The sequence below is a fragment of the Poecilia mexicana genome, unplaced genomic scaffold (genome assembly GCF_051168715.1).
Source record: "Poecilia mexicana isolate PSO_F unplaced genomic scaffold, ASM5116871v1 scaffold_7, whole genome shotgun sequence".
Classification (NCBI taxonomy): Eukaryota; Metazoa; Chordata; class Actinopteri; order Cyprinodontiformes; family Poeciliidae; genus Poecilia; species Poecilia mexicana.
The window spans coordinates 22983775-23127953 of record NW_028263376.1 but is presented as its reverse complement, the minus strand read 5'-3'; the positions used below and the strand labels follow the sequence as shown (position 1 = coordinate 23127953).

General features: G+C 38.7%; 3 protein-coding genes across 3 annotated transcripts; 1 reads left to right on the top strand and 2 right to left on the bottom strand.

Moving 5' to 3' along the window:
- Nucleotides 1-2840: 2840 nt before the first annotated feature.
- On the bottom strand, nucleotides 2841-19001 carry LOC106908804 (dystroglycan 1-like). Its single transcript, XM_014975025.2, has 3 exons — nucleotides 18635-19001; nucleotides 9602-10165; nucleotides 2841-6737 (listed from the first exon to the last, which is right to left on the bottom strand). Exons 2-3 carry the CDS (start codon nucleotides 10019-10021, stop codon nucleotides 4434-4436), a joined length of 2724 nt encoding a protein of 907 aa, XP_014830511.1. The 5' UTR covers nucleotides 10022-10165; nucleotides 18635-19001; the 3' UTR covers nucleotides 2841-4433.
- A 28996-nt stretch (nucleotides 19002-47997) lies between these two features.
- LOC106911748 (poly(rC)-binding protein 4-like) lies at nucleotides 47998-94872 on the top strand. Its single transcript, XM_088007285.1, has 14 exons — nucleotides 47998-48336; nucleotides 66107-66296; nucleotides 66445-66468; nucleotides 68745-68777; nucleotides 70266-70382; nucleotides 74557-74688; nucleotides 75838-75966; nucleotides 77346-77420; nucleotides 84035-84106; nucleotides 87525-87566; nucleotides 88362-88437; nucleotides 88898-88947; nucleotides 93006-93175; nucleotides 93927-94872. The coding sequence occupies exons 2-14, from the start codon at nucleotides 66189-66191 to the stop codon at nucleotides 94270-94272; spliced, it is 1374 nt and encodes a 457-aa protein (XP_087863411.1). The 5' UTR covers nucleotides 47998-48336; nucleotides 66107-66188; the 3' UTR covers nucleotides 94273-94872.
- Nucleotides 94873-97383: 2511 nt separating this feature from the next.
- On the bottom strand, nucleotides 97384-143599 carry LOC106908648 (dedicator of cytokinesis protein 3-like; the record flags this gene model as incomplete). Its single annotated transcript, XM_088007530.1, has 52 exons — nucleotides 97384-100143; nucleotides 100737-100819; nucleotides 101005-101127; nucleotides 101224-101314; nucleotides 101442-101557; nucleotides 102149-102230; nucleotides 102366-102501; nucleotides 103097-103239; nucleotides 104032-104148; nucleotides 104243-104326; nucleotides 104433-104612; nucleotides 104696-104782; nucleotides 106332-106498; nucleotides 106716-106857; nucleotides 107852-107956; nucleotides 108223-108309; nucleotides 109953-110101; nucleotides 113485-113578; nucleotides 113674-113734; nucleotides 113808-113903; nucleotides 113997-114023; nucleotides 114130-114215; nucleotides 114319-114467; nucleotides 115157-115215; nucleotides 115340-115440; nucleotides 115569-115644; nucleotides 115821-115915; nucleotides 116058-116156; nucleotides 116273-116419; nucleotides 117175-117302; nucleotides 117421-117613; nucleotides 118918-119088; nucleotides 119516-119597; nucleotides 119716-119816; nucleotides 119919-120002; nucleotides 121056-121153; nucleotides 121236-121407; nucleotides 122580-122686; nucleotides 122797-122959; nucleotides 123058-123182; nucleotides 125104-125229; nucleotides 126209-126297; nucleotides 127299-127446; nucleotides 127533-127593; nucleotides 128228-128309; nucleotides 128489-128643; nucleotides 130507-130548; nucleotides 131823-131907; nucleotides 132724-132872; nucleotides 135189-135285; nucleotides 143062-143107; nucleotides 143482-143599. Coding segments are annotated over 52 exons (6219 nt in total), but the record flags the coding sequence as incomplete, so codon positions are not given.
- Between the last annotated feature and the right edge of the window lie 580 nt (nucleotides 143600-144179).

The following is a 144179-nucleotide window of genomic DNA, read 5'->3' as shown; positions in this document are numbered from 1 at the left end:
CAGCACACACAGCTGCTGTTTATCATAATGTGTTGTCTTTCCTCCGCAGAGCTGCTGTCAAGCTGAACAGCAACATAAGCAGGCATAACTCTTCCAGTAAATGGAAGCGTATTTGTTTTTTCTCAATATTTCTTCCTACGACATCCTATAGAGACTGTGGCAGTGCTGAACAAACACACCTGATATCATCTTATGTGGGTGTTAATAATTTCACATATGTGTCTGCCATATCTCAAGACTTCTGGAAATAAGGCTTTTTAAGCCAATGATGAGAGCTGCCTGCAAGATGCCCATCAGCAAAAGTACAGGATATTTCTCTTGGAATAGTATGAATTTGCTTTACAACACGTTCAGTGAGACTTGTGAAACATCTGAAACTAGGGGTGAAATGTCACAACAGTAGCTTGTCTGTTCATTAGCAAAACATGCTGGATCTAATTACCCTGTCAGTGGGCGACTGACTCCTGTAAACCAATCAGCCGCCCACTGTTGGATGGTTGTTGGCCAGCGGATAGATGATTATTGCCTTCACTTTGCAATATCATCCACCTTCTAGTTATCAATTATGTGCTGTAACGACCAACAGCAAGGAAATAAGAGAAGGCCAGCCAGCATTATTGCAGCTCTAACAGGGAGCATGAATGTAGGTTTTGAGATATATTTAGAAAAAACCCACAGGTGTGTTTCTGTGGTTGGATGTATAAAGTGCTGTTATACTACAGAGACAATATGAAAAGGAAAAAAAAAAGAAGAAAAGAGAAAATCAGAAGGGGAAATTCTCTTTTTTTTTCTTTTTCCGTTATAATATCCTCATTCATTGTTCTTAGGTCCCATGTGTTGCCATTAAGTTTCCGATTTTCTCCCAGTCTCAGATGCTTCCACCGCTCTCATTTTGTTTCTGTGTTTGTCCATGATTAATGTTAGGTGTTTTCTGGGCTCCAAGCACACAGTCCAGCACAATGAAATACATTTTTACAACTTTAAATATGAAGTTTTTCAAATCTTCATTATCACAATATCGACAACACAAACAACTCCCTGGCTCTCGGTAGTTGGCAATTTTGAAATTCAATTCAATTAATGGAATTATGAAAATGAAATTAATTCCAAAACACAAGGATGTACAGTGGTGTGAAAAAGTATTTGCCCACTTACAAATTTGTGCAGTTTTCAAAAAATAATTATGGAAAAAAAAATATTCAAACCATATGAGGAAAAATAAATTGCCTCATTGTTCAAAATTGATTTTACTTTTTACATACCTTTTTTTTTCAGAAAGACAAGTTAATTTTTATAATCCATTGCCTGATCTATACAATAAAAAAAAGACAAAAACAAACAAAAAACAACATAAAATCTGACAATATGGCATAGGTTAGAAGATGTTAAAAAGAAACGTACAATGTTTTGATCTAAAGAAATTCAACAAGACACGAAAAGGCCATTCTTTGTAACAAAACCTTTTCTAAGCCATTGGGGCTCCAGCAAAGCCCAGTAATTGCCCTTATTCACAAAGGATAAACCATGGGAAAGTGGTGACCTTTTCAAGGAGTCGCTGGCCTACCTAAATTAATCCTAGATCGCATTGACAATTCAGCCACGTGGTCCCGAAAGATCCAGGTCAAGATGTTTGCATTTTTCAGCTTTATGCACCGATGCATTTTGTTAGTATACAAGTTTTATGTCAAGTACTTTGAATCTCAGTTATTACTGCGTGCTACATTAACAAGAATATGCCTTTGGTATTGAGATTACTCCAGAGAGCCGGGAAGAGAGAGCCAAAGAGAGAAACATGGCCCAGTAAGGAATGCTGTAAAGAGAAGCTGCCTGTTGTGGATTTTATCACCACAATGAGAGCAGGCAGCACTAAAATTTCAGCCATATCAAACATCGCCAACCTTTAAAGCTCAATGTAGCAGGAATGTATTGAAATACTACAAGCATGTTCTAGTACATTTTGCCTACTAGCAAACAAATACCTTCCGAAAGTTAAATAAAATGTTTGTTTTTTTCCCAATACAGATTGAATATTGTCCAGCACACAGACACCCTACAAATGCAAGGTAAGCCACAAAAGCTCACAAATGGAATGCTCTGTGGAAGAATGAAATGTGCTAACACAGAGAACTGAGAAAATCTGAGACTTTAGAGGATTATAAAGCAAAACCCATTCAGGAGTTTAAGAAGAGGTTGACGAGGCCTGGACTGTGGATGGAGTTAGAGATTAAAGAGCTAGCACAAAAGACACATCTATGAGACTTGTCTTGTGAAAAGCTACTTGTTAACCAAAGATAACGACAGAAGTATCTTACCTGGGCTGAGGAGAAAAGGCATTAGGTTCAGTCGTTCAAAGTCCTCTTGTCAGAACATATTTTTTGGAAATCAAGGTTTCCGATCTGGGAGGCAGAGCGTAGGTGGACAGAATGCAAGTTTTAAGGACCAGGAAAACACTTCTTCAGTCCACCAGAAAATTTGAAGATAGCCTTTAGTTTTCCTCTGTTTTTAGGCTTTATGAGGATATTTTTAATTTTCCAACAGGACATAGGATTTCCCCACTCAACAAAAAGCACAAATACCTGATCTAATGATATGCTTCAATGCAGAGCTCTGGATGTTGGATTTACATTAGAAGTAAAATATAATCAAAATGAACAGGAATAAATACTTGAATTAAGTGGGGATTGAATATTACTTTTAAATTATTCAAATAAGTTTAACATTCTATTGTACTGAACGGTAGGTGTATTTGATTAGATATTTGACAGACCTCAACAATAAAACAAATAAAATGTTTCCACTTCATACAAGTTTCTTAAATAAAAGGAGACCATACAACATAGGAGGTTTTACAAATAGTATTACATTTTATTAATATATTTTCATAAAACAAGTTTAAGACTGTATCAAAAACTCAGTAAAAACATTAGATTTTTTTTAACCATTGTTCTAATGGTGATATGAACTGTACATAATTCACATATTGTTGTGGTTCCTTTGTTCCCCATCACATTGAGATAATGCTTTATTTTTATTTTTGTTTTAATGTGATGGGCACGTAAACAATCTTTTCTACCCTCACAAACTATAAAGTTATATATATATTTTTTTAAATGACTGTGATCATAAATCTAGACATACAATTAAAAAATAAAAATTTCCCACTCGGGAGGAGTGGGGGGTGGGTGGGCGGCGGCCCGCCAGTTCCCAACCAGGTTTACTGATAAAACATCAACATTATGGAGTCGTTTTATTTCACAGGCACACAAATATGTACATCCTCTTCTACCCCATGCCTCACCTGAACTGACAACAGGCACCGCACTAGTAGTGCAAACCCTTGTGTCAGAGCAGTGGTATTACAGTACTCTACACCCACCCGCCCCTCACAGATTTAAAAAACAAAAAACAAACAAAAAAAAAACGGAATAAAAGACAATGGATCCACCTTATTGACATATATTCTGCCTGCTGTGAATCACAGCATTCCACAGGCCCCTTTGTTATTGTTGTAGCAACTCCATGAGAATTGCACTGTGTCCACAGACATCACCTTGGCAACAGCAAGCCCAGTTATCTCACAGGCAGCTGTAGTGGCACACATTAAAGAGAGGAAAAATAAATCATGTTTAAGCTACATCTACAACAGGCATGATTACAGTTGCGTCCTTTGTGGTCAAGTACCAGAGGAACCTCAGTCATATGGCAAGTTCAAGGATCTAAAATTCATGTACCTTCTTATCAGTCAAACACTCAACCATTTCAATTATGCTAAAGACACATAGTGCAAGGTTTAACAAGAATTTGCATAAGTGCAAGTACTGCATGTTATTATCCAGAGGGAGCTAAGTAAAAGAACGGGGAAGATCAATATCTAATAAACAAATCAATTTATGTGTGAATAAAATGCATCATGCGTTCAATTTGCCATTTTGCTTTTCATCCCCTCAAGAAATAACAAGTGCAAAATCTTACTAAACCTAGCTGAAGGGCAGATAAGAATGATTTAGAACTCAAAGATTAAAATCGGGAGGGAGAGCCTCGAGTCTGCTGTCATGGTGACATCGCCACAAAAGGCCCAAAAGACCTCAGTCTTTCCTGCTGCTTTATTATTTTCTATACAATAGAAATAGAAGATCATTGAAGATAAAACTGGCTCTTCTTGGCAAAAAACAGACAAAAAAAATAAGATGCAAGAAGTCAAAAGCAGATCTGAATTACAGGAAGGAAAAAGAAATACAAACTGTCCTCTATCCGTTTGTCCAGGGACAGTAGCAGAATGTTTTATTCATGATGGTCAGATATATGCCGTTGCTTGCTCTTCTATAAAGTCAAAGCCAGTTCATTGAACACAAGTAAATGTACTCCTGTTGTAGTTTCTGAGAAGCATCCCTAAATCGGACCAGCTTTTCAAACTAAAAGCTCAGATGTGTGCGTTAGGGAGGTACGTAGGGAGGTGGTGACCTGTAGGATGTCATATTCTTGGGGCGTGAGCCTTTTCCCTCAATCGGAACGGTGAAAGGGGGTGGGGGCTGATAAGGTGGAGCATTGGGATCGTCATCCTGGTAGGCTGAATACTCCTCCAGCAGATCCTGGTTGAGCAGGGTACTGTGGGGGCCGGCCATGTTGGGGTACTCAGGAGGAGGAAGAGGCGGTTTTTCCTCCTGCAGGATTAGAGGAATGCTGGAGGATGGTGGAGACTTGGAATCGTCCAGTTCATCAGCAAATATTATGGGAACACCCTTCTTTATGAAGGTGGCCTGTTCTTCTATTGTCATTTTTCCTTTGCGCTTCTTGCGGTAGCAGACCATTGCAATGATCCCAGCTATAAGCAACAAGGCTGCCACCACAACAGCAGGGATCACTGTGTGGAGGTAAACATCATCACTACTTCTTTGACTTGTTCCAGGAGACGGTGTGGCTGTAGGAAGGGCAGGTATTGGCACTTCTCCTGGTGGAATGAATGTGTAGCTCTGACATTTGTTGGTACCACGGACTGAGATGTTTATGGGTTTAAATTCAGGCTCCATGGCCTTGATGAAGGCTGGCGAAGGTGTTCCTTGGGAATCTGAGATTCTTTTGGTGAGAGTAGTTATCTGTTCTTTTGGACAAAAATTCTGCTGAATACTATTGTTGGTCCATTCAACCACAATGGATCCTTTAGTGATGCTCCTGAGGGTCACTGTGCTGGTATTTCGGTCCCCCAGGGCATAGGCCAGTTTTTTAGTCAAAAGAATCTTATTGTGAACATTTTCACTTAAAGTTTTGGGGTCACCGTGAAAACGAGCAGCAAACACCACTGACGGTTTGTCATTGCTAGTCCAGCGGTTGACTTGGACCTCAAACGCATCCACGATGCTCTTCCCACCCTTATCGGTGGCCAGCATGAAGTATTCATGATTCCCTTCATGTTCCTCGTCAGGAAGGCCGTACAAAAGCTGGATGCTGCTGTTGAACTGGATCCATGAGGTTTCACTCACGGCTTCTTTTGGGGTCTTCTTCAGAGTCAAACGCAACTTGTCAGTGGTACCATCTTCTCTGTCATAAAACGCATCTGAAGCAATTTTGACCTCAAAGTACGTGCCAACCCATGCTTTAACTTGATCAATCGGGTTGCGGATTTCTGGGTTTTGATTCAAGTCTGTGGTCAGAGAAAGAGTAGTTGTACGTATGGTTGTTTTAGGAGTGGTGGACTTTGGTTCACGGGGAGCAGGGGTGGACATTTTGGGTTTCTTGGGCTTCTTTGAAGGTTTTGGTTTTTTGCCGGCACCTGGTGGCGTTGGCGAAGCAGTGGGCCCTAAAATTGTTGGTCGAGTCATGGTAGGCATGATTGGAATGGTACTCGTAGTTCCCAACACTCTGGTAGGTTGAGGAGGTCCAAAGACAGGTGTATGAGCTATTTGATCTTTGACCCTCAATGTGGGCTTCACCGGTAAAGGTAAAGGGCCTCGGACAGGAGGAGTAGAGTTGTCTGTTGCTGGGGCAATAGCGGGTGAAGTTGGGGTAGGAACAACACGAGAAAGAGGCTCTTGGTTAACAGTGGGGGGAAGTAGGGATGGCACTGGAGTAGGAGTGTTGTACAACTGACGCCTGATGCGTTTCACTACATGGGGTTTTTTGTTGACAATATGCCAGCCAACCACTGGGTAACCCAACCTGGCTGACATCGTCCCATCTTTTGCCGAGGACTGCACACTGCTGATGTCAGGAATGCTGGGCTGATCAAGCGCACATCCAACTTTCCATGACAGCAGGGCTCCATTCTCCACAACTTTCTTTGCATTTCCTGGTCCAGCCATGAAAGCAGACATGTCAAATAAGCGATTGTTTACAACAGGCACCACTCTCATGTGCTCCAGAGGCACATGAGAGAATTTCCTCATAAGTCCTAATAAGCTGACCCTCTGTTCAGCAACCATCTTTGTCAAATCAGCATCCAAGATGACAGTAAGGACCGTGACAGGCTCCTCTGAGCCACAGGTGAAAGGCTGCAGGCCACTGATATCGGACTGCAGAGTGAGCAGAGCCGGCTCAGTGTCAGCCCGTTCTTCTGGGTACACTTCAACTGTGAAGACTGTACTGGGATACACTTGGCTACTTGTCCCTTCAGTTATCTGCTCCCCTGACACCAAGATATGATATACACCTTTATCTTGCTCCAGAGCCAATCCTCTTAGAGTGCATCTCTCTTTGTCCCAGTACAGCCAGGAGGGTAAGGTCTCTCTTCCCATCTCAGTGAGCTTAGAGAAAAGAGAAAAACTATTAGCATTTTGTACAGCATGAGCAAATCTGATATAAGCTAGGTCTGAAATATAAAAGTCTCTAGTAACCGTCACCTCACATTTAATAACAGTAACAGTTTCAGTTTTATACAAAAAAAAAGTACCCCTCGTACTGCAAATGCATCATTTATATTATTTTTAGGAAGACTTTACCTGTCTTAGATGTGTTAACACAGGTACATATGTACTTTCCTTAAAATCTTCACAGAGGTTTTGTTCAATAATCCACGATGGGTGTCACATTTTAAGAATTTAGAGAAGTCTTATATTGGGGATGGTCAAAGAGAAAGTCTGAGCAAAATCGAATTATTTTTGAAAGTGAGGCATAAAACTTCCTGACTGACAACACTTTAACTTCACATGCAACATCTCAAGACAGATAGGATCTCATCCAGCAGGTATAAAATGTGCTTTACTAGTTTTTTTGTTGCAAGTACAGCATTTGAAAAAAAAATTGCAGAGGATGGGAATATATTATCAGGTTTTGTTTGTGTCATGTGGCTCATCATTAGTTCACTTTGGTTTAGTTATCACTTTACTGTCTTTTGTTCATTCGTCTAGCAAATGCTATGGGAGAGGTTACTGAAACTATGTTTAACCAGGGCCATGGTTATCAATTTATATTTTTTTTTTTTACTCTTTTTGGCTGCAACAATCATCAACCACCATTTGCTTACACACTTTGAGTGTTAGTATGCAGAGTGTTTTATGGAAGATATGTGGGACTTCTGATGTTTGTACCCAAAACTACACCAGTTTTCTGAATCGATGTTTATTCATTGTTATACGGAGGGAAAAGAAAATGCAAGCAGAAAATAATCACAGCTAACATAAATACAGGCTTGAAAACATCTGTCCATGTGCAAACTAATATGTTGCACATTTATTATCTAGGCTTATATCCATATTGCTTTTCAACACCGTGAAACCACTACCACATGGCAAAACCCCTCCAAAAACGCATACACTAATGTCAACTTAACAATTGACATCATCTGTCTATAGTGGCTCAGAAGGACTTTTATGTTAATAATATGTTAGAGTGCATCTTTATTTATCAGTAGATGTTCAAAATGAACATCTGTTTATACCAATGTAATACCAATGTAAGAATATTTCTTCTTACAAAAAAGAAAACAAAAAAACAATTACCAGTTCAATCTCTAAACAAAAAACAGAACAAATGTTTTAATAACTGAGATTAATGGTTTCATATGAAATGTACGGAATAAATTATCATAAATTAACCATTTAATTCCGTCTGCCGTTTCATGCCAATGATGGGGAACTCTGATAAACCACACTGAATTAAAATGAATGTAAAATTGAAATATGTAGGGCAAAAGGAACCCCATCATCTGCCACAATCGCACTCCTTTCATTCCTTTCAGTTGATCAAATCTTGCCAAAGATGAACAGGAAGCAGAGTGAGCTCCTATTCATAATAACTGTGTGAGTCATCACTCATCATTTTGAGTTATTACGCTGTGACAGGATATCATTCTGTATCACCACTCAGGCCAATAATAATCTCATGTCACTCATAAGTCTGACTGGAACAAATTGCAATAGAGTCTGCCTCAATGAGCAGTGATACAGTGATCAAAAATGATGGGATAAATGCTATATAGAGCATTAAATGTTTTTTATAATGACAGAAAACTCTAGGCAATATGACAACTATAAGACACAGGAGATAGAAGAGTGCAAGGAAACATTATTTTTGACAAGCACGCATTTCCAAAGACACATTTTATTACTTCCTTGAGCTATAATTCAATTGAACCATCAGTTCAGCCTTCTGTAAAGTTTTATAACTGTTTTATTTCCACCCAAGAATTTAAAAACTATTTTAGCTACATCTAAACTCATATCTTTAGGGATTCAGTTGCATCTTAAATTTAAATACATACACAGATTAATCACAAACAGTGCTACATTTCACATGAAGTTTTGGTAATTTTGATCATTTTGGCTTAGAGGTATTGAAAACCCAGAATTCAGTTTCACAGAAAGCCCTAATATGACCAAAAAAGTAATTGCTTGCCCATATAGTAATGCGTGTTGCCCATATAAAGGTCAACACTATCATGTAAACAACAGTTACACACAGGAGGTGTGGAAGCTAAGTCACTAAGGCCACAGCTAGAGATGATGGCTACTTATTGTGTTGCGTTTAGGCAACTTAATGGAGATTTGAGTGAATGGAAAATCTGCACAAACAGGGATACCTGCAGTCTTGAGAGGTAAAGAAAATGTTAGTAAGTAGCTAGGGCACAAATGTGGCAGCAACCAGTACTTTAAGAGAAACAACACATGCGCCAGAAAGGTTGCATTCCTTGATTAAGCCACTCCAGATCCAGAAACAAAGTTTCAGAATCTGGAGGAAGAATGCAGAAGCACTAAAATCTAAGTGACTTCAGGCTCAGTGAAAATTCTCAGTCAGTAATGATTCGTAGAATTGTGTTATTTGTCAGAGCATGTGATGCTTTCCGCTTCCTAGCCGGCTAAGACTTCTGTTTTTTATTGGTTTAATGTTTTTAAGGTTTGGATTTTCATTACCTGTAAGCTTTAATCTTCAAAAGAATAAATATAATAAATTCAGTCAAATGTTTTTAATTGAATGTCACCCTTTTTCATAATTTTCAAATTTATTGAGCTACTCCTGAATAACAGTTCTTGAAGATGACTTAAAAACAAAGATGCCCACTGCTGTATTAAGTCACGTGATAATTTGTTAACATGTTAGGACATCTTGACTGAACGCTAGAATTTTTTTGAGATCATGGGTTTTAGAGACGCCAAGATTTAGCTTTACGTACCTGGACGTTGCAGCATGCATGGTCGGGTCCAGGAGGAACCTTCAATTGGAACACCTGGCCTACGATTGCTGAGGAATCCGGGATGTTTGTGTGGACTCCATTCCCCACAGAAGACTCTGGTACAGTTGTAGGGGGGCCTTCACCAACTGAGGTTGCTGCAGCCTGGAGCTCAGACATCACAGAGGACTGCATAGAGGCCTCTAGTTCCACAGATATCATGTCCACCAGTGTTTCTTGCTGATCTGGCATGGCACCATGGGCCAGAGTAGCCAGAAGCCATATTACAACAGGGAGAGTCCTGCATGAAGGAAACCTACTCCTCCCCGCATACCTGCAGCTCATGTCTCTAAGTATATAGTGCATATCAAGAGGCCTTTGGGCTGCACAGCAGATGTCAGTGAACAACCGAGAAGGCCACATGCACTGAAGTCTCTTCAATGATATGCTTATGGGTCAGAATCTCTAGTGATTGGCTATGCTCACAAATGCTGCAGTTTCTCTTCCCTGTCCTCTGTGACCCATGAAGATATCTTTGACAGCCTGTCAGACGTCCATGTCAGCCCGCTGCAAGAGATACACACAGAAAAACGGAAGAGTAAACATAAGGACGAAGCTGCATAGGCATATAAAGCCACCAGTGCCAAAACGCACGAGATTCATTGCTTACATGGCAATCTCTTTATTTAAAATGGCAACATTAAGACTGAATCACATGATGATACACCAGGACATGATGCAATGTCATGCTCTCCTTTTTCACGGCCTGACACAGTATCAGCATCTACAATTTTGTGACAATTATGTGTTTTTGTCAAGGAGAGTGTTGGTTCAAGGAAATTACAAACAAAACCTTCTTTGAGAAAATGTACTTTGTTTCAAACAGCTAGAGACAACAGTTATTAAACAAATATATTTTTCAGGGAAAGCTATTCACAACTGTTTCAGATTTCACATTTTACCAAAAGTCTGGCAGTAATGACCTTAGACGATAAGTGTTTTTGTTCCAGCATAAAGCACTGTATTGTTGCATTGATTAAAGCTGAGAACAAGAATCTAGGTCAAAGGATTATTTTTTGCAAACGCACCCCAATAACACCTCAGAGGAATTATTTGGAGCAAATGTAAATTAAATTTTATAGAAATGGTATAACTTGCCATCTATTCACTAAAACAAAAACAATGGGTCAGAACCCTTTGAGTCCATTAGCTGAGAAGTGCACCACGTCTGAGATTTTTTTTCTTCTTTCATTTCAGTGTCACTGTCTCTCAAGCCCTCCCCCCATCATTTCTTCAACACAGTCCAAAAGAGAAAACGATATTCATTTTACTGAAAAGATTTTGCAACAGTGCAGAACATGTAGGCTGAGAAAACGATGCATGAATCACGCAGTTATTTGTGCTCTAAATGTAAAACAGAAGAATATTAAAACAGAACATTAAAACAGGCCATGCGTATAAACTGCCTTTAATTCAGACCAAATTATTTGAGTCAGGTGAGGTAAACTACAGACACCTGTAAAAGTTGGACGATCAAGGCCCTGCTGTGTTCCACACACACAGAGAGATGGTCATTTAAAATTAATAAGATACTACAAACAGCGTATATTGTAATTACCGTCTGTGATTCAGCTGGTCAAAGCCTTACAAGCAGAAATCAGAACATCCATATTTGTAGTCATTTGTAAACCAGACATTTCAGCCTGTAACCGCCATAAAATACATAAATATTTTAACTATATTTATTTATCTAACAGAGTGATATGATTCATCTTTCTACATCACAATGGTTCTGAAAATCATCTTTAGAGCCCCACCTGCCCCACTTGGTGTCTCATGACCCCTACTTTGGAAACCACTGTTAGACCACTTATATATTTTACAACTTTATTTTGTAGTTCTTGTTACAGCAATTACTCTTAGCTGCAGTCAAGGTTTTTTTTTTTTTCCTTCCTACCCTCTCCCCCCACTCAGTTAAAGTTTTAATTAGGCAAACCTCAGGCCTGGAATTAAAGTCTTGCTGCTCTGACCTTGCCAGCTTTAATCCTGTAGCACTCAAATGGGCAGAGGAGGGTCAGCCATTTGCCTAGAATCACAATGTCTGCCTTGGCACAACGGTGTGACATCAAGTGATGCAATTAATGTCTTTGCCTGCTCTAAAATCCATTAAAGTACAAACCAAACTTTAGGCAAATTTGTGAATATAAAAAAAATAAAAAAAATCAGCTGATCCTCATGAAAATTCAGTGCAACTTTGATCTTCATTCAGTTTTTGACTCCTGGGTTTTGCACTGATTGTTTAAAAGAAGCCAAAACAAAACTCTCTCAGGTAGGTCAATAAGTTAAACCACAAAAATAAAGCATTACATAAAATTTGGTTTTAAAAAACATTTGTTTGTACATTAAAACCACAAAAGACATGCACATTTGTAAACTATTATAGTCTAAAATTACCTTAAATTAAAAAAAAAAAAAACTGGGAACAGAAAAAATATACCTCCAAATAAAAAAGGAAATAAATCCAATAAGATAGCAAAATCCAGATCGATTTCACTGTTTTACTTACCTTTTTGTAATTTTATTATGCATGTTTCCAAAACATAATTATCCCTCCATTATTCTCAACCCTAACTACTATTAACACTTTAATAGTTATTCCAACTCTCGACAGTCAACATCTCTGGCTGTTAATAGAAAACTTTATCAAGTAAGCAATGCTATGAAGTCCGAGCAATACATAAACCTAGCAGCTCATCAAAGTCCATCTAACACAGATGTACGAACTTTCCATAAACGGAAGGCATACCAAAAAACAAAACAATTCAGAGGAAGCCATTTTCTGCCATTTGCCATCTATTCACGAAAACAAAAAGAACAATGAGTCACAACTCTTCCAGCCCATTAACCAAGCTGAGACATGCACCTCATCTGAATTACCCCCCCGCCCCCCTTTCATCTCAGACAGTTCATCGTCTCTCACCTCCTCTACTTCCCCAGCATTTCAACTCAGTCCAAAAAAGAAAACAGTATTGACTTTATTGAAAGATTGTGAAAGAAATTTAAGTGACTGATTCTTTAACAGCGCAGCACATTTAGGTTGGGGACAAAAAAAAAAAAAAAACGACCGTTATATGATGCATGAATAATGCAGTCGTTTGTGGTCTAAATGTAAAACAAGTATTAACTCGAAAATGGGCCGGGTGCCTAAGCTACCTTTAACACAGAGAAAACACAACACATGACCTCAGGTTGTTGCCACACATGTCGAGGAAGGAAGTGGAGGGGAAAATACATCTGAGCATTGAACTGTACTCATTTTAACATGAATCTAAGCAGTATTTAACAAAACCAAAAAACAAACAAAATAAATATATATATATATATAAAGGTTAGGACTGGAGGTGTTTATGAGGATTAATTTAAAGCTGAAAACAGTTACTGGGTTTATAGGTGAGGTTGCAAATTAGTGTTGATTCTGACTGCCACTGTTTGGTATTAAACAATGTTACCTCTAAACCCTCAGTCTCATTTGACATTCAGCTTGATCTACTCAGACTACCTTAACACTCAAGAGTTCTTGGGAAAGTTGAATCTGTTCACTGACGCCACATTAAATTAAGTTTCCAAAAACAGCAAAGCATCTGAGTGAAACCATGTCATTACATGAGCTTAGTGAATAGTGAAAAACATATCACTTTATAAATGTTTCATATCAGTCAATGTTGATAACTATTGATTAGTTTTTTTGTTTGTTTTAAATATCTGAAAACCTGCCATACTGTTGCTGCTGTTATTTTTTTTATTTTTAAGCAGTTTTGAGGCATGGTGTCAAAACATGAAACTGCTCCTGTACAAGTTACTCAACTGGGTGTTGCTAGGTAACCAAAGAGTGAGTGAGTTAGTTGATGCCACCAACCTAGTTTGAGTAGCTAAAGTTTATTTATTGCAGCAATTTCATCTTATGATAAAAATGGATTATTGTGATAAAATTACATTTCTGATTCCATCCAGCTGTTTCCTTAAAGAGTAGTGGAAGAATGTAATCATTACACATTGGCTAGTTTTCCAGTATTGGGTAAGAACATGTAACTTTCTCTTTACCAGAGAAAAAGCTACAGGCTATCTGGCGTTTTTCACAGCTGTCTGGAGTAGAAAGTGGCCCCATCCCCACCTGTTGCTGTTCACTGCCAGTCAGCCGGCTGAAGAAAGACCCAAAAGGTTTTTTCTCACTTAAACGAAAGACAAATTATTCTATTTGGACATATTTCCAGTCCAGGAAACACAAGATAGTCATTATTTAGAAGTAGAGGAGTCAATATCAATTATTTAAAAAAAAAAACAGTATTATAATAAACATGACTTAAATTCCAATAGTCAATATATTATTTCATTAGCAAAATTGTTTTTCACCATAAAAAAAACATGTTTACATTCTTGTTTTAAATTTTTGTGATAATATTGCGATACTGTAAAATAGCATTTTTTTTTTCTTTTGAACACATGGTTGTCAAACAGTGAGATTCTCATGGCAGCCATGCCTAGTAAACAATTATACAAACATTTGTGCCTCAGGTTAAATGACTACAAGTACAAACCACCACAGTGAGGAAATGGCTTCATGCAAGTCTTTACAATACTTTTAGTAAATTACTCATTTAATGAGATTTCTACTCTACAAGCAACAAGTTTGTCGAGTCTATGCTAAGGCACAACACTGGTTGTTAATTTTAGAACAGTGTTATCTCCAATTCGTGTTTTTTTTTTAATTTTTTTATGTTAAGCCTTTATACTGTATGTTTGGTAAACTGTGCAAAGATATATACTTTAGTGTGGGTGATTTGCACCCAGAGGCCTTTACTACTGGGGGCACAAAAGCGTTTTACAACCATCCATGCACTTTGTGGTTCAACAGTAGTTAAAACTCGAAAACCATCAAAAATAATTAGGCCTCCGATGCACAGTGGCACTCAGGGCCAATTGAATTGACGTAGCACATGCAGCAGCCTCTAGATAGAGCATGAGCTGAATAACAAACATATCCACGAGACAAGGTTGCTTTGCAGTTGGATGTTTCCCTTGTGTTGCCCTCTACTCTGTTCAACAAAGTAATGAAATATGTGGGGAGAAAACGGAACAACAAAAAAGAAAAAAAAATGTCTTTGCCGACTGAAAACAGAACTTGGCATGGCGATTCCAGAGCAACTCCCTTTACACCGACTACAGTACACTTATAAATCTCAGTGCTGTACGTCAACAAATGCTGTTGGATATTTACAGGAGTTCAGACACCACTCTAAATCCATTATCAGAAAGTTCGCCATTACTGTAGGGCACCATATGTTTAGTGGAGTTTGCTGCATCTTCTCTGACATGCACAAATTATAATCTTTTTCATGTTACAAGCCACAAATGTTTAACCAAAACAGTAACTAACCATATATTTATGCCAGTAAGCAAAAATGAATTTAAAGACAACCCAACAGCCCATCTAGACTAAAAGCCTAAGGACCCTGGGGGCTTCTTTACCTAAATGCCTGGTATAAATGCCCAAAATTTTTTTTATTTATTAGTGAACTCAGCATTTAAGAAATGGCAAAAAGTAATGCCAATATAAATAAGTAACAAATGTACAAAGTTGGCATACCTATTACCTAGTACACAGGATTTAAAAAAATATATATTTGAAACAGCTAAAATATGCTATTATACACTAAATGGGATGTCAAAATCTCCAGTTGTGTCGAGTTTAAAGTTAAATGCTGCCTTTCTCCTTCCCCACAAATCACTGCCCGCTGCAGATTGCTGAATTAAGAAATGTTACTCCACTTTTCTCCTCCAGTATTTTCAAATGTGGAAACATTTTTTAATTCTGACAATACCCAAAAAAAAAAAAAAAAAAAAAAAACAATAGTCAAAGTGTGGGCATTAATAAGATCTTTAAAGATGATGCAGGTTTTCTATTTGGTAAGCAGCATGCAATTGTTTATTCTGAATTTTTGCCAGTAGACAAGCAAACTAATTAAAAAACCAATCATAAACTGAATTGCTATAAAGGCAATAACCAATAAGTTCCGGAGGGGCAAACACAATTGTTGCTTTTGTGTTTTGTTTGGTGGGGTATATCTGAGACAATGTAGTCAGCTCTATACCAACATACATTTGATCGATTGGATTGACTACAATCGCCCTGGAGACCCACATGATGTGCATAAGAGCGGCAAAGCTCACATCACTGCAATGAAGTGAAAAAAGGGTGATGTTGATTCTAATCAATATAATTAATTACAATATTCAGCAATTATATTGCAGTTACACATTTTCCTGGTATTGTGCAGGTGTAGTAAATTTAGTGAATGACACTTTAGAACCACGGTTACATCTCATATTGACCTTTATTAGTACACGGGATTGATAATGGGTGCAATCCTGTCAGCTACACTGCAGATGCCATTTGTACATCAATCACTTGACAGGTGATTTCATCACTGGCTCAGCAATACCCCCTACAAAAAAAGCAGATTCAACTTGGTATTGTGGGTTTCGGTTTCACAGTCATATATTCTACAACATAACATTTTGGCTGATATTAAAAAAGGGACAGCTACAAGTAAATTTGTCAAGATAATAAAATTTGACAAACTTGACGCTAAGAAAAACACTCTTTGGATACACAGCAATAGCTTTTTGAAGGCACAGTTTTGTTTTCTAGTAAAGAGGGAGAGAAACATTTGAAATAGAACAAGTAAGCATTTAACTTCTTTAATTAGATTAAAACCAAAAAGTAGGGGACAATTTAGTTCTTGATTAGAAGTGCCACTTCCCAGCCTGGTAAAACAATAGATCACACTACAAGTTTTAATATCCTAGTAAGAATGTAACTGGTTAACTTACACAATTATTGCCTTTTATTATAACTGTAAAACACAGCTCTGTTACATGTGGATGTATTCAGCAACAACCCTATGCTGTTTTGATGTTGCTGGCAATTTTGCATAATAGTATTTCCTTTAATGATCAACGGCGGGTGCCTACCTTTTCCTGCTTTGTCAGATTCAGTCTGGCTCCACCATAACCTGCATAACCGTTTGTCTCATTGGCCTCCATTGCTTTTGTAACTAAGGAGGAGTGAATGGGTTTGCACTGGTTCATTTCGTTGCTTCACTTTTTAGTAGCCAACAACTGATGAACATTTTCCTGCGTTGATTTGTAACGCGACACAACAGAGCCCTGTATGGTGCACATCTTCCCATCTGGGAAGCGCATCTTGACAGGAAAGTTTTTTTGGACAAAACAGAGTCACCGTGTCCTTCTCGCTGATATTCTAGCAGATAACAGATAGCATTATCTATCTGTTGCAGATGCTGGAGCTTTTAGATGCTGTCAAACATTGGCAATGTGCAACTAGCAGTTCAGCATTAGAATCTCAAAGGGAAAGACTTCAAAAAGTTTTGCGGGTTTTTTTGCCCCCTCTCAATTTACACGTCATGCTAGCAGAGTTTAAGACTTTCTGCAGCAGCTCATTGTTTTGGTCAGGTGAGAAAGGTTGCTGGAAGAAGTGCTACAATTTAGGCAAATGTGAATGGGTGAGTTTATATCAATTTTGACATTTGAAATCTTTGAATAGGTAATTTTACTAATGTAGATCATCTTAAAAACATAGTTTGACAACCCTAGTTACAAGTAGTCAAATTAAGACTTTTACTAAACACTGTAAAAGGCATCAAAGATCCTTTGAACACCCATTCAAAAGTAGCTAGTCAACTTAATCAGTAACCTACACACTAGATTTAGGGATAATCCACAACTTCTTTTAACAACTGTTTTAACAAAAAAGCCCCTTTCAAAAATGTTGCTACTGATAAATGACAAAAAGCAGCACTAAAGAAGAACAAAGCGACCTCAAAGAGTCCCCAAACCACATGCAAAACTCTCAATTTACTCAACAAGAATATGTACATTAACGGAGATAATTACATAAAGACTCTAGATAATGTACAAAAAGTTACAGCAAAAACCATTAGAAGATTTACACATAACTGGCTGATTCAAACTGTCTCAGCAAGAACAGATGTTACATTAGATTTCTTGCGTGTCTTACAGGGACTGAGTGGGAGGCCTTTTTATAAGTCTGTGTGGCCGCTGGCTCATAATCCTTTCGTGTCAATTATAAATCCAACTAATCAATCCTTCCAACATCAGCAGCGACTCTGTTCCTGCGATTAGAGGGTGGAGGAAAAAAAATCTCGTTTAGAAGGCATGCGAAAAGGCAAACACTGTGACTATTAACATGATTAAGTGTTGCAGAATAGCAGTTTTGTGTTGCAATGCAAACTGCAGGTAATGTGATAAAGCTAGCGGTAGCTCAGTAACTAGGCATTAGCTCCTGGGCCCCGCTTCAAGTGGACTCGGTGGAGGAGGCCTTTGGAAATCGCAACGCCGCCTACGACGTTCAACCTTGATAAATCATTCCTCAGTATATACCAGGGAAACTCTCGATAAGTCGGGCCAACTTCTCTGTAAAACTGCTGAAAGATGTAAATTGGCTAATTTAGTAAGCGGCTAGATGAGTTATCCCACGTCCTTCCGTCTGAGGCGCAGAGATGCACCTGTTTTATTCTAGGCGGAAACGAGCAGCGACTTGCTGCTGGGGCATTCGCCTCAGAAACACAAAGCTGTGTCAAAAACACCGCAGCTCCCTTTATCCAGGTCAGGCTGCATTGCTGAATCAGGTTTTAACAAAAGCTTCACTGAAAGCAGCAACCTGAACAAGGCAGAGTTATTGTGAGTCAGCTCACTTTCAAACACCAAAGTGGGATAAGGAGCGGACTGGGCAGAGATTTAACTACCGAGGGGGGCTAACTAACAGGCTAACGCAAACATAATATATCCATCACAAACGCAGTCTTTTGCACGTCCTGTCAGCGACCTGGAGTCCCCGCTAATCCTGCACACGAGTCCGGTGTGCACACAGAAGGAAGACGAAATCCTATTCAAAAGTAAAACACAAGAGCAACAGAGTCCATATTTCAAACTGACCTTGTTAGCGAGCTAACGTTAGCTAACTCGCGGCGTAATGTCTCCTCTTCTACCCGGAGAGAGCCGCGAAGTCTTCGCAAATGCCATTAACTACGGGCTGTTCCCCTCAGCGACGCAGGCAGCTATCATTAAGCTCGTAGAGAAACCAGTTCAGGGAGAGAAATACGTCCATCTGGTTAGATTAAGCCTACAGATATTTTTTTTTATCTGTATATAGTGGTGGTGACGGTAGATTCCCCTCCCTCCGCCACCGCCGCCGCGCTCCTTCTCTCTGTTCGCTTCACACAGGTCTACAGGTTGAGGCCAGTCCTGTTAGCAGCCTGACTCCGCCTTCTTTTTATCCGAACAGAAGCAGGTGAAAACATCACAACTGGAAGCACTCACCTCGTAATTATACTGTACTATGCTTAATTATGGTGCTAGAGCGTCATTGTGTATGTGTGTGTGTGTGTGTTTTTTTTTTTTTTTATATTTCCACCTTGAGTGACCTAAAAACCTAATCCAAGTATGCTCCTTTGTCTGCAGATCCAGAGCTCCTCCCAGGAAACCTTGACAAATCCAGGCAGGTAAACTATAGAAAGAATGTGTACGGGCATGCAGTCTATTTGCATGTGTATGTAAGAATGTGTAGTTGCAACCCTTTCCCTCCTCCTTCATACTTGCTGCATATTTATATTCAAAACAGTCAGAGCCAGCCCAAGATTTTATGGGACCCGTGAAAGAATTTGATTTTGTGGCTCACTTAGATTAACTTCTTGTCAACCAGCTTCTAGAGCCAAACCAATCCTGCTTATTTCATTTCATTATTTCATTGTTTTGTACATGTTCTTACCACTGTTTGTTTTACAGATTGCAACCAAGATGCACCAAGATATTGGAGATCTTCTGTAACCCTGCTGAGTGTCATCTCTTCTCCCATCACCTGTTGGGGTAGCAGCATCAGAACCAAGCCTAAAAACACGCAACAACCTGATTAAGAAGGATAATTTTCTTCTGGGGACTACTGTGGAACCTCTGAAGATCATGGTGCGAGTAGAATTTTATACAAAATCAAGAAAATTATGAACATCCCTCACCTTCCTCTTCATGAAACTGTTACAGAAAAACAGAATCAGTCAGAGGACTCTTCAAATTTGTTGTATTACAGGCCGCTACTTGAGAACTTCCTGCCCACAGCCATCAACATCTACAATAACTCTTTAATTAAATGAGTTACAACAACATTTCATTTCCCTTTGGCATCAATCAAATATTTTTGAATTGAACTGAATTTGAATATTTTACCCAAGGGTACGCTGACTTGTGACAGGAAGAAGCTGGAATCAAACATTCTGATTGCAAAATTCTACCACTGAGCCACAGTTTATTACTTTAGTGTATTGTTAACCCAGGCAATTGCATCAAGTTAATGACTTGCGGCCTCCTGGATGAGCATGTGGCAAAAGAGGACAGTTGATTGTGATGAATCATTAACTTTGCAGCGACCCCTCTCATGCTTAGCCTGCATATAGAGAGACAGCAAAAAGGAAAACCGTCCTTTAACAGGAAGAAACCTCCAGCAGAATCTGAGTATCCATCTGTCATGACTGGGTGTTTGAGTAGACAAAGCATAAAGATATACATAAAAAAGAAACACAGAAGCACTGATCCATGAGTACATTCAATATTAAAGAAAGAGTAAACAGTTAATGGTTGTTGTGGGTGAGCTCTGCAACTGCTCTCTGGCTTCAATCACATGAATGCTGCCTAAAATGGACACTTTATTTTGTATTTTTTCAAAGTTTAAATAATTTCAGATGATAACAGAAAGTAAACATACCAGTACCATACTGCTTATTTTCTAGTTTTAGATGATTTGCCTAATGATATGTCAACCAAATAATTAAATTGCTATTATTTTAAAAAGCCTTTGTGTATTGCTTTATTTATTTTTATTTTTTTCAAATCGACCAAACAAAAATCCAAAACACAATACCTAATTAGACTGATGTTTTCTTTGGGAAATCAGAAATGATATCATAAGTTGAGGGTTTAACTATAATGTTTCATTTGAAAACATTAGAATAATGGTGAACATGTTTTTGTTTTGAAAAATGACATTTTCTGTTCCTGTTTTAACAAAATGGAAAAACGGTGTTGTCTATAGTGAATAATTGTGAAAATGTTTTGTTTTGGTAAAACAGGAACTGAAAATCTACCCTGTAAGTCACTATTCTGTTTTGAGATGATCAAAATCAGAAACTGCAGACCTCAGACAGTATCGGCAAAAAAAAAAGAGCCAATTGATGCATTTCAACTTTTGGTTTTTTAAAGGTCTTATGAATACAGATTATTTTTTTTCGGGAGGCTGAAACTAGTTAGTAGTTGCTCTATCTACCATTGTAGAACTACATAAATCTTAAAATATGTAATGATTAGTCTGAACGTTTTGAAAGATTTAAAGATTGAAGTTAATGTCAGTATGCTCCATTTTATTGCTCACATTTTGTGCAAACTATGGTTTTAAAATAATTGTTCCTTTGAAGTCCATTTGAAATGAGGTCCTGTGGTCTGTCTTTTTCTGAGTCAACTTTAAATTTGCCTATTTTGATAAAATAGGCAATTTCACTAAAAGCCTATTCTACCAATAGACTAACTGACTGGCAGTTTTTCACTGTGTAAAGCTATACAAATAGATTGAAAGTTATTCTTTAATTCTCCAGGTTTCTTTGAAAACTATTGACAGCAGGTTTTCCTACAATGTTTTTTATGATTATTATTTAAAAATATATTCCTAGTAACAAATAAAAATGCCAAAGTTGCACTTTGGTTACTGTAGCATATGCTCTTATTAGTCTTGAGGACACCCAAGGGTATTTATTAATTCCTGGTTGTTCTTTTTACCATCTCCATGTGAGTTATTAGTCACAAGTTCCTGAGTTCTTGTTTGAACAGGCTGCTTGTTAACAAAGGCCAAGAATCTTTTCTCAGAGCAGCTTTGGGTCACTCATGGTCTAAAGGTTACATGTGCTCAGGGATGGGTCCTGATAAGATCAACAATATTTCTTTACTTACCATTTTTGTATTTTTACATTACAAAAATCCTTATTACCATTAGAACCATTGCTGGTTTCTGAATTATGAATTTAAAGCAAATATTCAGGTGATTTTCTCCTCACTGGAATTACAAAAGATTTCCTTCAGATTAATTACCTTCCCTGTGACCACTCTCAGCATTTCCTCTACATTTCCAGAACAGATGCAAACAGAAGGTGGCATTTTGTGGATCCACTATGAACAACTGGTTACATTTGACTGCAGTGTTATGGTTTTAAATAGGGCATGAGCTCTACTGGGAAATTTACTTGAAAGACGAAGAGAAAGTTTAAGAGGAACATCTCTCAGACTGACAGCCAGTGACAGGCAGCGAGTGTTAAAGCAACAGCGCGGGGCTGAGTATAAATCTCATAAAAATGCAACAATCACAGATGTCGTTATACTGACAAATAAAAATGCTTAATAAAAGACTGCAAATGGGCATTCTTCTCATCGTGTTTGCCAGCAAATGATATCTGATTTTGTGTTTTACAACACTGCAAATTTTTGTGTGAAATATGTGTTGCCATTTACATCATCATGCATAAATATCAACAAAGGAATTTGAAATTATGTTGCAGCAAAAAAAAAAAAAAATGGCTCAAGGTTCAGAACAGCCAAGTAAAGGGCTTCCATATTTTAATACCACTCTTGGCAGTCCTGAGTGGGATTTTAAAACAGAGATATAGGGCCTGTCTGTAATAGTTCACAGGGCTGTCAATCACTAAATCCTTCTGACTCTTTGTTCACTACTCCAGGGCAAAAGTGTGGAAAAAAAAGAGCAAGAATGTCACATCTGCATGTAAAACAGATCAGATGGAAACTATCTAAACAAGTGTTTTGCCTAAATGAACGTCAATAGCAATTTCCTCTAAATTAGGTTTTGACTTTTTTTTTATTCATCGCGGAAATGATCGTACAAATTAAAAACTTCTCTCTTGTTTTGTTTGCTTGATTGTATCTAACTCAGATGAATAAGTCGTCTGCACAAACATGTTATGAAGACTATCTGTGTTTGCTGTGCTATCATCCTGTTGTTTGCATTGAAGGCAGATGAAGGAATTTCATTACACATGCATCACTCAAGTCTCATTTTGCCAAAACACACAATAGAGCTTGGAGGTTTACTAGACCATGATAGCCCCACTGCATAGGGGCTTTCATGTGATTGCACATATCAGTCTGACTCTTGATGTGAGAGAGCCCAGGAAAAGAGAGAGGATTAGGAATCAGCTGACTCCTCACATTTTCTTCCAAGTGACTTATTGGGAGGGTTATTTTGAGCTGTTTGCTGAACTGCACAGGGAGTTGCAATGAGTAGTGAAACCCTTCACATATCTTTTTTTTTTGTCCCAAACAAATTTTGTCAGTGGTAATTTGTGTAGGTGGTTCTCAAGTTAGAAATTTTTGCAAAGTCTGAATCACGATTGGTGTCCCCTATCTTGATCTGAGTCATTAAAGAGTGGGAATTTGCTCACGCCAAGCCCCAACCTGCAGTCTCTTGCATATGTTTTTTTTTTGTTTGTTTTTTAATACAGTTTTTCTTCAACCAGACTTTCTGCAGATCACCCAGAATATGCAGCTTTAGCATATAATTATTTAGGTTAAGGAAGCTGGTGTAACATTGTGGTCCTTAAAAACAGCTTTGGAGCAGGTAACATCACACAGACTGACAAATAGCTACAGCAGCCAATACAGTCTCTCCATACTGGCTGACACCATTTGTTACCACAGTAAATTGTGGGAAAAAAAAACTGTTTTTTGAGAAAAAACTATTTGTTGGATAAGTAAATACATACATTTGCTGCAAAAGAAGAAAAAAAAACATGGCCACACAAGTCCCTTGTTGTCTCACTCACTGGTACAGCTGAAAAATCCTACATGGTATAGCAATAATAGAGATTAGGCGTTTAATCCAGAATTTCCAACTGTTAAAAATAAACTTAATCAGAACTCTGATATAATACTTTGGGCCATATCACCACTTATCTTGTAATTTCTAGGGGTTTTCTAATCAGATCAAATTTCAGATACTTTAATGAATGCTTTAGGACAATATTGATCACAAATGTATTCAAATGAGTGCTATTGCGTATCATAGCATTATCAGTAACATTATACAAAATTCTGTTCAGGATAAAACAGCTGCACAAATATAAATGTTTTAACCCTTGTCTGTGCGAGGACTGAGGCAAACGTGGGAGGACTGTGGCAAATGATACAAGTTTTATGTGTGTGGGGTCGGTTGGACCCCATTTGTAAACACAAGGCTTAAAAGAGATATGACATCATAAAAGATGCACAATGCTGATAAGAAATTGGCCTTTTGTCTATAAGAAGCTTTAATTGGAATGTGATGGGTGCTCTCTCTGCACCACTGTAAATTCGATATTAGAACTGGAGGAAGAATAATTTTCTTTCTTTACATCTATGTGCCTTTTTAAATTGAGTTCCCACCACTTAGCACAAATACCTAAAAATAATCACTGTCCTTGCCGAATCATTGCATTAAAATGGGTTATTAGTAAGTCAGTGGTCTGTAAACATGTTTTAATGTAAAACAAGAAACTGTTTTATTTTAACAAATAGTTTGTTTTGTTCAAAAGCACATTGGGACTTGTAGTTTCAACTTGTCATATTTGCACTTATCTCAGTGCTAATTAATCCCATCGCTTTCGTGCTGAGGCAAGTTAGCTGATAATGTACAATTTTCACTGCATAATTAATCCACCTGAGGAGACCTCGAAGGCAATTACAAGGCATTGGACAGTTCTCTGCATACAAGCCGTGAAAGAACAGGCTACTTCATAAGAGCCTGTACACACAGCTGTTAAAGAGACTGCATGCTCCTCGGAAGTCTGACAAAAAGTCCCTAATGATCATTGTGAGTGAGGTAATAGTTTTGTTATCGGCGACAAACGGGGCTAATTTGGCTCTGAAACACATCAGAGGGACATTAGCAAATACCGAAGTCATCAAATGAAGTGGCCACAAAATGACCCCCATAAAAAGCTGAAGTCAAGTCAGAACTCAACAACTGAATAGGTCCTCAATGGGCTTTAAGTGAGTACTGCAACTTTAGCATTTACCCAAAGTGACCTAAATGCAATCCAGCATTGCTTTAACAAGATTCCTATACAGTCCAATTAACAGTGAGAACATTACAGGCACATTGAGTAGATTATAATTATAATGGCAAACACCCACAAAGTCTCAATTTCTTATTTACCTGTAATTAAATAGTCAAAGAGCTATTAGATACAACAAGTTCCCTTATTTAAGCATTTATTCTAGCCCTGCTAGTAACTAATTGAGAGATTATGAGCTGTCAATATCTTATCTGCAGGATACAAGTCTTCCCACATCTTTATCTTAATGAAACTAAAATTAGCTATCCAGAAGAAGCAGATAAACAACTCCATTCTGAAGCATCCTGAGATGGTAAATGCACAGTCCAAAAACAAACATGTTATGCTATTAGGTTTCTCTAAATTGCTGTTAGGAGGGAGTGTGTGTGTGTGTGTTCATGGACTTTTGGCTATGTGTTAACCTGTGTTGGACTGGTGACCTCTTCATAGTGTGTTCCATCCATGACTGCTACAGTTGGGCACTAGCTCCGTGGCTCTCCAGGAATAGGTAGGGATAAACAGCAAGTGGATGGCTTAGCACAAATAAATACAAAAACGTGTGATATGATGTGTTAGAGTACAATGAAACTATGTCTAAGTGAAAAAACTGTCTGATGAGATATAGTTTATGGCATCTGATATGTGGTTTTAGAAGGGAATGACACTGTTAAATACTGCAGACTAATATTACTGCAACTAACCATTGACTTCCATGTCAACTACCATCCAATGCAAGTATTTTAGAGCAGAAAAGGTATAAAGTAGGGTTCCCATCAATCACTATGACATTTCTGAGGCTTAAGATGTGTCTTGGCCCCACTTAATGTAGCTCTTGATGGTAGAGCAAATTTCTCTTTCATCTAAGTGAAGACACTAAGAGAGCTATCTGCAGGTCAGATATTGACAAGTCATAACCTTTGAAAAGAGGCCCACTTCAAAAAGTCTAAGCTGTACATTTACGGGAAAGACAGATGAGTTGACCTCAAGATAGAGAGTTTGAGTTAAATGGTAATGCTGTGCTTTGTGCTGTTGCCTTCAACCACCTGATGCTTAGTCTTTATTAGATGGTTTCTGAAAGGGTATTGCACATTTTCTTTCTGCTTCTGTTTTCAAAATACTGCGATCAAATGAAGATTTTCACAGATTTTCAAAATGCTTGAGTGCTTTCGACAGAAACAGCTTGGTGTGCTATTGGTTACCAACAGCATTTGGTATGCTGGCTTTATTCAGATAGCTACTGTCATTATTTTCAATTAAACCATGCATAATTAAAAACTACATGTTTGTTTTTATTCTCCAAAAAACAGCATGTCAAACATTTCTTGTCAGAAGGCACCGGATGGCAACTGAGCAGGGAAGACTGATGATTTTTTCTTCCTCACCACATGATGTTCTTCCTTATTACGAGTAAATGGCATGAGTAGCACTCTACCTCCAGCACATGCCACCCAGGAAGGTTTCTTCAGAGTGGTGTAGTCAAGTCTTCCCAAACAAGCTTGTAGGGTTAGACATCTATTACTTTATAGCTTAAATATAACAAGTGAACTAACAAGCAACTTCCTTGAAACCCTCACAATAAAAATTATAACCATATATACGTGATTTCAAGTAACATGCTTTATAACGTAATTTAAGATAATAACTTATCTTTTATTGAAGAGGACAATCTGAATTGTGAATGCCTAATATGTTTAGGTTGTAGGAGGTAGGATGAAGCTGTCAGATTTCATACCTCTGTTCATTGTCATGAATAAAAGCAAACCTTAAATGCTAGGTACATTATGAATAATACTCAGCAAACAGAAATCAGGCCAACTGTTATTTTAATGTTACCCTATTATAAATATTTGAAAATATTGGATTTTTTTTAAAATTATTAATGGCGGTAGTAATAGTCTTAATATTGTTATTATTGTTAATGTAATTTTTAATTAGTCATTTATTATCCAGAAAATACCATCAAGATATTAGATAATTGTTCTCAAGCAAAAGTTCAACTTGAAAACAGCTATAATATCAAAACACATCGTGAGCATGTCTAATCAATATTGACCTGTGTAAAATTTGTAAAATAAAACAACAGCAGAGATTATCACTTGCTGTGCAGTCTTGGTCGATAAGTTTAAAGTGTGACAGCATATTTCACATATTTTGCTCAACCCATTTCACTGAAACCCTGATCATACGTCTAACTGAGATATATTTTCAGACAGAAACTACGATACTAAAGAACTCAACAGCATTTGGAGTGTAGGGATTTCATCTATCTAGAACTTAAAACATGTATTATTTCATGGAGCATTCGTTTACATGGGGTTCTTGTTTATATTTTGGGGAGAAATAAACCACTCCGAATGTGACAGGCCACCCCCAATGTATACTGACTCCATGTCCTCTCCAGTTACTTCTGTGGTCTGGATAATGATCAACCCCTTGCTTTTCCTGTCCTCTGCAGGGTAAGAGATTTATTAACCAGCAAGAACGTGTAAGGCTTCAGGAATGTGCTCCAGTTTTATCCATTGGACCTGACGGTGACTGGCACTCATGCCTAACATGGCAGGCAGCTCTGTCTCAGTAAGTCCACACGAGCTGCCAAGTATGCAGTAGAGCTCTCCTCCCTTGCATGCATCTCAGACCCTGGGCTTAGGGAGGATGGAAGTGGGGGAAAAAAGTAAGGATTTGGGTCCCAGGTGTGCACTTAATACTACCAATCAACTCCGGCGCTGGGTGTAACAGACAACACACCAGATCAAATCATGAGTCAGACTGGGTGGGGGCATTTCAACCTGCCTTATTGGCTCCTAGTCGCATAGAAACAGCTCAGACTGAGATGGCATGAGTCAAAGGCTGTAGGAAACAAAGCCTCAAATCCAGCCAAGTGATATGTGGGTGAGAATAAATCTTATATAAACTCTGGAGCATTGCTTTTAATCCCAAGTTTTCGTCATGCTGGTGTCCAAAAAAGTTGCTGATACCTTTAAGGAATTCTGTACTTTTTTCTTTTAGAAGGAAAGAACCAAGCAGTCTTTGCGGAAAACTCATAATAAAACTAATGTCAGTCAGCTTTGACTTTTTTCTACAGTATGAAATGTTAAAAACTAAGATTACCTCATGAAGTCAAAACTTCGGGTGTTTGACAGACTTTACAACTTCTAAGAGTTTTTTTTGTTTACTTTCTGCTCTCGGTTTATGAATTTTCACCCACTCCTTCTTACAGATCGTTTCAACAAATATTTTCAGGCTGTCTTGGAGGCAGTGCATGTTTGATCTGCCCACAGATTTTTCTGTGATGATCAAGTCAGCTAGCTGCGTGTCTCTTTCTAGATGCATTTCCTTGACTGACTGAATGGAATTTGTAATAACAATTTGATTTCTTTTTTCAAATAAAGTGCCTTCTTTCTCTTCAAGGAATATTCCAGGAGTGCATGGGAGCAACACTCACTTAAAGGCATGGCTAATTCTTAAACAAGACCCAACTGATGTTTTTCCTCGTCGTTTTTCCAATCTTGATGAATGTGGATCAAGGTCTTAACTTCAACTATACTTTGCCAAGAAGATTTCTTTCCAAAATGTGATACTGGACAATTTTTAAGCTGATAACAATACAGAAAAGCTAATGTTCAGTTCTAAAGGACAATGTGGGAGTGTGATTTGTTATCAGCCTTTCTTTATATCGGAACACTTCTCTATATTGGACCATCAGATCCAGAGTTTTCTTCTAATCTAGAGTTAGCTCTCCTCAAGTGACAGGTCCCATGTATGAAATACATGTATTCAAAACAAATGGAGTATTATATATTGAAATAGAAAAAAGAAACTCTGAACTGAAAGTGTAAAGAAATGTGGTGCGATCATCAAAAGGAACAAAAAAAGAGGAAGATGACAAAAATGATGGAACTTCTCCATCCACTTACCATGTCTTTATTTATTGATAGTACAGACAGCATCATTCTGCAGGGTCCCTCTTTTATGTCTTTGTTTATAATCAAGATTTTCTCCAACGTTGACATGTTTGTTATCTTCTTCTTCACTCAGAAGCTGACGGAGTACTGCCGTAGAGTGGCCAAATTACCTCACTACGATGCCAGCTTAATAAACACGTTGAAAGAGGGAGGATAGTGATCCATGACAGCTTTAAAAGCAAGTGGGTCATATTTATAGACATAAAGGGAGCATAAGTAATACAAACAACTCTGAACCTCAAGAACCTGTTAACTCTGCCTGTAATTTGCATAAATGAGAAAAAAAAGATATGAGTGAACTTTCCAAGAAACACGCAGAAAATACATAACTTAGATATGAACAACTGCATCAGTGCAATGAGGTGTTATCTGAAGAGCAGTTCTTGCAGAATTAGAAGCACATGCAAACTCAGGTTTGACAACATTTATCAACAAAACATATATTTGTGAACATGACTGACTTTTGCTTAGAGTGCTACGAAGAGTAAAGACCCAGACAATTCAATTAGCGCCTGAAGTCTTTTTGACCTTTCTTTTGTATTTGAGTGTGATTTGTTCAAGAGAAGAAAATCTTGTCTGATAATATTGAGTAATTAATGTATTTTCTGACAAACATAAAGTAACTAATAAAATATGTAGTGATGTGACAACATGAAGGTGTAAATTGTTTTGCACTTTAATAGCAAGATGGAGTCCACATTAAGAAAAGAAAATGTATTAATTCTTTCAAATCATATCTGTGCTTTCAAAAATTAAATGACATGATTCGTTACCAGTTTCTGATCTCAACCTTGTGGACAGAATTGAATGAAATAAATACTTGTTTTGTTTGGAATAAGGGATGAGACAACAACACTGCAGAAAAGTATACAAAGAATGTTCTGATTATTTCACATGCGGAAAAATACCGGAGTAATTTGTAAAAATATAATAGTAAAAGAACTGTATTTTTCGTCATGCAGATAATACTTGTATCTTCTATTTAATTCAGCATTTGTTTTAAACTCACTTGAGGAAATTAATGAAACAAAAGTGTCTAACCTACTAGAAAACATGCAGTGCCTTACAAAATAACAACTTAAAGTTTGCTGTTGTGCCCATACACTTTTCATAATTAGATGAACAGAGTCCTTTAAAATGTTCACATCTTGGAATATTGATTTATGAGCTTTAAACTTCCTCTTAACTTTATCACTAACCTGTTGCTGACCTGCTTGCTGTGGCTCTTGGTCTGTTTGTGGAGCTGCTTTTCATTAATATTTTCTAACAAATGTCTGATTCATTAGAGAAGAGCTTCATTTATACAGAGATTCAATTACACACGTGGATTGTGTTAAAAGATTCTTTTAGTTCACTTGGGATTTCAGAGTACAATTAGTTCAAGACCAATCAATTCCACATTTATTTATTAATTGCAAAAAAACATCTAAAAATTCATTTATTCTTTTCTTTACCTTCACAAGTTGGCTTTAGTTTGTGTTACTCTATCACATGAAATCCCAATAAGGTTTCTGGTGGGAAAGCAATCAAAGGTTACAAAAACATTCTGGGGGTATGGATACTTTGGCAAGAAACTTTATGTTCTGGTACATTTTGTGAGAGAAACATGAAGATAAGTCATCTTTTAGGACTACCTGATAGCAGACTGCATACAGACGCTCTCTTCTCTGCCGTTGGCTGGACTCTCCAGGCTGGAACAACCAGGCCTCATTTTGGTTAGGTTGCCCCTTTTTTATTCAAATTAAACCAACCTAGGGCTTCCTGTTTACTGAGAATCTGTCACTTCACATATTTCCCTGGTAAGTAATGCTGTTCCAGGAGAGGGGAGGCTTTCTTTAAACCACTTGTAATTGTGTTTGTTTTTCATTTAAATTGCTCTGCCTGTTGATCTCCTCTCCAACAGGCAGAGGAGATCAAGCTTTTACCAGATTTCACAGAAATATACGAAATATGAATTATTGGATTGCAGCTACTGTCCTCACTTAGTATTGACTGGCGTGAAAAGAGTTTTGCAGCTACCGATCATTTGCATAAATGTACAATGGAAAAGATGGGCAAGCCCGAAAAAAATCCCCCACTTAAGTAGTACTTTATAAGAATAAACATAGCACATTCTTTGTGTCTTTACCTTTGTGTTTTTTTATGTTCAAGTGACAGTGACATTTGAAAAAGGCTTGCTTTTTTTTTGTCTTCTTGTTGCATTACTTAACACTGTGATTTCAGAACAATATGTAATTTACACAAAGATGGCTATAATTTTGTATCTGTGACAAGAAACAGCTTGAAAGTTGGGGGGGGGGTAATACCTGCAGTGTGGAAGCAGGAGGGATGGCAGCATCTGAAGCTGCCTATTATGTGTCTCCACATATCCACCCACTGCCTGGTCCAAGGCTGTCTGTGCTGCCTAGCTGTTGCGAAGGGACTATCTGTGATACAGCAGAGCTCTCAGTGCACAGAGCACGCTGCTGATGCCAGGGGCCTGCTATCCAAATCTGTCGGCACAGTCTCATTTAACAGATAAGAGGCTAATCTACTGGGTGGGCAGTGGATAGAGGAACACAAAGCCCCTCTTGTTGCTTGCTTACCATTCTCCACATTCTTGGAATGTGTATAGACATGTGCAGACAAAACAAAACCTTTCTGTAGAATCTATTGGTTTATCCCCTGGAGGCTCAGAGATGCTCTTTATACATTAGACACCCCGATATGTTTGATTAGGCTGGATGGATTGCTTTTACTTATTTGAACGTCATTTACAGCTGTTTGTATGTGCTCTATTTTTATATATATGTTGTCCTGGTGGTAGGGTTAAATTTAATGTTATGTAGTTATATGTATAGGTTTCTGAACTTATTGGAAATCAGTATGTGTAATAGATCATGCTCTAGTTACTAAGCAGCTGCTGTTCTTACACGCCGTCCTCTTTGGATAGTCCTCACAAGAACAGAGCGTGATATTCTTCATCCTTTCGTTCAGAATACACTTTTTTTTTTAAATACTTGTATTTATTTATTTTAGGATATTGTGACACTTCTGGCCTGTTTTAAGGAATAAGACAGGAAAATATAGGGTTGAGGTTTGCAGCAAAGTCCAAAGGTTTGGATTCAAACTCTGAGTGAAAGCAGGGATGAACTTGCCAGTACTACTACAGTTACCTGAAAGTGTAAAATGAGAAGCATAACCCACAGCTAAACCTTTCAAGTCCAAACAGCACAAAATAACTACTGTTCTTGTTGATTCCCAGCATGGGGAGCATGCAGATGACTGAGTATCTTAATCGTGAACGGAATGAAAACAGGCAAAAAGCTTGTGAAACACTGCAGCTCTTCTAAATTGTTGTGTTTCTTTGCTTATTGCACATAGTATAACTCAAATCTTTGATATGATGTGTTTCTCACAGCATGTCACTCGTATTACCTCTTGCCTGGGTTAGAGAAAAGTGCTTTTGGCTCTCTCTAAATTACACATAAACTACAGGGTGGTTGTTTTATGGGATCTTGTGTTATTTGAGCCAGCAAACAAAAATAATTACACTACCTTGCGAAAGGTGTTCCCACCCCTTGATCTTCTGCACATTTTCTCAAGCTGCAACCACAAAATTGTGGGCATTTCATTTGGATCTTATGTGATAGACCAACACAAAGTGGTGTTTAGTGGAAAAAGCATATAAGAAGTGCACACATCATTAACCCCAAATGAATACTTTGTAGACAATTTATTTTGTTCAGCAAAGGAAAAGGTCAGGGAAGTCTTTTTGCCTCTCCTGAATTTTGCGGGGAATTCTGTCTCTACCAGATTCACAAAACTAGACTGAAATTCACTGACGTTTTGGCATTTTGCTAATGGTTCCTCAATTATTGTCCAGTATTTAGCTCCATCTCCAACCTGACCAACTTCCCTGCTGCAGTGGAAGAAACGCAGCATGATGGCTCCCCCACTATGTTTTCCGCCACTCAGACCATTTTGCATGGTGAACAAACAGTTTGGTCACATTGAGCCACATGTTTGCTATGGCTGTAGATATGATATCTCATTGCCTTTATTTGGTACAGTTTTCTTTTTAAAGAAAAGAAGTAATCCTTAGTACAAGAGAAAACATGTGTATATGCATAACCAAGAACAAAAATAATTAGCTTACCACTTATTCCTTTTCTGTTTGAAAAGGAAAAGAAAGAAGTAAACACTTATGGTGGTTGTGTGTTGCAGATTTTCTGCCCAGGTCATGCTTAGAAATGAGATGATCTTTTACCAGATTAAATGAATGAAATAAAATGTAAAAACGACACCCTATCTCATTTTAATGTAACATTTAAAATGACTCAGTGATTATCAGAAATTTGCAATTAAAAACATGTTGTGGTATTCATACGCCTGCTCCATTTACCCTACCCTAAAGGACCAACAAATAAATGATATTACATAAAAACAAAATGATTACAAACTGACTCTCACAAAAGGACAAGAAAATTTACTGACTCCTGATAATAATAATGACAATTGTAAGTAACAACCGGACGTACTCTTTGCCAATCTACACCATATACTACACTTAACTACATAACTTATACAACAAGCAAATAAACTTGGAAAAACAAATGATGATAATAATGATAGTAAAATAGCAATCATTATTATACTAATGACGGGCCGTTCCATTGTTATGTTGATATAAAATCTTTTCACGAACTTTATTTCAATAATGGCTTTCTTCTTGGCCACTCGTGTTCATAGAAAGCAGAGTTAAGCCAAGTTCCATGATTAATGCTTTTCTTGTCCAGCCTTCTGGTTCAGTGGGATCTTATTTACTCACCAATGTACTCTACTTTAACATAAACTCCTGATAAAATACACCAAAATATTTCTGCTTGTTAAATGTCAAAGAGAGAAAAGGTTCAAGTAGTATGACTTTTATGGGGCACTTTGCATGCTTTTTTTTTTTTTTACATACTTCCTGTAATAAGTATGTGAGAGAAATGTCTTGGCTTCAAAAGTTGAATTTCACCATAGCTGGTGTTGCCACATTGTCATGGCTTTGTGTCTCATTACCTTTGTCTTCACCTTCTTGTAATTTCTAGATCAAAAGCTGTTTGAAGAAAGCATTTCATATGTGACACATGAGACAGTGCAGATAGCTTTCTCTGTGAAGTTGCTGTCTGGAGGCTTGATGGCATTGAAAGTTGTATTAAAGGAATATTTCTCTATTTTTTGCCTACTTCTGGTAAAAGTGCAAGACTCACCAAGTAACTCGGTATCCTGATAAAAATAAAAATAAGGAATGCTGGAATTCTTTACATGTTCTGCTTCTTTTGCACCCTTGAAATTTTCTTTACCTCTCCTTGAAATAAAAGCCAGAACCTCCCACATACTTATCAGATAAAGTTCCTGCCTACAGGCGGTTTCCAACCACAACACAGAAAACTGTGCTGCCATAATGTTGCCTGCATTGCACATTTGTGCACCTGCGGATGACACATTATCTTGTGGACTGGTTGAGACATAGCCTGGAGAGACATTTCCTCTCACATCTGCCATGATGTCATCTTCAATTTTTTTTTTTTTTTTTTTTTTTTTTTTTTAGTTTCTTTGCAGACACCAAATTAAGGGAGCATGTGACCCTAGGCTTTGGCTCTCTGTCTCCGAGATTAAAATGGAGATAATTACCTGCACAAAATGCCCCTTTTTAAAAATGGTTTCATTGAAATTGGAACATGGTTTTAGAGAAAGCTTAATTTCTTTCACAGCAGGAGAACACTTTAATTTATAGGGAGATGTGATTCAATAAAACTAAGTAGGAATATGTCACAAATCACGAAAATGGGACTTTTAACGTCTTTTGAGTTTGTATAAAAGATATTTAAGAAATAGATTGTATTATGTTATACCGAACATACATTTACCTTGACATACATTATGCATTTTTTATTATAATGTATTATTTATTACTTTGACTTGACAAGTCACATCTTTCCGGTTGTCGTTTGCCTTATATTTAAAGTAAATAACAGGGCTGCAGAGGCAGCAAACACATCTGTAGGCTGCCTTTGAGCATCCATGCACTAACAGACTTACTTCAAGGACACACACATGGTGAGCTGAGTAGAGATCCATAATTCACTCTCAATCCCACATTTATTTCTGCAAATTCTGAGATGTGACTTGTGACCTAGTTGTCGCCGTATTAAGAACTGCATAATGCAGCTTTAAAATCAGATTATGGAAGGACTGAAGGAAATCAACTTGTCATGTTTGAATCATTTATTTATTTATTTATTTATTTATTTATTTATTTATTTATTTATTTATTTATTTATTTTTATTTATTTTTTTTATGTTCATGAACAAGTACTGTCATATTCTTTAACTGCTCGTGGAGACAAGTGGCTTTGGAGAAACATAAAAAGCATGTATGTTATATCAGTACAAAATACAAGGAATATGATTACGTTTGCATCAGAAGATGGGTAAAACCGTATCTGGCTTCCAAAATAATGCTAACAAGTAGGATTTAAACCCACAATGATTATTTAGCTGCACTGTTTTCATCTCATCTGTAACAGCTGCTTTTCATGCTCTGGGATACGTATTTGCTTAAGTGGTGAGAGTCAAAATTCCTCTGTCTCGGCCATCTCCAGAAGGAAATAGCTTTGTCATTTTCTCATAAATGTTCTCTCCTGGCACTGCAGCAACTCATTCACCTTTTTTGTAAGCTAAAATAATTTTCCAACAACTAAACCAGTGGTTCTCAACGCTTTTTATGAAAAAGGACCACTTAAATGCCACCTTTTTCACTACACATCCATCCTGACAGACATTTTAAAATCATGTCATGACCTTATGCCACTAAATTAATTTCAATCATTCCCGCCTGCATGTTTGTCTAAATTGCTCTTTGGCTCTGCCATTCTAGTATGAATATCTATCTTTGATCTAAAATACCATGTAATGGTCTGTTGTATTTTTCCAAAGAGGTGAAACTTCCAAGATCCATTTGGAAGAATTAATCAAAAGTTTCTTTGAAACAGGAAAGTCGGTTTCTCCCTCTACCCTCACTTCAAAATCTTACATAGGGGCTGCAAATACAAAACTCCGGGTCCTGCCCTCATTTACCCCAATGTTTTCAAAACAACCCAAATAGTAGCACTTGTTCCTTGGCTCAATGTTATCCACTTCAGTTTGTACAAAAATAAACGCCACTGCACTTCTCTTCAGGGGAGTTTCCGATCAATACCATGATGATGTTAGTGCTTAACAGCTCTACATACATCGCAACTGGTTTATTGATAACTTTATGAATAACTCATGCTAAAATTTAGTACCACTAACAGGCAGATCAAGTAATGACAGCAGCTTTATGCACCACAATTTGACAACCATGGAAATAATGATCTTGAATTTTTCTCAGATATGGGAGCAGCACATTTAGCTCTCTGAGGTTCGTTACTACTTAGACTTTAATTCAATCTAAATATCGAAGGTTGTAACCACCACAGCATGAGAAAATTATTTCACAAGCAAGATATTAAACATTCAAGGCTGGATACTCTGATTTTTTTATTATTATTTTTTATTATTTCTGTTTGGAGCATTGAGGTATATAATGAGCTGGAGATACTCTAAAATGTAGTTGCGTTGACATATTTTATGCACAGACAGACCTTATGACCTTATGCAGACAGATGGGAATATATGAATGTCATACTGTTTGTATTAGGGATTTATTAGTATTATATATCCAACAACATTGATCATTTTGACTGCATTTTTCTAGTCATTCTAACCACATAGAATTCTTTACACTAGAGTCAGATTTTCCCAATAGCTTTCACAAATTCAGACATATTCACACACACATTTTTCATATTCATAGAAAATAGATAGAAACATGGAAACACATATCACCATGTCGTCTGTGACTTTTCTTTCCATATTTTTTTTTTATTTCTGTTCAGGGAGTGCTCAACAAAGCAATCACTTGCAGATCAAGAAAGACTAAATCTCCCATTAGTATTCACCCCCTCCATCTGTTCTGTCCATTGCCGGCGTTGACTGCATTGTCTGAATCAGTGCACTCACTTCAAAGTAAAGCCATGAATCTTCAAAGGAATCCAGTGTGGAAATGTGCTTTCTAAAATACATTTATGCATCGGAATGCAAATCACTGACACAGTTGTAAACACGTTCAGATGCTATAGTATAGAGAATGTATACACAGGTGTGTAAGTCTGGTTCATTCTTAATAGTCTGTAGAAGTTATTATTTACTGGAGATGGGAGCACCTGTAGCTTTGGCGCTCTCTTCATGTAAATTATAAAGGAATTTACTTTTTACTTATGTGCTAGAAATCTCTTTGATGTTTCTTAAACAAAAATAAAGGAGGGGGAAAAAAATCAAAACATCACTCCACGACTGAAAGAGAATCAAAGATGATTTCGGCTTTCATGAAGATCAAGCTGCCGCAGAGGGCACTTTAATGAAAGTTGAACCTACTCTGAGCCTCCGGCTAAAGCAGGAGTTCAGCCCTTCTTCGCATGTGTCTCCCCCCAGATGACACAAAGACTGAAGAATGCTGAGAAGATCAGTGTGGGGATGGTTCAGACGTGTTTTTTTTTTTTCCCCCGGAGGAGAGGAAAGCAGAAGGAAGATGCTCCACAGCTGTGGGGATCATACTTGCTGTCGTGGTGCCATCTCTCGTTGTTTCACTCTTGCTTACTACCAGGAGCATTTGTTCAGCCTGAATGCTCCCAGACAAGCAGGAATGATGTGCATTGTGCAAGTGGGTTCCTACATACTACGGCTGATTACAGCGCACGCGGGGCTTTTGTGAATTTTGATTACCATCTAATTTTCAGCTCTACTTGATTATAGAAATTATGATGTAACAAAGAAAACACACGTGAGCCTTTCAGAGTTAACAATACTAATTAGAAACCATCCAAACTAAGGCACATATTCACAGTGTGTTGGGATAAATCTCTAAAAATAAATCCAAATAATACAATTAAACCAACATTTTTTTTTCTCTCTCCCCACCCACTGTGCAGGCTGGCAGAAATGCACCTACACACACAGAGGGAGGCCTTTTGATGACTTTCTGGGCTGCTGACTGTGTTTATGTTGCTGCATTGTTTGTGACACTTGTTTTAAAGCAATCTGAGTCCCTTCACCCAGGTGATGGAGGTGTCATATGCTAAAATGGGTCTTAGTATATCACATTGACTGATACCTAGTAGCTGGTCCGACCCACGCAGACAGTTTTCGCTCTCTCTCTCTCTCTCTCTCTCTCCCTCTCTCAGCCTGAAGGATTTCAATCACACAGCACCTCCTACTGTTCAAGGAACAAGCACCTCGTGTAACAGATTGACCTGAGCAGAGTCCAGGTGAAGCTTTAATAGGTCTTGGTGTCGATAAAATTATATTTCTGTCAAATCTTTCTAGCCTTTCTTTGAGAGACATGAAGAGTTTTCCTGCTTAACTCCTTTGGGGGAGATTTGTAGTTTATATATGTGCATAGTAATATATATTACAAAATAGATGCCTTTAATGTCAATGTGAGGATTAGTTTAGACAAAAATAATGGCCAAAGATGATATTTTACATAAAATGATTGACTGCATGGATAATAATGTGGATATTTACTCCCTTACAGTGACTGACATTATACAAGAGAGGTCCAGCCAAATGGTGCTGGTAGAATGAAGATCCTTTGCATACAGCGAATGTGTATCAAGTGATTTTATTAAAAAGACACGTGTGTGTGGAAGGTTCAATCACTGGTCAAACAGTATTCCCATTACAGCATGAAGACAAAAAAAAAAATAATAACACTCCAAGCAAAGTAGAGAAAAGATGACTGAAAAGAACAAGTCAGGTGATAGATACAAATGAGAAAGGCACAGCTGAAGAAAACTCACATCGAGGTTCAACGAGAGTTTGCCTAAATGAATCTGGGAAACGCTATGTTCAAGTAGAAGAAAGTTCTTGCATCTGATGTGGCAGGCCCTGGAGAACTTGGAAAGGTTGGTTTATTTTCAAATTTTGTTGATCACATCAAAACTAATTGATTTATAAAAAGCTAAAACAATCAAGGGGGTGAATACTTTTTATAGATACCATAAAACACAACCAAAAAAGTGGTGGTTGTGTCAGGTTTTTGGCATCTTATTTTTTTTTTTCTTTTTCTCTTTTTTCCTCTGTTTTTTTTATTATTATTTTTCAGTTGAATTCTAAATGGTGTATATCACATTAAAGGTGGAACATGTTCTGAAAGCATTAATTCTGCTCTAACATCACAAAAACAAAGCATAAACAAACTGTAAATAGGTGCCAGTATAGGTGCTATACTGTAATATACAGTTCAGTAATCCGATGACCTTTTGGTAAACCGCTTCTGCAAAATCTGCTGGTCCTGCACTTAACACAGCAACATCTACTCTCAGCGGCCAGCAGGGGGGAAAAAATCCATAGTTCAAGTGTTGGGGGTCATTAATGAGATTTCTAGCTCGACACATGCGGTATTTAGGTCCAATGTCCTGAACAGAGGGACATCTGACTTCTCATCACTTTTCAGCAAGAAAAATTACAGCCTCCCCCCCAAAAAAAAGAATCTGGTCAAAAAGTTCTCTATGGTACTTCTGTATAATATATTGAGGATTTGCAGGATAAGGTTGACCTCCCTCATGCTGGTCAGGGAGTGTAGACGCCAGTGTTGTAGTACTCGAGAACGGTCTTGGTCTCGATACCGGTCTCGAGACCATTTATTGATGGTCTCGGTCTTGTCTCGGACTCGACCGCATTTGGTCTCGGTCTTGTCTCGGTCTCGGACGCTGAGGACTCGGCATTTTATTTCAAGACCAGTCGAGACCGCAACTGTTAAAATACCACTAAACATACAGCACACTATCTAGTTTATTTGTTAACATCTTTGTTTTCAGTGGATTCAAAACACACCGATTAAAATCCAAGCAATAAAGTGACTTGCCAAATGCGTGTTTCTGTTTCTCTCCCCTCCCCCTCCCCACCTTTCACTCGCACGCGGCGCTCTGAGACAGGCGCAGTGGTTTCCTCTCAGCGGCATAAGATGTTTAATCATCAGTAATATAATAGCGCTGCATAAATAATAAGAAATCCGATGGCCACAGCTAACTCAACATCGCTTCGCTTTCACAGACGGTGGGGACAACGTCTTACTTTTTTTGTCACTTAGAAAAGTAGCTCAAAGAAGGTAAGCTCCGTTAACGTGATGTTAGCAAAGCTAGCTGTACAGAGACACATAAGCATTGTGATGAAAAAAGTTGTCACTCACTGCGCTGAATTATTGTGCGGAGATGTTGACTGACTTGTCGCATATATGGGACAACACTGTGTCCAAAAGTCTGCAATATAGTGATGTGACATTCAGGAACAGTACGATTCATCTGCTCATCTCTTTACTTATTAGATAGGACTGGAGTGTCACTGAGAGTCGTTCTATGGACTCTTTGCACCTCAGCTTCCACGTTTGGGGAAAAGCGGCTCGATTGTTTCCGATCTATTGAAAATGGCCTTTTACAATAGGTGCTTTCAGGGCTTGGCCAAGGTTTGAACATCGATCCGAAGCCCCAACAAGTCAGCTGGAGAAAGATTTTAAGATGTATGCCTCGTTATACATTTAGTGATACGAAGGTGAGTTTTACTTAAACTTTGTGGCTAACATTAACCTTAGCTTATGCTAGTAGGCAATATTGTCAGACATTGTTCTTGTAAAAATGTGCTATTTAAGTGTCTAAACATTCTAACAGACAATGTTTTTACCTAATTTTCAAGTATACTGTGTGTTTATTGTCGTTAGTGTCAGAGACTAACGGGGTTCGGTTATGGTTCAGGCTTTTTACTTCCGAAGCACGACGAAGCACAACAAGCCTCATAGCTTAACAGTAGCGCAGCTCTGGTGTCAGAGATCTGGTTGAGCTGTTCAGGTTCAAAGTTGCTGCTTTTAGAAAAATATGACCGTGTTGCTTCATGTCTCCGTGTTATTTCGTTTTATTACCTTTGCATGTTTCTTGTGAAGAGCTCAGGACGGTGTTTACAGCAGTGTGTTCAGGCGGATCAGTTGCTCGGCTGTATGGCTCTGGTCTGCTCTCTCGTTCCCATATACTCGCTTTTTCAGGCTAAATACAGAAGTGACTCCATGGAAATAACTCAGGGAGGCTCCTTTATTTACCATCCGTATCCCTGGTATTTTTAGGCTGATCCGGAGTGAAGTGAAGGCTGCAAACTTTGTGTTGTGCAGCGTTACCTTTAACTGGTAGTGACAAATATGTACAAGCCACCATCTTCTTAATTCAGGATCGCTTGGAAATTAATGAAAACTTAAAAGCTCATTATATTAGGAAGACAACAACGTTCATAGTATTGCGTTTTTTGCATCTGAAATACGACTTAGTCTTTTCTACCAGTCATGGTAACTCAAAGCGGAAACAAGTGAGCCGCATTAGCTCCTGGAGATGTAACGTCAACGCCGTAGGTGCAAAGAGCCCATTAGATTACCATACGCTGTCAGAATAGCATACATGCAGTGAGTACCATGCCTGCACATTAAGAAGTCCGACAGTCAGAGGAGTTGTCAGCTCACCATACACAACAAGTTATGATGAAAATAAGTCATTAAATTGTTTTCCATGATAACTATATAGATATACATGCATTGTTTTTTCAAATTGTATTTAAAGCAGGGTCTGGCTGCAGCTGCAGTCAGCTACAACACACGCCCGTGTAAAACTCATTAACCTACTTAACCGCTAAGTCAAGATGCCATACAACTGTTAATAAAGTGTATAATGATCTACGTCATGATTCTATGTTGCTAATTAAATCAAATTATATAGTAAAGACGTGTCTGATAGATATAGCCGTGAGTTTGTGCTAAGCATATGACGATCTGACAGCATATGCTGACCTGACAGAACACTCTTCTTTGTTATTGTAATCCCCTGCGTACACTGCAGCAGCTATCATTATTTTATTTAATTATGTACATTGATATTTTTTAATTAACAAATAAATAAAACAAGAACGAAAGAGCACACAGAGCATGCACATTGCTCTTTGATTGTTTTTGGTCAAAGTGGCAGCTGTAATGGTAGTCTGCAATGGTGTCAGACTATCTGGCTTCATGTAGTGGGAGAGAGGGTGAGAACAGTCACGGTGAGCGTCTTGTCATTGGTTACTTCTTGCTTGTTGCTCCTTGGTCAGTGTTCATAGTTGAGCGTTATTTACCGTCAGGGCATTGCCTCAATTGCTATGTTTAATGGTGCAGACAGTGGTGGTTTCTGACATGAGCAACATGGACAAACACCCAGGGCGTTATCTTTTTAAGGATGGCACGAGACCACCGCGGATTGTAGCACAGAGATGGAAGCAAAATTAATATTGATTAATTTTATTAAGTATTTAATATCTAGGTGTTTTTATGTGAATATGGATCTTTCAGATCAATTTGATAAGTAATTTTGATCATATTTTATATTTTATTGTGTCATGTAGCACAGGCCACTGGTCTTGGTCTTGACTCAGTCTCGACTTCCCTCGGTCTTGGTCTTGACTTGGTCTCGGACCCTAAAAGTCTTGGTCTTGTCTCGGTCTCGATACACTCTGGTCTTGGTCTTGTCTTGGTCTCGGGTTAGGTGGTCTTGAACACAACACTGAGTAGACGCTATGCTTCCCTCTTGATTAGTGACATGGTCTTCCATCCAGCTTCTTCACTTCCTGTTGTTGTCCCCAGTGAACTCCACCGCCACTGCTCTGTTGTCAGCAAACATCTAATCTGACCAGTGGCAACCAATAGGATACAGCCTTTTAATCAGGGTAAAGAGCCAGAAGCTCAAAACAAAACCCTGGTAATGTCATTGCAAGGGTGATATCACTGGAGACACTCTGTCTACACTCTCGACAGGATGAGGGGAGCCCATCCTGTAGAGAGGAATAAATAAAAGGAATAAATTATACGGATAGGCTGCTGATCAACTAAAGCTGATCTTTCAGTGAGGAGATCTAACAGTGAGTTACACAACGAGGTGCAAATGTGGAATGACGGGACCCGTAGATTCCCAAGGTACATGTGAATTTAAATGATGCGCTCTTTCTATTTATCGTGTGAAAACACTGTGGCGTCCTTCTGTAAGTAAGTAATTTACCTTACTGTAAAAATTTCATGCGCCGTCTGGTTTGGTTCATCCTCAAACTGCTGTTTTCAAAGCGGACTAAACTGTCTGGACGTCTCACAGGCAAAGAGTTTGTCCCAGAAGGTAGAGAGCATGAAGCTGAAGAAATCCATTCTCTTCAGGTGGCTTGTTTACAGCTAAAGGCAAAAAAAAATAAAATAAATAAAATAAAAAATGGAGAAATATCACATTCATGCAGAGTTGGAGTTTCTGTTGTCCTTGGTGTAGTGCCCTACTTGCTTTTTCTCCAGACGAGTATTTTTTTTAAATATATTTTTAGTCTAGATTTATGTAAAATGAACATATTATGAAATATCTACAGATATTTTGAAATCTTAACAGAACTTCAGTAGCAATAGTCTGAGATGTCTTAAATGACTTGGACTGGTATTAAGAGTAAAGATTATTGATTGTAAATCCCCAGAATCAATATATGTATATCTACATACATGCATCTGTTTTCCTCTATTTTATTCATAAATCTATCATTAATGTTTTTTTTTATTTATTTATTTATTAAAATTATAAATAATATCTAAACTGAGAATGTGCACTTTATAACATTCATTTCACTTTTAGCTACATTTCTTTACAATTTCTGTGGCTAAAAGAGAGTTAAAGTAGATAAAACTTTCCAGCTAAAGTGAGATAGAAGTGTTTTTCGTTTTAAAATGAACACATTTGAAGTCAGAGAAATAGTCTTGTCAGCGCTCGGCAGGTGGGTGTCTGAGTCTGTCTTGTGGGAAAGTTTGAATCCTTTGGTGCTGCAGATGGTGAGCAGCAGAGAGCTGACTAGCACACACAAGGAACAAAAACATAATTTTGACAAAAAAAAAAGAAAAGGAAGAGCCAGTGAAAGACGTGTTTGATGAAGGAGACAGAAACGGAGATTAGGATTCATCACAAGGGCTGGGCATATTGATCTAAATATTGATATTATTGACTCCAAGGTGAGCATTAGTATCAAATGCTTTTATTTGCAGTTTCTCTTTTATGCTCAGCAAATTGCCCAGATTTTAGAGTTTACGCCAACACGTATGCCGGAATTAAAAAGACAAATATCAAGAGCTTATATTTTCAGTTTGTAATGTTTGCATTCAAGACGTCTGATTTCGTTCAAATACAATCTGTTTAATTCCCCCTTAAGCGAAGCTTCGCTCCAACACTGTCTGTGTAAACACCCCACCTCTCTCTGCTTTCACAGTGTAATCTGTGATCGGAGTTGCAATTTTTTTGTTTAAATTAATATTTTCTCCTCAAGCAGCTGAAAAAAATCTTACTGAAATGAAACAATGTACACTTATGTAAAAATATATACCTCAGGTCTGAAATATTTTTATGGCTGTGTATTATTATGCTTTTCTGTTAACTACTGAAGGGAAAAGAGCATTTCTATTCAGACTACAGTCATCCTGATAAATGACTGTGTGGTAGAAATTAAATTGTTTTAACTATCTGCTACATTGTGTTGTATTGTAGCCGGTTAGTAAAACAAAACACTTATTTGCTTAAAATTGTTGTCCTGCATTTTGTCATAATCATAATCAACTGACTGAAGTTAAAAGTGAAAAGCAAATTATTAAATGATTGGTTGGGGGTTGTGCTCTCCAGCCCTCTTTATCAGCTCGCTCAGCTTTTTTTAACTTATAAGAGCCGGGGGTCTAAAAAGAGCAAGGAGATAAGAAGGGCTGGCTCTGCTCTGGGGACTGCTCTGGAGCCTCTAGAGATGATTGTGCAACAAAAAAAATAAATAAATAATAAAAAAATGATGCCTCATAAAATGAAGAACATAATGAAGAACCCTAAAAAAAATCCTCTCCAAGGAACTGAAATACAACAATAGAACATCCTGAGTCTTGAAACTAAATAAGTATGAAAAGAACAGATCCACACAATCTGGGTCCCTTCGAATTAAATCTCCACCTTTGATTTTTCTGTGCTAATTAGTGCACAGAAAAATGCACTGATTAGTGAATTTCTCTGCACTAATCAGTGAATACGTGCCCACATGAATATGTGGGCACATATTCATGTGGGCACCACATTAAAAACTAACTAGTGCTCCCTTGACCATTAACATCTTGTTACATATTATGGTGCCCACTGCTGATCATTACGGAGTGATGGTTTGGTTTTCTCTTACTTTAATACAATTTGACGATTGTTGCTTAAAATAATATTTAAAGGTTTTTGTTTATTTTCCTGGTTAAATTAAGTAATAACCAGTACCACATGCTTGTTTTTCCTTTGATCCTAATACAAATCTAAGGAGTGAGGCATCAGTAAATATGGTAAAACTGAAAGGTAACGTTCCTGTGCAACAATTTTTACAATATTTGAAATTCTACCCTTTACAGCTAATCGAGCCTTGCATTTTCAATCTTACACACGTGACCTATGAGTATGTCAACATCTGAGCTTATTTATGTTGTTGATGATAATAATACATTTTATTGATAATGCCCTTTAAATATCAAATTGAAATCTCAAAGTGCAGATTCACACTGTGCTGACGGGCAAAGCTAGTAGGCTGCAGCTGACAGAAACCATGCTGTGGCCCTTCTGACCACAATCAGCAGGCAAGATGGGTGAAGTGTCTTGGCCAAGGACAGAAACGATGAGGGCAGGCAGACGGGGGAATCGAACCAGCGACACAAGAGATGCTTATAGTCTTAAACTTTGAATATAAGATTTTTCATGCACGAATTCTAATGAAAACTGTCTTTTACCTGGAGTTGCACAGATTGTGTTTGTCTTGTTTCTTGATGTGCAGTTGTTGTACAGCATTGCAAAAAAAAAAAAATAAAGAAAAGAAAAAAAAAAAGTTTAATACCTTATGTGTCACCTGCAACTGTAGGCCTGCGTTTTAATAAAAATATGTCCTTGTTTGTCTGGTCTGTCTCTGCCACTGTGTCCTCTCACCTGCGTTGATCCGTCTCACTGCAGCAATATCTGCAGCTCTCTCATCTCAGTAAGTGACTGAAAACCAGCAGCTCTTTTGTGCTTTTGGGAAATAAGCACTTAATAACTTTAACCAAGTGTGTGATTTTTTTTTTCCTGCAGTCACTTCAGCAATCAAGTCTTTACTGCTGTGCCTCAGTCTTTCAAATCAAAATTAAATGTCACCATCAAATGCACAAACGATACACACTGCAATAACTTACAGAGGTGACATTTTAAAACAGGAATTTATTAAGATCTCTAACAATATGAGGAGAAAACTAAACTTTGTGTCGCCCCCCCCACTTTTCATTCCTTTGTGTAAATGAGAGGCACCTGGGATCATTTGTGAAATCAATGGCAGTGTGAAGCTCCCATTACACAGATGGCTCCTTCTTCACATGAGAGCAGTGGGAGCTGTCAAGAAGTCTAGCTCAGTCTTTAAATTATTGATTCACTTTGTTGGGAGAGAACTTCTGTTAGAGAGATTCATATGCGGAGTAATTGTTGTGAGGAGTTAAAATTGTGTTTTTCCACTCTAAACTGAAAAAAAAATGTTTAAAAGTAATTTGCTAAGCAAATGCAGCAAGGTTATGGTTATGGAGTTAGTTTACAGACTCACCTAGAATTCCTTGGAGATATTTCTCTGAAAAATGTAAGGGGAAGATGCTGCTGTTTTGAGTTTGATAATGTGTGTGTATAAAAAGGGACGGTATAAAAAGCTACCCTTTTTTTCATCTATACTTTCTGTTCTTTGTCAGTGACAAGGATTCAAATATTGTTTAGTCTGCCTTATTTTGTTTTTGTTTTGTTTTGTTAGTATTCTGTGCTTTTGATTGTGAATGGAAAGGTTCAACATTACAAAAATAAATACTATTAAAAAAATCCCTGTAGGAGAGTTTCTGTTGCAAACAAAGCTATTCACCTGTTTTTGCTGCTGTGGTTTAATTGTTGTTGAAGAACGTTGACTTGACACTTGTCCAGCTACCATTGACTCCAACTACAATGTGGGTGAGCTTCTAAAGATCATTGCTAAAAAGCCATCTGTTTTCAGTGCTGCATGAAGCAGAGATAGAGAGATGAGTGGAAGGGAAAAGTGTGGTAGAAAAAAAAATGCGGAAGCAACAGCATAATGCACAACCTTGGGAAGTTTGTGAAGAAACACCTATCCAAGGGTTAGTGGGAGATTCACAAGATGTGAACTCCAGCTGGACTAAAAGCCGAAAAAGTCATAAAACTAACACAATCCTGACCTTAGATCTGTCCTGAAGTGGAGACAATGTCAGAAGTCTGTCTCAGTGTTTTAACCTTTCTTGGGCGATGAAAGTAATGCATTTCAGTTTGACTGTGTTTTTTATTATTATTATTATTTTAGAGCACTTCATCCTTCCATTTGCTGACAAATTTTACAAAGATGCAGATTTCATTTTCCAGTACAACACTTACATCAGTGCCAGTATTAATGGAATTTGCTTCCTCTCCTCACCTAAACCCTATAGAAAATATATGGAAGGGGAAGATAAGAGACACCGGATCCAGCAATTTTGACTCGCCGAAGGATGATGTTAAAGCAACCTTGGCTAAAGACCATACATTTAAACGTAACGCATCGCAGTGTTAGCAGTACACAGACCGCTACACTAGATGGCGCCAAGTGAAAGAAAGCTACTGATCTGACGCATCTAAAACTTCAAAAGCTGCCGAGAGGACCTTGTTTTGCATATTTGTACTTTTAAGCCTGTATTCCGCTGCAGTTTGTAGCTAATTGTTGTGAGATTTACACTTAAAGTCTAATTTGTATAATAAAAAATATAAAAGGGGAGAAAGAAGCAAAACTGGACGGTGAACAAAAGCTCTAAGCACTGCAACTTTCCTGAATCGAATATACGCTAATGCAGGCGTACTGCTGATAAACTTCAACACATTGATGCTGAACGTGGGGAGCTGCGCTGCGACGCACAGTAGAAGTGCGCAGCACTCCCAGATCGTGGTCCTGCGGGGATAGAAGGGATCACACACCCCACCAACTCACCGGCAGAGGCGGGGATTTAAACAGAGCATAGCACAGAAAGCAGCCGAGTCCAGAGATTTTTTATTTTTCTTCCCAAGATTGTTGGTGTTAGTTGGAGAAAGCGCATATTTGTGCATGTGTGCGCGTGTTTGTGTGTGCGCGTGCGTGCGTGTAAGAGAAAGAGCGTGTGCTTGTGTCTGTGTGTGCGTGTGATTCCCCTCCTCAGCGCACAGGCGCCCTGCACTCCAGTCTGCTGACACGCCGAGAGGACAGTCCGCTCTGCACCTTCGAGTCACCGGACTATATGTGGATACAAAGACCGATAAACGCAGATCCAGGGGAATAGTTCAGTGAGAACAGCAGCCCGAGACCTCTTTCATGAAAACGGGTAAGAGGACGCTTTGGTGTCTAATTTACAACTGAGGTCGCGGTTGTGAAAAGTGCAATGTTAGGTCTGATCTCCTGTTATTTCTTGCAATATATCTTTTTAAACGATAAGAGGGGAACTTGTGTTAATTTAAACTCCTGAAATTGATCAGATATTTCTATCCATCCACTAAATGATCTGTCATATTTCGACGCACTGATCTGAGTAGTAGCCTGTGTAATAAAGCTGCTGTGTGCTTATTTGAATTATTGAAGCCATAATCTCCATAAACTGCCTGTGCTGGTAAATTCAGCACATGGCAGAAAGTCTCCAAATGAGGAGACAACTGGTCTGTTGTGTGTGTGTGTGTGTGTGTGTGTGTGCGTGTGTGTGTGTGTGTGTGTGTGTGTGTGTGTGAGAGAGAGAGAGAGAGAGAGAGAGAGAGAGAGAGAGAGAGAGAGAGTTTGTGTGTGTTGACGGTTTTATGGTAATAAAAGCGGACCCTGCTGAAGAAGAGGCCAGCCCTGACCACAAAGACTGTTCTCAACAAGTACAGTACAGTGGGCGCCTGCTTGGTGCTGAGGCAGCGAGTGTGTGTGACAGCACCATTATTCACCAAGATGCCTAATTGCACCATGCCGCACTGGATAGATGCACTGTCTTCATGATGAGACGAGAATTCAAGCAGAAACGAAGTGCTGATGGCATTTGGCTGGACACCTGCTCTTCACTTTTATTATTATCAGACTGGAAAAAAAAAAAAATCTGTCGCTGCATTGAGTTTCAGAGGCTCTGAAACACACAGCATTTGTTTCTTTGTCACAATACAGAATGATTATATTTTCTTCCAGTTCCGTCTATAGCAAACTGGTAGAGTTATTTTACCTAATTAAATTTAAAATATTCTACAACAATGATCAAATTACAATACAAATTTCTGAAAAGACTTTCAAAAGCTCTGATTTAGTTCTCCTAACAAGTAAAAAGAAAACATTTAGTGTACAATATCACTAAATATTTATTTTTTTTCTAAAATATGGCTTCAAATGAAACCACACCTGTTCTCGATTTAATCCTATACAATCGATCAATATGTATTTTTTAATATTTTGACTAGAGGCATTTTCACACTGAGTGTAATATAGCTTACAGTTAAACAGGATTTTGCCACTGTTACAAAGCAAAAGCACAGCAGATAGATATATCTAGGAAGGACAAAATGTACTATTTCCAGGCAGCAGCCAATTTCTTAATACATTTCCAATGATGTGTTTGCTAGTTCTTTTTAGCAAGTGTGTATTTTATTCAGACTAGTAAATAAAATAATATACTGCTCACCTTAAATGTAAAAACAGCTGATTAAAACCCTGGCTGAGTTGTTGTTGGTAAGGTATTTGTCTAACCCGAAAGGCACAAATGTGAAACCATCACATAAGTTCTGGGAGTTGGATGAAATATGTAACATGGTCTTTTTTTTTACTAAAAAAAAAAAAGAGAAACTGAGATAACTCATTTTAGATTTGTCCTCATGAGCACCGAAGAGAAATCAATACAGAACAAGATTTTATTCTGTGGTTGTGTGCGGTTAAAAGGGCGTCTGCTGGAGTGCAAACACAATACTTAGCCTATTCCTGGAAACTGAATAGAACAAACAATTTAGCTGATGTGTGGCAGAACTGTATTTTAGAGGAACTCCAGGGGGTGCAATGTCAGACCATCACATATTGCTGCCTCTCTGTCCAGATTCAATTCCTTAATGCACTCTGAGAGGTTGAGATCTAATAAGAAGTGGAAGAACATCTTCAATAATGAAAGCCCACCTGCAACTGTGGTGCAGAGAGAGGCTGGGGGCTGAGAGGCTTCATAAATAACAGAGGCCAGATCCTGACATGTGCTGCTCCAGCATCTGGGAACTGCCAATAATCCTTCTCATCTACTAAGCTGCTGTTCTGGCCGACTGAAAGGAGACGAGGGAGCGGGGAAGTGAAGGAGAGGGTGAGGGTCGTTTTAGTTTGAAGTCATCAAGTAAATGTAACCACGTGCAGAATGTTTTACTCGATTCTGCCGAGAGAAATAAAAATTATAGCTATGTATCCAGGATAATTTAGACAAATCACCAACATATTTCTGGAATTGTGTCATTCTACTGTATAAAATTGGTCACAATTACATCTTGCTGTGTAATGGAGCTGTACCTTTTATGAGGCAAATTATGATAATCATTTAAACCCAGACGTGAAATTCTACATTGCTGTCAAAGGAGTGTTGTTGTGATACAAATTAATTTACGCTTCAGGATTTCAACAAAATCCCTCCATAGGCATTAACCTGCATTCAAACAATTATCCCGAGCTCGTTGCACTCTAATAACTACGGACTCTTGATGCTCAAATAAGCCTTCTGTACCATTGGCGGTACTGTTTCAATGTGAATACTTGTTGATTGGTAGCTGTAGCTTGAATACCGATAAACAACAGGAGATTCTTTCTTCGGGGGCACAATGTGACTCTCGTCTGAACACAGTCAGGGCTTTAGGCGGTCCCAGCCATGAAAAGATAGCTCTGTGTTGAGCTCTACGGATTGACCGCGCAGGCCGCGTGACCCATGCTGTTGTGTCTTTCAAAGAGTCTCATGAGCGTGATTTATTTAGTTCAGAAGTCATCCCCTTAGAGCTGGCTTCATTCTGTCCATTTTGTACCGAGCAGAGCCAGCCAAAGTCATAATCAAACAATGGCCTGTTTCTGGCTGTGAAGTCGGCAGGAGGCCCCCTGCAGTGCTTACTCCTCACAACTCAACAACTTAGTTATATTCATGACTGATGAGCTTACTTTAAATTTTAAATCAAAAGATTATAAATGGAAAATGTGGAATTTATTTTTTTAAATTTTGAATTTGAATTTTTGAACAAATGTATATGTCATAATCAATAGAGAGTGGCATGATCTGTCTCAGTTCTGTTGATGGTACTGACCGTCGAGGCCGATTCCACCGTTGTTCCAGACAGTGTGGTCTTATGAAACAGGACATCATATTTTGAGCAATTTAACTCTGAAAGTTTTGTCTGTCAGCAGCAGCAAAACTGCTGCGCACCTAAACAAAATGAATATAGCAATCCTATAAACTGTATATAAAATGCTTTGGATGCATTGGTAGAGGAATTTCTTTTACCACAAAACTCTGGAACTCTACAGAACAGCAACAACTTCCTGACTCTATTTACTATGAAACATATCATTTGGAAATATTGGCAATCTGTTTTAAGACTGTTACAGAATGTGGATATTTGTAGATAACCCAGAAGTTATATACCGAGGCTGCTTTTACAGTTAGCAATGTTAATGCTAATTTTAATAAAATGTGACCATCATATGGTCGTTGTTTTTTAATTAAAATAGGAAATGTCTTTTTTATTGTGATGTTTAAACGTACATCTCTCCATATCTCATGAGCATATATACAGTTATGGTTTTACTATTCATGGCAGAAAGGCTTGTTAAGGACTTTAATGTTTAATGTTTAAGTTTTTTTGAACCATTTTGCCAATATTTACACAGCATTAAAGGGAAAAGCTGGAATAAAAGCATTCCTCCAGTTTGTACTTTTGCTTTTCACTTTTGCCATATTGCCATCTGATTTTATTTATTTGTTTTACTGCATATTTAAGAATCAAATAATTTACTGTAAATTTAATTTCAGTGCTCTATTGGTTCCCTTGTCAGCTAAATATTAGCCAAATTAATGAGGAAGTAGGTCAAGCCATCAGTTTCAATTTCAAGCATCTGGCACACGGAGGTGAGTTAATCGTACATTAAGCAGTTGCATAGGATTTGTAGCAGGGGAAAGCAAGAGTACTACACATGGTGTGTGGAAGCTGCAGTGGTGAAGTGTTGTTCAAAAACATCCACTGGTTTTAAGTGTGGATCAATTTTTTATATACTGTAGTGACATGACTGTATTAAACCATAAATGTAGAAGTGTTAAATGGTAAACATGCAAACATTTAGGGTGAGAAAACTTTTAAAGAGGAATTAATGATGCTATTTTAGTTGGTTGGGAGTAGTATTAAGTGGTAGTGGTGAGCCCAATTTAAATTCTCTTTTGGGCCTCTTATAATCTTCGGCTGACTCTCGCACAGATAATCAGTTAGGAAATAGCGATATGTATATGCTAAGTACAGCTCTCTAAAATAAGTCTTGTACATCAAGCAAGAAAGCTAAAAGACTGCCTTCGCGACAGTAATCCGCTTTGCTCCGCAGTACGCTAAATGGAGGTTTTTCTTTTCAGCTGGCCATCTGCATCTCTCTGTATGCGCGTGCGTGCGTGTGTGTCTGTGTGTGTGTTTTCTGTTGCGACTAAGAGGGAAAGAAGCTTTTTATCCCCCTTCAGCTGGCAAGGCTATGAAATATTTAACAGGGACGGCACTATTTTTGGGTTTGTGCTCAGTTTGTTTTGAAGCTTATGTAATATGTAGTTTTAGCTCAACGTGCATGGCAATGTTTTATCACAAGTTCCACGCCATTGGTTCAGCCAACTTGCGAGTGTAAAAATGCTTGAAATTGTACTATTTCAAGCCAAATAAAACACAAAGAGTTGGAATTGGAGGGAAGAAAATGAGTCCCACCACCAACTGTTCACTGACAAATTGAATTGCCGTGTTTGATACAGTATCTTATGTGTCAAGGAAGCAGAGCCAGACCAGATCGTCTCCAGTTCCTTGTTTCTGAAAGATATTGATCAGCTCATCTCTGCTCCCTCCAAATGTCTCTGTCCCTCCTTTTTTGCCTCTCTGTTTGCCTCCCCTTTTGCTTCCCTCCATCTCTTCTGCTCTCCTCTCTCCTCCTGAGGTGTCAGATTCTCTGACTCATGCCCTGGTGTGGAGGATGGGAGGAAAGCAGGATGAAAGAGGAGAAAGAAAAGTCATTTTGCAGATATAGGGAGTGACCTTCATCCAATAAGAGGGATGGGATAAAAGCTAGAGTTAATACCCTGCCATGGAGAATTCTCCGCAGTACGAGAAAGGGGGAAAAAAACCATTGAGAATGATATATGAAGCCAATAGAGGCTCTTTGATAATAGGAGGGATGCTTTTGTGAAGCAAAGCAAGCGATCAGAAAAATTCCAGAGGTTTACGTGGAAGCGCAAACACTCACGAGAAGCTAGGGAAACACCTTACTCAAAATCTTTCAAGGGTTTTTAAAACGGCCTCTGCTTTTAGACAAATTGGTAATTCAGACCAATCTGACAACTGTTGTATAGGCTTGAGCCACAGTCCTCCTACACTAAAACTAAAGCCATCTGTAATTCAGGCTCAGACACTGTCACTGTGTGTCTGGAACCAGCAGCCGCTTGGGAGATAACAATTGACAACTCGGAACCGGAGCTCTGCAAGGTTCATTATCCACGTGTTTCGGTAGTTGCCACTCTGCTGGCTGTAAGAAGAAGGAGAAATAAACGTTTTGTTTATTTAATCGGAAGATGCCATCTTCTGTAAAAACAACGTCATGACTCAATGCTCTGTAATAGGTATGTGCTTAAAGTAACCTTGAGTTAGAGTTGATGTCTTTTGAAGAATTGACATTAATAATAGAGTGAGAAAGTGGCTTAGCTTCTCATCAGATATGGCCAGAGAAGCTTGCTTTTGCCGACAAACCCTTTGACATGAGCACAAGTTAATTTTCATTTATTCCTTTTAATTCAATACATAAAATAGCTACAATAAGCTGCAGTAGGTAAAATTTATAAAAATATATAAGTATATGACAGTGCTAAGGTCCTCCTCCTGTTTCTGATTGGTTGTTTCTGATCTGGAGTGGTGCATTTCAGGATATCCGTCTCATACTATATGTTCATAATATGTTAAGTTCCGCAACTTAAGATACAGTGCATGATATCAGTTTTCCTTTTCCTGTTTAACATCAGCTGGAATTATCAAAATGATTTTTGGTTTTGAATATACAGTGATGCAGTTGGTACTGTTGCCTTGCAGCAGGATCAAGGTTTGAATATTAGTCAAGAGTCTTTCAACATGGAGTTTGCATGTTCTGCCTCTGTGTGCAATGACTTTCTCTGGGTACTCCGGCTTCCTCCTACAGTACACTGGACCCTTGGCAAACCTGCAGTCTTTGGATTGCTGGAGACAGATTGTTTTCACTTTAAATTCAAAAGTTTTCTAAAATGTAATAGTGCTTTTTAAACCTTATTGCTTGGGTCAAACATTTTTTGGCGTTCCTGCTTAAGTTTCTCATAATAGTTGCAGGAATTTCCTGCTGACAGAACGGGTGTAACCGAATGTAGAGCTTGCTCTCTCAAATCTTTTCAGCCCTGTCTATGGTGAGGAAAGTCAGAGCTTTGTAATGCCATGATGTCACAAAAATAAGCTGCATGTGTGAGGAGTTGCCTTAAAAATTAACCTGTCAGAAGCTTGCAAAGTTATGACATTATCATCTGGGCTTCCTGAAATTACTTTAAAAAGCAATGAAAAAGTCAACTCCAGAAACTCTCTCTGTCATCTTTTCTGGTATTTAGTGGATAGAAAAACAATCTGATGATTAAACCTGAGTTAAAACAAAGAACTGTGTCAGATTTACATCCAGACAGTAAAAAATTGTTTTTTTATACAACGTGTGTAAGTATCTGTATTTATCGCCTCTGTATTTACAAGCTAACTGCTTCAAGTCACTGTTTTCACAGTAAACCCTCGTCCTGAGCAACATGAATTCAAAAAACATTGAAATAAAATAATTTCACACAAAAGGCAATTAGTCATAAAGTCAAGACTCTGAGCTGTAATTTAGTGAATTTCACATCTATTTGCGAAAATATGAATTGAAGATCTGGAGTTGCAGCTTTGAGCGATTTAAATACATGTCAACATTGAATCAAAGAAAATATATCTTATTTTGCCTTACCAGGAGGTTGTGCAGGCACCAACTTTATGAAATTTGGAGAAACCTCATCAAACAATGGGTTTTCTCATTTGTGATGTTTCACCAGGCCTTTGCTGCAGCTGTTTTCAGTTGTTTGTGGATCTTTGCATCTTTAGTCCTCCCTTCAGAGTAGAACACTTTACTCTGATTGTGTTCAGTTCAAGTGACTCAAGGATTCAGCCCGCTTAGAATAATCCACTTCTGCACCTTTAGGACACACTGGGTTGCTGTGACAGCTTTTAATTTTGTACATCTGTTCTGTGAAGCGCCACCCAATCAGCTTCACAGCATATGGCTGAATGTGAGCTGACAGGTTTCCACCAGCTGCTCCTGTTTTTTGTCATTTAATCAATAAACAACAGTGACCATGGATCTCTGGCAGCTCCGCATGCTCAGGCCATTGTGCTCTGCTACAGGTTTTACAAGTGACGTAATATGTTTCTCCTGCATTTAAATCACCTTTGGCTATTTCTTGTGAATTTACAGCCACAACTTGATAGCTTGAGCAATAATTAGAGATGGGACATTCAGGTGTTCCCTTGCCAATACCCATTTCTGAATCTGATTTTTGACCAAATCTAATTTAGTTATTCCTAAGGAGGAATAAATGTGCTGCTGACATTTTGCCGTAGGTAGTGTTTCATCCAACATGAAAATACGTAATTGCAAACTAAACTCAAAAAAGCAAAGGACATGCAACGATGAAAGTTGTTAGTTTTAATTTATTTAGTAAACAGCAAAAGCAAATCGAGTTGAGAAAAGAGAGAAGACCAAAATCTCATACAAAAAAATAAAAAAAGGTAACACTTTATTTGAAGGGGGGTGAATAAGACTGACATAACACTGTCATAAACATGACATAACACCTGTCATGAACATCACTAAGTCTTCATGAATATTTATGACTGTTGTCATAAAGCGTCATTTGGTAAATAATGACACTTTTAATACAAAGTTGACATTATTCAAAATTGTCTTCGTTATGACAACTTGTCATTTACCAAGAAATCATGATCTAACATAAATTTGTCATAATAGTAGTCATAATGATTTAATTTTTACACTAGCAAAAGATTTAACAAAACAATGATTAATATTTCCACTCCCTGAAATAAAGCAAAACAAGTAGGACAAGCAATAGATTTCATTAAGCTTTATTACACTGTCACATGATTTAATAACAGCCTCATTATCAAATTTTTTTTTACATCAACTAAAGTGGAACACATAGCAGCAGTTATGAATATGTCATTAAGAGTTATTACAGTGTCATTAATATTATCTCTTACCTCCAGTAAAGTGAAACAAGTAGCAACAGTTATGAAGATGTCATTAAGTATCATTACAGTGTCAAATGCAATGCTAACAGAGTAATTGATATTAAGTCTTACCTCAAGTGACGTGAAACACACTGGAGAACTTATAACTTATAACTACCATCATAGCTGTACATTGGAATAAAACAAAAGATAACTTGTTCTAAGATAACAGAGGGTTTAACGTCTGATCAGTATATTGTTACTCTGAAATACTGATTGAAGGGTTAAAACAGGCTTAAATAATGTTTCAAATGCTAAGTTCATAAGTGCTTTGTAGACATCTTGCTGTAAAACTTTAGGATCGATTAAATTAAGAAAATTAAGACTAAACAACATGGCAGAGCTTTATAATATTACTACATAAAGCTAATTTTTAAAGTTTAATCGGTAATACTTTTATAACAAATTTATGTCATATCATGATGCCTTGGTTAATGACAAGTTGTCATAACAAAGACAATTTTGTCTAGATTAATGTCAAGTTGTCATAACAAAGGCATTTTGAATAATGTCAACTTTGTATTAAAAGTGTCATAATTTACCAAATGACACTTTATGACAACAGTCATAAATATTTATGAAGACTTATTGATGTTCATGACAGGTGTCATGTTTATGACAGTGTCATGTCAGTCTTATTCACCCCCCTTCAAATAAAGTGTTACCGAAATTTTTTTTAAAATATTTTCAAATAAAGCACGTACAAAATCCAACATTAAACATTGTGAAAATAGATATTATTTTTGTAGCTAATTATCATCTAAAGTGTCTAAGATACCAGTTTAATATTCACTGGGTCCCTAGTCACAATCTAAAAAGCCACTTTTAGGTAGGTGACAAATGCCTATATAGCGTCCACTTGCACTGACAGTTGGGTTTCAAGTGTTGTTTTATATCATTGTTCAAATCAGATCTTCTCAACATTTAACTCTAAATCTAAAAGGCAGGCCACTCTTAGTCTCTTTCAAAAATATAGGACCAATTTCAACAAACCTAAAATCCTTCAAAGATAATTTAGTGTAGCAGATGAGGGTTAAAATAGGAAACACTTTTTGGGTTTCTGCCTCTTTAATGAAAGGACATAAATAGATAAAGGTGCCTCCCTGGCACAGTTGGCTTTAATGATGCCAACTGTGCAAGATACCAGGTATCTTGCAACCTTTTCTGCAAGATACCTGGTAATTGTAGGAAAATGTGACGGTATCTTCATTAGACCTAAAGCTGGATTTGGTTTCCTTATTAGTCATTTCACAAGAAAAATATTTTTTTTTTCTGTAAAAAAAATAAAATAAAATAAATCTGCCAGCCAGTCAGAATAACAATTAGTTGACCTGTATTTTGGGTTATATTGTAATGTATTTTTTTTCCCCAAAGATATTTTAGTCCGCTTTAAAGCCTCACATCTAATGGATTCAAAATCTGACTGCCGAAGGTTAGTCACTAGCTTCCTCCCACATTTAGACACCATGGCTGTGGCAAACACAACTGTTGGGCCCCCTCCCTGCCGGGCAGCTCCAAGAGCAGCGGGCTCAGGGGGTCTGATAGCCTTCTCCCGGGCCCCCGCGGTTGACAGGCGACTTGCACTGCAGGCTGACACGGCTACGCTTTAACAACAGATGAAGCCGGGGGCAGATAGGAGCACATGGGCCCTTCTGTACCAAGGCCTGACCCGTCTCATTATATGTGACAGAGCTGAGACAGACATGCCGAGAGATGAAACAGTGCTCTTTAATTTCAAGCCTCTCCTGTTTCACAGCTAAAACATTCGTGTCAGTGCAGAGACTGAGCAACTGAAGCTGCTTTGTTGTAACCTCTCTATGATCAATTTGAGTGCTTGTAAATTATAAAGACATGATATTTGACACATGATAGATACGTGCATTCTAACGTTTACGTCGAAAAGCAGATGAAATATAAATTTTGTTTGTGTGCGTGTCGGGGCTTTTCTGTGTAAGTCCTTGGTTTCTGTTTAACAGTTTTTTGAAAGGCTTTGCAACTCTATTGAAAATCTGTTCTGAAGTGATTTAGCTTCATTTTCTTCAAGCAGACATTTCCGCGAAGATGATTTTTGGTGCAGCTTCAAATAGCACAGTCTGTGAAGCTCATGGAAATTTTATGAACAGCTCTTTTCAGTATCTGCCCATCCTTTGCCTTTTTTGTTGTTTGTTCTTAGTTTGTATCATACAAAGCCGTTTACATTGCCCTGTTGCTTAAATGTGTTGTACAAATATATTTGCTTTGGTTTGTCTTACAAAAGTATTCTTCTCCCTTGGACCTTTTCACATTTTGTCACTTTACAACCACAAGCTTAAAGTCTTTTGTTTGGGCGTTAATGTGATAGACAAACTCAAAGAAGCACGTGATTGTGTAGTGAAAGAAATAGATGTTTCAGTTCTTTTATAAATAAATTTCTGAAAAATGTGGCATATGCATTCAGCCCCCCTGAGTCAATGACTGATATAACATCCCCTTTATAACATACCCCAAAAGAATCACAGTTGTAAATCTTTTGGGGTAGGTCTCTACCAGCTTCCCACAGCAAGACTGAAAGATTTGCTCATTCTTTGCCAAATTTAGGCTAATTCAGATTGTATGGACAGCATATTTGACCGGCACATTTTCATTTCAACCAGGAATTCAAAATTGGATCTATGTCTGAACTTTGACTGGACCATTCTAACACATGATTATGCTTCAATCTAAACCATCCAGTTGGTGCTGTGTTTTTAGAGACTTCGTCCTGGTTTAAGGGGAGCCACTAACCGAGCTTTATGCAGCCTGTGGCTTGTTTTTCTGAAAGAAAAGTTTAAGTTTGTTTTTTTTTTTTTTGTTTGTTTTTTTCCATTTTCTCTATTACAGGCTACACTATGTGTTGGTCTATCACACAAAATTCCAAGAAAATACATTGTGATTTGTGGTTGAAAAAAAAAAAGTGAAATTTTTTGTAAATTGTATTATACTGTTACTGTGATGCCACATGCAGTCATTCTCCAGCAGTGTTTGCCCTCACTGTGTGGTCAGGTTACAAATTATGTTTATATACATAGTTCCAATTTTAGGACCTTTTGTATGGATGTGTGTGTAATCCCTAAGCATCTCATTTAAATTTAGAGGAGACTAGCAAAGAGCTGGTTGAAGAGCATCCTGGAGGCCTGCTTATGCCTCGCGTCCTGTTTTTCATCATCATCATCTTCTGAGGACATCTGTCATTGTGCCAGTGCATGTGCTCGAGCTTTTGCTGTTGCTCGAATTGGTTCACGACAGATTGATGCGCTGAGTCGTCCTGAGGAACTTCTCAGCAGATCAAAGCATGTTTGCGCTTGTGTCTCGGCTTCGCGTTTTCTCCGTACATGCGTGTGCTGTAAAACTGGCTGGCTCCTTTCATCCCAGCAGCTGTGCGTGAGGTGGTGGTGCTGGGAATATTGCGGTATGCATGGGTGTGTACAGAGCGGTGTGACGTGTGTGTGTGTGTGTCTGAATGGTTGTGGTGTCTTGCCCTTGCTGTGCGTGTGTACACACATCAACACTCTTTCACCTACTGCTCCTTGCGTGTCCAAGAGGCCGCCTCGTCCTCTCAGCCTTTGTCTGTCCACTGCGCAGGTTCTCTGCCCCTCCATGCAGACAGCAGAGCTTGTTTCTGTCATTTGCCAGGGTACACAAGGCCTGGCCTCATTCCTCCTTCGTGTCCTAATCCAGCCTGTACCCGTCTGTTTACCGGTTCTTTGTGGGACGCGGTTGCCTCAGAACAGGTGTCCGAATCTCCACACGTCAGTTGCTCAGATCCTTTTAATCTCAGCAGTCTCTCTGGAATGAAAGATACTGAAAACATGTCAAGAAAATAGTGTTGTTGGTTGTCAAGGGATGTACGCTGGCTGCTTTTATCCATCACAACTTTGATGTAAGTCAGATACAAAAACACTGCATTGGTTTCTGACTCTCATTTACTAGCAAGGTCATCATATTAGATTGGATATTATGTTGAATGTTTGCATTTGGATTACTTATTAAAATTTCAGACCATTTCTCAGAAAAAAGTCCATCACATAAAGTGTTTGCTGAATTTAATAAGTGTTAAAGATTTTTTTATTTCAAAGTAATTTTAAAATAAAAAGGTTTTTTTCAGATTTAACATTCTTGTTTTGTTTTTTGTATATATATATATATATATATTTTTTTTTTGTATATATATATATATATATATATATATATATACATATATATATATATATATATATATATATATGTGTGTGTGTGTGTGTGTGTGTGTGCGTGTGTGTGTGTGTGTGTGTGTGTGTGTGTGTGTGTGCCTTTGGATATTTTCTCCAAACTGAAAAAAAAAATCTTGGCAGGTGCTCCTGATTCTCCAGATAATTGGCTATTTGCATAAGAACTATTTTACTCATCATCATCAAAACAACAAAACATTTCTAGTTCTGGTATTTGTGGTACAATTATAAAATTTTTAAGATCTGACCTCTTTAACCAATCTTTTTATTCCAGAGTTTAATTACCAGAGCTGTTACTGATAGTTAAATTTGCTAAACTAATCAAAAATGACTCAAACAAAAATTTGTACACCAGCAGTATAACAACACCAACAACAAAAATCTGCAAAACGTATTTGTGTGGCTTTAAATTGATTATTCAGACCCTGATTATGCCAAACCTTAAATGTCTCTTTCAGTGAAGACTGACTATAATAATCTGTGTTCAAATCTAAACATATAATACTGAAAGGAAGTTTTTGGTCTTAATATGTTTAAAGTCTGAGTTTCTGTTAGTTCTATCTGTTATTAGAAATAGTCCTAGAAAGACCTGTGACTTGACCACACATGGATTTCACAACAGTTTTCAAATGCACTCAGCTTAATTTTTGAAAACATGCTCTGCTGTCTGGTGGGAATTAAATGAAAGTGTTTTGCCACAATGAGCTTTGTTAGATTTGAAAGAAAATGGGGGAAGCTTGCAAGCCTAGAAACGCCATCCTAACTGGAAGGGACCGTCTTCCCGAATGTTTTGCAGCAGGAGGGACTCAAAGAATAGATGGTATCATGAAAGATCAACATCATGTGGAAATACTGAAACAACATCTCAAAATATCAACCAGGAGACTAAAGCTTGGGTAAAAATATAATTTTCAAATAGATAATGACCCCTAAGCATATAGCCAAATTAGTTACAAATTGATTTAAAACCATAAATTCAATATTTTGGAGTGGCCCTGATGGCTGAAAACCTACAAACCTGACTCAGTTACACCGTCAGAAGAAATGAGTCAAAATGAACGCAGAATTAATGAGATTCTTAGAAAGAATGCCTAAAATGTTTGAGCCATCATAGAAATTTTTCTAAACACTAAGAACTTTAAGTTGAACTTGTAAATTTAGAGAAAGTTAAACATTTCTCAAGCACTATATTTGTCTTTATACTGGCATTAAGCAAACAAAATAATTGTGGTGATATCCTAATTGACCTGGAAAAAAATAAAAGAAAAAATGGGTTTTTGTGTATTGTATGTAAAAACCTGGTTGGAGTTGCATATTTCAGTTAAGCTAAAGTTGATAAGTTCTTAATTAAAGGCCAAACCTAAGTTCGCTTTAAAACACCAATGGTCCTTTCTGCTCTCTGGTCTTCGGGAAGGCTTCCAGAGATAAGAGCTGTTCTAGGAAAATGATTTTTATAAGTCAATAAAAACACCCTAAAATAAAGTCTAACTTAATATATTTGCTGTTTAGCTCTTAATTTTTAACCAACCAAATCACATTACTTCCACTGCAGTAGCAGTCACAGTTGCTACTGGAAGCAGCTGGAAGCAACACTATCTTCTTATTTCATCACTTCCTCGGAGTTCATCCGTTTTAGCCGCCAAGCTGAGTCCTGCTTGGTTTCCTCATATGTCCTGCATTTAACATAACGGTCATCTAACCTTCACCGTTGTAGCACTGTGTCGCTTTGCTGTTGTGTTGATAGATAATTCGGTAGCAATTCTGAGTGTAACTTACTTAGTCAGCAATACAATGAATAATTTTCTCCTTTGGACATTTGTTTGTGTGTGTTTTGTGTGTGTCATCACAGTCATGCTTAATTTGGAGTGCAGCAGATATGACTACAAATGGTGACTCACAACTGGAGCTCACATGTAATGCGTTCAGTCAGTCAGAGCAACAAAAGGGTTCTAAAGTCTGTGAATAAGGAGCAGGATGAGCTCTCTGCCTTTCTTCCCCGGGTCTGTCTGCATTTTGGCAGCCTGTGCCAAGGTCTGCACTTTGCTAATTTTCTGTTCTGAGTTACCAGGTCTAATTTAGAACAGAGGGCCTCTCTGTTCATCGCGGAACGCTGCTGCTTGGGATTCTGGAAATGAGGAGTTCAGAGGCTCACCGCCCTCACAGAGACACAAAGCACATGCCTTGTTATCAACCCACGGAGATGCACATAATGATCCCTCCAACCATTAACTCCTAATACAATAAAGTGCTAACATTTTAGCCATGCCTTTCCATGCCTAATGGAATTGAGTTAGCCCACAGGCTGCTCAAATGTGCTCTGCGATAACACGTGTTCAGGAGGCATTGAGCCCTGATTGCTTGGACATACATTAGTAGCTAAGAGCAAGAAGAAGAAGAAAAGAAAAAACGCTTATCTTGAGTCAAACAGTTGGATTTTGTTGGATATTTATGGGAAGGTGAAAGAAGATGAGTCTCAAAGTGATATTTGAGTAAGACAGTCTAATAGGCAGGCCTTTCATAAAGCAGAGCTGGGTCTATTCGCTGGAATCCACCCTGGCAAGGCGACACCACAGATATGTGCTTTAGAGCCGCATTGTGACGGCCTGGCATGTCGCTTTGTTTCACGACCATGGCGGGAATATAAAACTCACAGGAAGTGTCAGGCTTGGTGACGTCTTAAGAAAGATGCTTGCACATAAACTAAATAAATCAGTTACATAGTGGTGGCCTTGCTGCACTAAGTGAAAACAATAAACCTGCCCACGCACAGGTCTCTGGGGGAACTGAATCTCATATCTAAAATAACAGCTATTTATTAAATGTGATGTTTTCACATAGCTCAGTAGATGGCTTGGAGCTTCATAAAAAATAAAAAATAAAAATAAAAAGACTCACATTCATCAGGCAGCAGGACTGCAGCAGTAGGCTGGAATACAGTTCAACTGTAGGCTGGTTGGAATGCATTTGGCAGACAAACAAGCAACTCAGTGATTATGAGAGAAAACAATTATTTGTGGTTCATATGATCCATGTTAATGAAGGATTCCACTGTTGGCTGTGGACTCATTTTATCTAATTATGAGAAACTGATTTGTATTAGTCTGTTGTTCAATTAGTCAATCAAATACGTAGAAATTGTTTTCATCATGACAGAGACGTAGCTTTGAACAGACGCTGGGCTTTGTAATGGTCCATGGAAAGTTTTCAAGGCTCCAACTTGAAACAGGCGTTGCGACGATGCATCCAGCTCATAAAATTATACACAATAACCAACTGAGGGAAACACTTGTTGTTTTCACAAATACAGATACCGTGCCAGGTTATCTTGTCGCAAAAGACATTCTTGTGTTTTCAGGCATAAATACAGGCTTCATAAATCTCAAACAAGGATCTTGTATACTCAATAAATCTATTTATTTAATAAATATGTTTAATTCTGAGGTTTGGGTGCAGCTTTGTTGTTATGATGTTGCTGAGCCTGATGTGTCCTTTAGAAATCAAGTGAACATATAGTAAACATTGTATATTGTCACTGTGTTATAATGTGAGAGTATGCATTAAAGGTAGTTCTGTTTTGCTGTGTTTTACTCATTTTATTTGCTTATATCTTTAATTCAACTCAAATAATTTTAAATCTGCTAGAAAATCAATAGAAACTGAATTTGTGTGAACATTTTTGCAAGTAAGGAGTACTGTCAAGGTGACGAAAGATAGTAGGCGTTAAACGTCTTAGTAAGTTAAAACAGTTTTATTTTTTTCTTTCATATCCTGCAATATGGTTGAGTCAACAGTGAAAACCACAGCAGTGGTTTTAAACTAATAAACTGAAAGATTTAAACACATTTTTGTTTGTTTGTTTTTCAATAACAACCTGTTGTTGTTCTTGTTCATTTTGGGCTATGGGTTTCCACGAAGTTACTGGGGCCCAATCAAGTCTCATCTGGGTTCAACAGAGCGGTTATTTAAAACTCAAACTGCATTTTGAGATATAGATATGGGTTACATAAAGTCAACAATAAGTCTGAGAATATAGCTAAATGCAGGTTCTGCTTACTGTTCTATTTCCATGTTCCCACTGGCAAACATAAATCAGTGAGAACACGAACTAATTATACACATCACGCTGAAAGTGTGAGCAGCCAGGTGACTCCCACATTAATCTCCACACCGAGTGGCACATGGCTGACACGCACAGAGCTCCTGCCGCTGGAATCAGTGCAGATGCTTCTCGTTTACCGCCTGATTATAATTTCTGTATCTTTGTTTCGTTTTGATCTAGGTCGCTTAGATGGGGCAGATAAAACCCGACTTTTGACTGAAGCTCTAAACACGTGCACTTTTATCACCTCCGTCACAATTCAAAATCAGTTAGATTAACCTCGAAGGAATCTGATCCACGCATGTGAAGAAGAAAATAATATGTTGCTACTCTGTTGACAAAAAAATAGCAATGCTCACTGTGGGAGAAACATGTCGCAGAGATGCGGATAACTCAGTTGTTCCTGGTTATACTCAGACTGTTTGGATGCCCAAACAGGAACACTGCTGACTCTGCTGGTGCCTCTGGTCAATAGCACACAGAGTACTGTTCATTATGACTTTGCTATGAATATCTCCATTAATATTAAATCAACTTCAGCTAATGAAGAAGTCCTGCACATGAAACTGCAGCATGCAGCCTCAGAGCCTTTTGATTCTATAAATGTACTAGAATTTATCTTCGATTTGATGCAGGGAGGAGCAGCACAAGCATCCATTTTCCAAAAACAACAATGCAGCCAGTAGAGTTAATGAGGCCATATAATGTTCAATAAATGATGAACATGAACCATATTAAATCTAGACAGCAAACCTCCACATTTTAATACATCTTTGCATTAAATATATTGTTACGTATTGTATTTTTGTTCTTATTTGTTAATTGCCAGTTATAACAAGCATAGCATATTAAAATATGCTAGATTAGACATTACAATTGCCATTGTGACTTTAAAAACATTTTAAATAAGAAAATAAACTTGACTACATGCAACCAAGAGCACCTTCCCTCTTTGTTTCCAAGTGTGCCTTTGAAAAGATAGTTTCAGAAGCCTGGAGAATCATGGCTCCCCCCCCCCAAACTGAATAAATACACTTGAATGAAAGGTGGGGTTATTTTTAATAGATAGATAGATGCACATGCTTGTCTTCGATGCCAATAAGTGAGGAGGCTGTTGAATGTTTCTGAGTCCTTGAAAAGCAACAACTGCAATAAAAAGCTCCCGTGCGCATAGATGAAAACTGGGAACGTCATCATTTCAACTTTCATTTTCTCTCTTAGATCAGAACTGAAAGACATCGGCGAGCCAGAGAACGAGTCGTGGCCTTCGCTCGCCCACGTGACCAGCGAATGAGCCTTGTTCATGCGTCTCCCTGCGTGCCACTCCCACATCGTCATGAACTGTGAGCAGGACTTCGGAGACGGGGGCTTGGGAGTGACCCTCACACTACGACTGCTCATGCACGGAAAGGTTGGTTATGAATAATTGTATGCCGAAGGCCGCTTTGCAAACACAAGATTTGCGACAGCTTCATAAATAATAAATTTGTCTCCCAATGTTGGGTTATGTTTTTGCTTCTTTTATGGCTTTAACTATTTTTTTCCTTCTCTGTGTACAGGAAGTAGGCAGCATCATAGGAAAGGTGAGGATTTTTCAATTACTTCTATTTGAACATGATCAGAGCTATAATCACTCTGACAGGGTTAATACTGTTTTTAAAGTGTATTTTTTTCCTGATGTATGGTCTCATGTACAAGAGAGGTTGGAAAAAAGAAGGTAGAAAACAAGAATGCAAGAAAGGAAGAAAGGAGGACCTTGTGGAGAAAAGGGGGGATATAAGGAAAGAAGGGAGGTAGGAAACAATGAGGGAAGAGATGAAAAACAAAAGGGAGGAAGAAAAGAGATGGATTGAAAACATGGGAGGGACAGAAGATGAACACAAGGAAGACAAGGTAAGATAGAAAAAAAAATAACCAAAAAAAGAAGAAATAGACAAGGAAGAAAAGATGACACATGGGAGGGATGACACAAAGACTTTAAAAACAACTATAAAACTAAGTTAAAATTTATGTATAGCAATACATTTATTTGCTTGTTCTGTCATTTTTTTTCACATATGAAAAATAGTGAAATCAAATTGCATACATTTCCAGCCTAAATAGGAACTCTGCATGTCAACTGAAGTGTTTGTGTAACATTTCACTGCATCCTGATTCTGTTTTTATTTTCAAAAGTATACCAATACCCTCTAACGAACAGCTCTCACTCTGAATATCGCCATCCGAAATATAATTGCCTCCATCCAAGCCTCTCTCTAGACCTCCTCACCAGCCCCCTTCCTCCCATAAAGCACCACAGTAATCCATCAAACAAAACCATTAGTCCATTGACTGCAAGCCTCTTGTTGAAATCGAGCTCCAAAGGCGTATTAGCGTTGGCCCCATGTGAGCACTTTTAGCGTCTGCCACGAAAGGTGTGTCGGTGGTGGGTTGCTTCCTCTGCTCCCCCCTGAGTTTGAGCCTTAAAAGACATCAGTGGGAGGAAGAAGAAGAAGAAGAAAAAAAAGTGAACGCAGTTGATTGGAAAGAAAGATGTCACAATGGATGCGAAGTGCATGGCAGGAAACAATAAGTCGGAGGGAAAACAAAGGATGAAAACAGAGAGGAGGAGATATGAAGAAAGACAGAGATGAGTCTGGTCTGCAAAGTGCAGCTTGTCAGAGAGAAGCACTTGATGTGGAGCAGCTGAACTGATAGAGTACGTCTCCGCCCTTCCCATCTCTGGGGCGAACATCACGTCTCTTCCCCATGTTACAGGCTACCAACAAATACACTGTAAATGTTAGATTTTGTTTTCCAGGAACACAAAAAGTGACAGGTTTGTTGAGCTGTGAGTCGATGCCTCTGTTGATATTTTTGAAAGGTATCAGATTGAAGATAAGGGCGAGAATAGTTTGGACGGACATTAGCAGAAAAAAAAAAAAGTAAGATGGAGTAGAAGAAGCATTCAAAGAGCCTGCAGAGGTCGTGACACAAATCTGTCACATGCTGTTTTCCCTCGCAGGTGCTCACACAGTGGCAGTTTTTAAGCCAGATGTGGATTAAAGTTTATATACGTACGTGTCTTATGGAAAACAGAAAAGAGCATTGCACAACTGTTAACCTACCAAAACATGAAACAGAAAAAGTTGTGGAAGGAAAGCATTACTCAGACAAGCAGCCAAGAGGTTAACTTTGAGATTCACAGCTCAGAGTCTGTTAACCCGATGAACACTGGTAATGCATTTCATTAATAGGACATTTATGGAATACTGGCAAGAAAAAGGCTGATTTGTTGTCATATTCTGCATTTTACAGAAGTTCATTTTATGGCCAAATTTGGAAAGAGATGGTCTGGTCATATCAGATCAAAATGTAACATTTTCCCTTACATGTCAAACAGTATATCATCCTGAACAAATCTTAATTTTCACATCTCATTTCACTCTAATTAAGTATTTTGGCAAAATTTTACATAACTTAATGTCTTGTAATCAAGGAATGTCTGTTTGTGTCATTTTACAACTTAAAACAAAAAATAAATAAATTAGATACACCTAGCAAAATACGTACCTGTAATGGAATGGAGTTAGGTATACCCTAAATATCTGTCACATAAAATCCCAGTAAAATACATTCAAGTTTGTGGTTAAAACAAAATGTGAAAAAGTTCCAGAGGATCGAGTTACTTTTACAAAGCAGTGTATTTCTGATAATGTTTTTATGCAGAGGGCATCTCTAGGATGCGCTGCAGAATGACTTTTTCTTTCTTCTGAATGTAAGGGTTTAGAGCTTGAGGTTTACTAAGGGGTTGAATATGCTGCTATGTTGACGCTGAATCATGTTCATCTTTGTTTAAAGCTGCCCTTGTCTTTTTCAGAAAGGAGAGACCGTGAAGCGAATACGAGAAGAGGTAAACTATCCATGACTTTAGACCTAAGTGGCATTTTTTTTTTTTTTTTATCATTTGTGCTCTGACTAATGAAGACACATTTTCTCTTTCGCTTTTAGTCACATTTTCACAATTTCTGTTACACTTAGCGAGCTGAAAAGCATTCCTAACAAATACATTGCTTGAAATTCCTTTTGGGTAATGAAAACACGTTTTCAATCTAAACCTTTTCTCTCCGCTCTCCCAAAGCGAAGCTCAACAAATCCCTTTCGTCTTTCCCTTTCCCAATTAAAGCAGCTTCCCTTTTTCTCTCCACTTGTCCCCCGATTTCCCTCTTTATGAATCTCAAGAGTGCAGCCAAACTAATGCCGCTTGGTTAGCTCTCAGTATTAAAAAGTAATTAGACTGACACTCGTGGCGGCATATTTGATTCCTTCACTACTGAAAAGGTTTAATGCTGTGCTTTATGAGGCAGAAGGATAAACAGAGGAACAGTGAGGCCATTGGACAATGCAGCTGTGCAGAGCTGCAGGATGAAGTAGTCAGCCATGGTAGCCTTCCAGCCGTCCACTCAGGCAGTGTTGACCTTTGTTGCTTCAGTTTCTCTGAGAGCGTCTTCCTCTAAACCCTGTCTTGAAACTTTGAATGACCTTAAAGGCAAAATAAAAAAAAAATAAAAAAAAAAATAAAACTTTCGAAAACCCAGATAAAAATGTCCCAGGAGTCATAATTAAAGGAGATCAGAGTTGCATTTAGTAAAATATCTTATCCACTTTCATCCTTTATCTACGTTTGAAAAGCTGTTCAAGCCTGGACTCTACCACAAAGAAATAACAGCTTAATTCAACTTTTCATGAATCTTCATGATGGATGAAAAAAATCTTTAAAGTCTAAATTAGGGTTAATAAGCTGTTGTCAATCTTAAGTAGTCATTGGAGTACAATCTGGACAGGCTGGCAGTCTATCACAAGGCAATGCAGAGGCACACAGGACAAGCAGACAGGCACATAAAACTCACCTCTGAGGGGAATTTAGAGAGACCAATTTACCTAACATGCACATTTTTGGACTGTGGGATGAAGCTTGTGTATCTGTACCTAATTTAGAAACATCAAACAACCTCAAAAAACCTTTTTTTTTTCATTAAAATAATACTTATTTAAAAAAAAAAAACTAAACCAGAAAGAGGTGAAATGGATTATTTTGTATGACTAAAAGTTACCTTACTCGCTCTAATTTCACAGAACTGTACAGAAGCTTACTCTATGAAAATCTGAATTATTATCCAAAATATTATTACGACGTCATTGCATCAGATTCTAAGACGTAAGACAAAGATCAAATCCATCTTCTGGCTGCAGCGTATTATTTTAACCTCTATCATGAAATCAGCAGTCTTACTCTCAGCAAGAAAGAAAAAGTAAAGATGTCTCCTTGTTTCTTTCTTTCTCAGTTGTTTTACAGATAATGTTTGAAATGTTGAAATGCTGTCTGCTGACTGCTCCACAGAGCTGCGCGCGTGTCAACATCTCAGAGGGTTCCTGTCCGGAGAGGATCATCACCATCACCGGCTCCACGGAGAGCGTTTTCAGAGCTTTCACCATGATCACGTACAAACTGGAGGAGGTCGGTGTGACACACTCAACATCTCAACAGTTTACTGCTAATTTGCGAGAGATGAAAACAGCAGATCAATCATAATTTCAACCTTCTGAGGGGGTTTGATGAAACAAATTGAGATAAGAGCAGAAAACACTAGTAGTGAGATATTAGGATGTGGCCATAGTCATAATGGAGTCATAAATAAAGCTTCCGTTTGAAGTCTGGATAAAGTGCAAAAACACATTTCACCAGATGATAACAAGATATCAGCTCATGAGCTTCACCTCACGTTCTTCCCTAAATGTGTTCTTAAAGCTAATGATCACAGTCCAGTGTAAAACATTAAAAGACAAAAAGTACTATTTCAATATTTCAAAGCATTTAATGTGCTTGCAGGTGAGATTGTTTTGAAAACTGTGCAGATGTTACTTTGTAGCATAAAATCTATATAAAACACATTAAAGTTTGTGATCATCGTATGACAAAATGTAGAAAAATGTTACAAATTTCATGTATGGCTGACAGATAACTTTTGACGACCAAACACATTAAGGTGAAACATGTTGGGTTCAGCCTAAAAAAATAGTAACTGCAACTAATGTATACCTGCTGATGCGAGGTGATTGTACATGTCTGATCTAGGCTTCTCAATCCGTAACGTCCCCTGGTGACTGTCTAGCACAACGTTAATTAATTTAGTGGAAATTCCTCTCAGCTAAGGCCCCACAGCAACGTCTGACAAGAAAACAGATGCTCAGGCCAACACCCCCCAGTAAAAATACACACTGCAGGAGCACAGTGCAGTTTTCATTAAAGATCTTTCACATTCACCTCGTTTCATCCCTGAAACTCCTGAGTTTCCATGGCAATGCGCTGGCCTACCCACTGTGTGCGGTTTCCACCGTATAGTCGGGTTATTGAATGTCTGACACCTTTAATTAAAAACAAAGGGAATAATCAGATTGTTTTTGAACAGATTAGACGTTTTTTCTGTCTCTATCACAGCAGTGCAAGTTAATTTACTTCTTAGTTTGCTGTTGATTAACAATGTTTCAGTCATATTTTTGCAAATGCAAACACTCAATGACCAGAATCAACATGTCCCAGGTCAGGAATACAACAGTCTTTAGTGTAACTTCGCTCCAAAAGCTAAATATTGCAGAACTAAACAAATTTACACAACAATGTCAACATTTGCACAAAATGAAAGAACCCCAATTAGCCTCTTTAGACAGTTTATTAGCAAAAACAGAAGTTGATTTGTTAATTACACTTTAAGGAATGCATGTGAGGAGACCAGCTTTACATTAAAAGTGCCTGTGAGAACTGCTGTCTTTGCTTTAAGAGCCTTGTTCCAACATCACATTGAGAAAGTATAGGAATGCTCGAGAATATTTAGATGTGGTGATTATATTTAGATCAAATCAAGAAAAGGGTGCCCAGAATCTGCGTGTTCCTCTTCTAATGAGACGAGACGTCAAGAGAGCCCGATCCGCCTCACTAAATATGGCCATGAAGCACGGAGACACAAAAGGCTCATCAAAATATCCCTTTAAACTTAAAGTTCACAGTTATTTGAATTATTGTGTGATTTATTTCATGAGTAAAATTGCCCACGGATGCACATCCATAAGCTCATGTTCCCCTCATGAGTTAAACTGGTTTTAGCAGCAAAACTGGCACTAATACCAACCACTGATGAGAAGAAATCCATTTTTGCTGGGATTTTGAAGGTGAGGTGGTACATTTACATGTCAAATGTTGAAAGGGGGAAAATTATTCATTTAATTAAATATTTAACTCAAATGGCAAACAGCATAACTAATGAATTTTAAATTGCAAATGCAACAAAATCATATCTGCATTAACATTCTTCCAATTCTGTACATTTAAATATTAACTTTGGATGGCCATTTCATCAGATAACCTTTAACATGTTAACAGCTTCCTGTCAGCAAAAAAGAAGCGATTCACATTTTGTGTCGAGAGCCAGGTTATAGATGTAGTTGAACTGTTCACACTGTGCAGCTGCAAATAGCGGGACATTTTAAGCTTTATAGCATTCCTTTTTTACCACAGCAATGCATTTTAAAATATAAATCAAGACAACTAATAAATATGCTCCTATTTGTTTCATGAAGAAAAATATAAAGCGATGTTTACAACAACCACTCCCTTTAATATGTTAGAAAGAGAGCAATGCAAAAATAACAATTAATTGTGAAATGGGACAAATAAAGGTCATAGTGCATTTGGATTCAGTTCCCTTTACAATGATGCCCCCAGAAAAGTAAATGAAGTCATTTTGTCAGTACATAAGAGGTTTGTTAACGAAAAAAACAAAAAATAAAACAGCATCGTGAAGACCAAGGTTAGACATGGGTAACGCTTAAAACAGAGTTGGGTGATAAAACAATCTCCCCATGTTGAAACATCTCACAGAAAACTGTTATCTGAAAATAGAAAGAAAGGCAAGAAAGGTACCTCAACTACCAAGACCCAGACCAAAACAAGCCAAGAGGACCATGATTACTCTGCAGAAGCGGCAGAAATTCCCAGCTCAGTCAGGCAGACATGTAATCTGGTCTTTATAGAAAAGTGAGAAGAAAAAAAGCCAGTGTTGATAGAAAGTCTCTTTCTCAACATAAAAACACCTAAATGTCAGAAGTTAATGATATATCAAACTTAAATAATGAAAACTAAAGGTGTTATTATCTGTTATAGTGGCCCTGTATGTACTTTGTACTGGTTCGATACCTAAATATCTAAAAATGTAGTTTCAGGCTGCATTTTTAACTTTAGTACAAAAATGACAAAGACCGTTATTTTAAGATAAAGTGATGATATTCAGTATCACTCTCAACTCTACCAAGACCCATGAGTGCATTTGCAAGACACTACAAATATTAATATTTTCATTTGCTGTATGAAAACATGAAATAATGCAGAATTTGTTGCTCGCTGAAATAACCTTTGGCTCAACTCTGGATTTTTAGAGCCCTATATGTGGTTCATCTTTTGCCATGCTGCATCACCATGGCAACTTGCACAGGTTGTGTTTCTAGCATGAAGGTGGAACACAAATAAAAGCACCGCCTTCCAGCAAATCAATACTGCTGGAAAATAAGAGGTAAAAAATAAATCTGTGCTTGATAAGAGACTCATTTCTGTCTACCTGAATTAAACAGTAAGGAATTTTGAGAGGTTTTTTTTTTTTTTTTTTTTTACGAATACAATATTCACATCAACTAGCTGAAAGCTACAGATCAAAAACTCCCAGACTTTACAGTTTTATATCCTGTTTGTCATTTAATAATAGACGGTCGACAGGTGTATCTTCTCCATTTCTACTCCAAATCTTAACAAGGTATTTGGCCCAGATACTTTTTTTTTTTTTTTTTTTATCAAGCAATGAAAATTATAAATTTTTGATAAAGAGATTTGTTAAATTTTTACTGTGAGTTGCATGTAATTGCAGCATTCAGGTCCTCTAGCAGTTGGTCCAGATGACTGAAAGCAGGAGGATAACTGCTGGTTCTAAAGAATTGCTGTCAGCTCACCAATTGAGCCTATCGATCAATAGGATTTAGAGTTGCCGGTCGGTAGTTCGCAGTCTGCTTTTTCAGCCTTTAAAATAACCTATTAGCCGTCAGCCTGTCTCAGCACGATAAACAGGTGAATAATAATGGAAACAACAAATGATTTCGAACCCTTTGTTTCAATTAGATTTTTAACTAAGCCTCAGTACTAAGAAAATCGAAGTAGCAGTATGTACACATCACATGATTTGAAACATACCATAAAATGCATATAAAACAGTGTATATAAAACAGTATATCTTTTTTAAATTCAGCTCTTTCAAACTGATCCTCCTGGATTCAGTCTCAGGCTGCAGAAGTGAGCAGCACATTTTCCCCACAATCTTCCATGTGGTTACTGCTTTCTCTGTTGCATAGATTCCTGCGGTTTTATTAAACGTTTGAAATGTCATTAAAGACAACAGACAGGGGTGAAGAAGAGATTCCTTCCCAGCCTCCTGGGAATTTCGCCTGTACCTGACAATTTATGATTCTTCAACCAGCATGGATACAACAGACTTTAGCTATAGTTTGAGGGTTGCAGCAGGAAATATATTCCTCTCACTTCTTGTTTTCTGCATTCAAATAATTATTTCACCCTGTTTCCTCTCCCCCCATAGGACCTGAATGCACTGGTGGCCAATGGCACCATAAGCTCCAAGCCACCAGTCACTCTTCGGTTGGTCATCCCTGCCAGCCAGTGTGGCTCACTCATTGGGAAGGGAGGCGCAAAGATAAAGGAGATCAGAGAGGTGAGAAATGAATCCATTTCAGAAAATATGTGAAATATAAAAAGAGCAAATCTGCTTCTGGAAATGAGAGATGAAGGGTGTAGCTGGAGGTGAGCGACCTTCCTTTTCATTTCATAGTTTCCTGGCTAACGTCCTTCAAGCATAAGAGTCCCATGCAAATGAAGAAGTAAGCTATTAAAAAAAAGTCCAGCTATTACCCAGGTTGCCATAAAAAATAATGAAAAGCAAACAAATGAATGAATGAATGCGGTTACAGGGGTGTATTATGGCAGTTTTTGCCCTGTTGTCTGAGAGTTATCTACCCCAGACCACTGAGGTTCTTCCCCAACTCCAAACCCCTGATTAGGTTGGATGGTCTATAAATCAACGTCCTGTCCTCATTTATAAAGCTAAATTTGGTTTTATCTCTTTGCATTTGCAAACTTAAATTCTACAAGTACAACAACTTTGAGCCATTGTGTCAAAGGCTAAAAGAATCCAAGTATTCTGCCACTTACTAGTGGAAATAACTCTAAAATCATTTACATTTAAAGATACTCACACATGCATATATTAATGTTTTATTGATTAATTAATTAGTGTTGTATATGTCATTGGACCCATTTTTTAGCTCTGATTGCATTTGCATTTTTAGACAATGCACATAACATAAAATATTTATGCCCGAGTTGTATTTACAAATAGAATAAAATAAAAACATAGCGTTTTATAAAACAGAAACCTGTCAGAAAAACACATAAAAGATAATGAGGTTGCACCTTTAATGTGTCTGTATTTGTATTTTCTTTTTAAACATACATGTTTTTTTTTGTTTTTTTAGTGAATAAGTTTTGTACTACTGCAAATGGGTTTGTTTTTTTTTAGCAAAGTGTTTAGCTTTTAAATGTTGCTTTAAATTTTTTTTTGTATAAATGAGAATTCTTGGAAAATAGAAAGACCATTCACTAAATGCCAAAAAAAAAATAAAAATAAACAAAGAAAATAAAAACTGTTTATTAACAACCTTTGCGGTTGGTCTCCTTCCAGGTAGGTTAAGAAACGTATTGTTATCGAATCCGGTCGAAGCAAAGTGAAGCGTCACGGCAGCGTGATCATGAATGGCCTTATCTCCTCAAACAAATTGATCTTTGTATCCTGTAACATTTACAGAGCACAGGAGCTCAGATACAGGTGGCAGGGGATTTGCTGCCCAACTCTACTGAGCGAGGGGTTACGATATCTGGGAATCAGGACTCGGTAATCCAGTGTGTCAAGCTCATCTGCACAGTAATCCTGGAGGTAGGAGGCACACGGTTCCTCTCTTTGCTGACATTTGTGAAAGCCTTCCTGCTGCAGCAGCGGGAAGGTAACGACTGCTGTTGACGTGCAGGTTAGAGTTTCACCCCACAGCTTCTGGCTCCACTGCTGCAGTAGTTCACATATTTCTCGTTGGTTGCATGACCTCTTTGTTATGCAATATTCCTATGAGTGCGTTGCATTGAAGCTAGCGCAGCCACACTGAGAGTCATTGTGTAGAGGGGGGGTCACGCAGTTATCAAAGAGCAAGCTTCTTTAATGTTAGGACTTGTACTGAAAACAGGACATTACATGAAGTGGGGAGGTCTGACTCTGAGGTCAAAGCTCTGTCTCCTAAAAGACAGAAGTTTGCTCACAGAAAATAAAGTGGCCAGCAGCACATTCTGTACACTTTTATAGACAAAATCTCTCTTGAGAAATCTGACAGGGCAGAAAAAGAGAGAAAAAAAAACAACAACCCCGAGCCCGGTTTTCTCAATGTGTGTTAATGGAAGTGCACAAGCGGCTTTTTGTTTTAGCGCTGCAGCTGGACCTGGCTGACTAATTGCTAGTTTGAACCAGTTTTCTTCAAAGGCTTGCAACTTTCATTAGGATTCTGTTCCAGCGGCATCTTGCTTTTGGCTCTCAAGATTTAAATTATGCAAAGTTATACAAAGATTTTATGACTGTTCTACATTTTCAACTCAAAGGCGCATCATCAACACTGCAGAGGCCTTATGAGATGTAGACTATCATGTACGCTTTGTAATCGCCTTCTCTTTTCAGCGTTTGAATAATTTTATCTTGAAATAACTCTGTGTCAGTGGAGGTGTAATCCAAGCCCGTCCACAACCTCGGTGTGTGTCACATAATAAAACACAACTATTATCAACATGTAACATTTATTTTTGTAGCTTATGGCAAATTTATTTTTTTGCTGATTTAATTCAAAAAGTGAAACTCAGACAAAGATTCAAGTTGGCAAGTCCTGTTGGAAAATGAAATCAAGACGGAAGCAAGAGGAGCTCAAAAACAAATTACATTTTGAGGTCTCAATTGCTGTAAGCCATAATTATGAACTTTCTGAATCGAGTTAATGAAGGAAATACATTTATCTAAATTATATAATTGGAGATGTATTTGTACATAGTCAATGTAAAACAGAAAAAAAAGAATAAAAACAAATATGACAAAGACAGATGCTGAAAACATTGCTAATATTTTAAGTATCGTCTTTATTTTATTCTTTTAGAATTATTATTTTAGTTCTAAAATAATAATTTTATCAATCACTGATTTAATGAGATTCATGTTTAGAGTATAACTTTATGTTCCCTTTGATAAAGGTTTTAGCCTCTGATTATTTGTTTTTTTCTCCTCAGTCTCCACCTAAAGGTGCCACCATCCCCTACCGACCGAGTCCCTCGCCAGCTGCTCTGCTTATTGCAGGGAACCAGGTAAGAAACTTAATTAAAATGATTTTAGGATGGCTTCAGACTGTAGTTTTACAAAAAAAAAAAAGTGTGAGCCGAAAAATTCCTGAATAGAGGAAATGATGCAGAAAGAAATATTATCAGTAAAATAAATTTGACATGATTACTTCTGTTGGGTTTTATTTTAAGAGGTTACGAGTCATAGCTAAAATAAATTATAAGGAGACTTGTTTCTTCTTATAAGGTTAATTAAATTAACATATCTTAACTTAATTAAAATATGTTGACTTTCTTGTTATGAAAATATTTCACCAAAATGAAAAAATGTCCTCATCATGACAAAGGGAACTAGAAGATTACCGGTAAGTTATTAGTTGACTTTTCAAGTTGTCCACCAACACACCAACAAATGTCTCCAAATAAAAAAAAAAAAAAAAAGAAAGAAAACTACAGAGGACAGGAAACTAAAATAACTGCCACCATAAATCAGTTTAAGTGTTTTCATCTATGAGGCATAAGTCATTTCTATTTTAAGTTCCATTTGCAATTATGTATACTATGCTCTTAAGGAAAAAAGAAAGAGAAACAAACAAAGGAAAGAAAAAAGAAAGCTCAACAACTTATCCCTGTTATTTTTATACTTTAAAAAGTGATTGCATCTTTTTGTCTTTCTTTGGATTTGTTTATTGTTTAGCAAATTATCTGCTTATTACTGTGGAAATCCAGGACAACTACTTGGAAATAAAAATATGTGTTTCAACATTATTTTTCTTATTTAATTATATCAGAAAAAATATATAAATACAATAAGTCTCATGGTGGATTATTGTGATGTTGTGATTGTTGTAGCAGTAAAACAGAGCAGAATGACAAATGGTTAGAGGAGGGCCAATGATATTAATGAAGCAGAATAGTAATTTTATACTGTTTTTGGATAGATAGCAGAGGTGGGACCAAGTCACTGTGTTGCAAGTCTCAAGTCTTTGTCCTCAACTCCAAGTCAAGTCACAAGTCAAGTCAGGCAAAATTCAAGTCAAGCCTCAAGTCGTCAGCTTGGAATTTCTTTTCGAGTTGTTTTTTTTTTTTTTACATTTTTAAACAACGCTCCAATGCTAAATGACTTAAGAAGAAAGGAGATCAGGCTTTTTCTGTAGCTGCTCCTTTTCTATGGAACAATTTACCTTTCTACATTAGATCTGCCCACTGCTTGGATCATTTTAAATCGCTTTTAAAAACTCATTTTTATTCATTGGCATTTAATTGAAGTAGTGCTTGATACCCTGTTCTTTTTTAGCAATTGATGTTATTGTTGTTTTTGTAAAGCACTTTGGTGCAGGTTTTTACATCTGTTTTTAGAGTGCTATATAAATAAACTTGACTTGATTGCTGTCAGAGGAGGGGGGGGGGGGGTAAAACTACCGTAAGAACCGTGGGAGGAGGAGGGGGTATTTATGGAAAAATACTAATACAGGAGCAGGATGGGTAGTTTCCCTTATGAATCCACCATCCATCATGTGATGGAACTGGACCCAGTTCATCATTATGATGGGACAGAGACACACTCTCTTCCCTGAGTTCAGGTACAGAACCTGCTTTCTGATCCGGACCCCGCTCACTATCCACCGGCTCCCTGAGCTAACCGGATTTATACAGCATGATTAAACATAGCATGCAGAGAAGCGGTATCACCAACGTAACCCAGAGTTGCTAACACGACGTTAGCTAGCCAGTTGTCTCATAGTAAAAGAAAAGTACCGCTTACCTCTTTGTGCAACTTCAAATGCCGAACAGTTGGAAGTTGTATCTCCACATGAGATCCTGGTCTTGCAGGTTTTGCAAGACCAGGAGACCAACTAGTGCACTTGGAGAACATGCAAACCCCATGAAGACAGAAGAACCCAGGCAACTATTTTATTTAAAAAAAAAATGTTTTAATCATATCTAAGGAGAATTTGGATACCAATTAACTAAACAGTCGTGAGTTGAGACTGTGGCAGGAAGCCGGAGTGCCCGGAGAGAAACCTGCAAACAGGAAACCTGTCAAATCTTTTTAACTTTAAGAGAGGGGAGAAGACATGGGGCAAAGGTCAACGAGTCATCTTTTTGGACTCTGGGAGGAAGCTGGAGAACCAGGAGAGAACCAACTAATGCACTTGGAGAACATGCAAACCCCATGAAGACAGAAGAACCCAGGCAACCATTTTATTTAAAAAAATGTTTTAATCATATCTAAGGAGAATTTGGATACCAATTAACTAAACAGTCGTGAGTTGAGACTGTGGCAGGAAGCCGGAGTGCCCGGAGAGAAACCTGCAAACAGGAGACCTGTCAAATCTTTTTAACTTTTCATCCCATGAATTTAAGTAAGCTAATAAGTTGGCCTGAATCCCCGCAGGTTCAGGACAGTAAAGAAGTTCTTCTCAACGTCTTTAAGTCGGGACGTACTTAAACATGTTCTCAACAAATTTTAAACTGAAATTGTATAATGGGGTATTTATGTCCATATCATGAGTCTCCCAACCTGATTACATTTTACCTGAGTTATCTCTGTTCCAAATTATTGTACTCGTCCCTGGAAGAGTAAAACTCAAAAGACACAGTGACCTTACCACACAGAGAAGTTCTGGTCGAATCAACGACTCCAGTTTCCTCTGGGAGATCTTCCCCGTCCGGGGATACCTCAAAGTCACTGGTTATAGTGCCCTTCACATGAGTATTCTCTATCGAACCCAGCGAGTGAATCGATGAAGCCAAATATCTCGCTGTCAGTTCAGCGAATGTTTTGGCTGCGAGGTCAGCCACAGATAAATCTTCCCCAGCCGGGGTAGATTCTTCTGCGACTGTACTCCTGCTCTCAAGATCCATCGACTTTGAGCAAGCGTCCCCAGCCGGGTCAGCTTGCTCCAGGACAGTGCTGTCGTCCTCAGCGCTGTCTTGTGAGGTCTTAGTCAGGTCTGAAGCTGCTGGTTGTTCGGAACAAACCTCCCCAGCCGGGTCAGTTTGTTCCTGGCTACCAGTTGGTAGACCTTCCCAAAACCAGTCGATCTCTTCATCCTGAGAGACCTGACAGTCACCGTCGTCGGAATCCTTCCCAGGAAAGTAATAGTCACATATCTTTTTGATACCCGAGCTGATGCCGTATCCAACGCCGAGACCAACCGGGATAATCAGGGGAACAAGTACCTTTGAAATGCTAAACATTTTTATGAATTTGTGCAAATTTGGATCATCTAGATCCTGGTTGGTGCACTGAGATTCAAGCTTTAGAACTTCTTTGATCTATTGTGATGTACATGGTGTCATCTATGACCTCATCAGTGAGCTCACTGGACTTCTGGGGCAAGGTTTTTGGTTCTGATCGTTGCTATGGAGATGAAGGTTAATCCCTCAAGTCACAAAGCAGTGATTCAGTTCAAGAGGCATGCAGAGTAATGGATTTTTAAAATGCAAAAACTTTGTGACTCTAGGGGTCACAAAGAAAAACAAATACTTGCCAGTGGCGTTTCTAGCCCTGTTTTAGGGGTGCTTTAACACCCCTAAAACAGTATCACAGCACCCCTGAATAGGGTTGCCACCCATCCCGTAAAATACAGAGTCGTCTCATATTTGGGTGTGAAATGTGCGTCCCGTATTGAACCGATACATAATTGTCCGATAGACATGCTTATCACACATGGTGTATTGTTAACACTAGGTTTAACAATAATGACCAAAATAAAACACGGGAAATATTAAGGACAGCTAAATTGTCGTGGCGGGAGCTAAAAGGACCCCTGAACTCTATGGACCGACGATGAACGTCACGGTTGCCTAGAGACGGACATAATGCAGCCGCGGTGAGCTGCTATCCACTTGCGTCTTTTTAAAACGTCCCCTACCCGATTCCATGTTCTTAGAAGCCAGAACGCTTTCAAAAATACAGACGTGAGTGAAAAGACGCGCATTATTTCAGTTAGGATGGATACTGTGTACATAAATACTGTGTACATAGACCTGCAGCCCAGGGGCGGTTCTAGACGGGGGCCAAGAGGGATTCTCAAGACATTATACTAAATAGATGTCTTTTTTAAATATTCAGTGGTAAATATTTTTAAACCTTCACAATTTTATTTTCAATGTATTATTAAAAATAAAAATTATTTTGAATACAAATTAATTTAATAAAATAAAAATTATATTGCTGCACTTTTAGCTGCTGTATCGAGATAGGATCACACTTTCCATCAGCTAGATCAGGTTTTGCAACCTGAATCTCTGGAGACACAAGGGGCTCTTTGGTTCACAATATTAAATGATGAAATATTGCTCTGTTTTTGTTTAATTCTTTTTTAAGTGTCTCATAAAAAACACAGATTACACGGGGCCCTCTAAATTTGGTCTAGAAACCAGCCTCCAAAGAAAACAGGATAGACCTTTATATATATATTTTTAACCAGCTAAAACGAGGCCAGACTTGTATCATCAGCAACTTTATTCAGAAGGCAATTTGCATTGCAAAATAATTAGGCTTAGTGATTTTTTGCAATGGGCAATTTTAAGTGGCAATGCACATATAAATGGTGGCATGTTAGGGCATGAAAAGTATTTCTAGTACTGAAGGTCTGGACATTTGACTATTGAGCAACGATAGCTTGCTGGAGCCGCGGACTCTGTTGAAGTTTTAAATTGTACCTACTCACTAACATTTGGCTGTGACATATGTAATGTGCCAGTTTGATGCCATGAAGCTTACTGGAAATTGCATGTGCTGCAAACAACCATACCCCCACTGCGAAGAGAGAAGTGCTGAGTTGAACGTAGCGGTCGTTAATGTTAGTTCGATGTTTGGAAGTGTAGCCAACATAGACTGAACGTCTTTGTTCACTTCATCTGCTGCCATGGCAAACTGCAATCCTAAAACAACACAGAAAATCAACGTCACTGTTCTCAACTCCTCCTTCCGGTTGGGGATTTGCCCAATTGAAATTCAAGCAGAGAAATTGAATTCAATGGGCGAAATCCCAGATGTTGCACTGAAGGGAGTTGTGTAAGAAGGCAATGACCAGGCCGAGTTCTTCCTAAAGTTTCTTGGAGATGGCACTTGCATCTTGCATGGTCCATTTTTTTTCTTTTTCATCTGTTTTTTTTTTTTTTTTAAACTACCCCTGGTGTAAAGACAAGAATCCTATTGAAGGTCACTGGTGGGAGCCTGAGTGGATTTTGCATGTGTAAAATGACTGGAGCTCTAAAGATGCTGTTGTTTGAGAAGGGGCAGATACCCTCAGACCACCTCCCCCCACCCCCCCAGTCCCCTCCTCGTGAAGCGAATCACAAGATTAGCAAGTGAGGCTGGAGGCCTGCCGTCTCCTCTGGCTGTAGCAGCAGCCAGATATTCTGCATAGCTGTCAGCAGTTCTGACACTGTTTGTGCTGCTTCAGACTCGAGTCAATTTACAGAATGACTCTGTGTTTCTGATATTCCTCATAATAGGCAATAAAATTAAACCCGGGGCATGGCGTCGGTCACCGAGAGGAGGCTTTAATGAAAGCTGTGCCGTGATAAGGATGCATAAATCTGTGAGGGAAATGAAATAGGGTGGGAAAAGGTCTATGGAATGAGTCATAGCCCATAAGCCTGTTACGTGTGTAAAAGTGTCAGAAATGCAGGCTTGAGAGGCTATCGCGGACCAAATTTGATCTGTGGCAACAGCTAAAAATAAACTAAACATTTTAAGCTTCTATTTATTATTCTCACATCATATGTAGTTCTCAAACTTGTGGCTAGTATGCACAGATTTACTTCCACCCACTTGCACTCCAAGCTAAAATATTTGCAGAGCGTTGCAGGCATGACAATGTGGTAACATATACATTGGAGTGCAAAAGTATTTATTCCCCTGAACATCTTTGCTTTTTGTGAAGTTAGATCCAGAAAGCTTAATGTGCTATAATGGGATTTAATGTGACAGACCAAAACAAAGCAGCACACAACTGTGAAGTGGAAGGAAAAAATGTATATGGGTTTCAAAAATAAATGTGCAGAGTTTGTGTTTTTAGTCCCTTTCACCCTGATACCTCAATAGAATCAAAGGCCTTCAGCGGTCACCTGATTGGTAAACAGAGTCCAAAATTAAATCTCAGCGAATTACAGCTGTTTTAGATAATATTAGAGAACAAACAGCACAATGAAGACAAAGAAAGTCAGCAGCCAGATCAGGGGAAATCTTTGGAGCAGGTTAAAACTGGGTCAGTTTCTTGAACAACATTACGAGCTTTACATTCTTCACTGAAAAACTATTTAATCCATCATCTGAAAATATTAAACGTACGACACAACTGCAAACTTGACAGGGCAAACTGTCTTCCACCTAAACAAAATAAAGGATATTAACACAGAGAAGCAGCCAAAGCAACCATGTTAACTGCAGAGGAGCTGCAGAAATCCACAGCTCGGGTGGAAGAAAACTGACAGAACAACCATCAGCCATGCACTCAACTGTTCTGGCCTTAATGGAAGAGCAGCAAGAAAGAAAAAAAAAACTATGTCAACACCTGTTTGCATTTTGCAAAAAAATGAAGCAAAATTCAACATGTGTGAATACTTTAGCATGGCGTTGAAATTTCTTTTTGCCTCCCTCATTTGTTTCCATGTCTTTTTAGGTTTTTGACGCATCAGAATTCGCCCCCCACCCTCTCTATTCAGTCACCCAGGGTGGTCTGGACCTCCAGCAGGTAAGTGGACTGATCCCTGATGTGCAGTCTGTGTAACATGTAATATTCTCCTTAAAGTCTCTTGAATAAACCTGTCTCTGTGGGAGCCAGCTTGTTTCAAGCACTAGTCTTTAAACTCCCCTGTAGAGTGGAGGAATGAGTGTTAGCTCTGTGAGGATCTGAGTGATGATAGAGAGCACGGCTTGTGCTGGAGGTGCACAGAAACACAGTCCAATACGCGGTATGAGGCATTACAACCAACAGCTGAGCGCAAAGCTGCAGCTATTGTTCTTGCCTTTCATAGGAGCTATAAGCAGTGCCGAAACCTGATGCCACTGCGCACCACCACCGCAGATCCACCGTGTCTTTTTTTGTCCCGCCAAGCTCTGCACCACAAACATTTCGGCTTTAGGAGTATTCGTCCCATGACAGCAGAGGAAGCTGCCGTTATGTTGTCAGCATGGAAAGGGCAGCCTCTGGCTGAGGATAGTAAGATCTAAACATTCAACGCATTAAGTGGGTTTGTAAATTCTACCAATGTTTCATGAATTTACACTGTTTCTGATCTTCCGGATTTAGACGCAGCTTTGATGCATTGATACAGTTCAAGGATGAGCTCTCCTCTCCCATTTATGGCCGCATAGAATGGACTGGTAATAGATTCCAGACTGCTGGCGTCAGACAAAATTGAGTTAAGCTAAGTGCTGTCTGGTAGGGCCATAACTGTAATGAGGGAGGGATATAAAGACACCCCCTTAATTATTCAGATGGATAGATACATCCATAGATCCATATTTTACTTTTCAGCTGTTGGATGGTCTCTTGAGTTTTGAGGCTTCAGCTGTTATTTTCCACAGTTCACCTTTTATTCAGAAATGTCTACCTAAATGTATCGTTTTGCTTTCTCAGCAATAAAACCTGGCTGCAATCGTTTGTCAATGATCAAGTGCAACTTTAATGCGTATGTAGCAATGTAGCCCTCAGAAGCAGAGTTCATTAAGTAGATCCTGAGACATTATCACCATATAACCACAGACAACTAAGGACGTCGTTCTGCCCTCCCTGAGTGTTTCAAGGCGATTCACTAAAAGAACAACAAAGATCATTTAAATTAAACATGACTTTATGCACAAATGTTGCAGTATTTTATTATTTAACTATCACAACTTGAGTAGGATGGCTAAAGAAATTTTATTAATGTTTATCAGCAAGATTGCAATTTACCAAAAATTCAAATCACTGCTAACAATTAGCATTGGTGCTGTAATGACAGACATAAAAATCAAAACTGAGCTTGACTGGAATAGGAACTCACAATGGACACCATTATACAATCAATCATCTTACAATAAACGTTTTTGAGAGGTCTCTGTTTAACTTGGCTTAAATACAAGACCAGAAACTTAACATTATTAATTTAGTTGACTGATAAATTCATTGTCTTTGGTCTTGTCAATTGTGGCAGAATTATTTTTGATAAAATTCTGTTCTGCAGTTCTTTTGAGTTGGCACTTTCAGCATCTCTTCTGCATTGACATATTTGTTTTCTCCCGCAGGAATTTTGAAATATTTTGCTTTTATCAACGAAAGATTATTTTCTCAGTAATGTGCAACATTTTGCTGCCCCTAAACAAAGACATTTCTAAGGAGTTTTTGTATTACTCTCAGTCAGTAGCGGATGAAGCCAAACACACAGTGAATCTACTGTTTCAGCTGCTTTTCCACCATTTCATCCAGCTGTTGTCCTTGGCCTTACCTAGTGCGGCTTTATCTGATTGAGTGAACAACCTGCATCATGTGCCAAAAACCACTCCAGATTCCAGATTTATCCTGCTCTTTGGAAAAGCACTTTGGATTTCTTTTATGGAGTTTTAATCATAATATGCAGCAAACTTTGAGCAGAATTGTCTCACTGAGCTCCGAGGCAACTTTTTGACCTTGGTACTTTTCTTGTAATGTTGAAGACAAGCTGAATCAGAACAGAAAGTTATGTGATTTCCTTGACGTTCATGGAAAATGTTAGGTTTTGTTCATGTCATAGCTTTGTTGCTATGACATGAACAGTCAGTGTTCAGCCATTTCCTGTTCATTTGTTTAATAAGACTAGAACCTGCATTGATAAAACACATGCTACGCATATTGCGTAATGTATTTTTTTTCAATAAATATTTAAAACCATATCGACTGTAATCTTTTTGTAACGTTATGCTGGTTTCAAAAAGATAACTGGCAATTTAGTGTTGCAAGTTATCAAAACCAGGAAAACACATAATGATAATCATGGTTAGCATAGCACAACTAAACATTATTAGTGTTAGGACACACTACCTGCAGTTCAGTACACATGATTTTGGTCCAGTTACATTAGGAGAACGAAGAGCAAACTATAAAGCAAAAGCTTGAGTTTCACTCCAGAAGAGTGGGATTTGTATGTTGGACATGAATCAATTTTAAAGGTTTCTTTCTCCTATAGTACATTGAAAATGCACACAGTAATCAATGGGACCCTGTCAGCTTCACCAAGTGTGAAATATTTATGCTTTTGGGTGTTTATTAATATGCTAGACTCTTCATTGCTATAAGGACATTTATGTTTGTGTAGCACAAAGCTCTGAAAAATGCAATAATCTTAATATTCTGTCCATTTGCCTGACATTGTGTTATCAGGTACATAGTTCATTGCAAATAACCATCTCCTTTATTTTTATATGGATTTCAGCAAAAGAGGTGGGAAAAAATTATTTATTACTTCAGGTTAGGTAATTGGAGTTAAACCATGGTGAAAAAAATACATTTGGATATTTTTTTTTGTTTTGTTTCAACCCATTATTGCAGTGATGGTACATTACTGTAGATTATTATTATTGTATGTAATATTTGACATGTAAGGTGCATTTATTTTATAACATAGTCGTTAAATGGATCAAAAGAGTGTTTCTCTGCAACAATATATTTTTTCAAGGCCACCATAAAACCTTCATTGTTGGAATAAGCTCTGGACCCAGTATAGAAATGTTTCTTTTCATATGTGTAGATTGTCCAGGAAAACAGAAAACTGCAGACAGAGCAGTTCTTTGTAAAACTTTAATAAGCTATTTTTAATGCTGCTGGCAACACAACTCAAATACTATTGACCTCTATCATGGCAACAGCTCTGAAAAATACACAGAAAGGACATTTCCACACTGGGTCAAACAAAAGCTAACAGTTGTGTCTGAATCAATCAATGAGAACAAGAATGAATTTATACTTTAGATTTACCCAATGACTGTTTCTTTTTAGTGGAAATGCGGCCATCTGTTTCCTTCTCTGCTCCATGTTATTTAGCAAAAACAGCTTGTATTCACAGTGAAGCACTTTCATTAGGAAGCTGCAAATTTATTGCCTGTGTGATGTTTTTACTGCTACAATTTAACTAATGCAGAATGCTCTGTTACAGGCCTACACCTTGCAAAATCAATATGGCATTCCACATTCAGAGGTATGGCTGCTTCTAGGAGGATTGTGATTTAACTAGACATGGGCCAGTTATGATAGCAAGTTATACAGAGGTTTTAAAATGTTGCGTTTCAAAGCTGCTCCTATTGTCCTATTATTGCTGCATATTTAGGTCCTTTGATTGAGATGTTAAGGTACTGGAGGACATGCTGTAGAGTACTGCAATGCTGATCCTCAGTTCTCTGTTGGTGGTCAGCAAACTGAAGAAACTTAATCTCACACTACGCTGCATTGTCTTGCAACATAATATCTATTCTTCTAATAATAATCTGAGCACTAGAGGCCACATCTATATATTTAATTTCTAGATGGTCAGTTGCTGTTTAAATATGGAACGTGAAAAAGCACAGCTGACCATTGAATTCCACACTCCTCATCCTAATGCATGAACACTATTCAGATTCGAAAGCGACACCTATAGATTAAAAGACATGACAGGACTTGATGTTCCACAAATTGTCCATTTCATCACATTTAGACCTGAATTGTTTTCAGTACACTGGCAAACGTGGGAGGACGGGAAAGAATGTGACAGCTGCTTCATACGCAGTGTGTTATATAATCTCTGCAGCAGTAGGAATAATTGTTGCTTCTCCCTTTTGAATCTGTAGCTAATTAGATCATGTAATTCGTGTTTTAGAGGAACAATGAAAACATACTTTTAGCCAAGGAATCTTACTGTGAGAGCAGCGTAATGGCCCGTGTCTAAATTTTATACAACTTGATGAGTTTGTGGTTCACGTGTCTCTGGTACAAGTTCTTCTTCTTTGTTTTCCAGCTGGCCAAGCTGCACCAGCTGTCCATGCAGCAAGGCTTGAGTCCCATTGCCCAGCCTGCCTCGACAATCATGCCTGGTATGTGTTATTAGTCAGGACTTCTCTTGATTGTACTCCGTTGCTCTGACACACCCCCCACTGTAACCATATGTGGCTTTTTTAACCTGCCCACAGTTATGGGAGGTAAAGGTCGGCTGTTATTAGCCGAGCTGATTTGGAGCTTTGTCAGTTCGCCGGGAGGAGACAAGGCTTCGTAGCTCTCTTGAACCTGACAGCCTGACTGAGAAAGTATTATGTGTAATGATATGTTCTGCAGTGTCAAAGAACTGGGAGGGTGGGGGAAGGTGCCGTGTTAAACATGGAACCATTGAAATGTAAATGGCTGTATCTGCAAGTTTACCACTGATAAAGTTTTTTTTTTGCAGCACCTCAGGGGTGGATTGTTCAGCTTTACAAACTGATGGAGCTCAATTTTTATGTAAAACCTCTGATATGTTGGTTTTATTCTCTGAATGCTTCTATTTTCTCTCTCTCTCAGGTTTGGACTCAAACTCTCAAACATCTCAGGAGCTTCTTATTCCCAATGATGTAAGAAAAATCCACTTGTTTTTTTTTTTTGTGTGTGTTTTTTAAGTGTCGGTATTTCTACATCCAGTCCTCATCTCACATTCACACAGCTCTGCAGCAGGTGATGAGATGCAGCCACGAAGATGCTGCAGTGTGACTTCAAAAGAGATAAAAGCAATGTGGGCAACTCACTAATTATCCCCTCATTATCCTAACCTCGGACTACGCCAAGGTTAAAAGGATTTTTGAGCCGATATGGATCCGTTTTTGCATTATTGTGCGGTCTGCACTCGCAGTGTCTTAGACTCGCTCCCATGAGTGATCAGTGAAATCCTCTCATGTTTCCTGACCTACTTAGAAGCTGTCTGCTGTCAAAACAGCCAATAAGAAAACAGAAAGAGAAAGATCCGTTCCCTCTTCACTTGCTCAGCCTCCGCTCGGGTTTGATGAGCAGACTCTCTGATCTCAGAGCAAAAATCACAATGAAATAATCAGTCCGGCGTCAGGCGTGGCTGCTTCGATGTCAGTTCTGCTGTTACACGGCTGCATCCTCCAAACAATAAGAGAAGTAAATACTGCAATGGAGTCTATGAATATTTATCACTCATATCCTCAGAACAGCAAATGAAACGCTGCAGAGTATGTTAAACAATATGGTCCGTGTTTACAGTGTCTTGCAGAAGTATTTCAAGCCACTGAGCTTTTTTTTTTTTTTTTTTTTCACATTTTAACACATTAAGCTCAATAGTCAATGTATTCTATTGAGATTTTATCTGGTTAACCAACACAAAGTAGTGGATAATTGTGAAGAGAACCGGAAAAGATTCACGGCTTTCATTATTATTATTTTTTTTACAAACAAATATCAAATATCTTGTGTATTTCATTCAGCATGCTGGAATCAGATATTAATCTTTTGGGGAATATCTCTACCAGCTTGTTTTGCCCATTTTTCTTCCTTGGAAAATTGCACTGTTTCAGTCAGATTGCATGGAGAGTGCCTGTGAACATCCATTCTCTGGATTTGGATCTAACATATGAATAAGCTTTGATTTAAGTTATCCCATTGTAGCGCTGACTGTACGTTTGGTGTTGTCCTGCTGGAAGGCAAACCTCCACTCCAGTCTCAAATATTTTCTAAACTCCAAATATTTTTTTCTTAAAAGATTGTCTTACAGTTTTCCCCATCCATCCTCCCACCAACTGTGACACTTCCTTGTCTTTCATGAAGAAAAGCCTCCCCTGAACTTGATGCTGCCTCTGTCTTGTTTGGGGGTTTTGAGTAGATAGTGAGGGGGGGGGGATTTGTTTACTGCAGGTATTCCAAAAAAAAAATAAATAAGAAAAAGGAAGAAGAAAAAAGCATTCGTCTGACCAGAGAACGGTTCGCTCTTTCACTTTTGGCTTGAAGCAAACTAAGATGAAGACAGCTTTCTTTAAACCATGAGGTTCTTCTTGCCACTCTTCCATAAATCCAATCTGTCTAATCTGTCTTCTGGACAGATTCTCCCACCTGAGTTGTGGCCTTGTACATCTCCTCCAGAGTGACTGATTAAGACTCTTCTTGCACAGCCTGTCAGTCTGTACAAGATAGATACCTATCTAGATAGATATCTATTTATTGCTAGGTTTGCAGTCGTGCTGCCCTCCTTCCATTTTCAGATGCTGGACTGAGCAATGCTCTGTTAGAAGTTTAAAAATTGAACATTGGTTTATATCCGTACCCTGTTTTAAACTTCTCTAGAACATTATTCATGATTTGTCAGCATTGATCCCTTTTGCTTACTAATCTTTTCCTTCATGGAACACTCGGACTCTTTTTACTAAACATTTGACTTCTGTAGGTATCTCTACTGGATTTTATTTACGGGTACCATATTAGGGGCCTGAGTATGTGTGCAGCTTTGTTTTGCCCTGTTGAATAAAGTCCCGTTGAAGGTTGTGAGAAAAAGAAAATGTTAAAAATTTTCAGCGGTATCAATAGTTTTGCATGGACCTGTGCTTACACTATTGTGTAGGTTTTATGGCATTATTTAGCAGGAGCAATGACAAATCAGCAACAGACATAATTTATCCTAAAGACAGAAAAAATAAAAATAAAAATAGAGCCATTGTTTTCATTTTCTGGATAGTGTGTAGGATATAGCTAGATGCCTTAATCATTTCTAAATAACCAGCAGGTTCCCCAGTTACTGCCTCCCATCCCCAAAGAAACCCCCACATACCGAACAACACAATGTACCAGAGGACCGAGGGAGTCCAGCGCGGTACGTGACAGGGACAGCTGTGAGCTCCAGCCATTGTTCCAGAAGAGAGGACTTACAGCCGTGACTGAGCCTCCTCGGCCCGCCGTAAAACCCCCGCTCCCCCATCCTCCTTAGAGCTGCACAAACCCACTCTGTGATCGCACACTAAAGCCCTAAAGGAGGCTTACATGTGTGCACACACACACACACACGCACACAGAGGCTCACAGATGCTCTCAGAAACTGCTTACACCCAGTCAGCATTGTGCTGCTGTGCCTCTGCGAAAGAGGGGAGATTTAGCAGGAAGAAAAATGGTTACACCCTTCGCCACCTCATCCCTCTTCCTGTGTCCTTTTTAAATGAATGTCTCAGCAGGAACTCATCGATATATAGGCCGCAAGTAGACCAGGGGCACCGTGCGGAGTCGCTTTTAACGAATGCAATCATCCGTGAAATCACACCTGCGTATATTTAGATTTTCTTTTTCTCAGGTTGTTCATACAGAAATGATAACAGTATGAGGTCATGAGCGCCGAAGCAGGCGAGCTGATGACAGCTGTATGCTATTGATAGCCGGTGGAGATTGTTGCTCTCAGTTAGGAAGAGGCTTTATCAGCTATATGTGGTCTGTGGCGACCATTGTCTGTAGTGTTGCTCTTTGGGCTGGCTGCTCTCTGTTCACCCCTCACCCCACCTGATGAGCCAATAATACCCAGGCAAAGTCGCTCTGACGGATTTTGGACCGCGGCGTTTCCTTGTCAGGAAAGAAATGAGAAACGCAGACGGAAGAAATCCAGAGTTTGTGTGTTACACGTCAAGACAAAGTCAGTGGTCAATAAACATCAGCAGCTGTTGCACTTGCCACACACTCATCTTACAAGCATTCCATCACTGTTTGCCTCACTTGCTGTATATTTGGCTACGTAAACTCTGCTGCTTGGGCACCTGACACCTGCACTTGAGTTCATATGTAGCCGCTAACTCCGCTCCCGCTAAATATCCATTGTCACTAAACAGCCTGGGGTCCAGGTGGGGGTGACTAAAGCAGAACAAAAGTAATAATGTTTTTTGGTACGCAAGAGGAGGCCTGGTCGTTGTCTCTTCTGCTTCCAGCAGAGAGAACGCTCAGGCCGACGGGAACAGGAACGTATGTTGTGCATTCGAGCTATTTTCCCATTATGTTTTTCCATTAGTGCAGAGATGCATCTAGCTAGCGTTTGTTTGGGAAGTGATTTGTTTGGGAAGCCGTCACCACTCTGAGGAATCAATAACCTTTTAGCTACTCAGATTAATGAGAGGCAAATGTGCCTCATCCCGTCTCCTTTACCGTTATTACGCAGCAGCAATTAAGCCAGACCCCGGCAGGGTAGAAAAGTGCATTTGACATTCATGATGGATGACCAAACAACTAAAGAGCAGCAACCTAACTGCAATATTTGAATTTGTCAGCGTCAGGTCAGCGAAACAGCAGTCCAGGTTTCTCATGTCTCGCTGTTTTTGTTACAACAGTAACTTAGAGCATGTTTCGGTCAGAACGTTTTGTTGCTGAAGTAATTTATCTATTTATGATTTGAATTTTTGCCCAACTTTTTGGCTATTTTGGTTTTTAAGATATTTGAAGATAAACACAGTCCAAAAGGATAGAGCATCCAATCCATTATATTTTAGTCAGGAAAATAGCCATCTAAAAAATGTATTGAGTAAAAAACGTATTTGATTAAAAAAAAAAAAAAAAGAAGAAGAAGAAGCAGAAACAATCTGTAACCGTGTTGATTTCTGAAATGTAATACTATTATTAACCCTGCACACTGTTTGACCTTTAACCTCTGCAGCTGATTGGCTCAATCATTGGCCGTCAGGGAACCAAGATCAACGAGATCCGGCAGGTGTCGGGAGCTCAGATTAAAATTGGCAGCCAGCTGGATGGAACAAGCGATCGCCATGTCACCATCACAGGAACACCAGTCAGCATCAACCTGGCCCAGTACCTCATTACCTCCTGGTAAGACCCAGTGACACGCAAGTGTCATCTAATGAGTTGCCGCAGGAGGAGCACACTGGCTCGAGAGGGTCAGAAGTCATAAGTATTAATGAGGTGCCGCATTCTGCTGCTCGTGATGTCGCAAAAGGCAATGAAGAAAACCTGAATTAGGTTGTGGTGACATTTTTTTTATAATGTAGTATTGTATTTTAGAACATAGTTTCAAATCGCACTCAATCCTTGCAAACAGGATTTGTTTATTTAAGGAAAGTGAATAAAATGAGAAAAAATTACAAATGACAACTTTTTTTTTTCTCATGGTGAGACATCAAATCAGACTAAATGTTTCAGGTGAGTTTATTAAATGTAATCCTGTTTGCTTTATGCCAGAATAATGGACAAACTACCTGCTTAAGGAATGTTTTGATCTTTCTCATCACATTCACAAGGTCACATACATTTTCCAGCTTTTTGCGTGACAATACTGTAAACATTATTAACTACACCGAGTACAAATATGACATAACTTAGCTTTTATAACTGACTTTGCTCTGACAAAACCTTTGCTCATTTTTCTGGTTTAACTTTATTTTTGTTAACAAAAACTGAGACAAAGCAGAATGCTATCTACTGCTAAGATACTGACTGAACATACCACCCATGCTGGAACCATAAAACACCTCTGCTCTGCCTTTAATTGCAGAATAGCGATGCAGTTCAATCCAGTAATCCATTTTCCTGTCTTCATGTCTCTTTATTCTTACCGTCTCAGTTTAGAGACAGCCAAATCCACGGCCCAAGCAGCCACCATGGCCTCTCCGGTGGACCTCAACATGGCCTTCACCCAGCCCACCTCCCCCACCGCCTCTTCCGCACCCACTCTGGCCGCCGTCGGCACGCTGACCCCCGCTCACATGTTGGGCACCCCGTATGGTGCCGTGCCGCTCTCTGGCCTCCTGGGGATGAAATCGGTCCCCTTTCTGACTCTGTCTGGCCCCGCCCCCACTGTGGCCGCCACCGCGGCGCCCTCTCACACCACCCTTGCCGCCTACACCGCCAAGATCTCCTCAGCAAACTGCATCAAAAAGCCAGAGAGACAGAAGTTTGCTCCCTACTGACGAGAGTCTGCTGAAAGACAGCTGCAACGCTCCTCTACAGAAGAAACGCCTGATGTAGCCATATCCACCTGAGGAGATGCTCCGGATTTGAACTCCACGATGCAGCAACGGAGACCATTGGAGGATGCCGTTAAAGGTTAATTTACAGTTATAATTTGTCATATTCCCGTGAATCTATGGACTGGTTTCATCATCGCCTCATTAGTGTTATTGATCATTTTGGGGAAAAGAAGGAAAAAAAAAAACTCACCACAAGGACATGTGTTTAAAAGGTTTACATGTGTACCACAAGTAAAAAACAAAATAAAAAATAGCAAAGTATTTATCCTTCAATAAATTTGTAAATTGTAATCAGAATCGAATCTCTGTCTACTGTTTGATGCTTTTATACAATGTCTGTTTGCCTCCAGAAGTTTTTAAACAATTTGTAAATGTCCCAGGGTGTCTTTTTTTTTTTTTTTTTAAATAATTTCTGCTCTGGTACTGTACTTTACTTCAGTGTTATGTCTGTTTTTGTTGGATTTCACTTTGAACGTAAAACTTGGTTAATCTTTATTTATTAGTATTGTTTCATTTATTAAAAGTCGTTTTTTTCTGATACGTCAGGTACATCTGTTTCCAAATTCATTCGAGCAGCCGATCCTGTTTCAGAATAAATGCAGTAGATTATATTTTATTAAATAGAGGATGCAAGATCAGATTCAGGGTTGCTCAGTTTGTTGTTTTTGTTGACAAACACATGAGAGGGGCTTTTCATCATGGTGCTCTCAAGCCCCTAACGACTGCAGAATAAACACCAAAACAGAAAATATCTCAGCCGCCATGACATTAATGTAAGAATGCTCAGAATCCTCTTTTATGTGCAACTTGCTCTTCAGGTCCCTTAGGACAAAATATAGTCAGAGTCCAAGGCAGAGAAGTTTTCAAGCAAAACAAAAAAAAAGCACAATCCAAAAGAGAGAAATGAGGGGTGGAGGAAGAGAACATTGTTGCTGTACACATGTAGTATCTGCATGTGCTACAGCAACATAATCCTCAGGAGAAGGAGCTGGCTGCCTTTTATCCGAACTCTCCTTTCTTCTTTTTCTTCTTGTGCCTGCATCATAAATGTATGAAACACTGAGGTTGCAATCCCTGCTTGACCAAAAAAAAAAAAAAAAACGCACATCTTGGAAGATAAGTCAAACTGACGGTGTGTCAACTATGTTGGACAAAAAGAGCTAAAACACCACGTCATAATTCAAAACATCAGTGAAGAAATTAAGTTTACATTGATAGATGTTAAGGTTTTTTCAGAAAACAGTTCCCTGCATATAGTATCTAATAAGGAGATACACGAACTCAGTGAAAGAGAACTTCTTCTACAAGATTTTCCTTTCTGAAATTGTGTGTTGTTTGGTTCCTTTTGTTGTGTTTCCTACTATTTTTTTAGGTTTTTCTGTTGTTTATTGGGCCCACATTAAATCAATGATCCAAAAATTGGAACAGGGTGGCACAAATGCAAATCTAGCGAGACATTGGCTGTCCACTTGAATTGACAGGTAAGGAGAGAATTAATCAGAGAAGCAGCCGAGGGGCTCTTGGCAACTCTGGACGAGCTACAGCAAGTCACGACTCAGGTGGGAGAATTTGTTGACATAACTGTCAGTCAAATGCTGACTTTTGTTGGAGACGTACAAAAATAAAGACATTGTTGAAAGAATGATTTTTTTCTCAGAAGCCAGGGGACACGAGCAATGTGGAAGAAGGTGCATGGGTCAGATGTGACCAAAATCTATTCTTTTATTCTTCATCCACAACTGATGCAAGGTTTATAATTTCTTTACAAATAAAAAGCCCTTTTTTCCCTAAAATCCTTGAGTAAAATTGAGTGCATTGCCTTCAGACGTTGTCTCATTAATCAGCATTAATGGAAGATGGTTGCAGCTAAGTCCAGAGAAATCTAGTAAGAAATCCTGTTACAGGCTTTAAAAAAAAGTTTTCAGATTGGAACGAAGGTCAGAGAGGGACAGCAATCCTAAGCACAGAGCTAGACAGATCTAATTAAATTATTTTAATCAAATATATTTAAAAAAAAAACAAAACACACTTTTCAGATAAAAAATTTTTTTGGAGGATGTTGAAAACAATTTGTAATTTTCATTCTACTTCCCAATTATGCTTTACATTATATTGGCATATTTAGAACACAAATCAATTATATTGAAGTTATGTTTTAGTGTATAAAAACTGTCATAAATTCAAGGGGTTTGAATACTTTTCTAAGGCTCTACATTCATCGTCTCATTGGTCACACTGCACATTTACATCATGAAGATCTATAATTGTGATGCTAACAGAAGTTTGTCAGATGAATACTGTGGGGTGTGTTTTCTTTATCAGAACGTCTAAAACTGACATTTCACAAGAAGCACTAGCTATGTTTTAATTGTAACAGTGTTTCTGTAGCTCACATATTTTAATGTAAAACAAAAGAAAAAAATCTGATGGAAAAGCAGTGTGGTGTAAAATTGGGCAACAAAGCACCTGCAGCAGTCCAAAAAAACAAAAACAAACAAACAAAACAAAAAAAATGTGATTTCAGTTGTTTTAGATTATGTAAATTTGCTCTAAAATTGGCTCTTCTCCCTTTGCGGCTCAGTCACAAAAATTATTTATTTCTGCCACAGCAGTTATGCCTGGAAAAGGGCTGAAGAAAGCTAAGATTTTGAAATTAGTCACATACATGTATAAATTTTTATCTGGTAGATAATAGAAAAATTATCTAATAGAAAAATTGTGTATTATGTGTGAGCAAAAAATATGCTGAAAACCATACCTGTTAAAAATCTTAATTTTCTAAATAAAATTTGTATAATTTACCAGAACCCGGATGAGACCTAAGGAACCTTTTTACCTAAAATAACTTCACCTTTCATTATTCCTGTGTGTTTACCGACTGTGAAATAACAATTTAAATACAGAATAAAAAGCGGATGTCAAATCCGGGCTTGGCCGGCAGGATGGTACCAGCCAACCGACAACAAGCAGCGCCCTCTGCTGGCCACACACTGCGCCCTCCAAGCACAGCACAGAAGAAAAAAAAAAAAAAAAAGAGTGTCGGAAAGCAGGGAGAGCTGATAAAAGATTGTCTTTAATGTTTGGCATTGTTAATGAATTCCATACCACAGCAGTTATGGGAGTAGGAAAACCACTTTTACAACCAAACACTTTTTGATCATGCTAACACCATATGTACAGGAAAGCACATTGAAAAGTGTATAAAGTATTTATATGAGAAGTATGGTGGAGACAGGCCACAGTCTAATGAAGTTGTCCTTTCCCAAACACCGATTATAGATATTTATCAATTACATTGATCTCTTGAGTACATGTATATACACAAAACAACAATAAATCTTTTTTTTTTGTTTTTTTTTTAGGGCTTCTGCGATAAGTCTCAAAAAAATATTTCACAATACTGCCGTATGTACAATAACAGAATGTACATTGAAAAATCCTATTTGAGTATCACTTCAGTCACCTTCATTTAACTAGTAACCTGAAATCCATACAAACGACAGCAGCCTATCTGATACCTTCTGTCAGTTCCTGTGATATGCACACACAACTGATGATCTCACATACAAAAATAGATCTTGTCTAGTTCAGCTGACAACTTGATGTACACAAACACAAAGCATCCACCTGCAAAAATCAGCCAGGAAAACAAGGAATTAGTAAAATATTAGCTATATCCTTCCAACCAACAAAAGGACAAAAAACAGCGCAGTTTCTCCTACTTCACAAAAATAAAGCAAAAAAAAAAAAAAAAAAAAGGAGCATTGCTCTCCACCTTGTTGATCTTGAGCCTTCTCCATCATCAGAGTCAAACAGCAGAAGGTGAATGAGAAAGAGCTTCAGGCAGGTCAGAAGTATCAGCACAACAAAACAGACAGCAATCTGAAACCAAAGCAGAACAAAACCATAGAAAAACATCACTAGGTCGATATCTGCTTGTGTATTTTCTCCTTCAGCGAGAGGACAGAGTGAAAAAAAAAAAGGCTGCCGCTAAACGGTGAGAGGTCAGACTGCATTAGAGTGCACTTAAGGCAGGTAGGCGATTCCAACACCATCAGGAGAGACCCGATGGTGCCACAGCAGCTGTGCGGGTTCAAACCTCACCGCTGACCTGACGGCAAAAAGAAGGAAAGAAGGAAAAACGTGGAGAGGGAAGTTAGTGACTGGAGTCCAGGAGAGACGAGTGTCGGGGGGCATGGGGGAGAAGAGGAGTCTTCCTCCTGTATTCGCCATGAACATGAAAGCCGACAGGCGCGAGGCGAGTTTGCCTCTGTCCTCCGTTTTCCCAGCAGTCCCTCGTTCATCTCTAGATATCTTTGCCACGCACATAGGACTAACGAACTAACGAAGACTTAAGATAAGAACTGGACTCGAAGCACTTGAACAGAAAACTGGGATTTGCAGCTTGTGCGGTTTACAAGAAGAACATCTCATCTGAATACATTCACGTAGTTGTCCATACACGTGGTACGGATGGGAGATCGGTAGCTCATGTCCAAACAGAGAGCCGCAGGCTCGGTTTCAATGAGCTGAGATTTATGGGAGTCCAGCAGCAACACACGTAGCGGCACGCCATCTGATATGATTCACTATTAAGGAGCACTTAACAGTGTTGTCTGGAAAAACAAAAAAAAAACATAATGTGTTTAAGCCTTCGAAAACACTACAATGTAGCAAATTTATCAAAATAATTATTCGTATATATGAAGCGTTTAAACAAGAGAAGTCGATCCACTGTGAGTAATAGTTTGTTTGCTGTGAAAACAGACATGAAAAGCAAAATTAAGGTCGCTCAGAGCTAATACTGCACCGTGTTGGTTGCAATGTTCCACAAAAACCGTTGAATCATATAATTGTCAAATGAAAAAACATGCTCACAGACGAATTGTACAGCTGTGTACAATCAATATCAATTTTTGAACAGAGTACTTTTTGTGTTATTGTTCTGCAGATTCTTCTTTGAATCCCGCCTAGGAGGTCCTGTGGAGCGGCGAAGGTAGTTTGTGCCTCGGGCTGCAGCTCGGTGGAGTTTCACTCCTTCTCATCCCTTCATGTGCACTGGCGATAAAATACACGGTGATGGGGGATCGACCCGGAACACACACATGCTTCACACGAGACGCTCTGGTACTGCTTGTCATGGCTCAGTGCAGATGAAGAGATAAAGACAAGATCGCTCTGATTGGAGCCTCCCCCTCATTGGTTCTCCTCGTGCTCCTCGCTGATGCACTGCTCCCAAGGATGTTTTCCTGGGTCCTCCCTGTGGCCGTGGGGGGAGTGGAAGATCCTGCGGGGCAGGGGGATGGGCTGAGGCGTCAGCTCCTCCTCGGGGATGCAGCCCTCTCTCAGGTAGGGTTTGGGCGGCACGGCTGGAGGCTGAGGCCTGCGGTAGGGGATGTGATGGGGAACGTGAGAGGGAACGTGGTGGTGCTGGGAGGGGCCGTGGGAGTGGCTCTCAAGCCCAGGGTGGGAGTGCGGGTGACTGTGCGGGTGTGGGTGGCCGTGTGGGTGTGAAGCCGGGTTGCGGTAATGGAAAGGTCGAACGGGGTCAATGGAGTCAATTTCTGTGCCACCGTAGTGGATGTGCAGGTAGGGAGAAGGCATGTACTCATCAGGGGGGGACCACAGATGGCTGGGAAGCGGTTCCAAGGCATCGTTCCTGATGGGACCAGGATCGGGATACTGGCCGCCGAAGTTGCTCTCGCTGAGAGACGAAACGCCGCTGCTGGCGCTGCCTGACAGTGTGGAGTTACTTCCACCTAAAGCTGACTGAGGGCTAGTGGGGGAGCCGGGGATAGGGTGGAGAGGAGACTGGGGAGACAAAAAGGCAGCAGCTGTCAGGAGTGAGGTTCTGCTCAGCAAAAATTATTAGCAGTTTTTGACTTCGAGACTTTTCCAGAGACAAATCTATAAATTTTTCCTTCTCTGCATTTTGCATTAGACATTCTTCTTTCAATCAAATAAGTCGAAGGGCCAGACAAACACACTATGGAGCAGGTGAAATGTAAAAATAGAAAAAATATAAGAAAAAGAATGAAAAAAAAAAACTGAAAATATATATCTTTGAATAAAAATTACAATTTAAAACATAAACTAATGTCAAATAAAACAATAAAAAATCTCTAAAAGAAATTCTTTAATTTTTAAACATTTCTTACTTTCTTTTCTGGGTATTTATATCAGATGTTCCTCAAGTAGGAAACATCTGATATAAAAGAGACTCCCACAGAACTTGTTGAAGAGATTAGAAGATAATTCAAGTATCTGAATCAGCGTTGTTAATGCAGGAACACGTCTGAATTATGACTCCAGCCTCCAAGGACCGTCTACTGCAATAATGTTCAACCACCAGCGTGTCCTATTTACTGGATGTATTTAAATTCCGAAGTAAAAGTCGCCGGTACCTTTCGGAGAGATCGAACTGGCAAAGCCGGAGGAGGATCCGTGCTTTGGTGGTGAAATGCATCACAGTGCATCATGAAATGTCCTGGAAATAAAAACAGATATGGATTTAGGAAGAACTGACGTCGATGTGAAGAAAAACATCCTTTTTATGAGGATTTCTAAAGTCAATGAGTTCTGTATTTGCGGCAATCGTAGCAGACGGAATATTCAATACCAACTGAAGACGAGATGTTAAAAACTAAATTCTGAGATGCAGTGAGACGCTACCTGATGGGAAGGATCTGGGAGGAACAGGGGGCATGATCACTCCTCCGGTAGAAGCCGGGACGTAGTTCATCTGCTCCCGGTTCTCTCCATCCAGACTCCAGTTGCTGGAAGCATTGGAAAACACTGGAGGAAGAACCAGATCAAGGCCTCACGTGAGAGAAAAAACACACACCACCAACAACTCAGCTATGGTGTAAGATTTCACTTTGTTTGACTTACCTTTCTCTGGGAGATTCATGTGAGGATCAGCACAAGGCTTACAGGGGCTAACTTGCTGAAGTAAGGCACGCTGCATGTGGTTATTCTGCTGCTGAGGTGAGAAATTAAAAGAGAGAAAAAAAATAATTTTCCCCTTTTTTTCATCAGATAGTGAGGAGAATCTCACAGGAAGTGTTGTAACGCATTGCATTGTTCAGGGTAGCGTCGATCGTCCATACCTGTCCGTTCTCTGCCACGTTGTAATACATGGAGTTGTTGGCCCTCTCACGGTGAGACGGCAGAAGCATCATCACTTCTCGGTTGTGTTTGGACTTATCGGGCAGAGACGGAGAGCCTACACAGAATTTTTTTTTTTTTTTTTTAAAGTGTTAACTAACATCTCTCTACTAAAACAGAAAGTACAATTATCCTGTTATTCCACAGTATTAATGAGTTATAAACATATAGATTAAATCTATTTTGTATATTTAAAAGCAGTGGGCATTTTTTAATGTGATCAATATGCCTCGCTGTGCAATAGGAACATGCAAAAAGTTAGACAGCTTTGATGTAATGAAAGACTTTTCTACTGATTAATGAAGGTACAGATAATTTTCAACATGTGATTTTAATGAAATTGAAATTTTTTAATTGATATTCCTACAGCAATTATTAGTAGAGAGGTACATGTCTCATCAGAAACAAAATTCTTGGTTGAATGAAATTAATTTATCTATGTCTAACATCAAACAGATCTGTTTTTTTTTAACGAAATCTGCTCTATCCAGGGTGTGTGTGTGTGTGTGCGTGTGTGTGTTAAATTGACTCATTCAAGATCCTACTCATGCCACAAACGTCACCAATTTAAAGAAATATTAGAAGTTTGGTAAACAGATCTGTGAGTGAATAATTTTCTTGCATGACCTTCTGGATTTATGCCTCTCACCTCTGGCACTTGATGGAGCGGAGTTTATAATCTGGGAGGAGTTGGAGCGGATTGAACTCAAACTAGAAGACGACGGGCTCGGCTGGAAAAGAAAAGTTAGGTTCTGAAAATTAAAAAGACTGTACTGTAAAGTGAGAAAACAACAGACAGTTTATGAGACAGATGAGAAAATACGAGTACTTCCACACATAATCTCAATGAGATTAATTAGTCTTACCTGCATGTGCATGGCCTCTTCTGGGTGCTCCCCCATCAGGCCGTCGGTCATGATGACCAGGTTTCCTGCCTCGCTCGACGTGTGAGAGGACAGGGAGGACGACGAGTGACGGATGGAGCCTTGCAAATTCAGAGGGCTGCAGGACCAACATGTTGTTTCAGATCATAAAAGTGAAATTTACTGTAAATGTTGCTTTTCTTCCGAGGTCCCCAACATCCTAAGCTTCATTGAATTCATTGATTTATAAAAGCCTGAAAAATTTAGGTACAAAAACTATTAATCCCAGACTCACAATTAGATCAATGTTAATTTGGCCTCATTTGGAAGGTTGAATTATTTGTGGTAATGAAATCTTATATTTTGTTGAATCTTAGCCTTAATAGGCAGGTATTTACAAACAATAACCAAGACTAAAAACTATTTGGCTATTATTCCCTGATGAGGCTCCAACTTGGTATTTTTTTTCTACATTACAAATTTTGCTAATACTTGCCTTTGGCGTGTATTAATAATCATTTATAGTTGAACCAATCCCTTCAACATGTAACCGAGTTGAAGTGGCAAAATACTTGTAAACGTTGTTTCCTCTCGGATCAATTCTTAGATTAATAGCTTAGAAAATGGGTAGATAGAAACAATTTCAAAAAGCCCGACCATGCCCGTAAGTGTCGATCCCGGATTAAAATTAGCGGTGCGGCACAAATTAAAGGATGAACGTTTGGGTGACTGACCTGTGTCTGTGCATCAGCCGGACGCTCTCAGGGCTCATGTGGTTGTGCGAGGAGAGGATGCCTCTGGGAGAATTGACCCCTGGGCAGCCTGCAGGGCCGAATCGATCCATGCCGGGCACACACTGCTGGGAGCCAATCACATACTACTCTGAATATTTACACTGCTCACACAAGCAATGAGCGCAAACATGCCGGATCGAGGGAGAAGCATAAGATTTATATGAAAAGATGTCCGTACCAAACTGAACACAGAACGTTCACAGAGTGCAAGTCCTATTTTACATTCTCGCATGCTTCAACCACAAACTTCAATGCCTTGAAGTGTTTTGATCTATATACAAAAGCGTGTGGCAGAAAACTAAAAGTGCACAACAAATCACCCTCACACTGAAACATGGTGGTGGCAGCATCATGATGTGTTCATGTTTTACTTCAGCAGGAATAGGGGAAGTTAGCAAGAGTTGATGGGAAAATGAAAAGAACTAAATACATGACATCCAGAAAAAAACAGAATGTTTGAATGGCCCAGTCAAAGTTCAAACCCATATAAAAACCTGACAACTACAATTGTTCTCCATCTATTTTAACTGAGCGTACCCTATTTTGCAAGACAAACAATTTGATCTCTTGCTGTGCAAAGCTTGTAGAAATATGCCTCAAAATATTTGGAGCTTCACACGTAGAGAAAGATAGTATTATTATATAGATAGTATTTACTCAAGAAGGCTGAAAACATACAAATACCACACTTTTCATATTTTCTTGGTAAAAAATATTGAGAGCCAGATATATTTTTTTCCTTGTTTACATTTTTAATAAATACATTAAAGTTTGTGGTTGTAACAAAACAAAATGTAGAAAAGTTTAAAAGTCCTTTTTTTTTTTTTTACAAAGTATGTTAAGAACACATTTAAAAAAGAAAAATGAAAACTCACATGGTGTAAACCTGTCCTCATCATGTGGAACTGGTCCACAAGCTTTTTGTGCAGAGGACGCATTTCTGGATGCACCAGTTTCTCATGAACAGCCAGCCCCACTCCAAGAATATGCACCTGACGTCAGAAAAGAAAAAAAAAAACAAAAAACAAGATGTTTCTATTTCCAAAGCATTCTAAAATCTACTAAAGTATTTAAATTGAGTCTGACCAGCTCCTGCATGAGATCCTTCAGATGCGTGATTCGCTCTGTGTCCTCAGGGTGACTGCTGATGTAGTCTTTATCGAAGAAGGCCTTTTGCAGAGAATCAAACAAAAGATAAAGATTTCTGACAGCAACAGCTCTCAACACTCATCACTTTCACACTGGCTTCCCGTTCATCTCTGCCCTGCAGCTCTACCTCCTGATATCTGGCGATGCCGCCGTTCACAGCAGCATCTATGACGCCGTTGAGACACATGCTGAGCGGGTTGATGTTGCCGTGATGCTGCCTGTGTTGGTACTGGCTGATCAAAGTCCGCAGCTCCTGGGTCTTGTTCTCCACAACGTAAATGGCGTTCTCGAGTGGGCTCACCTCCACCTGAAAACACAGATAAAGCCGACGTTAAAGCTGCCGACGCGTCCGATGCGAAGCGATGCGTTGCACGTTTGATATGAGCCCACCAGTTCTCTCCTCTCCACCTCTGCCCAGCGGGCGATCCCAGGGAGAGGACGAGCCAGAATCAGGGTTGTTCTCTCGATCCACAGACTCTGTTGAAGATGCAGATGAAAAGCCGCGGTTATTCTAACGGCGTTGTCTAATATTAGTTAAACCCAGTGGGCATCTGACTGTGTTTTGTAGATAAAAAAAAAAAAAACCTGGCAGGCAGAAACACAGTTGTAGACTGGTGACCTACATGCTCAACACTTTGTGCGGTTTGATTTTAAATCTGGGTTACTGTGTCACGCAAAACTACAATATTATGCATAAGCAAGTCTCTGAAGTGCCCCAGGCTGGTTTTTTTTTTTTTTTTTTTACATTTTAGCTGTAGTAAACACTATTTACGGTTTTGAAAGAACCAATACGTCTTCAATAATTCAGGGAAAGCAGTTAGATCTTTCAGTTTTCAGATTCTGCCTACAAATGTTAGATAGTAGTTGCGATTGGGTTCGAGAGGATTCTAGCTTTATTTTACACATTAAATGTTTCCACAGATGTTTGTGAAATCCGATAATGCCACTTGTCGTCTCTGAACCAAAATCAGTGTCCACAGTCTGTCTGATCACTATAAAGGTGTAAATGTTCCTATAAAAACTCAGTTCTGGGAAAAACGTCAGAAATGTCAGCTAACACTAAAAGAAAAACTTTCAAACATACTGAGATAAAATATACACATATATGGTTTACATTTCATGAACGTCTGATGATGTTTTGTGTTTAAGCAAGGAAAACCAAAATACCTGATAACTGAACTAAAATGATCTTTGACTACAATTCTTTGCTTTGTGATACAGCTTGACAAACCACTTCTCATTGGCTTTCAGTTCTAGTCTTTCATTTTACAAGCAACCCGATTCATTTATTTGATAATGTAATAACTTCATTTTAAACTAGGTTTTGCTAGATGAAGTATTGTTGTTTCATTGAAGTTTTAATTGAACATTTACATATCCTGCACCCTTTACAGCACTGTTGTGAATCATGGTTCCAAGCCAATTGATTGTACAGCTATATAATTATACAATATATAGAGGAATGTGGTGAAATGACTGGATTGTAAAGGCAACAATTGGATTGGCTAGGTTATATGTTGGATTATGACTGCATATTAATTGTGCCTGTTTGTCTTGTAATGTTAAATGATGTTTGGTGTGAATTGACACTGTTTAAGTAAACTGAATCCAATTAGATCCTACAGAAATTAGGTTTGTCCTGAATAATCAAAATAATTTTGCATTTGAACTCTGTTTTAATAAAGACGTCTTTATTTTTTAAATACTGAATGGAAAAACATCCAACACAGTTCATCTCCAAAACTGCATATCTTAAATGCTTGTCAATATAGTGGCTTAACTGGAAAAAACCAGGCACAAGCCCTGGTTTATTTTAAGTAAAAAAAAAAAATAAGCTGGTGGCTTCCACTGTGGCCACCAGGGGGCGTTACACCAACCTAAATCAACTGAGACGTTTATCATTGCTGCTTTAATTACCTGCTGTTTCAACACTTGGATCCATTTCAAGTGCTAAAAGGCTACACCTGGACTATTACTGTTCTGAAAAAAGCCTGAGCTGAGCTGAGAGTGTCAATCCTCCTCATACCCTGAACTCATTCTCCCGGTCCTTAGGCCCCTTGTGGAAAGGCCTGTCATAGTGGAAGCGGCTGACATTGTTTATGCGGTAGAAACTCTTGATCCTCTCAGGCACACGCTCCAGCTGAGGCACATCAGAGATGTCTGAAACTGGAGTCACTGCGTAGATCTGTAAGTCTAGGGAAGCCACACGTCAAGGAAGAGACAGATGGAGGGAGATGAAAAGGAAAATGCTTTTACTGCCCGACTCTGGAGGAACAATGACAGATTGAGGTTTAGTTGTTTTTTTGTTTAATAGGCAACATTTTTCAGTCATCATTAACTTTTTTCTATTAGCACAAAACATCTTTATCTCTGAGTGGCGGCACCAACGGTAGGGAAGTTATAAGGATACACTGGGCGTCGCTTTGCAGGATGGTGTCATCAGGCTGGTTTGTGTGCTGCATTGCAATGGCTTGTGGAAATTCTCCCAGCATCCTTTGCTGGAAATCCTCGAGCCGTTCGTAGTCGTAACCGCGGCAGACAAACTCCTTATTCTGCAGAAAAAAAAGCAGGGAAGTGTTCAAACAAACCTCACACAAACCCTGTACCTCTTATTCTGTTTAAAATCTGTAGCACAAGCCTGCTGGGTCTGAAATTAACTTCCCCTCATCCTTTTTTTTTTTTACTGTTTCAGCACCAGCAGCACAAGCTGCTGAGATAGCAATACTCACAAATTTCAGTTTTTTACTATTAAAAGAAAAACAGCCAACATTATACATTAACATAATATATTTCACACTAAAGTTGTAGTTTTAAAATGAAAAACCTTTTCTCTAGAGCAGTTAAGAAGCGACTATTAATGACTGCACGCACCAAATTTAAAGCAATTACTTATTTTCAGTCCTCCAATGAACTGGCTGCAGCCAAACCCCAACCATAAACATCAACAACTTAATTTGCAACGTGCATAAACACCAGTCGCAGCTGAAACAAAGTGCTGAACATGAGAGATAGATAAGATAAAAGAAAACATTAAATGAATTTTAAAAATTCTACTGAACAAACAAAGCAGTAAAACTGATCAAAATAAAGTAAAATCTAGTCTCATTTGGGTTAAAGGCAAATGAGTAAAATATTTTTAGACGAGTTTTAAAACTGGACAGTGAAAGGGCCTGTCAAATTTATAAGCGTTCTTTAACTTAGGGGTCTCGATATCGAAGGTCTTTATCCCTCAAAGCTTCCACTGGGAATGACCAGAAGCAGCTGGTCAGCAGAGCCAAGTGACCAGGTGAGAAGCTGTATTAAATAAGGCGGAGCGAGGCTGTTTAAGACCTTAAAAACAAATTGTAGGATTTTCTTTTATGTGTTCCTGCTAAAATCGCGCAGCAGCTGCAAACAAGTTTAACATTAGATTTAAACAAGTTGCAGATCATCTTTTCTACACATCAGAAGAAAGCAGACATGTCCACTATCCCATTAGTTACATGTGGGAATAACAGACACGGTCTCCTGCTGTAATGCGGATTTACGACCACTGCAGTCTCTTACCCTGAGGAAGAAAGGAAACTTCCTCCCATAGAAGCCCATCTTAAAGAACTCCGGCTCGATCCTCTGCTGTTCGATGATGTTGTCATAATACGCTGCCTCCATTTTCTGTGACACAAAGACAAACAAGCAGCGGAGCCATGATGAATAATAATTTAATCACACACTTTGCTGAATCCTCTGCTCTTCCAGAGGCGCGTGGGCGTGCTCAGGTAATTGGGACGTTGTGTTTGCACTTCACACCCCACAACCGAGCATCACGGTGACAGAGGGAGCTGAAAATCTTTCCTTACAGCATCACAGAGGATGCTTGTTTGATGGCAGCAGCAGCAGCAGCAGTAGCAGAAACGCGTAGCGTGAGGCACTTTACTTACCCGTATCCAGCTGAGACTCTGATAATCATATAAAGTCTCATACTGGAAAGCCAGCTCCCGGCAGAGAGAGATCCCATATTCCCAGCACTGTGGAGATATAAAAGATAATGGAAGAATGAGAAATGAATCTAAAATTTTAGTTTGCATTAGCCACAAAAAACAAACAAAAAAAAAAAACACCATTAAAATGATCAATGTTGTCATTATATTTGTCTGTTGCGTGTAAGGATTGACGAAGATGGTTTTGATTGAACAGAAGCTTTTACTTGAGAAAAATTTCTGGATACTCCAGCCACTGTTAGCAGCTTGACTGAATGAAGAACAAACATGTTTTAACTGGCAATGTAAGAAGCATCTTTGTTCATGGCAAAAGAGGGAAGTAATTAGATTTTATATTCCAAAATTGTAAATTGACACTGCGCTACCCTCCATTGGGGTTGGCTGTGGATGGTGTATTTTCACAAAAATGCTAGAACCAATTATATGTTGGAGTTTTAACTCTTTGCTCTCCTTAATTTCATCAAAAAGCAGTTTCTGAGTTGTACCAAGGGAAAGCAGCAAGGTTAATTTCCAAATCTTTACATTCCTTCTGGTACCAACTTGCTGGGTGCTTTTTAACCAACACACTGAGCTATTTTTATCCAGTAAAAAATTTTAACACTCACTGCTTGAGGAGTCTCTATAATTTTTTCCCCTTCATATATAGCAATAACTGCAGGAGAAGGCAGTAAGTTAATGAAAGATGACAGTTTTATTTCTTTTCAGCTGCTACCTGGGTCCACTGGGCATTTTCCTCTGCAGAGCATACGGGCCGGTCAACTAATTTAATTTTGCGGATGAACACCGGCCAGGGAGGAGAGGTTTGGGAAAGAAAATTACATTTCAACTGATTGCTCTTCCTCAGTATGAAGCGCTGGATTTGTGCAAAAACTTTTATGTGAGTTATTTACATAGCTCCCTACAATATATACAAATACATCAGAAATTAGCTCCATATCGACCTGTTCAAACATTAAAATCAAGCATTAAATAGTTGTTTATATGATTAGATATTTGTAAGTGTCATACTAAGAAACTGGACTTACTTTAAAAGATACTTAAACTTGTGTGAACAATGCAATTCTGCAGCATATAATCCACTAAGAAATGTTGTTTTCGTAACATGTAAGCCTTTGGCAAATGATCAAGGAGGAAAAATGAAAAAGTTAATGATCAGCTGCACGTTCATGATGAAAATGTAACAGCCCTTCAACAACAGAGACAAAGAATCTTAAACAGAAATAGTACCAGCAACAAGGGTTCTCAAGTCCAGTCCTCGAGACTTACCAGCCTGCCTCCCTCCTCCAAAACACCGGAGTCAGATATCTGAATTCCCTCACCAGCAGTAATTCAGCTCTGCAGAGTTTCTGCTAACAAGTAGTTCATTTGATTCAGGTGCTGGAGAAGTGGGATGATAGCACTCAAGGATTGGACTTGGGCACCCCTGAGTTTCAACCTTCTCCTTTCTATTTAACCACACACATCTACTGATTTGTGTTTGTGTTTCAAACCAAACACAAATCATGTTTGGTTTGAAAAAAAATATCAAATTTACGTCACCGCAATTTTTTCCCTTTCCTCACAGTAAGAGACAGTAAAATGACTCAGACTGGAGAGCAATTAAATCATTAAGAAATGTAAGATATAAAAGACACAGCTGCAGAAAACAGAACAAAACAAAAGTCACTCGCCTTTCCCTTGTTGAAGTAGTGAAGGATTTTACGACTCAGGTTTTCTTTGCGTTGCCACTCGCTCTGACAGGGGTAGTGGAGAAAATCCCTCAGAGGCCGGTCCTCCCACTGCAGCAGCTCCCAGTACAGCAGCAGAGTGAACGCTGCCTCTGTTAACGAATAACAAGTGAACAAATGCATAACTATGTTTGATACAGCAAAGTAACATGAAGGGACGATGGGTTTTTTTTAGAGTAAAGAAAAGCAGAAATTTATAATCAGCATTTTTTTTCAGCAACAGATGGCGTATGACATGAAACACAGTCAGTGGCAAAAATACACAAGATGGCCTGAGCAACATGACTGTATGCTGGCAAGACAGAAACTAGAGGTGGAAAGAACATTAAGGATGTTTAAATATTTCATTTCCAGGATCAGATTGTTGTTAAAATTACAATATGTTTCAAAACACACAACAAAATCAGACTTTTTTTTTTTTTAATGGACATTTAAATTTCCATTAGCACACAAGATCTCAATAACCACTTCTTCCAAGACTAGAGATTTTCTGTAGCGTTCCAAAGGTCCAATGCCACCCAAGCTTTAGCTTCCTCACACGAAATTTATTTCCTCATTTAATATTTTACCATTTATTTATTTTTATGTACCTTTATGTGTAATGTAGCAGTGCATCGCATGCACATTACCTATGTCTTAAAAGCTTCTTTTTGCTTCTATGAACACCTGACATGAAGAAACCAGTACATACATGCAATGATAATATACAAACTTTAGCCTGAAAAGCTTAGAAATGAACCAAGAACATTCAAACAAAGCAAAGCAACAGCAAAAACAACTGTACCACTGTACATCTGCACAGACAGATATTGGTTAACATTCCTCTACGCACACACTGAGGGCTTGAAAGATGAAACCAGACATAATTTGGTGCCTCTAAAAATAAACATTTGCCCCCTTTACTTGTAGGAAATATCTGAATGAACCAATCAAGGCACACAATTGAAGCTTTCCCTTCTGTCGCCTTCCCTTCTGTGGGAGGAGGTCTGTTCAGCTGTTTCAACACAACAGAACTGCTTGTGCTTAAATTAGAACCAAAGGTCTATTTTTAATCTGAGAACGTGCCTATTCTGTAGATCCACATCCCATGGGAAGAAAAAAAAAAAAAGTCCACCAACGTTTTTATTCTGGCGAATTACGTGACTAAACGCCGTCTGTTTGAAAGAGTTTACACTCAAAATGTTTTGTGTTCAAATTAACACCAAGCTGATGAAGAGCCCTCATGTTGTTTTAGTTCAGAGTGAGAGACTGTGGTTTGCCTTTGTCATTGGTTCAATGCATAAAATACGCAGTCATAAAAAATATAACATGCTATAAATATTCCAGTGCTGTTGTGTTACAAGCCTTGAATGTGTTTTGTTAGCCACCCTTCGTGACCCACACTGTTCACTTAAGGGAATAGCTCCCATCCCCCACCATTGTGTCTCTTACTGTTCACCATGTGGCTTACTTCTGGCTGTGTTTGTGCCCCGGACCCCTTGATGTGTGTTTCAAGCAGTGACACGGAAAACGAAAATCAGGACCAGTCATGAGGAAAACTTGCATGAGTGTCATTTAGTGTGTTGACACATCAAGTAAGGCACCCTGGAACAGCTTTAGAGTCGCAAGGTAAAAGCACACGCCATTAGAGTGCAGCTGAGAAGTGCAGATTGCAGCAAAAAAATCAAGTCAGCAGAGCCACAACTAACACATGCAAAAAAGAGAGAGGAGGAAGAGCAACATCCCTGGTAGAAATGGAGCAATCAGAATTTTGTGGTTGGTTCTGGTAAGAATCGACCTGCCAACATGAATTTCAGCTGATTAAAGATAACAGGACTCACAACGTCTTTCTTAGCCTTACTTATCCGGTGAGCAGTCACGGGTTTTTATATCAGAGCAAATAGGATGTCATGCCATTTGTGTGAGAAAGGGCTTGCCGTACAAACACGGGTTTAGTTTTTCTTTTTTTTAATCAATGAAAACTATACTATAGTTCAAAATGAATCAAAATAACAAAACTTGTAACAGTTAATCAATGTTTGTGCTCTAAATGTTACAACAGATTTTAAAAAATAGCTAAATATTGGTTGTTATACTGATATATGCAAAATGTCTAACTTACTAGTACTTTAATGGCACCCTGTGCAACTGTCAAGGACAAATTTATTTAATTGTAGTAGAGAAGACATAATATAACTACACTGTTTACATCTAATTACTATTCTTTACATATAAATGTGCTAATTTCTGGAAATAAATAGGAAAATATTATAACATTCATTGTGTCACCATAATAACGGTATTTCACAAAATAAGCATCAATAAATTCAAGGTCATAATGTTATATTTGTCAACAAGCATGTATAGTGTTGATAATATCTGAGCTGTGTAATGGATCGACGTGTCTTTAATGACTCATATGGATACTTAATGAAGCAGCTACAGTTTGTGAGTAGCACTCTTTAATGCCACGTCCTCAGCCTGTTGCATATAAGCTGCAAAGTTCCCCTGATTTTCTGCTTACAGGACTGAAAGGGGGGATTATAAAATACAAACTGCACAGTAAATCTTTTTCTAAGAAGTAATAATAAATAATAAATCCAAGAATGAAAGAGTAAATGCCAGAAGCACATAATTATCTACCTGACATTTAGGCCATGAATTTAATCAAGGGAGTCTCTGTACTCTTGTTTGATTTTTTTAAGGTTGGAAGTCTCCTATCTATTAACATGTTCATCTGCGTGGGAGCAAATAATAAAACGGGGGTTTGAAACCAGGTTTAATAATTTGATGCCCCATCTTCCTTTTGCATGAAGAGAGAGAGAGAGAGGAAAAACAGAGACAGAGAGAGAGAGAGAGAAGACAAAGAAAGAAGAAAAAAAAAGAAAGACATCTATTCGATATCCAAGTTCAAGTGAAAAAAGTTACACCTGCATAGAATGTTTTTATTTTACTTTATTTTGCTTTTGTTTTTGGCTTTGTTATTAAATGCCAAAGGTCAAAATTAGAATTGTGCATTTTATAATTATCTCTTAATATTCATTTATTTCTCTCTCAGTTTGATACAACAGTTCAATTACAAAAAGGATTTTGTTTCCCATCGGCAAGTTAATGTTGTTCCAACACTCTTATTTGTAAATGGCCACACTTGTAAGGTGCTGTTATCAATAGGATTAGCACCACTGATTCAGTAGCACTGATCACTTTTCTCCAGTGCAAATGTCATACTTTGAATGCCACAATTTGAAACTTGACTGACACACTTAGTTATTACTCCCTTTCCCTTTGTGTGTAATAGGAACGCTGAATCTATTGTGCTTTTGATATCAACAGACACAATATTTTTAGGGTCAATAAAGCAGAGCTCGCCTTCAATCAAAATGAAATTATGTAGTTGTACCTAAAAAAATCAGCTGCTAAGAGGTTCTACAGCAACTAGTATCAAAGTGAGCATTGAGTCGTACCAAACTATGTGACAAAAATGTCTGAAGGTTACCTGTGAAATCCTCTGCCTGAAGATGCAGGTCACTTAGTTTGTGGATGTAGCGGATGTACATGTCCTCCTTGTTCACCTCTGATTTGTAGAAGTTCTGATGTTGCAGTAGAACAAGAAATAAAAAGCAGGTCACTTTTCCCCTTTTTACGAAATGATCACATAAGATCGAAAGTGTAAAGAATGTCTCACCATAAGGTTGACTGAACCGCCGATCTTCTTGTTCTCCATCTCGTCCCCTTTCATGCAGTCCCTGAAAGTGCAAGTTCCCTTTTTAAAGCCCTGAAAACAACATCATTATAGCACGCAACTTTACTTTAGCATACCTGTAATCAAGTATTCTCTCAACAAGTCTTGTGACTGATGTCACAAATGAGATGCCAGTTTCCCTCCATGTCTCCTGCTCAATCTTCTCCAGCAAGCTGGAGGAAAACACACATTGACCACAGATATTAAGTACAGGAAGCAAATGCCAGCATCGTTCAGCTTTTGGAAGTGCAAAAGTTATTCTTCACCTTGGATAAGGACCAAACAGCTGTGTTCTGTTGTGATAAAAGAAACAAAAAACAAGAGGGAAAAAATTTGCAAGATCTTAAAGAAACAGAATATTTCCTTCATAGTCTCACTAAGCATTTGTTTGAAACTCACAACAAGCTGAAGAGCTCTCTGTGGTTGTCATCGCCTTTCCCATCCGACACCATGCTGTCCAGCTTATCCATCAGCTCTGCCTCCACCTGGAGTTATGAACGTCCAGGAACAGGTGCGTTGTGTGACAAAGAGCTACGTAAGGACGGGGCACACACTCTGGATTTCACAACAAATCAATTTTATACTAACTTGTTTGAAATTCCCATTTTTCCTTTGCTCCCAGTCCATCATATCATGAAAAATTGGGATCATAATATTCCGGACCTCGGTCTGAGGAACTAAGGTGACACCAAGGAAGGGTCCCATCATTCCTGGGATGAAGTGTGGCTTGTTGTCACCTAGTTGAAATGGATTGATACAGACAGAAGTGTTTGTTGAACAACTCTGCTAAACATATAAAGAATACACATACAATGGTGTTTTAAGCCACATTGAATTTCTTTAAACTGTTCTTATGAGGCCTCAAGACTTTGTAAAATGATACCGATCCTTAGATCTTTAAGGGGTTTTGAAAATCCCTTAAAATGTCATAATTTCACTGTGACTGCAACAGAATGCAGTGCAACATGGGTAAGCTTAATTAAATATGTAAATAGGTGGAGAACAAAAGCACAAAATAAGAGAAGAAGAAACGTCAAGCCTAAGATATAGGGAAATAAATACTGCTGTGAAGCAATGTGGAAGCTCCTAAAGAATTGGTCTTAAATGGTGCTTTTGTCAAAGACCGCTGCAAACAAAATGCCTAAAGATGCTGCTTAAAGTTTCTCTTCATATTAATATTTCTATGTGTTGACAGGAAACAGCTTCATTCTTTAACTCCATTAGCCTTTTGTAACCGCTGAGTGACTCCTATTCCTGCATGAAGTAGTGAAAAATACAAAAAAAACATAAAGAATTGTTGCTCCACATTTGTGACTAAGCCTGACTTTGGAAGCAAAATATTAAAAATAAATCATAATACATTTGCAATGTACTACAAATACCTCACTTAAATTATTATTGATGAAGTGAGCGACGGTTGACCCACCTAATTTCTGCCACATGCTGAAGAGCTCATATGCCATTATTACTCTCAAATCCCCATGCCTACAAAAGGAGACGATTTAGAAGTGAGTAATAAGATACACTGTTTGAAGTCTGATAAAAATAACAATAATAATAATAATAATAATGCACATGCTTATTTTTAGAATTTGAGAGAGGCTTTTACTTGTCCAGGGTTTTCTTTCTCTTGGCAGGAGGGAGTGCTTCCAGCTGCAGACTGGGTTGGTTGATGTAGAGGACAGTGAGGCTGAAAAAGGAGTTCCACACCTAAAATACAAAGAGAAATCCACATAATTAGCAAGTAATACCATTTAAATGATTACATAAAAAGCATAAAATATCTAGTGGTTTTATGGAGTTATGGGTTTTCATCGTTTGCAAATGCACAGACACACCTTGAAATCAAAATCTCCCTCGGAGAAGTTTTTGTGCAGCGCCGGAGACAGAAACTGAGTCGTCACTACGATGACGCTGCAGAAATACGACACAGTGTAAAGTAAAAACTAGCTGGCTGCCAAGAAGCAAATTTAAACACTTGCAACACAAGCATCACCTTCGGATGAGTCTCTGGATTAGAGAGCTGGCTTTGTTCACTCACCATCTGCGGGATAAAAACTGTACAACAGAAGCAAAGAAGCAATACTTACTGGCTGGTTAGGAGACGCATGACGCTCCAGTCTCTGGGGAAGATAGTCAGCTTCATCAGGTTTCGAAAAACACAGAAAATCTTCAACAGAAACTCCTGCGGGAAAAGATGCAACAAAAATCTGCTCAGTCCAAGTGTGCAGCCAACAGACGGCAGTACAAACTTTCCCTGATGTCAGCTCAGGACTGAAACTGAGAGAACTGAGCAAAGACGTTATCAGACTTTTAGACTCTCTCGCCTTTAGTTCCTCCTTGCTATGGAAACTGTTGAGAAGGTGGTGGAAGTGGATCTCTGTCATCTGTCTGAGGAGAGAAAGGAGGCAGGAAACGTACTCCCCCTGCAGAGAGAGAGAACAAGTACGAAAACACATAAATAAACCTGCTCAAAATAATGACTAAAGTTTGCGGAGTTTTGTTATCATCCTTCAAAGGGGCAGATTGAGTGAAGGCTTACCGTTATCTCCGCGGTGCACTGGGGACAGCGTTGTCCTCTGGATGTCTCCACAGAATGAGATTTGCTCATGATGGACAGCAGAGTCTGCAACAGCACATCCAGAAGGCTCTCCACCATCATTTCCACTTCTTCTTGAACAGAGGACTCCTGAGAAGACAGTCAAATTAAAAGAGGATGAGGAAAACTTTAAACCACCATGAAGTATGTGATTGATAAAGTATGGCGCCTAGGCTACATTCACACAGCGGGTCTTCAGTGTCATCCTTTTTTTTTTTTTTTTTTGGATGGGCAATCAGACTAGTGATTTATTACTACTGCAATCACACTTCTGTGTGAACAGTTTATGACCCCAAAGCAACCCGCATTCTCAAAAGTAATAATGGATCGATTAATTTGATCCATTCATGGATCGATTTAAAAGTTGTTGAGCAACGGGAGCCAACGGTACTGCCAAAAGATCAGAAAAAGAAGGGAAAAGGTGAGAAAAAATTAAAGTATAACTACTAGCAATGGCCTTTCGTGGAGCACTGATGTCAACTTCTGTAGAGTAGTCTATTTGGAAATGTAGTCAGATGACGTAAAGGTCAGATAAATGCAACATGATCGTTCTGACTGCAGATGCTTTGAAAACTATGTATGCATGTACTACGTATTCAATTTAGTACCACAAATGGAAGTAAAAGATCGAAAGAAGGACAGAAGGAAGGGTAGCAGTAGGATGAAAAATAGCGTATGGAAATAAAAAAGGGTTTCTGATCTCTATTTTAATGTGTCATAATTATTTGGACCTGGAAAACCTTTAAATAAAGTTCAATAGTTCTCTGTACTTACACACACTGGAATACTAAGCTTAGTAGAACTAAGTAACCCTGTAATTATGGACTTGGTAAAGTATACTGCACCATGGAGCTGGTCTTGATTATTGAAAAGATGCTGCTCAGGATCCCAGAACAAATGAGCAGCTCCCTCTGCTGGCGCAGATGTAGATGGATGTGATGCAGGACGACTGGCAGCAGAATACTCCGGGACTCTGAGACAACAAGCAGGGGGGGGGAAGCAAGCAGAGAGAGATGAGGCGAAAAGCAAGATTATTGTGAGGTAAAAAACAAACAAAAAAAAAGATCCTAAGTCCTTCATGTTTGTCTCACCAGGAAAGAAGAAGAGCCGGCTTTCAACTGTACGAGCAATCGACTGAAGTTTGACCACGTCCATGGACTGACCAATGTCCACTGTGCTGGGCATGCTCCCTAGTGTGCCCCTGACATATTCAGCTACCTCCTGAACGGTGAACATCTGCAGCAGCTCATCGAAGATGTCTGGAAAACTGTTCAACAGTGCAGCCTATGGGGGCAGAGAGGGACACAAAGAAATCATTTACAGCACACACATATGAAAAAGTGTCAGCATGAACACCCTAACAATGACACTTAACATTTAAAAAGATATAAAATATACAGCAACATTATAATACCTAAAATAAGTAAAACAAGCATATTGCTACTGATTCTACAAGACTTTTCTTCAATAAAAGCTAAAACTATAGTTTATCTATATTGTTTAAAACAAAACCAGTTTCTGAAAAAAAAAAAAAACATCCTGTTGGAGAGGGCTGATGGCTTCACATCAACTGCTGCATTGTGGATCCAACACATGGGGGCGCTGTAACTTACTGAAAAGGAGGAGAGTCAGGAATTATGACCAGAGAAAAGCGTGCAGCTGGTCACGCCTCTAAAGTGTCCAGGATCAAGCCATGGACAGAGCAACAGTGACAATAAGGCACTGAAGCCTCAGTTAAAGTAATATCTAAAATAAAAATTACACCAACACTAATACGACAAAACACAAATGAACAAAAATCATTCAATAACAACAGCATAACCAAAGGAAATATATAACAAAATGACAACTGGTAAAAGAGGAAAAGGACTTTTTGTGAAATTAGAATATCACTGAAAAGATCATTTATGGTAGAGAAGGAAAAAAATAATAATTTTATAATACTTATTACACATAAAGTGATAAACTTTAAGTGCTGATTAGGGTTTACAGCTAATAAAACAACAACTAAAGTTTACTAGAATATCAATAAAAAGCATTTAAACAGAAATGTCATGTTAGGGTCGACATGATTATGGAGAAGTGTGCTTCCTTCACAGTCATTGAGATTCTTCACAAGGAGGCTAAGCAACAACATGCCATTGATAATATGTTGCCTTTTTACTCAATCTTGTTGGAAAATTGACTAGAAGGAAAAAGTATGACACAATTGTCACCATCCTCATGTCAAACCACTCCTGAACTAGAGACAAAGTCAGAGACATTGTACCTGAGCTAAGAAGAAAAAGGACTACACTATTGCTCAGAGATCCAAAGTCATGTTTTCAGATGAGGATCACAGTCAAGAGGAATATGATAGACCAATTAATCTGGACAATTTGGATGCTACTATAAATAAAACAACCCTCACAGGAATATGTTTCTATTTGCGATACTCAACGATAAATCAGCCGGAAACATGAAATGCAAACACTTGAAATGTACCACCGTGCTTGTAATAGCATTGTCACCTCCGAAGCGGTTACACATTTGTACCGTGTGTATTTTGAACCCCAAACAGTGAAAACGTTTGACAGGATCTGTCTAACCTGTGTGAAGACAAGATTCTCTGAGCTGCGGCTGTCCAGACTCAGGACAAAGCGGATTGACTGGAAAAGCTCCTGGATGCTGGCCCTGAACTGCTCCTCCTCCATCCCACAGGTGGCCCTCGAGTACAGGATGCGAGACTGGACTATGAACTTGAACAGATACTCCAGTGCCTGCGGTGAATTAAGTGCAGGATACGGACGGAGACAAACAATCAGATAACCCACCGTACATGTCATCTCATACTTTTAGTTCCCCGGCAGAGGAAGCAGGCCTGACCACCAAATCAGTTTAAGGTTAAAAATCAATATATGAAAGAAATGATTGCAATCGGGCAGTGCGGTGAAATATCTTTTACCATTATCTTGTCACAAAGGCCACATGAAAAGGCCGCACTCTTCCCATCAATACCCGCAGAGCTTCACAATGACTTCCTTTCAAATAAATTGTGCAGGGAATTTACTCCCCGAGTTCCTCCTGTGGTGTTGCATTACTTCTTATCAGCTCCGTTTCTGTTTGACCATTTCCTCTTTCGGAGCTAATTAATCCCCACTGAAGGAGCCTGATCGGAAGAAGGAGGAAGCGAGTGTGATACTTTACCCTCATCGCTTCCTGTATGTGGTCCTGCCGGACTACCTCAGCCGAGCGGTCCATGTACCACTTCAGGCATCGAATCAATTCTCTGCAGACAAATTAGCTGGAGTTAAGAAACTTCACAGATATCATAAATGAAAAAAAAAAAAAAAAAAGTTTTAAACAAGCTGCAGATTGAGAGAAGAATAGGGTCAGATTTGCTTTACTTGTACGCCAAAGCGCCGGCAAAGTGGTTTTGGATGTAGGAGTCTATTACTGGTCTGAAGTGGTAGAACCGGCTGTCCCTGAGCAGGTTAATGATGAACACCTGCGAACACAGATATACACGTTACATCCCATCTCCTCTGCAGAAAAGTCACAAGACATGATTTAATGTGTGAGCCCAGCTGCGTTCTTTGGATGCCCCTACCAGAGACTGGAAAACGAGCGGTCCGTATTTGTCCGTGTTGTCGTCTAAAAGACAGAAAAGTGTATCCAGGACATCTCTCAGGAACTGCGATGGGGGAAAAAGTAATAATGTCAAAACAACTGTGGCATGATCTAAAACGGAATCAAAAGAACCTAAAAAAAAAATTATAGCTCCTTCGGTTAAAAATGTAACATGTTTTCATTTATTCTGAAATTATAATATGACCTAACAGCAGTCTTAAATGCATTTCCATGTATTCAGAATATGAAAGATGTAGAAAACACTTTTTTTAATCTCATCAGTGTCCGTGAGTTTCCGATCAGTAATCATTGAATGTTGATGTTAACTTTCTCATAGCCATTCGTCGTACTGACCCTGTGTGACCCTGTGCATTTACAAGATTTTTTTTGGTGTGGTTTTGGAAATTGACGGTCTGACGGGACAAGCCCCTCCCTCCTCACCCACTTCCCCGCTGTCTGACCGTGACGTTTTCCGCTCTCTTCCTGAGTGTCACGCTAAGGCTGCTGGAGGGTTAAACGACTTGGTTACATAAAAGATGTGGTCGACTCTACTTGAAAACTGGAAATGGGTCTTCACTGGGTCTTTCTGATGAATTACGATCTAAATCATATGGCCACTTCAGATCACAAATGGTTCACTGGGCACAAAATTAACCTTCTTCAATAGGCTTCGCAGCCCCCAGATATAAATCTCATAGAAAACCTGAGCAGAGCTGAAGAGAAAAAGAGTATGAGAGGAAATCTCTGCATAATCGATTGAGAGATTGTGCAAAGACAAAAGGTGAACGATTACTTTCTTGGGAAATGTTAAAGATTAGTCTAAGTGCTCTTCTATCGACAAAAGGAGATTTCAAAACATATAAATAGCAAGAATGTCAATAATTCTATGTACTGCATTTTATTTCATGTAAAATTCCCCACTGTACTCAAAGGTTCGATTATTCTTTTTATTTTTCAGTTTCAGATTGTTTGACAGTAAAACAGATAAACGTGTTTCTCGAGGTTGTAACATTTTTACCAGGAATGCCAGTGATGGCGAGAATTGCTGTATGAAATTAAGAAAGAAGGTAAATAATCCATTCATTCCTCATCGTCTCAGAAATAATGGTGTGATGACCTTCACAATCTCCTCGCCGCTGATCTGTCGCAGTCGACCAAGGATGTCCAACACCCTGTCCGGATGGGCCTTCCAGTTCAGGAGGGCCAGGAGGTCCACTAAAAATTAAAGTAAACCAACATTTGCTGAGTTGAATCAAGTATGAAATATGGAGGACTGGTGTGTTAGCTGGTAAATTACCGTTCTGAGTGAGTTTTGTGGAGCAGAGGATGGTGGAGACCCAGAATGTTTCTTTAGGGCTCCTCTGGAAAGGCAGGTTGGCTGGCAGGTTGGGGCAGCTGTTGAAGTCCTCCTTGCAGCAGGGGAGGCTCAGGTACAGCCCCTGGTTGCTGAATGTGGCATTTTCATCACACTAATGAAGGACGGACATGGGAAAGGACTGCTCAAGTTTGGAAAAATGGCAAAAAAATTTCACAGCAAAACGACCTTTATAGGAACTTCATGAATGTTTTGGTTTATTGATGTGCTTCATAGTTGCTTGTACGGCAAATTCAGCATATTAGTAGTGTGTCACTGAAAAACTAAGACAATTAATTATTAATTTGAAATGTGACACTGAAATACATTTTAAACATAAATTGAATAAAGAATACATTTTTTAAGAAGCAAAAGATATTAATCTAAAATCCTAATATATGCACACATTGAAAGAGTGCAGAGAACACTCAACAGACCAAGAGCCTGTACTTTATCTATTATTAATTCAGAAATAGAAGCAACAATTCACTTTCATTTATACAAACAAAAATAAAAATAAGCAGGTAAATGTTCGTGACGTCTTTAGTTCTAGCAGTTATTAAGTAACAGGTTCTCTGGTTTTGGCCATAAACTCAATGAACCTGTTTTGTGAGTCGCATGTGAGTTCAAAACCATTTAGTTGATTCAATGAAGCAGATCATTTCTGCAGAAAACTGGTGGGACACCACAGACTAACTGCAGAAAAAGGTAATAACCCTCGCAATGCACACATTTTCAAGTAAGTGCACCGTTTAAATATTTATCCTCTAGGATTCCAAAAAAACAAATAGAACAAACTGGAATTATTTGGTATCTAAAACGTAGATATTAATCACTTGAATACTCTTATAGTGTTAGTAATTACACAGCAACTACTATAGATATACAATTATTTATTTTATTGCTTCAGCGTGTTTCTGAACCACTTCTTAGAGCTACAATACATGCTAGCATGTTAGCACCTGCCCGTCTTTCTGAGCATTCTTTGGAGAACAAAGTGTCCAGAGTTGAGAGAGATCAAACTGCACAAGGGAAGACAGATAACACAAGAAAATGACAGACAACAGCCCTGGGCCAAGCTTGTTGTGAGATATTTTTGGATCAGTCATACATGGCTGTTGAGTTTCATAGATGGAAGAGCAGAAAGGATCTGAAGTTGATTTTTTTTTTTAAAGTTCATATTTTCCATTGCAAAGCGTGATTTAAAAAAAGTATAAGATGTGAAGACGATACAAGTTAATTCAAGCTAAATATACATCCAATGTGAGTGTTATGGGATCGCCGCACCTTGTACACATACAGCTCATGGACCTCGTCTGAGAGTGTGGTCCCATCCTCTCTCATCAGAGGAGTGAAGGCAAAACCAAACAACTTTTTCTCTCCTTTGTCTTTAGCTGAAAAGAAGAACATGATATCATGCCTCATGCACGTTTGGATAGCGCCGATTTTGCTTTTTCTTTTCCCCAGAGGGTTTGATTGTGACAGAGCTACAGTTGTGACTCACTTGAACAGTGTCTGAACTCAAAGCGAAGGTGGGACCCCCTGAAACGGTCGATAGGGATGGGCAGCTTGACCATCTCGCTCCAGCGAGGGCTGTTGTTGTGGTAAAGAACGAACGAGCGATACTCCGAGGCGCTCGGCTCGCCGGTGCCCAAGCTGATGCAGTCCTGCAGAAGGAAAAGAAGCATGGGAAGAAGGTCAGGCTCGCTCTTACTCACATACTGATGATATGGGACATGAGAAGTGATGCACGTGTGTGTCATACTTTGAGCGTGTCCCCGTCAGCGTAGAGAACATACAGGGTGACTTCAATGTTCTTCTGGACACTCTTGCCACCCCTCTCAAACTCCCCTCGTTCCAGGGTCAGATACAGGTCATTGCGTGTATCACCTGAGGCAATTAAAAGTTTGGAGATGCTTTGTTTAAAGGCAACTGCACTAATTTTACACATCCATCCCATAATATTGAGCCTCTTATAGCTCCAGAGGGAGCTACAACTGATGTTCTTTTCTTTTTTTCTTTTTTTTTCTTTTTTTAGACAATTAAAAAGTAAACTGGATTAAAGCTACATAAGGGAAGTAGAACCTCTCCCAAAAAAGTAGACCGTCAAAATGTCTCCTTCATCTGCTCCACACGTGAACTCCGCTTGGTCAACATGAATAAATAATCTTCGTGAATCACATTCTACGCCACTGTTCTTTTTAATTCAAGATGACCCTGCTGAGTTGAAGCACGCACGGCCTCATGACTGCCTCAGCACCTTTTTGTAAGGTCAGTGTTTATTGAGACAAACATCAGAGGCAACACTGGTGGAAGATATTGCTGTTATTTATAAAATCTGATTATTGTTATTTATATCAAAGCCATTTCCTTTGGGACAGATGACTCACAAGGAGAGATATTGGGGAGGTATTTCAAGTGAAGCAGAGAGAAGCAGGAGTGGAGAGGAGAGGAACGAATTGTAGATGGTCAGTACAAACAAAGAACCACATCGTGAACGAATGCTGTACTCCGAGATAAACTCAAGCCTCACTGTCTTTGAGCTTGAGGACTGGTCCCCTTTGTGCCTCTTTACAGATTTCCTTTGTCTATTTATTGGTCACACATGTTTTGGAAGACCAAAATAATTTTATAACCTGAGTAAATCTGCAAATCTGCAAAACATTAGTGTTAGTTTACCCATGTTACCTCATCAATTAACTGTGATAAACCACATTTATTTAAGCTAGCTCCAGTTTCACAAGCAACACTCAGGCATGACTATTCACCTAAACAGAACCTGTCTGACAACATGAAGTAGGCTAAAATATCTAAAAACAACAGGACATCATGCCCCAGTCTAAAGAACGTCAAGAAAAGATGACAATGTCATGAAAATCTATCAGTCTGGAAAGGATCACAAAGCTATGAAGGCTGTAAGATACAAAAGGCTATTATTCTAATAAGAGAAATCATAGAAAAGAGGAGAGCCTTCCCAGGAGTGTTTGACCTACCAACATTAGTGCATTGACAACTGATCCAGGATATCACAAAAGAACCAAGAACATCTGAAGCACTGGAGGCTGCAGCTGCTCCAATTATTTAAGGTCAGTGTTCGTGACTCAACAACAAGGAGGAGACTGTACAAAAATGGCCTCCATAAGAGAGGTCAAAACCTTGACTTTGTCTCTGTCTAATATTTACCAAAAAAATATTGTGATGACCTTTTAAGACTTTGGAAATACCATTATGTCGACGGACAAAACAAGGAAAGTGTAACATTTTAAAAATGTTACATCTGGCACAGCACTTCAGAAAAAGAACATCACTGGAGGAAGCTGATAGAGTAAGAGAGATGATACAGTATGGGAGACAGCAAGAAAAAGAGCCCACAATATCATATCTACAGTGGTGGTTGTATGGTGGTCTGGGCCAGATGAAAGATTTATTGTAAAGACCTGAAGGCAGTCGTTACACCAACCAATCTTTGGGTTTAGGGATCAAATACTTTTCACAGCTCTGTAAATAAGCTTAGCAGCTGAGCTATAGCTTTTAATCTCATGCATTGTTGGAAAAAAATCTCCATAAATCTAAACCAAACAACACAAGTTACTGTTTCCAATTATACGTTCCTCTCTGCAGACCTCTGTTTCCTGCTGTTTTCTCCAATTCTGTCTTACATCTCTCCTGCTCTATCCACTTCGACATTCAAGTGCTTCCTGTTTACCAGCATCTGTGACCTTCCCCTCCTTCCTTTCCTCTGAGCCATCTGGCCTTTGGGCTCCCCCTCCTGTCTGCACCCCCTACCCCCTGCTGCTCTTTGCCTCTTTACCTGGCAAGATGACATCTGGGAAACCCAGTTTGCGTGTGAGCGCCAACGCCCTGTTGAACACAGCCTGGTTCTCCCGTCTGATCTGCTCCAGCTCACCTCGCAGCAGCTGCAGGGAAATGATGAGGCCTGCAGAAAGTGGCAGCGGGGGGTTTTAGTGGCCACATGTGGATGTGGGAGGGTGAATGGGAGGGTTGAGGAAAGAGGACAAATAAAGATAAGAAAGTAAAAAAATTGAGGAAGATTAAACAAGAACAGAAAAGAAGAAAGAGCAACGGTCAGGATGTTGGGATAGAGAAGAAATGGCCATAGAGATGCGATCAGAGCCAGAACAAAGAGATGGGAAAATGTTAAGTTATTATCAATTGTTGCCATATTCTTATAAATATTAATTAAAATTTGAAATCATTGAATATTTGCAACTGATCCCAGATAGTCTTCACGACGCACACATGGCAACGACTTGTCAAAGAGAAGGAAACCAAATCGTTAATTACCACTTTTACTCTAAATGGGAAAATTAATTACACCTATAAAGAAAATTTACAAATGGTAATGTAGAGTAAAGAATAAACATAGGCACAACTATTTATAATATCAAGCTGGTTTGTGATTTAAAGGTATGCCAATGCAGCAGATGTGCTCTGACTTCTTTTTGCTACCAGTATTATAACCCCCTGCTGGTAATTAGAAAAAGCGCAGGGTCAACAAACTTTCACTGGCTTCAAAAAGCTCAACTGTGTCCATCTACAGCATAAACTCTATGATTTCATGTTTTTAAATGTCGATACTTGGTTGTTAATCAACTATCTGCTATGTCAGCACATATCCAAACTAGTTGGACAGCTGTTTTTCTAAGTAACTGCTGCATTGGTAGTTGTCAGGGTGGTTGTAATAAAATAAAAGGTTTACAGTTTCCCAAATGTACAGATTCAGTTTGTTCTCTATAAATACATTTAAATCAATATTAATCTCTTCTGTATTTTTACAGTGTGATAATCTCAGACTAAACCTATAGGTGGAAAAATGTGCACAGTACATAACTAACGAGTCAAGAAATGTTTCCTAACAATAACCTAGAAGGTTTGTGATCAGAAAACACGTTTACCATAATTGGTGCTGGGAGCTGAGTACTTGGTGTTGGACTTGCGGATGATGTTCTCGTGGACCTGGTACCACTCATTTTCGTTGTTGCAGCTGGGGAGAAAGAGAGTCGGACAGGGTCGTTTACAGCTCACCCGCTTCTAAATCCAGATGGAGGTTTTAGGACTGTGTGCACGGGGACCACATGAACAGCATGCGTCCCAGAGCAGACTTCATCCTGGAGAAAAGGTAGCAGCAGGGGGAGTTGCTATCAAGCAGCACATTAGCCCAAATGCACAGCTCACTAAGCAAACCTGACAGCCAGCTCTCTACCAGCCTTTTTCATTACTGAGGGCCCAAAGGCCCCTGGGAAAGGCACGAGGAAATGCACAGACTGGAGCCTTATAGGAGCCGACAGTTTGGAGGCAGCAGCACTGAATCACTGCTTACTTTTTTAAAAGGAGGAGCTCTTCACGTTGCCGGAGAAATCCAATAAAGACATAAGCTCTCTGTTCAAGAAATCTTTCTTTCACGAGGCGCCGTGGTGTTGTCCTAATGCAACTAAATGGAATAAGTGCGTGAATGACCTCTGACCCACAGAGGAGGCAACAAGGTGACATTTAAGCTGTTGACTGATGAGAAAATATGCTGAGCTTGGTGTTATGTTGCTTTGTCCTCTAACTTTGCTCAATTATCTTTCTGTCATCCCGCTCCATCTCTTTGCCTCTTCCTCTCCATCTCCCTCCTCCACTTTCTTGGCCGGTGGAAAGGAACAGCTATCTGTGGCGAAGCCTAACAGCAGAAGCCAGATTCACAACATGCCAGGTGCCCTATATCCAACCCAGGGCGAGGAGCTATTGATTTTCCAAAGGACACTTCATTATCATTCCGGTCAAAACACACCAGCACCAACACTGAAGAAACAGGCTTTCACACACGCACAAAAAAAAATCCACACATGCATTAATTACTGTGGAGAGTTTATAACTTTTATTTCCGAAAGGACACACAGCCAAACTGCAAAGTGAGCCAAGCAAACTTGAGAGGAACAACATTTTCATCAGGGATATCAGAGAAAAATAAAAGCAGACAAGTAGCTTCAGCGGCATACTCACGTGTAAACTTTGAGTACAAAGTCCTTCTCCTCTTTGAGGTCTGTAATGGTGTGGAAAACATCGCTCATGGCAAGCACGGCACATCCATAAGGTCGTCTATACTGGACGTGTGGCGGGCCTTTCTTTGAGTCATTCAGCAGCATACGACCTGGAAACAAAACGAGGAGACAGTGCCTGAGAGGAATACAACAAGATCTTAATCCTCCAGAAAGTGAGTTTGTTCTTTGTGTTTACCAGTTCTTATTACATGTGCAACAATGTACAGGTCTCTCTTCAAGTCTTTACTGCTTAGGTCCTATGGAAGAAAAATTAATATAATATATTGGATTATTAGAATAAGAAATGGTAAAATATTCCTCACATTTTATCACATTACAAAATCAAACTTCAATACATTTTATGTGACTAATGGAGGAGCTGGCCAAATGTTGACAGGGCAGAATCCTCAACATAATTTGATTTGGAGGACCCACCTGCAAATATTATCTATAGATTTAACAAGTAGGCCAACAATGAATTCCCTATATAGCCTGTTTAGCGATATGTTTCGACGGTAAAAGTTGAAAATGTATTGTAAGGATTGGGTTATTTCCCACTTACTCATTTAATGTTGTAGTCATACCCAGTGAACCATGTTTTCAACATGCTGTACAAGTTAACATTAATTTAAAGTCAAAATTTGCTCATTCTTGCTAACTTTAGCTCAAAATTCTGAGATACAATATTGTCTAAAAAATTAAGAGCTCTGAGGCCCTCTACTGGTCTGGAGGCCCTAACTATACAGGTTCACTTATCTCCTCAGCCACCTTTTGAATGTAAAAAAAAAAAAAAAAAATGGCGTGTAAATATATCATGACAAAATACGATCATTTTCAAGGTCTGGGAACATTTTCACAAGGCATCAAATGTCAAAATAGAAAGTTTCTCACCGTAAAGAGTGCACAAAGGCGATCAACTTTCTCTGGATTCTTTGGTCCTCCATTTTTATTCAGTTTCACCATGAACTTCTCACTGCAAGAGAAGCCAATTCACAGTTTCAGAGAGTCTGTCAGCCACAAAGTGCCTAAGTCAATCTGCTGGACTGAGACAGCGTGTGTGTCTAACTGTGTCTGTCAGCTTATGCACACATACAGTATGTACTGTGGGGCCAATGGAGGCTGCTCTATTAGCATTTGGATTGGTATGTGTACCTGATTTGTTTGGCTTCACGAGAGTCATATAGAGAGAAGAAGACATCTGCGTCTTCACTGATGCTGTTGTAGGTGAAGCTCTTCAGATTGATGAAGAGGTGGTGTGACACAGGGATGCGACAACCATCGCCATGGCGCTGCCTCATGCTGTCACCCTGGTAATTAAGAGGAAAGTGACCGCTAACAAGTCAAATTTATGCCAAAGACAGTCAAACATTTGTCCTTTTTATATGATGAAATAAATAAATACATGTGTATTTTCTTTTCTGCCATACTGTACAGTGAGTTTTGCCCAAATTAGCCATTTAATTAAGCAGCTACTCATGGAAACATGATACGCTCTGATTAAGGACTTCTTTGAGCAGCGATGCACCAATCAGTCAGAAAGTTTTCCCTTGATCAGCTATTCCTGATGGAACAATCAGTCTCTTTTTTACTGCTAAATAAATGCATAAGAACGGAAAAATTCAACCTCATATGGTTTGTACATGCATCATCAAACTCCTTGTTGTTTGGTTCGCTTTGATTTGAGATCAGTAAAAACCATTTGAAGGTTAGAAAAACATGCTTTGATGAATAAGTGGTGATAATCAGGCAGTTTCTTTTTTTCATTTTACAAGTTAGTTTGTCCTTCTTAAAGAACACAAAACAACAGATATGGGTCTAAATATGGAAAAAAGAACATTTTGTGCAACAATAAGCCCTGCTCTGTTTTTGAAGAATGCATTGCTTTCGTTAAGCTAACTGTTTTTGTTAAGTTCTTACTCATTGAGAGTCATACATACAGTATGAATTACATACTGTATGTAATGACATCATAATCTTTCCATTTTCCAGACTGGAAAGATATAGACGTGAAGATTTAAAGTCCTATGCACATGATTGCCTCCAAATGCAAATCAGAAAATAGGTCAGAGTTCATCAAATTGAGCTGCTCTGAGCTTTTGGCATCCTGGGGTGAGTTCTTGCATCGATTCTGTACTGGCACATTATGTGTGATGTATGTCATGTAACATAGCTGTAATACTTGCACCATAGGGTTTTTAAAAAATGCCCAAAAAAGCTGTGGTACCTTGACTTTGCTGGGGTTCAAATTGTATTTGCTGCAGTGTAAAATATGTAAGAAGGTGATGCTTCCTATTCAAGCACAAGAAAGACAATCAGATGGACAAAAATCAGAATTTACTGGTCAGACCTAAAAGAAAATTGGAAATTATTTCCGGAAAGCACTAATTGGTGCAACTTTAACTTTAGGGATGCTATCTGATTATAAAGAACTATATATATTTTTTTATTTATCAAGAAACGGCTTATTCTTTGGGGCATTTTAATTAGCATTTTGCAAAATGCTAATGAACTATAGAACCTGGAGCATCTAATTTTACTTTTTATCATCAGTGTTTGTTACATTTAATAATTAAAATGAAACATCTTTTTCCATGTATACATAACTTTAAAAGAAAATTTAAACCTATTAAAGTTGAAAATTGATGGACAAGACTGACTGGTGCATCTCCAGTTTTGTTTTCTGTATTACTTTGATTTTTACAAACGACAACAATCATAAACGATAAAGCTTTCTTAATTTTACTTTCGTTTCACAGTATAAGGTAGATTTAAGAAAAAACACCTAACAGCTTAAAATATTGCACCACGTTTGATTTGGATACACAAAACATGTAGCAAAAACAGAAAACTGAGATCACAAAGCTGCATATTGCCACAGAATGCTCACACACCAGAAAAATTTAGTGGACAAAGTATTCTCAGTTGGGGGCATGAACTGGGGCATATGTGATCCCAGTGGGAATCAATGCCCCTCACCCTTTGGTCTGAGTAACTCAGAGGCCACCAGTAATATGCTGCAGGAAAACCAAAACTGAAGTCTAGAAGTGATATGGATATTCTTCTGTTACATATTCTTTCAGAAAACAGATTTAAAATGGGAGTTGAGAAGAGATGAAGAGGATAAAAAGTGTGACAATTTGATAAATAAAGAGCGTTAAAAACAACTGTACCTGGTTTGTGCTTTGCTGACCACAGTGTCTGCTGGATACATGCTAAAAAAAAACGTACATTTCAAAGGAAAGAAGTGTTAGATCCCTCTATTCAGTTTTTACACATCCCACACAGCCCTGAACTTATTTACATTACAGCAGCCTCAGAAGCACTATAAGGGCCTGATGATGCCTCTCTCGATTCTTCAAATCTGACAAGATTTCACCTACGTATGCTGCACAACGGCTACACTAGCGTTCCTGCAGAGCAAAGAGAAGCCCACACGAGGCGAAACGTGAGCATGTGGGCAGGGGAATAGGACAAAGCCGGCATCGCCCCCACACATACACTCACAGGCGAAGCGCTCTCTGCTCGGCAGCCTGAGAGAACACCCATATCCGAAGAGGCGCCAAGGCCTTGTGCCCTGCCAAAGACAAGCTCACTTTCATCACCAGAGTCAGGAGGCTTTCTGGCAACGAGCAGCTACACTGTTGTTTCTGCACAGAGCATTTAGTGCACAAACATTCTGCGTGTAAAGCTGAGAAACATGGCAATGGGATAATGGGAGGCTGCAGGGCAGTTGGACAATGTTTTCACCAGCATATGGAGCTGCAGCTACTGACCAGAAAGGATCTCCCTCCTAGATAACAGTCTCTAGCAGAATTACATTAGATTTCATAACATCTGTGCTGTAATGTTTCTAAAATTGGATCTGCTTCAGTAAGTCTTCTCTCTCTCTCTCTCTCTCCCTGGTTGTGTATAGGTTTGGAAGTCCCACATCACTACAACTAAACTACATTGGAGCCATTATTTATTTATAGAAGCGTGTCTCTCAAGTGGCTTTTGGCTTGGAAAATATGTAATTTATGTTTAAAAATGTTTATGTGTGGGCTTTCCTATAGCTCCACTAGGGGCTGTCACTTTGCATTATGTTTGCATTCACAGCAAACCATCAAACTTGCGAGAATCACATGCATGCAATAAAGGCACAAGCTGACAGAACATGAGATGGCTCCGAAGGCAAAATCGTGCTCTCTCACTCACTGTTTTTTTTTTTTGTTTTGTTTTGTTTTTGAGTCATCTTCTTATGGATGGTTTGATAATCAGTACATTCACACATCCCTAGACATCCAACAACACTTTCCTGTCTGAAAATCCCAGTGGTGCAATAGCACAAAGGTACACTGTAGGTACAAGAGCTCATAGTGTGCTAGTCACTTAGTCATTGCTATAAATACACTTAATGCAAGCTGCAGGGACACTTTATCACCATTTCACAGTCCAAGAAGCGGACATGTATTTGAAACATGTGAAAGATGAGCAGTAATTTTTTTACCAGTTTGTATAACTCCGACACGCTGATCTGATCCGGATCCACCATTTCAAACTCTTTTCTGGGAACGAGGTCGAGGCCGAGGTGCCTGATAGAAAATAATCAATGGGAATAAAACAAAGAGAGAGAGAGAGAGAAAAAAAAGCACATTACAGGTGTTAGACATGTTCACTTATCGGGCATGACATTGTGACCACCAGGCTAATTGTGTGTTAGTCCCTCTTTTGGGAACAACTTAAGACTTCATGGAAATAAACCTGGAACAGTATGTAAATTTAATGGTGCATTAACATTCATATACAGTCTACGTTTATACAGCATAATGAATTTCCTAAAGTAGGCAAGATCCTGTAGCTTCAAAGGCTTAAATAATATCTATGTAGACATTACCCTTTTTTAACCATAAAATCAGATCAGAACTATTCTCTGATCCCTGCTCATTGCATACTTCAGCGATGCTACAAGCAAAGTATGACACATCACAGACTCTGTGACTTTTTCTGCTCTTTCAGGCACTTCAGTTGGACAAAAGAGTGTATTAATGTACAATCTTATTCAAACTAATGCTCCTGAGCTGAATCCCTCATATCTTTTTTTTTTCTCTCTCTTACAGATCCCTGAGAAAGCTCAGCTGGAGTTTGAAGAAGATGACTGTAAAGTTCCTGCAGGCGGATTTGCATTGACTATAAGCAGCTTCAGAGTCACTGATCTTCTAAATGACCATGAAATTCCATCAGTGAGGTACCGCCGCACACCCACATCCTGCGCTGTACATCACCCTGCTGCCAAAATATAAAAACTGATTCTTCTGGAGCCAACAATTAGGAACAAATGTTTACAGTCGAGGATGCCGTCAATTTGCCACACTCACTTGATTAAACACAGTTGTCAAGTTATTACTCACTCGTTTCCCCAGTCCAGCCGTACGGTGATGTGCCTCTTGATCTCACGAGTCTGGTCCTGAGCGAGGTGGCCCTGGATGAGCTGCCGACGCAGGTCGATGAGCTCGTTCATCACATGGCGCAGTTTATGAAACAGATCCACCTTGTGTTTCTATTAAAGAAGCCGAAGACGACTCGGTTAAGACATAAACAGGTTAACTAAGCTAAAGAATGGTAGCAGGAAAACTATAATTATGTAACAGCAGCAGGATCACTATATAATATAAATTCACCCAAAGACGTTTTTACTTTTTGGCCACTCAAATGCTTTCGACCAGAGGTGCCAAATTAATTTTGTTTTTGGGCCATGTCAAGATCACGAATGTCCTCAAAGGACAGAATGTATTGTTAAAAGCAAATTGTTAAAATATTAATAGACTACTCTGCATCTGATGAGTACATTTTAAAATTGAACATCTTTTAATATTGATGTAATTTGGATAGCATTTAAGCACTAAACTAGAATCTTGAAATTTCTATTTACGTGGCTCTCTTGAGACTAAAGGCCACAGAAAAACTTCTGGCGGGCTGGATGTGGACCCTGAACCTTGATTTTGAAACATGTGCTCTAGACCGTCAAACAATGTGTTAGACCAAGATAACCTGCGCAAATGGCATCCTTTTCACGTCGCTTTGGAAGAACTTAGCCCACAGTCATTTGCTAAATTGTTTGAGTCACATCAGATAGTTTTTCAGCAATTGGGAAGGCATGCTAGAAATAAATTACCTTTTGTCAAAATATCACAAACTGCAACCTGTTGAGTTTGCTGAAAGTGGGATTTATACTGTAAGCATATGTTTTGTTCAGATGAGACAGATATTTTGCAGCAGCAAACATTTAAAGCTGCTGAATATTAATTCACATGTGCAAACCGACACCAAATGTACTCAACAAACACAAAATCAAACTTTTGTCAAGTATTTAAAGTTTTTTTGTTGTTCCATAGGGTGCCATATTTAAAGACACTGTATATCCATAGTTAGGTCTCTGTTGTTTAGCTTATAGGTGATAGCTTCTAAGTAGATGGGAAGAGTCCTGTTTTGCATGTATGAATGAAGCTGATACTGGCAACATGTCTGCATCTAAGTAGGTCTGTGTCCACAATCAAGACAATAAAGCCTCGTTTAAGGTGCTCTGATCCACTCCTCTGCCAGCATATGTAAGTCCTATAAGTCGTATAACTGTGTTTTGAGCCCACAGGTTTTGTTAATGAACTAATTAAGCAGAACAAACTTCCCTTACATGTCTGCTCTGACCTCAACATAATTTCATCATCATTTCTCATAAACCAAGGACAACACTTTTAATTTCTCTATGTTCTGTTTTCCCTAATGGTACGTCAAGCCACATTAGCACCCAGGTTTGTTTACATAAATGCAAAGATTAAGTGCTCCACAATGGCCATGTAAGTTTAATGAGGATAAACACTGCATGTTCTCATAGGCTGCTGGCTGGTGAAAACAAAGAAAATTGTCAGGGTTGATGAGTCCTTTTGGGCCTCGCTTCTGTAGGGCTAATTACGCACATTGTAAGAAATACACAGTTATGCTTAGGTCATTGCTCCCTGAAGTAACACCATCAAACCTAATAGGCAACAGTGAGGTGAAACCTACAAACATCTACCCAGTGCAACATCCTATTATTATGGATGGGACTGTAGCAACACGGCCCATTCCACTCAGGGGGTGGGCACAAAACAAGCACAGTTAAATCAAGGCTTCACATTAGTCAAGCTTCAGTGGAAGTTACATCATCACACCAATGCCTCCGGCTGCTTAGCTGCTCAGAGCATGAGCAGTCCTCAGTGAAAGGTTATGTAAAAACTCAGAGCCAGCTCTGCAACGTAGCCACTCAGCTCCAATCTCTAAACCCCACCAACCACGTCTGCCTGCCCCCTCGACACTTAGTGGGATTAAAGATGCTCTGGTTTCCCAGTAATCACTTTTTCCCCCCAACAAGTAAAGCCTGACTAGAGTCAGTGGATCTTAAGAGGATGCAGTAGCTGCATGAAGCAGCCCAGGATCAATCAATGCCGGAAAGACGCACCATGAAATAGGACACGGCGGCCTTTATCTGCCCAAACACGAGCTCTAGTCCCATGTTGTAAATATAGATACATATTTTTCAAATATTTATTGTAAAGAAAGTTCAGCCCACTGGTCAGATCAATATGCTGTGAGACAGAAACTTAAGGGACTTCCACTGTAATATTTTATGTAAATACCTAGTTCTGCAGTTTAGGTAAAGCAAAACGCCTCCATCAGAACCCCCTATCCTGCCTAGAAATGCAAATTACACAACAATTTATGCAGTTTCCTTGCCCTTGATGTTTTAGCTCCCTTGGATATCTGAGTAGAGTTAAAACCGCACACGCTGTTATTGTTTTATGTCCTTTCGCAAAATGTGCTGTAACACATAGCTACTGACCACATAGAGCTGCTTCCACAGAATGCCCCATTCCTGCAGCGTTGAGGTGGTCTCTGTGATGATGGGATCCTCCAGAGGCACCACTGTCTCACACAGCCTGGAGTGAAAATGGAGAAGAAGAAAAAAATATATGTTTAAATTACACATTGCTTTTCACATGTTGCATGTTATGACTCCAAGTGTTCCAATAACATAGACACAAATGGTAATAATTGGTGAAGAAATAGGGCTGCACAGTGGAGCAGCTGGTAGAAATGTTCCTTTGCAGCAAGAATGTCCTGGGTTCAAATCCCCAGGACCGAGACCCTGGGATCTTTCTGCATGGAGTTTGCATGTTCTCCCCATGCTGCCTCCCACAGTCTAAAACCATGAATGTTTTAGACTGTGAATTGCCCTTTGGTGTGTGTGTGCGTGTGTGTGTGTGTGTGTGTCGAGATACAGTAACCTCCAAGTTACAGTCCTTAAGCTTCTCCACTGTTGCCACAATACAAACTTCAGTACGTTTGTTTATGGGGAAACACTCTGAAGTCCAACCTTATGAAGTGATAACAATACAGGGCGGATTCTCAGCTCTAAGGTATATAGCTCGCTCTCCACTTAACTGAATTACGAACCTCAAACAACATCAACAAACATCTCTGGCACAGGAAAGAAATGAGCTGATGACAGATTTTCTACCTGTAGCATCCAAACATGACATAAAATGCAACTTAGAGGAAAAGAGATTTTCCTCACAGCTGTCTGTGCTACATTCAGGTACTTTTGAGACAATTTGACTTAAAGATGTGTTATTGTAATAAATGGGCAAAATCTTGCTTAAACATTTTTTTTTAATCAACACTGATTACTCTCCAGTGGTTACATTGTTGTATAAGCTATCTACCGAAGCACTGCTAATGCCTCGTAGGGTTTGACCAACTGCCATATTAATCTGCCATATTAAAATGTTTACCTTCCTTAAGGACAATTATGCTAAACATACAGCCAGAGCTGCAGACCAGTCATTAAGCTAAAACATGGAGTGATGTCAAAAGGCGACATCACATTTTCACACCATTTTAAATGTACCTAAAAGACAACATAAGTACACAAAATGCAGTTCCTAAATGAAGGTGTTTATTGTTAAAAGAGAAAAAAATCTAAACTTGACCCTGCATAAATTGCCGATTTACGTGATTTACGTCTCAACCTCCAAATTTATGGTATAATTTCTAACATATGCACACACAGAGATCATGAAATTGTGGAGTTCACCATTGCCTGAAATGTTAACATGCAGATTAAGAAGGCGAGAGATCCCTAAATCATTTTTATTACAGCACTAGCTGCTCTTCTTTCTGAACCAGGGCTCCAACTCTGGTCGCAAGAAAACTAAAACAGGCTTTTCTGTGTAACCTATCAACCAATGAAACCCAGTATTCCAACACAAATGCTGCAAAACATTATTATATTTCTAGACAGAAATATGAATTAGTCTGGTTATAGACAGAATATTTAACAATGCGCTAAATTAAAAAAAAAAACAGATATTCCTTCCGTGTTTCCACATTCATCATGTGGTCGCTCAGAATGTTATACTGACCACAGCAAACATTTAGCATTATTCGTCCATAGCTTGCATCACTTTTCTGATACGATTATGTGACAAAGAGGAGGCCTCTCCAAATGTTTGATTCATTTATTTTCTAGAAAGTATGAGTAATTTGGTAACAGGAAACACATCAGTAAAGGTCAGATCTCTTGTGGTGCTTTGCACTTTGCTCGCAAAGCTCTTGAGTGTGCTGCAGAGAATTAAATGTAGCACTGCATAAAGTTTATAGTACCAGGCGAGCATCTCCATCTGTAACACAGTGTGGGTGGCTGATTGTCTTTGGCAGGGATGCTTTGGGAAAACTACGCAGATGCAGTAGGTGTGTCACCTCATTAACTTCATTAAACAGTGAAGCAAATTTCCCAAAGAGCAGATTTCCCAAAGAACTGCTCCCGCAGCGAGGAAGTATAATAATGTGTATCTGAAAGTCTGCACTTTTACTTGTTTGAGTGAGAAGCCTTCCTTTCTTGCAGCACAATTAGAGGACAAAGTTACAGTGCCTTGTAAAGTGTTCTTACCCCGTGAACAAAGCGTGTGGATACTCCTTCAAGGTGACGTGAAACTTCTACAAAATCAAATGTCCCAGAGAATAGCCAGCCTCAGATTGTTGAGTGATGTCAAATTAAGTCAAAGAGTGAAAAGGCCTGCTAATTTTTTGTTCCTGTTCGTACTCTGATCAGTGCAACTGTGGCCAAATAATTTCTGCCCATAGTGATGTCAACATCAATGAGCTGACACTGGTGGAACTGCAAGCTGCTGTTCTGTTCAACTGGAATCGATTGTATGTGTGACAATTGATTCCAATTGACAATGGTGCTATTCAAATAAAATGAACTGCATTGGTCTCTGAAGTGTTAAATGACTAAAATTATCTGCAAACCAGTGACTTTCCTCATAATGATACTCAAGAATAGATAACAAAGATATGGTTCCCTATGATTAAAAGTGAATTACTAATCTCAGTTTGACGTACAACACATTATATTTACTTTTTGCTTAACTCTGATTGGTGGAACCCATAAAATGCCCCATGTGTCTTTAGAAGCAAAGCAAACCGGAAACATGATCCATCCACACTCACTATCAGAAGCTGGTCCGGTTCTTCTTGATGTTGGAGTTCAATTTTCATCCTCTGTCCAAAACTGGACTTGTGTGCTTTTCAGATTAATTTTTTGAGACATGTTTTATCGTGTAGATTTAGTCACATGATACATTAACAACCTGAAAACCTGGATGTCTGGCCTTTCTTTCTTTTGGTTAGCAGGAAAAAGCTCGATAACTTTTAACAAGCAGTTTTGACCAAAAAGGGAAAACAAAACAAAAACCAAGAGGATTGTCGTTTGCATGCCCTCTTCTAAAGATTTATATGAATGAAGCGACTTACCCTCTATTTGTCACTGTAGATTTCTTTAAGTGGACATAGCTGACAGGAAAAATACCCTGTGGATGGATAAAAGAGCAGAGCTGTTATAGAGTGACAGGCCTATATTAATGCCCCTGCTTTATAAAACCAAAATAGTCATTTATTATGTTAGAGTCGCAGCTTAATGTGCTTTGTGCTGCACTGGTAAAAAGAAATAATAATGGATTTTTTTTTTTCATTTTAGCTAATGACCCAAAACATACACGAAGAGTTCAGATTTCCAGCTCCTTCTTTTCTTTTTTTCATATTCTGACATTTTCTCTTGCCTGTTTACATTTTCTGCACAAAAGGAAACAACATGAAAAGCTCAAACTGCTTTTACAAATCGCAGAAACAGGAGGCAGAGCGGCCTGCAGGATTCCTATTGTGGTTCAGCTTAGCAGGGGAAAGGCCTCAGAGATTGAGTGTTCCCAGCTGCAGACGCTGAAGTTCATGCCTTTATTTTTTTGTATTCTAATCTGCCAGATGTGAAGAATTGGCCAAAGTGAGAACAAAAAGAAAAAGGAGGAAAAATTCTCTCAGCACAGTGAAACCGCACAGGCGAATGGATGTGGGCAGACTACATAACAAAATGGAGGGGTGTTGGTGAGAACTGTAAATAGCTGATGGGAGTAAAGAAGGACAGCATGTGGCTGCTAACACCTACATTTACCAGGACCTGACAGTTTTTATGCTGTCTTTAAAACAGTCCAGCACATAATAGAACAGCTCAGCCTCTAATACTTTAGACTCAAACCAAGTATGTGCAGACAGAAAAAAATGTATACAGCCCTTCGATGGATTTAAAAAAAAAAAAACCCCTGCTATTTGGGTTTCACATTAAACTCTTTATCAATATCTTCATATTGAACATTAAAGTACCAAACTGCTCTGCCTCTGTCAAACTATTATATACACAATAAGAGAACTACAAGAATTGAATGTGGGCTCCTTTGTCTTCAAACATTATTTTTGCTTGATCAAAGACATGACAATGCAAGAGGTATTGTTGCATTTGGATTGCAACAGTCACTAAGGAAAAGATGCTCATTCTTGTTCTTTTTTTTTTCCTCCCCTATCAAACCAATTCTGTGGTACAATTTCAAGTTTCAGAGGTAAGCATTTCCCCCCCCCGACAGCTCATGTTAGCACCAGAAAAATATGCTAAAATGTCTGTTTTTTTTTTTTTTTATTCTTCCTAAAGTAAGCTTTTTTTTTCTCTCTTAATCTACGCCAATATGAAAAAGAAATTTGGTACTTGCATTGAAATATAACAACTGGTGATTAAAATTATGCTTTTGTAAATGCAACTTTTGAAGTGTGGTTTAGGAAACTTCTTTTTTTGTCAAATGAAAGCTACGTTCTTTGCACTGTAAAAAAAAAAACATTCTCTCCAATTTTCAGTAAAATACAGTTGTGGTTGCTAGAATTTTACCGCATAAATATGATAAAATTTTACCATATTCGTACAGTAAAATTCTGGCAACCACAGCTGCGGGAAATGAAGAGACATTTTTTTACAGTGTAATTTGTCTGGTCACAAGGTCTCTGTGGCAAAGACAGATTTATTTCTGTGCTTCAAGTCCCTACATCACAGTGTCACAGAAGGAAATTACATTCTACTAAGTAAAGTGAGGATTATTAATATTTTTTATGATACAAAGTCTCCGACATTTACTTGCAACCCCCTTGAAAGTGCAGAAAAAACTATTTCTAAATAAATTATCTTTTATTGCAGAACTATAATGTCTGTATTTTTTTTTAGAAAATTTGACACTTGAGCTCAAATTTTATGTAGCAGACAAGAAAAACAAAACCCTACTTTAAGAAATAAATGCTTTCCACAAAATCATTGGTCCAACGACTATTGCTGCTGCTGACAATCTAAACACAATAAGTGTAAATGAGCAATATTTCCATCAATCCAATCATTATCTTCCACTTAATCTGGGATTGTGTCATAGGGGCAGCAGCCTAAGCAGAGAAACCGAGCCTTTATAATTAGAAATGATTAAACATTTCATTATTATTTGCAAAATCTAGTTGAAATTGAAATTTAAAACAGATTGCAGTTTACCTTGATGGATGGCTTCTTGGTGGAAAAGCCTCTGTACCAACCTAGAGAAAAGGCAGGACAAACATGAAGCAAGATTGTTGAGAGGAAAATGAAACTGAAAATATTCTTCTGATTTTTTTTTTTGTTCACAGTGAAAGAAAAAGTTTATTTCTTGGAAGATAAAGGTCATATTACTGTACTTTTTTCTGCAGGCGGCTAAGTTTTCTTAAAGCATAGACGGAACAGACAGATCTCTAACATATGCTAGGTCATCTGTTAGCAAAGCTTCATTAAATGTAATAGCTTTCTGGATGCTTCTTGCAGTTTCACACTTAAATCTGCCGTATCTAAAACACAGCCATTATCAGCGTGCATGTCTTCATATTCTAGTTGTGTAGCATTTCAGCAGCATTAAAGTGGGACTATTAATGTTTTGACTTCTGTTCTTTGTTTTTGAGCTATTTAGTTGATGTTTTTGCCATTGCCGGATGGCTCGCAGTTGTTGGGTAGAAAGTAGTGTCAGTCTCTTCTTTTAAATCCCACAAAATGTTTTTGGTCGTGAATTTGTTCTTCACCGTGGGAGAAAATGGATGTGAGAAGTGACAGAGTGTAAAAAGTGTGAAATGTGTGAGACTTGACAGCCCTGGTTTTTTAAGACTGCTCCATTAGTTCTTTTTAATACTGCAACATTTGTCTGCTTTGAGTTGTGCCATCAAATGTAGTTTTATCTTTTCTTCCAGACTGACAAAGAGAACTTGACTCAAGGTTCCACATGTCTTCAAAGGCATTTTTTTTACTTGACCCATATATTGTAATTTACAAGAACTTTGCACTATTATTTACACACATAAAAATAATTCGACCACAGTAGTAAGTTGGAGTTTGCAGTTTTGTGTGGAATTAAACAGATGCAATGAAACAGCTGCAACTTGTTGTGTTTATAACTAACGGAAATAAGGTGGTCAAGTTTTGGAAACTTATTCCCTTAGCTCATACGCTTAACATTTATATAATTTCTTTAATCCAAATGCGGCTGGAACATAAGGTCTATTAATGAAACATTGGGTCAAAAGCTGTGACTCAGTTTGCTGGGCTGGAGGAGAAATTAAAAGGAGTTTCATTCGACTTCTCAGGTGGGGTGGTCATCCTGAACGATACCACAAGCTGGTGAAACTTTAGTGGATCTTTTCCACAGAAAGCTGCGTAACGTTAATGTGAGTCAGTTGTGTGAATGACTTTAGATGACAATAGAGAATGTGTTTGTTCATTAGCATTAGCATTTTACCTACTATAAGCACAACACAGTGCTAGTTATGTCAAACATTTACTTTGACCAAAATATTGATGTAACGTCAATATAAACCGACTATTTTTATTGTCTTTATATTTCTTTGCAATTTTCTTTGAGAATGTTTTTGTTGTTTTTCTTCGAGCTGGGTCAAACCCATAACCCGACTCTGCTGTGTTGAGCTGTGCTGGTCCGTGTCTGACCGAGGAATGACTTAATAAAACAAGGTTTTAAGGGTTTGATATGCATGAATCTGAGTGGCCACTATGTGGGCCAGCATGTCTTTTGTCCTGTTCCTTGAAAGAAGTGATTCTGTTTTCCCAGTAGTGTCTGATTCTTCCATGTAATTGCTGTTCCTGCCAAAAGGTGACTCATCACTAGAGAGCAGTGCTTCCAGTTTACTGTAAAAAAAAAAAAAAAAAAAGAAAAGAAAAAAAAAGAAGAAGCAACCTCTGCGCATCATTTGAAACATTGGCAGAGTTGGGACAAAAAGAGAATGACTTTCGGTTAGTCATCATGACTTGTGTGATACTACCTACAGTGAACTGGCTTATTTGGACCAGCACTAAGCACACCAAACAAGCAAAAGAAGACATATTTTTAATAAAGGTCATTATCTTTTTATTGCTAAATGATAAGCTTCTAAAAGAAAATCCTATTTGGAAATTAGACCCTGAAGTAAATGTATTAGTAATTTGGTTGAAAGGAACTGAGAATAGTCCCTGGAAGCTGAGTTGAATGCACAGAGTAAACTTGATCTCTGTACAAGTGCAAGATTTTGACACATAATCCCATTCATGTGACATAAGCAGTGTCTAACTGTCCAGACTAAAGCTGGTCCTTAGACTTATGAAAATAATACTCGTAAATATTGAGGCATACACTTTTAATATATAAACATCAAGTAAAAAGGTTAGCTTAGCAATTCAGTCAGATTTATTTTCTGAGGCCTCCAATTCACAAGTAATGACATGGACAAACCAGCAGCTATGATATACATCCTCACTATGATTCTGTCACACATTGTTACTGTTGGACCACCTGGTCAAAAACCACAACCTTTATGTAAACAAACACTCAAAGTTTTCTGATGAGAAACGTTTTGATCGTTGTTCATTGATAGAATATTATGGCGCTATCAAATCCGTAAGTGTTTGTCGGATGTATTAGTTTGTTTCTGGTTTGACTTCTCAACTTGGCCAGTTTTGGTAACATCTTCTAATGATCAAACAACAAGTGCGGTGAGAAGAAATTATGCTATTGCTATTAATAATTTTTTTTGTTTTTTATATGTTCATAACTTATATTTTATGTGACGGGCCAATATCAAGCAGCACATAATTATTGAAGAGGAAGGAAAATGATGCATTTTGAAAGTTTTTGGCAATTCAAAATCTAAAGAGTGACTCCCTGCTTTTTGATTTGTGTCCACACAACATAATGCCTCTGCCACCACCATGTTTCACTGCGGGGAAAGTGCGTTTAGGGTGGCGTTCAGATTTTTGTTTTCTACCTTAAATAATGTTTTGGTCTCACCTGGCCTTTGCACCATTTTTCCCCATATTTGCTGGCATGTAGCAAACTGCACACAAGAGAACATTTTGTTTACAAATGCTCTCCACAGAACATGTGAGGCCTTCGCAGGATGGATATATTTATAATCACACACACAGATTGATCCTGTTCACTTAACCAGATAATGTCTGAATACAGTTGGCTGCATTGGCGTTAAATTAGAGGCATCAGAACCAAGGCGGCTGAATATAAACGCATGCCAAACCTGTATATTTTTTCTTCGTGATTACACTTTGTGCTGTTCCATCAGCACAAACTAAGTGGTGTTTTTACTTACGACAGAACGTGAAAAATGTCAAGGGGGGATACGATAATTCACTCAGCTGTTTATTAGTGCCCACAGTCGGAGTTAAATCATCTCATAAACTCAAATGCTTTCACTGAATATTTGAGTGCTTTTACCGTCAAACTTCTCCAGAATCTGGACGGTTTCTCCCAGCTCCAGGACGAGAGCCTGACATATTGGTGACCGGAAGTTGCAGATCACTGTGCAGAGTAGAAAAGGGGGGGTGGGTCAGGAGGTGTTGAACAGGACAGACAAAACCGGTAAGAAAACTTTGTGCAGCCGTTATCAGTAATGGTAATAGACTAAATCTTCCTTTTTAGCTTAACTGAGAAATATGTCTCCACAGAGTGTTTTTGTTTTTTTTGTTTTTTTTTTTTAATTGCAGCAATGCAGTCGGTGCAGCTTTTTATTAAACCGATTCATCCAAAAATATAAACACACACGGCGCCACACGCGTAGCGCCAGTGCTCAGTGAACTGTAAACAAACTGCCACTCTACGAGGTAATTAATTGTTAAGCAACCTGATTTTGAGCAATGTTACGTCAAATTAACTACCTCCCAGAATAGAGCCCACACAAAGTGCTAGATTATCAGGCTTAACGGCGATTATTCGCAGGATGGTATTAGCATAAATCCTCCATGACACCTTCGTTTTTGTGGGATCCTGCAGCCTCTGACCATACAAAGAAGCATCCTGTGACTCAAACGCTGATGACATGATTATTCTTCAGAGGGTATATGCTACAGTAAAGGCCTTGACAACTGCACTGCCTCTGGAGTCTGCCTTTATCT

What these genes read in the sequence shown, in the direction of transcription:
- LOC106911748 (XM_088007285.1), top strand. Translation starts at nt 66,189, where the DNA reads ATGCGTCTCCCTGCGTGCCACTCCCACATCGTCATGAACTGTGAGCAG. An exon ending in TCACGTACAAACTGGAGGAG is followed by an intron (nt 70,383 to 74,556) that starts GTCGGTGTGACA and finishes CTCCCCCCATAG; the next exon opens with GACCTGAATGCACTGGTGGC. An exon ending in TGCTTATTGCAGGGAACCAG is followed by an intron (nt 77,421 to 84,034) that starts GTAAGAAACTTA and finishes ATGTCTTTTTAG; the next exon opens with GTTTTTGACGCATCAGAATT.
- LOC106908804 (XM_014975025.2), bottom strand. Translation starts at nt 10,021, where the DNA reads ATGTGGCCTTCTCGGTTGTTCACTGACATCTGCTGTGCAGCCCAAAGG. An exon ending in ATGCATGCTGCAACGTCCAG is followed by an intron (nt 6,738 to 9,601) that starts GTACGTAAAGCT and finishes CTTTTCTCTAAG; the next exon opens with CTCACTGAGATGGGAAGAGA.